General features: G+C 49.9%; 3 protein-coding genes and 1 non-coding gene across 5 annotated transcripts in view; 2 read left to right on the top strand and 2 right to left on the bottom strand.

Annotated features, from left to right (window-relative positions):
• Window positions 1-981: 981 nt before the first annotated feature.
• IDH3G (isocitrate dehydrogenase (NAD(+)) 3 non-catalytic subunit gamma) lies at window positions 982-94023 on the bottom strand. Of its 2 annotated transcripts, XM_078664583.1 has the most exons (14): window positions 93893-94015; window positions 61597-61638; window positions 60607-60618; window positions 56466-56563; window positions 55746-55861; window positions 55562-55622; window positions 54531-54663; window positions 24566-24699; window positions 21254-21356; window positions 20323-20469; window positions 17170-17264; window positions 6929-6989; window positions 6726-6832; window positions 986-2154 (listed from the first exon to the last, which is right to left on the bottom strand). In XM_078664583.1, the coding sequence occupies exons 1-13, from the start codon at window positions 94013-94015 to the stop codon at window positions 6731-6733; spliced, it is 1227 nt and encodes a 408-aa protein (XP_078520709.1). In that variant the 3' UTR covers window positions 986-2154; window positions 6726-6730. The 2 variants fall into 2 exon arrangements, with proteins under 2 accessions (XP_078520708.1, XP_078520709.1); XM_078664582.1 differs by lacking the exon at window positions 60607-60618 and having other exon boundaries at window positions 982-2154; window positions 61593-61638; window positions 93893-94023.
• An 11990-nt stretch (window positions 94024-106013) lies between these two features.
• Window positions 106014-113296, top strand: SSR4 (signal sequence receptor subunit 4). Its single transcript, XM_078664584.1, has 6 exons — window positions 106014-106142; window positions 107602-107720; window positions 109030-109104; window positions 110868-110957; window positions 111620-111685; window positions 113061-113296. Exons 1-6 carry the CDS (start codon window positions 106088-106090, stop codon window positions 113163-113165), a joined length of 510 nt encoding a protein of 169 aa, XP_078520710.1. The 5' UTR covers window positions 106014-106087; the 3' UTR covers window positions 113166-113296.
• Window positions 108790-108923, top strand: LOC144786355 (small nucleolar RNA SNORA42/SNORA80 family). The gene has a single exon (XR_013602157.1). It is a non-coding gene; the product is annotated as a small nucleolar RNA SNORA42/SNORA80 family (small nucleolar RNA).
• Window positions 113297-141308: 28012 nt separating the features above from the next.
• The window catches only part of PDZD4 (PDZ domain containing 4), a 425221-nt gene continuing 424245 nt past the window's right edge, over window positions 141309-142284 (bottom strand). The window contains exon 8 of the mRNA XM_078664117.1: window positions 141309-142284. This exon is cut by the window's right edge and continues 1896 nt beyond it. The gene's annotated coding sequence lies outside the window, so the exon portion shown is untranslated.

A 142284-nucleotide genomic window follows, 5' to 3' on the forward strand; every position in this document is an offset into this window, starting at 1 on the left:
TAACGTTAAACGTTGCCCACTACTAAGCATCGGAGGGTCAGAGAAAACCAAACCTCAAAACATCAGAAAGCTTGACCTGAAGAGGATCAACTTGACGGTCTCCACACCAAACCATGAACGCCCGTTGATTAGCATAAACACATTTGGTAGACAACCTTCTCGCCGCAAGGATACCATCTACTACTTTTACATTCCCTGTCTGCCTCTCAATCTCCACACATGGAGGTGAGGGTTGTGGAGACTAAGTGCAGGACCCTGTCCAGTCGCTGAGGCAGGAGGTGCTCCTGAAGAAAGGCAAATGCAGTTTAAAGTACAACACTTTCCCAGCTCTACCCCCAGGTCTATCATGATGATTTGACCCAGTCCTTCCTGGTCTTCAGAACTCGGAGCAGTCGTGTGGGTGTAAGGCCAGCGGAATGCATCTCCCAGGGGCCGCACAGTAACCACAAAACTGCACATTCTCTGCAGTGGCAAAAAGATCAAGCTAGGGCACGCTCCACCCGATGAAGATGCCATGATCCACCTTTGAATGGAGACGCCATTCATGGATTTGTGGTAACCAAGATGGCATCTGCGGATATCGCCTGCCCTGACATTCAGCGGGCCTGCCAAAGTCGCTGGGAGAGATCCCTTGGAGGTCGATCCCCCTCCTGAGCCTGGCAAAGGACCCACAACTTCAAGCGCTGGGATGCTCCCGGGTAGCCATGCGCTATATAAGAACAGCTTCCATTCCATTCCAACTCTATGTGGACACAATAAGAAAGTACATTGTCTTGTATGCAGGCAGTCCCCTCTAAGAAAGGGGCCTGCCCAGTTTCACTCTCCACTGAAATTGAAATCCCAAAAGATTTACCCACCTGCAATAACCCTTACCTCTACATAGGCTTAAGCGGCTTTGAGAGAGTCCTAAACCCCATCCTCCCACCCCCCCAGTTCACACTTGGACTGCAGTGAGAAAATAAGCGAAAGAACTGCAGTATCTCTGGATAGATCGCTTTTATTGTTTCTGCAGATTTCTGCCAAATGTTACCAAGTACATACATGGTTTGGAGAGTCCGCTTTCAACAAACAGATAATCAGGAAACTAACAAACAACCCATAAGAGCTTTTCAAGAACATTAAATAAAGGCCACAGATCAGCAGGCAGACACAAAGTTACCCAAGAAGAGGCCAGGGTCCCAGCTGGCCAGACACACTGCAGATTTAAGGGAATGGACAGCTTCTGCATTGTAGCAAACATTCAATACATTGCAAGAAGCAGCAACTAAACTAGAATAGGTGACTCCTACAGCAGGTGCAAAACGAAACCAGAGAATTCAGCTGCTTCCAGAAAAAAATACAAGTATGCTAAACCAAACGGATCCCATGAACCCTTTCCACCAAATACAGCGCATGGTCTGGGACCACCAAGTGTCTTTACTGGATATAACATTAGGTAAGAACAGGAATACATGCGTTCAGAGCAATCAGTGCAAATACACAATGGAGTGTGCAGTAAAGTCAACTGTCGCACAACCGGCCTGCCACAATAAAGGTGTGCAAACGCATTCACGGTGCCCACCATATGCCCAACATGAAAACTGCACCAAAACAAGATAAATAGTCTTTCTTATAAAAGTACAAAGAAATGTCATTATGCAACAAGGCCCAAAGCATTAGCACTGAGGCACACTCTTTTTAGTTGTGATTGTAAAAGATCTGAACCTCATAGCAATACTGAGCAGCCTGCCTACTAGTTATGCTTGCACCTTTTCACAAGAGGAAACTGTGCCCCCTATCAGCCTCAAGTCAACTCTCCTCATTATTTTGCAATAACAGAGCACTTTGTCAATTTATGAGCAGATTCATTGTGGTTGCAAGTACTGGATAACAAGAAGTATCCTTATCTAGGCGGAGAGTTAATACGACCGTAAACCCAAGGCTGTGTTAGAGTGACACCGAGGTACAGTCTCGGACAGCCATGAAAAGACTAAAAAGCATCTCCATATTTTGGCTTCAGTGGTTCATCTCCCCCTCTGGGACGTACATTTGTAAATAAAGAGAGAAGAAGCAGACAAGATGACTGGGCGACGAGAGCGGGCCTCTGCTGGCTGCGTTTCCATTCTTCAAGGCGACAACCATCAGTGGGCTGGAAGGATACTGGCATCCGGGATCCTGCAAGAGAAAAGGTTAAAGTTCATTACAGATCAAGGATCCTGCAATAGTAGAGGTCGGATTTGAATACAGATCAGAGATATTGCAATAGAAGTGGTCACCCTTCAATACTGATCAGAGATCCACATAGGGATTCTACCATGTATTATGTGAATATGTATGCACCCATGTGTGTGCTGCTATTTATATTTTTATATGAAGTGTCTAGCAATATGTTAAAAAATGGTTCAAAAGGGTCAGCGCTCCTTCTCTCAATTTGTGGGAAGGGCAACGTTTCAAAAAATTGTAAAATACCCCTCACACACTGAAACCTGATTCAGTGTCATGCTTCATCATTGGGGTCTTCAAGTTCAAGTTCGGGCATTTGTATAGCGCACTACTCACCCAGAGGGTCTCAAGGCGCTTGGGGAAGGGGTTCATTATTTGTCGAATAGCCAGGTTTTAAGTTCTTTTCTGAAGGAGCTGTGGTTTTGAGTAAGGCGGAGGTGAGTGGGGAGTGAGTTCCAGGTCTTGGCAGCAAGGAAGGAGAATGATCTGCCACACATGGTGGATTTGCGGATGCGCGGGACTGCGGCGAGGGCTTGATTGGACGATCTTAGTTGGCGGGTGGGTTTGTAGAAGGACAATCAGGTGTTGAGGCATTCGGGTCCTTGATTGTAGAGGGCTTTGTGTGCGTGGGTGAGAAGGCGGAAAGTAATTCTTTTGTTTACGGGAAGCCAGTAGAGGTCTTTTAAGTGTCCGGTGATGTGATCTTGGCGAGGGATGTCTAATATGAGTCTCGCTGATGCGTTTTGGATGCGTTAGAGTTTTTTCTGTAATTTTGTTGTGATTCCGGCATAGAGGGTGTTCCCATAATCCAGTCGACTTGTGACCAGTGCGTGGGTGACAGTCTTCCTTGTCTCGAGGGGGATCCAGCGGAAGATATTTTTGAGAATGCGAAGTGCGTTGAAGCAGGAGGATGAGACTGCGTTGACTTGTCTGGACATCGAGAGAGAGGAGTCTAGGATGAAGCCCAGGTTACGTGCATGGTCTGTGGGAGTGGGTGCTGTGCCCAAAGCGGAGGGCCACCAAGAGTCGTCCCAGGCAGAGGGGGAAGATCCTAGGATGAGCACCTCGGTTTTGTCTGAGTTGAGTTTTAGGCGGCTATGTTTCATCCATTCGGCTACTTCTTTCATGCCTTCGTGAAGATTGGTTTTGGCGGTGTTGGGGTCTTTGGTGAGGGAAAGTATTAACTGGGTGTCGTCGGCATAAGAGATGATGTTGAGGTTGTGTTGACGTGCGATGGAGGCAAGAGGACTCATGTAAACGTTGAAGAGGGTGGGACTGAGTGAAGATCCTTGTGGTACGCCACAGATGACTTCTGTGTCCTCTGAGTTGAATGGGGGAAGTCGAACTCTTTGAGTTCTCCCAGCGAGGAATGAGATGATCCAGTCCAAGGCTTTTCCTTGTATGCCGATGTTGCTGAGGCGTTGTTTGAGGGTGCTGTGGCAGACTGTGTCGAAAGCGGCGGAGAGGTCGAGTAGAATGAGGGCCACAGTTTCTCCGTTGTCTAGTAGTGTTCGGATGTCGTCGGTCGCTGCGATGAGGGCGGTTTCAGTGCTGTGTTTGGCTCGAAATCCGGATTGAGATGGATCGAGGGAGTTGTTGGATTCAAGGAAGGCGGCGAGTTGGCTATTGACGGCTTTCTCAATGACTTTGGCCGGGAATGGGAGGAGGGATATGGGTCGGTAGTTTTTAAGTTCCGAGGGGTCTGCTGTGGGTTTCTTCAGAAGGGCGCTGAGTTCGGCGTGTTTCCAGCTATCTGGAAAGGTGGCAGAGTTGAACGAGCGGTTGATGACGTCACGGAGATGGGGTGCGATGATGGAGTCAGCTTTGTTGAAGATGTAGTGGGGGCAGGGGTCGGTTGGCGAGCCAGAGTGGATTGAGTTCATTAGGCGGGTGGTGTCTTCAGTGGTGATTGGGTTCCAGTTGCTAAGGTTGTTAGTTGGCGAAGTAGGATCAGAGGGGGGGGGGGCTGATCGCTGGGGGTATTCTCAAAGCTGTTGTGGATGTCGGCAATTTTGTTGTAGAAGAAGGAGGATAGCGCATCGCAGAGGTCTTGGGAGGGGGTGATGTCGTTAGATGCAGCGGTGGGGTTGGTGAATTCTTTGACGATGTTGAAGAGTTCCTTGCTGTTGTGAGAGTTGTTGTCGAGGCGATTCTTGAATGCTGATTTCTTGGCGGATCGAATCAGTTGGTGGTGTTTGCATGTGGCTGCCTTGAGGGTGGCCATGTTCTCGGTGGTTGGGTTTTTTCTCCAACTTTTCTCCAGGGTGCGGCGTAGTTTCTTGGATTTTTTAAGGTCATCGTTGAACCAGGGAGCCTTTTTGCTGGCTGATTTGATCTGGTGCTTTTTCAGGGGTGCTAATTCGTCAGCACTGTGGGTGATCCATTGCTTGAGATTGGTGGCCGCTTGGTTTGGGTCCAGTGAGAGGGAGGGAGGGTTTTGGTTTAGTGATGTGAGGAGTTGGTCGGAGGTGATTTTGTTCCAGTTTCTCCGAGGAATAGGTTGTGGGCGGTTGTGGTTCAGGGTGGTTTTGTAGCTGAAGTGAACACAGCTGTGGTCCGTCCAATGGAGAGCTGTGGTGCGATCGAAGGAGATATGCTTGCTGGAAGTGAAGATAGGGTCGAGTGTGTGTCCGGCTGCATGGGTGGGGGTGTCAACAAGTTGTTTAAGTCCGAGGTTGGCCAGGTTGTCCAGAAGGGTGGTGGTGTTGTGTTTGTTTTCAAGGTGGTAGTTAAGGTCTCCCAGTAGAATTTAGTTCTCGGAGGCGAGGGCATGTGGGCTGACGAAGTCCGTGATGTCATCGCTGAATTGAGTGCGGGTACCTGGAGGCCTGTAGATGAGGGTGCCTCTGAGTGTGGTCCTGGGGTCGGTGTGGATCTGGAAGTGGAGATGTTCGGCGGTTGCAAGATTATCGTCGGAGCTGGTCGTGATCTTGATGGTGTTCCTGTGGATGATGGCGATGCCTCCTCCTGTTTGATAGATGCGGTTTTTTTCGGATAATCTTGTAGGCGTCCGGTATGGCTATGGCGATGTCGGGTGCTGATGATGTGTTCATCCATGTTTCTGTGAGGAAGGCGATGTCCGGTGACGCAGTGTCGAGTAGGTCCCAGAGTTCAGTTGCGTGTCTGTGGACCGAGCGGGTGTTCAGCAGGATGCACTTCAGGTGGTTAGAGTCGGAGCTGTGTGTGGAGGAAGTGGGTTTGGTGAGGGTCCTGAAGCAGTTGAACTTGCAGGAGAGGCAGGCGAATGGGCCGTGGGTACGTCCTGGGGTGGCTTCACAGCATTGTGGTGTGCGTCCGGGGTTGAGGGCGAGGAGAGTTGCGGCATCATATGTGATTCTAGAGGGTAGGGTACTGCGGGGAACAGGGGGTCTGGCACTGGGCGCGGTTCAGGCACGGACGGGCGTAGACGGGCTTACCTTTGGCGCACCTTCGGCGCGCATGGGGCGCGACCGCTGCGCGTGAACGCTGCGCGGAAAGACATCAGTCATATAGGATAGTGGAGGGGGGAGGGGCGGGGTCGAGGGCCGGCCTGAAAGGCACAACAAACTAACAATCAACAAGATGGCTGCAAGCCACGCTAGGGAACAGGACGAGATTGGGCACGATGTAGGAGGCAATCTACTGGGCAGCGCAATCAGGCAAACAAATCACAACGCGAGTGACACAGCAATATCAAAAGGCACAGACTAAAATTAAAAGACGGTCTGTTCAGCAAGCGCTGCGGCGATTTAGTGCGCTCAGTTCTGGCTAATTGCAAAGCGCTTGTCACAGCAATAGTACAGGTACAATAAGCAGTAAATACACTGCGCTCAGTTCTCAAAATGCTCTTAGCTATGGCAATGCTGTGTAGGCGCTACGATACCACGTGTGGTGAAGAGCAGGGAGCTGCGAGGGAGCGACCGCTTCAGAGAGCCTCCGGGTGGCCCCACCCCTCTACAGGACGGGGCGTGCTACGACTTACGTAGACGCAGGATCACTTTATTCAGTGATTGGTGAGTATGTGTAGTGTGCTGGATCGTGAAAAGAAAATGTGAGATGGTTAAAAATTCTCTGGCTAGTGGATCGGAAATACTTTATTGTCATCCCTGGCTGAGAATAGTAAAAGTGGGGAGGTGTAGGTGGTGTACTATAATGAGTCACCTCATACAAGGTCGGCATGTTTCTGAAGCCATCCCCTTGGCTTTCTTCCTCAGGACCAAAAAACCAATCCCTGTTACACCTCAATGGGTGATAGAATAAATGTACATATGCCTGATAGTCACAAACACTGTCCTTTGTTCCCTGTTATGGGAGTAGAAAAAATGTACATATGCCTGATAGTCACAAACACTGTCCTTTGTTCCCTGTTATAGGAGTAGAAAAATATACCACTTGTATATCTTTAGAATGTAATCGTTATCGCTCCATGAGCTCACACAAGCGGTGTTGGACGTCTTCAAAGAGACAATGCTGGAAGGAGCGCGATCACCAAAAGGAAGTACCTTCTCGTGGCTCGTCGGAACCCTTCTTATATAGCCACTCACCTGTCCTATGCAGGCACCACTCTCCCGTCCCGCACCACGATCTGGCGGCAGATGGCCTGCACTACTTCCGTTGTGGTGCCCTGACCCCCGATGTCAGGGGTGTGCATCTGTGAATGGGAAGACAGGTAGGTTAGAGAGTAGAAGACCAGTTCCTGGAGCTCCTGTACTAGTTTGTGTTCTCTGCAGCAAGTTATTGTACTCACGCTCTGCTCGTCCATGACCCCCATGATAGCCTTGCGTATTGATGTGGCGTAGTTATGGAGCCTGCCAAAAACAAAGAGGGAGAGAGAGTCAGTGCATCCAACTCTGGGGAACAGGTTGAAAGTGTGCGATCCTCACTGTGGTGCATATGTGTGTGGTGTGCACAAGTGTGTGGTGTGCACATGTTTGTGGTGTGGGTCACCTTCCCATGTGGTTACACAAGTGTCAGTGCAGGAGCACCAGAGTTTGAGTGCACAGGACACTGGAGCTTGTACTGCAGATGACAGGTGGGAGTGGTGGTGGTGTACAAAGGAGGTGAAGGATGTAAACAATGTTTGTACCTTCATGGAGAGGGCGGAGGAGAAGTGCGAGGCCTGCAGTCATGGGAATGGTGAAGCTCATTTGTAGTGACACTGACCTGCAGGGAGGTGTGTGTGCTAGGGAATGAACTGTAAATACGGGCATACTAGGGAGAGAATGCTGAAATGGACGGATAGCAGATGCAAATCATCCAAGGCACATATCTGAGGGTTGTAGAACTGTTCTGGTGTGTGTCCTAGATGTTAAACATATTTATTAATTTAAGGGTTTCATATAGCGCTAGCAAGACCCGATGGTCTCAGAGGGCTTTACAGTTCACACACTCAGTTTACACAAAATAAACAGGACAGCTGATTTGAGTCCAATTGAGTCATTGGTTGACGACAGCGGGAGAGAAGAAGCTCGAGCGAGATAGAGCCAGAGCATGGGTTGCAGAGCCTCTCCACGTTGGGCGATTGAACACCCTCTAATTGAGGTGTCTGTTGAGGAGGAGATCCTGTAGCTGTTTCTTAAAGCTCAAGGAGGGGTTTGTCCTGATGTGTGTTGGTATGGAGTTCCAGATTTTAGGTGCATTGCTCGAGAAAGAGCGTGCCAGAATTGTTTGCTTATGACCTTAGGAGGAATGAGGAGGAGGGTGTTTGAGCTTCTTAGGTTTCTTGTCTGACCTGCTTTTTTTAGTTTTTTGAGGCAAGGTAGGCAGGTTTCCCGGTCTGGAGGGATTTGTAAGTGAGCCAAGCAGTTCTGACGCTGCATCAGGCTTAAAATAGGAGCCATTTCAGTTCTTTCAGGGTGGGGGAGATTTGGTCATATTTTTATCCTGTGACCATTCTGGCAGCTGCACTGAAAGTGGTTTTGGGGGAGCAATGTGGGAATCAGCAGCTTCTGAGAGGGTGGCGTTCCCGTAGTCTAATCGAGGCAACACTAGAGTTTGCGTGGCGAACTTGAGAACATTGGGCGGTAGGTAGGGTTTCATTTTGTTTAGCAGTTTCAGGTTGTAAGAGGTACTCTTCGCATTGTTCTTTATGTGGTTTTTCATGGACAGTTTGGGGTCCAGTGCGATCCCTAGAGATTTGAAGGACCTAGCTAGGGTAAGATTGCAGTTAAGAACTTCTATGGCGTTTATCCAATCTTGCGTCTGGGGTGACACTTCCGATTTTGATATGAGGAGAATTTCGGTCTTGTCTTAGTTTTAGGTGGTTACGAGATAGCCAGTGTTGGACTTCTTTGAGGGTAGAGTTTAGCCGATGTATGTTTTCTAGTGAGGAGATTTCCATGTATAGCTGGGTGTCATATGCGTATAGATGGAAGGAGAGGTTTGCGTCGTTGAGGATGACGGTGAGGGGTTCCATGTACATGTTAAACAGAGTGGGTGAGAGGACGGAGCCTTGCGAAACACCCAAGGTAATTGCCGCCGTATCAGAGGTCTGGTTGTTTATTTTTCTTATTTGAGAGCAGTTTTGTAGGAAGGATGTGAACCAAAGTAGCACCACCCGCTCCTCACCGATCCTTTTTTGGAGTGAGTTTAGGAGGGGTTTGTGATCGACCCTGTCGAAGGCCGCTTATAACTCAAGGAGTATGATCAGGGAAAAACGTTCTGTATCCAGGAGTTTGTGATGGTCATCTACTATCACCAAAATAGCTGTTTCCATGCTGCATCCTTTTCTGAACCCAGATTGGCAAGTGTTCAGGAGATTGTTGCTTTCGATGTGTTCACCGAGTTGAGAGAGAACACATCTCTCTAGAGTTTTGGCTAGGATAGGGACATTGGAATCAGGACGGAGGTTATTTAGGTCATTTGGGTCTGCTTCCAGTTTTTTCAGTAGAGGTGTGACTTGCCAGAGTAGACAGCCCGGCAACCCTCCAGTCGTTAGCGAGCAGTTTATAATTTAGTCCAAGTCAGGGTTATTGTGTGGTTGAGTTTTTTCGCCACGGAGGCTGGTAGGGGGCCTGCTAGGTGGGAGGAGGGTGTGGATGTAGCCAGCAAAGCTGATATGTCGGCCTCCGAAACCGGGTAGAATACCTTCCAGTTCCCAGGAGCTGGGTAGGGCCTTTGGGGTCTGCTGCATCTGTTGTTGCCTTGAGGTATAGTGGATGAAAGTGTGGACAAGGGGTGTAGGTTGTTAGCTTCCTTCCGTTGAGGGGAGGGGGAGGGGGGGGTCTCTTTAGAGGACTGGCTGTGATCATCAAAGGAGAGCTCAATTTTTGTGGTTTTATCGATGAAGAACTTGACAAATTTGTCATACCTTTCTTTGGCTATGTGAGGGTTTTTTGGAGCTGGTTTGGCGGTTTGCTGTTTGATGATGTTGAAGAGTTCTCTGGGGTGGTTTTTGCTTCGTCCAGGGCGTTGCGGAAGAAGGACGATGTTTCATTTGGGATTGTTTTTTTACATTTCCTGCATTCTCTCCTGAACTGGTCAAGGCGGTTTGTGGAGGAATACTTTCACCAGAGTCTTTCTGCTGTTCTGAGCTGTCTTCTTTCCATGTTGAGGTCTTCGTTAAACAAGGATCTCAATGGTGGGTTTCTCGTAGTTTTTGAGGGGCAACTTGGTCTAGGATGGAGGACATTGTTGAGTTATGGCGATTAGTGAGTTTGGTTGTAGAGAGGTTCTTTGGATGGAGAGGTAGTTGAGCCAGAATTCTTTCTTCAAGAACCACTAATGAAACTTCCCTTATGTTTCTTGCCAATTGGAAGTTTTTTTTGTGTGCAGGTTGGGTAAAATGATGTGGTGGTCCGACCATTCGACGGGAAAGATGTTGTCAATGGCTAGTGTTTTTTTGTGCGCTATGATTGCATCTAAGGTTGAGCCTTTGTTGTGGGTTTCACCTTTGCAGTGCTGGGAGAGGTTTTTACTGAGTAAGAGGTCATTCAAGGATTGTATTAGGGTATTGCTTTTTCATTTCAGTGAAGGTTGAAATCACCTAGCAAGATGTTGTTGGCATGTAAAAGTGAGCCGTGTGTAATTAGATCAGCTAGGTGTTTACGTTTCCTGGTGGGTGTTAGAGAAGGTGAAAGTTCATTGTGGTGTTATTTTCCATCCTCATGGTGGTACTGATGTATTAAACGTGTTGTAAGTGAGGGTCTTGGCGTCCCTCACAGTAATGTTGTTCTTTTGGATAATGGTGATGCCACCACCGCAGCTGCCCTTCCTGTCTTTCTTGAAGATTGAAAATACTGGTTGGACTAGCATGTCTAAGATTGGGTATGAGAATTATTTTAGCCATGTGTCCGTGATGAATGTGATATCAATGTTGTAGTTCAGGATTGCTTCTGCTAGTTCGGTTGCATGCTTGGTTGCAGATTTGCAGTTTGTGAGCATGCATTTGATCTCTCTGCAGTCATTGGTATCTTGTGGGGAAGAAGTCAGGGGTATATTGACAAGGTACGTTGATGTTGAGGGAGGGTCTGAGCGTTGGCCGTACACCTACAAGTAGTCGACTGACTCAATGCAGCGACTGTAACGAACTCTACAGGGGGTATATCGGTTTCTTCTACGGGGGTGCTGGTATGCCAATGAATGGCAACTACCCGGTACAATAAACGGAGAAACGAGGTGCAGTGACGACGCTGACCATAACCCTGATGAAATTGCCACCGAACTGTTTAAGGCAATGAAACATGTTGGTTTTAATTGAGCAGGCCCACAGCAAGGAATAAAACAGAATAGCCAGTGTTGCCGAGCTCGTTTTTAAACTAGGACACACCAAATTTCTAAGTTAGATTTCAGTATCCCTATAGGGTCACTTATAGAATATACATCACACTTTTTGGTTTTTCTTATTCTGCACCATCCACTCTTCATTTCTGACAGTTGGCAGATGCTAATGATGAGAACCTTATCATCAAGACGAGAACCAGCTTGTAAACCTCCCTTGGTGTTACTCCTGTGAGGCTCTGCCAACTTTCCTCACCTTTTTCTCCTTTCTTTTCCTCCTTTTTGATGTCCTTTTGTGCATTGATGGGAGGGTGGACCAGCAGTCACACACTTTTTTTAATTCAAGCAGTTATCCAGGACACCTTGAGGCAGTTGCGATAATCAGATCCACTGTGGTGACACTCTTAAGTAGGGTGTCTCTTTCGAGAGATATATGGTGGTTCAGTGTCCATACATATAGAAAGAGCAGGTCTTTTGTTGAGTTGTAAGGTATGTTGATGACCTGGTCGGGTTTATTGGTTTGGGATCCCTCCCTAATCCCGTGATAACCTGGATCTTGGAAGGGGGATTGTTTCTAATAGCTGATAGGTTGTAATGTTTAGCTAGTTACTCTGCCTTGCTCAGAGACAGCGTGGCGTTTGTTCTTTTGGGCCTTTCGGCTGTGCTGTTGAGGTGCATAGTGGATCAGCTGGGTGGTTGTGTCTTCTCAAGCCATGGGGATTGCTGGTTTCTGCATTTAGTGGAGTGGCGGTGGTGATGGGCAGAGGATTCAGGATATGAGTTTAGTTTCATTGAGATACTGGTGAGAACCTGCAGTATTTTTTCTAGTTGGTTTTCCATGTGTGTTAGTCGCTCAATAAGCCATGACATGGGCATTTGATTTCGTGGGATGGGGGCGTGGGAGTTGCGTTTCCTTTTATGTAGAGTAGGGGTGTCCATAGTCCTAGACTGAGTGTCGGTGGGAGGTGGATTCGCAATGATGAGGGGGTGCAATGTGGAAGGATTCTAGGTCCTTGTTGTTGATGCGGGGGCTGTTGTCCTCCGCATCTTGGGGCTCGCAGTAGGTGGGTGGTGGGAGTCAATGACCTACACACTTGGGTCGCCACCCAAGATTTCCGGGAGGCCTGGGGGAGGGTGGGAGGGACTGAGCGATGAGTAGTGGTGTGAATCAATGGGCTACCGGGAGACCCGAGTTCAGTGTTGGTTGTGGTGGAAGAAAGGTGGGTTGTGAGGGAGGGGTTAGAGGTAGGGGTGTAGATCTTGAGTGCTTCCTTGAAAGCATGATGAGTATCGAGGGAGGAGATGGAGTTATTGGAGCGATTCATGAATGTTTGATTTTGTGTAGAGGCGTGAGAGAGCTATGGCATTTTTTAGTGACAGACAAATCGATTAAAATGTGCGTAGGTAGGCATCATTGGCTTGTATCATGATGGTGCAATTTCTGAAGATGGTAGCAGGGGCATTACCTTTGAAAGCAGGTGAGTCTGTAATTGATAGTTTACTGCCGTATGAAATGTTAGTAGTTTTGGTAATGGGCAGGTGTTTAGTTAGGATTGTGCTCCATATTGAGGGATGGGAGGTACAGAAGATGAGATCTGTCCTCTTCGGTCCTTTTAAGGCGTTGTGGTTGATGTCTGCAATGAGCATTTCGGGATGACTTTTTGTCAGTTTACGTTTGAGTTTTTAGCTGCCTCGGAGAACAGGTTGAGGGGGTGATGGAAAAGGAGTTTGGTCTGTGAGGTTTCAGGAGAGACGATAGAGCAGGGTAGGAGGGTGCTGTGGAGCCTTCATCCCGGATGCTCAGTGCAGCTTGTAGGGAGTCCTTAGCATCAATGAGTTATTTTTGATTGGGGGTTTAACTGGATGCTTGCTGTCCGATAGGGTGAGTTTGTCCCTTTTCCTAAGTATGTCTAGGCAGCATCACCTTAGAGAGTAAACTTTGTGCCCATTAGCAGGTATGATTGTCCCCATCTTAATGAATTTAGTCTTGATTCTGGTCCTAGTTCTGTTGTTCTCTATTCTCTGTCTTAAAGTGCATTTAATCATTTTACTTTGTTTCTGACCAAGAGTTCTGTGTTCTAAGAGGGTGCTTCTGTCCTTTTTCTTAGTGAGTCCCTTGCCAAGATCAGGCAACATGAAGAAAAGGCTGTTTGCCCTTAATAAATATGGCCGCCACCATTATGGGGATTGTAGTCCACTTTTAGTGTCATGCTCCATTCAGTCGGCGACTCCGTTAGACAGTGTATCGGCTGCAGCTCCCTCCCTGGCGAGGAGACATTGAGGATGAGAGGTGGAGGGCACAGGGGCTGCACTGGGACAAGAGTGTGCAGCTCCCAGCCCCTCGGTGAACAGGTGAGAGACTCCAGTCACTGGTCCCTTACACAACAGTACTGGTCAGTGCGGCGAGTGTCCTTGAGCCCCCATTCCGTCCCGAGCTGCAGTACCCAACTCTCTGTGAGTGCCTAGGCGGGTTGTCTGCAGTTATCAAGGGCGCGGGCCCCCTGTGAAAGAGGAGAGAGGGTATGCTGCCGCTCTAGCCTAGGAGTCGGCAGTATCCCTGATTAGTGCAATGTCGGTAGCGGATGCCATCAGACGCTCCCCGGGGCTACAACCGCCATCTCGCACATCGTGCACCCGAAGGGACCAGAGTCCGATAGTGGTCAGAGGTGTGGGTGAGGCATGCACTCAAGGATAGCGAGGGGGGCAAACAGGCTCACCAAGTAGAAGCCTGGCAGTGGCCCCTCAGGCTCCTGACTCCAGGCAACGTTGCGTTGCCCTGGTCGTCTCTGTGGTCCACCCGCGGTCCAATCCATGCATTCACCAACCTGTGCTCAGATGTTGGGAGCCTGACAGGAAGAGTTTGCCAGGGATTTACGCAGTTTGCGATCCTCTGTACTGGGAGCATATGAAAGCCGCTCCTGCTTCATCAGCCATTTTCATCCCTAAGTGCCTGTACAGGGCCTGCGCCTGACTGTGTTAAAGGGTACATCTGGAATGTAGCATGGGGAAACGGTGAGAGTTAGGACATGCCGCCACACTCGGAAATGCTCCTGCTCCTGCAAAGGTACTACTACCCTACCCGTGTGCTCCAGTCACTCAGCACATGGTGTGTGGTGCTTATGAGGAGGAGCTGTTCTGACACGGACTACAATGTACTTTCTGTCGCTGGGCTTTCTCTACAGCAGAACGTGGAGGTCAGGATCATGCAGAGCAGACTATCCCGGGGGAACAGGAAAAATCCAAGGCAAGTCATCTCCTTTCACAGTAAAGTAAAGTCCACATTTGTAAAGCGCACAATCACCCGTAAGGGTCTCTAGGCGCTGTCGGGAAGATTAAGCGAGCTATTGCCCAGAGTCACATGGTGCTGGGCTGACCTGCCGCCGGAGCCGGGGATCGAACCGTGGTCCCCAGATTCCAGCGTCAGTCGCCCTGGCCGCGGCGCCACACCTCTTCCACTACCTCTTTCACAGTAAGAAAGGCGGACCGGGGTTTCAGCACTGGATCTCTGGGTTCCCCACATATGGGCTGGTGAGTCGGGCACAGACCCTCTCCCTGCACAGTCAGAAGGAACATGGGTTTGGCACTGCAGCTCTGGGGGCACCCCACACATGAGCGGGTAAGGGTGTAAGTCAGGTACAGGCCCTATACAAGCACAGTAAGGAGGACTGTGGGTGCAGCACCGGAGCTCTGGCCCCCTGCTCATGGGCCGATGAATCACGTGCAGGTCCTATACATGCACAGTAAGGACCATGGGTTCAGTGCCGGAGCTCTAGGTTCCTGGCACCTGAGCTGGTGGGTCAGGTGCAGGCCCTATACATGCACAGTAAGAAGGACTGTGTGTTCAGCACCAAAGCATTAGGACCCCGGTACATGGGCGGGTGAGTGAGGCTCAGGCCCTCTCCCTGCACAGTAAGAAGGACTGTGTGTTCAGCACCAGAACACTGGGGCCCGGCACATAAGCGGGTGAGTCAGGCTCAGGCCCTATACATGCACAGTGAGAAAGACCGTGGGTTCAGCACTGGAACTCCCAGTTCCACGCACATGGGTGGGTGAGTCAGGCGCTAGTCTTTCACATGCACAGTAAGATAGACCGAGGGCTCAGCACCAGCGCTCCGGGTTTCACGCACATGGGCCGGGGAGTCTGGTGAAGGTCTTATACATGCACAGTAGGAAGAACATGGGTTATTATTATTTTGAATTTATAAAGCGCGACTATCACCCAACGGGCATCTTGGCACTGGTAAATCATTGAAGGGAAATGGCGCTTTTTTGGGAGCGGGCTATCTTTCCATGCATTTATCCATTTCCAGGGGTAGAGCCAAGTTTTTAGATCCTTCCGGAAGCTCAACGGGTTCATGTTGGTTCTAAGGGGAAGCAAAGTTTGTAACAGAGATTTGCGCATTGTACCTGGAAAATTCTGCCACCTACTCTAGTTTTCCTAAAGGGGGGGTGGATAAGAGGGCAGCGTGGGAGTTCTAGAGGACTTGTATAGTTTAGTCATATGCTGAGGGGCCTCGTCCGGGAAAGACCTGTATGTACTCGTGGACGCATCTTATCAAGGATATTGGATAGTAAACCTTTTACCCTTATTGTGGGGTGTCTTTCTTAAGGACGTTACAAGCAGACTAGATACCTTTTTCGTGACTTACATTTCAGGAATTTGGACGAATTTTTACTTAGTCCTATTGAGAGACTTTTTTGATTTTTGTGTGCGGACATATTATTCCTCTAAAATTACAATTTGAGCCCTGATGAAGTTCCCTCAGTGGAACGAAACGCGTTGGCCAATGTCCATTTGTTACTATCGACTACAATAAAGACACATTTTGGATATATTTGGAGAAACCTTCCTTTTCCTACAAAGATTTATATCTGGCTGACAGTGGTGGTTAACGGCGGCCCGTTCTGGAAGTGATTGCACAGGACTCTGAATGCTCACAAAAATTGGGGTTGATGTGCTGAACCTTGGGTCAGCCGCTGATGGGAGTGATTTTTTTGCATCAAAGGTCTTAGGTATATGTTAAACAGTATAGGACCCAAGGCAGAGCCTTGGGGGATTCCACGTTTAATATTTTTATATGTTGGCGTAAAGGGTGGGAGGGTTACTGCTTGTGATCTGCCAGAAAGGTAGGACTCAACCCAGTTGAGCAATACATCTCTCACCCCTATTTACTTCAGGCGTGCAAGCCTTATTTGATGGCTGACCCTATCAAATGCAGCAGGATCAGGACTACGGTTTTACCACGGTCAACATGTTTTCCTATTTCGTTGGTGGCTAGAATTAGTGCCGACGCTGGTTCTTGTGCAGGTCTAAAGCCCATCTGTTCTGGTTCTAGAAGATTATTCTGTTCGAGGTAGTCCGCTAATATTTTGCTAAGAAATTTTTCTAGTATTTTAACTGGAAAAGGAAGCTTTGAAATTGGACGATAGTTGCTTGGTTCCTGTATGTCGGCCAAGGGTTTTTTCAGGATCGAGGTCACCAAGGAGTTATTCCAGGCTGTTGGGACTTTTCATGTGGAGAGAGATTGATTACAGATTTGGCATAAAGTGGGGATGCAACGTTATAAAGTAACACAGTGGCCATCAGAAAAGTGTTAGAAATGCGGTTTACATCATTTCTATGCTCCAAATATGTCTGCCACGTTGCATCATGCGACATCATAACAAGGGTCATCACACTGCATCACCCAATGTAGCACAATGATGAGAAAATAAGGCTCGAGAGTGCCAACTGCAGGCCAAGCTGGATTAGTGCAGTGGCTCGGTTGAGAAAGGCGCGTTGGGAACGTGGACTTGCGGAGAATCAGCGTTTCTAGATTGCAAAACTGCAAAAAAAAAAAAAAGACATTTCTTGACTGTGGCAAGAAGGATTTCTAAACCCTGAAGCTCCTGTGGAGATATTGGAACAGAATTCTAGACAGATGAGTGTCTGTTTTAATTGTGACTGCAGAAAGGTGTATTAATGGGGCCGAGAAGGATCAGGGGGTGTGTTCTGTAATGTGTAGAATCAAAGATGGCGTTCCTGACTGACCCGCAGCAGAAGCAAGATGTTCTTTGATGATAAAGCTCCAGAAGAGAACATTTATGGACCATGAAACTGCAAAGAGGGGGTTCTGAAATCAAACATCCCAGAGGGGAGTATGAAGAATGTGAAATGAGAGGGTGTTTCTGGGCTGGAGCTGTCCATAAAAAGACATTTCAAGATTCTGCAATCGCCATCAAGCATGTGCCTGGTGGAGCGTGTCTCGACAGTGAGCGGGATGTACGTACTTGAGGTGGTCCAGCATCATACAGCTGGCCAGCAGGGTGGCTGTGGGGTTTGCAATGTTCTTGCCCGCAATGCTCTTCCCGGTGTTTCTGGTGGCCTGAAAGAAACCAAAGATGTGAAGCCAAGACACCACATCCATCTCACACATTCTTCCACACCCGATCCTCTCCAACTCGCCTTCCTTCTACCTTTCCCTCTGAAAGCTCCTTCTTCCCATCCATACCCCTGCACTCTCTTTCCTTTCACCCATCCCGATTATGTCTCCTTCCTCTCGCTCATCCTTCTCCGGTCGCCTTTGGAGGGAAACTGTGCTTTTGTTGCAGTTGTTCTCAATTTTTTTTACCCCCTTTTATCTACTAGATGCTGACGTGCGACAGGAGGCCTGCTGACCAGACCCCAGTGCCAGTGCTCTGGCCCCAAAACAAGGTGAAGTCTAATTGTTCTACAATTGGCTAAAGATGTTAGCACCCCTGTAAGTCCCTAGTAAACGGTCCTGCAGGTACCTAGGTCATGGGTACTAAAGGGGGTCCCGAAGAGCTGCAGCATATCTTATGCCACCCTAAGGGATCTGTATATAAATTCCGCACATACTGCCACTGCAGGCTATGTGAAGCGAAAACACAACAGGACACGCTCCTGTGTGCCATGGCAAAGTAACTGCATCTAATATATGCAAGTCACCCCTACAGGGGCATTATATTTTATGTGAGAACAGATCTGTATGAGCAGATGTGCCCCTGTGATGTCCAGTTCTATAGATAGATATTGCAAGGGAGCAGAGAAGCCATCTTAAGATATGTACTGGGCACTTCTCAAAACGAGTTCCCAAGCTACATAATGGCTTTACTGGAACCTATGGTGTTTGGTATCAAACACCTCATATTAATAAACCCACTCTGATTTCAGTGATGGATTTGTTAATACATTCACCCAGAGGCTTAGTGGTACCCCCTGACCCCTCCTAGCCCTCTAGTGTGCTGGCTGACTGGTCCAGTCCAGCCTGCCATCACAGACGAGTTTCTGACCCCCTAGGAGGTGAGAGCCCTGCTCTCAGACCTCAGAAACAAGGCCTGCTCTGGAAAGAGGTGTTTACACCTCTTCCTCCAGAGAGGCTTGTAAATCAACATCTCAAGGCAGGAGGCGTCAAAGGTCTCTGCCGCCTTTGACATCCAATCCAAGGCTTCCCCTGACAGGGGAGATGCTACCCCCTGCCCTGGATTCATCTGGCACCAGGGCAGCCAGGAAAATTAGCTATGCAGGAGGCGTGTTTCACTGCCAGTCTGGACCAACCTCTAGGATGAACAGCCTGAAGTGAACACAATGTTCGAACTTCCACCATCTTGTGTGCAGTGAAATTAGGACTTCTGGGACAGGGACATGCCCACTCCCCAAAGGAAGTGGTCATCTAGGGGGTGTAGTTACCACCGGGGTAAATAGCCCATTGGCTACTACTCCTCACTCCCCTGAAAACCCCTAAATTGAGTATTTAAGGGACACCCCAATACCGGGACTTCAGATTTTGATTGACAAAGAGAAGGAGTGGACAAAGAAGAGTGCGCACACAAGGATAGAGGACCAAAGACTAACTTGGCGCCAACCCTGCCAGCGGCCTGCTGCCCTCCACAATCATAGAAGAAACAGTCTTGCCCTGCTGCTGTGCAGACTCAGGAAACCCAGAGGGCTGCCAGTGCTTCACCAATTGCCAGAGTAACTCCCTTGGAGTAGAGGAGCTACTCCCCTGCAGCCGCAGGCACCGAAGAAGCAAGGTCTGGTTCACCGTCCTGCCGCTATTCAGGACTACCGATGCTGCAGCTGCCCAGGAAGAGGTCACCATGCTCCTAAAGGTCAGATCCGTTCTTACTCCAAGTGTGGGGACGCCAGAGCTGCACAGCACAAATTCCCTAGGGGCCAGACCCCTTGCAGCAACCAAGGCTTGATGTGTTCAGTCAGGGCCCCAATGCTGAGGATGACTGACCTGCATGTCGAGGGACTTCAAGGACAGTGAGACAGGTCAAGTGACCCAGCTGTCCTGTTTGTCCCTTTCCTACAAACCCAATCCAGAGAAGTGACACCTCAAAGCACCTCAGCGCCCATGCCCCGAGTGAGGGAGGTGACGGTGCCAACAAGGTCCTGAGACCCATAAGAGGCAAGACCACCCTTGGGCTTGGCCAGACTGTACCTCTAGTCGCCACCTGCAACCTCTCTCTGCAGGCCCCCTCCAACAGGGAGTGCCTTCAGCAACGCGACCCGGCAGCAAAAGACACCACTGCACCTGAGCCCCACAGCCCGAGGAGAAGTGGACTGACGGTGCCCCTACATCTCAGTGACCCGAACCCCCCTGTGGGTTCACCCAGACTGGCCCCCTATCTGTTTTAGTGAATGGGGCACCCTATGCTGAAAAGCCCCTCTGCATCCGGCCGCCCCAGTGCCGCCCAAAGTGCACAGTTGGTGCTGCTTTGGAGCTTGCTCAAGATGCACCTTCAGCCCAGTAAAACAGTCCCATCATTTGCTAACAAGTGGCTGAATTCAGTATATGTTTTTTCCCTATAGAATAACATTATCACTCTAGAAATACCACGAAGTGACAACTTTTGAAACCAGTGAAAATTCATAACTTGAAAAGTACTTAACTGTTTCCAATGCTTTTGGTATCTAAATTCATGTAAAAATAAGTGTTATTTTTATAAATTGGTGTTGGATTTCTTTATTGGGTGTGTGTCTGACTTACTGTGTTTGTGTGTGCAATGACTGCTTAGCACTACCCTCTGAAATGTCTATCTGTTTGCCCACACTACCACAAAATAGAGCATTTGGGGTATTATTTGTGCCTCTGTAAACCAACTGCGGTGTGCCTGCGCCCTCTACACAGTCTACCTCTTTTTGATCTACTATATGAAGATCCAGCTTCCTACACCCTTCCTCTCACCTGCCTTTATACAATCCCTTCCTTCCAGAGGTCTCTTTTCTTCCACCAAACCCTCGCTATTCGCCTCCGTCCCTCTCCTTCCTCCCACCAATACCTCTGTCCTCTCCCCACCAATAACACCCCAGAATCCTGCTGACACTATCCCCACACTAAGTGCAGTATCGTGTGTGCCTCAGAACCGAATCTTGCATCAGGAATTCCAAAAGCTATCTTGGTAGCTGGCTCTCACCGTTTCGAAGACGGAATAAACCTTGCCATAATTGGCTCCAGGCACCAGCCCCGGGCCACCGACCAATCCGGCGCAGACGTTGTTCACAATATTCCCATAGAGGTTCGGCATCACCATGACATCAAACTGCTGTGGACGGGACACCAGCTGTGGGAAGGAGAAACAGAGAGGATTGGAGAACCAGTTTGGAGAGCCATGGAAGGAGAGAAGCAAAAAACAAATAAAGCAGTGGGGTAAAGAGAAAGCAAATGGACAGAACATATTGAAGAGCTGTAGGCTGGTGGAAGATCTTCAACTGGGCGATCTTATTCACACTTATGGTGAACAAAGTTAATTTCGTCCCAGAGTCGAGTACACCAGGATACGGTTCTGTGCTGCGACCAGTAGAATATCAGTTACTTTTGGGTTTCCTATGCCCACTCCTGGCTTTAGATCCTTAGAGGACTGTACCTGTTCACTCGCTCCATGCATAATGTCTTAGAGACATAGGGAACTTAGAAGGAACCAGCACAGAGTTTACAATGAACTGATCACAGCACAGGCTGCACTGGACTAAGACTGCAGCCTAACATACAAGGGCCTGATCTAACTGCAAAGATCACAAAGGATAACACAAGCGAGTTCATGGTGACCCGCCACAATAGGATGGATGTTATTGGTGAAGGTTCAGCTCTGCTGCAACCACCTGGTTCCAACCCCAGGCCCTCTCAAGGTGGCTTGAGGGCCAATGTCTCGGTCAGATTTGTTTAAAAAAAATAGAAAGGTGGAGGATACAAACCTTTTACACAGGGACAGAGTTCCTTTTACACAGGGACAGAGTTCCTTTTGCACAGGGACACAGTCAGTGTTGGAAGGATTGATGCAGAAAGGAAAGGTGCAGATGATATTCAGAAGACTGTGGGAATAGCCAGTACCGCAGAGGAACCTTTACCTGCATGGTGGTGTTGTCCACGATCATGCTCTCGAAGTTGATGTCCGGATACGCCGCTGCTACCTCCTTGCAGCACTGTAGAAACAGCCCGTCCCCGAGCTTCCTGTGGGCGAACAAGATGCAATCACTCACTTCTTTCTGGATGAGCCAAATCTGACACAGTGCATTTCACTGCTGAGCAACCCACTCCGGTCACCACAAACTACCACCAAGTGTCTCCTCATGCAGGACAAGAGCAACAGAGCAGGTCTCAGACTGGATCACATCTACCATAGTCTCTCTCTGTGCTATGTAGCCTGCCACAGACGAGACTCAAAGGGTCTCCTCTGGTCCCTCTTGTGAAGAGACAGACTGCTGGCATATGACAAAACAGTCACAGCTTTCCATTACTAATGCAGCTCGCAACCCAGGCCCCCTACAGCATGCCTCGAAGCGCCCACCTCTTCCGATAAGAAACCCAAGATCTTTAACAAACACATAAATAGGCCTCACTGGAATTTTAATTACGCAGGAGTTGTCACAGTACTTTCAGTAATTTCATGTTCCTCTTAGATGCGGAATCTCCGATACCAATGCAAATTGGACCACTCTCATAATTATGAGTAATTTGGTGGAAAAAGTATAAGCGTCTGCTCATGCTGCTGTTTGTGTTCTCTTGCATCAAGTGCTATTTTCTTGTGCAAAATGCAGCCTTGCATCTATTATGCACGTGAGGCTAAATGTTTGCACTAAGAAACTAGTGCTAAATGCTGTGAGTAATTTGGTGGAAAATCCTACCCCAAGAGCACGTTTAGTGAGAGAGAGCGGCTGCTCACGCTCGCTATTGATGTTCTGTTGCATTTAGCGCTATTTCTTCAGACACAATGCATTCTAGTGTCCATTTTGGACATGCGGGGGCATTTTTGCACTAAGAAGATTAAGCTAAATTCATAATTACTCTTTTTGCATAACTGTGCATTATCTCCCAGAGTTCTGGATGATTCCGTACGATTAAGTTACACTGAATTATGCGAGTTACACCCACCCCCAAACACAAACACAATCCTTCAAATAATCCCAAAATGTTCAAACCCCTTACAGCCGCATAAACCTTTCCTTGAATCCGACGACCTTTGAGTTCCAGTACATCCTCGATGAACCCTTCCAGGTCAATTTTCCTACCCTCATAAGACCCCGGTGCTCTGTCTGCAGAAAGAGTTCCTTGCTATCCCACGTCTTGCGAAACAACTCAGACGTAATCATTGAAATGCGAGCGCCAGAATCGAGCAAAAGATTGCGACACATGCCACCGACCACCATTTCAACATACGGATCCATGCAGTTGTTCGGATCATCAGACACAATATCTTCATCAGACACCACAAGAATCATATACTGAAATTCTTTGACCAGCTCTTGATGATTCATGGACTCTTCATTCAAACAACAATTGACCTTGGGGGACCTGTTGACTTGACTGGCACACCTTTTACGATGTGCCCAATCTTACCACACTTTCGACAACTCACACTCCTGGCAGGAGACAATCTATTTTCCTTACTGTGGGGAGTATTTCCACACTTGAAACAAATGTTTGTATATTTGAAGCAATTCTTGTCCAGCACCTTGCTATCCCTACGTGGTGCTGAATTGGCTGCAATAGCATTGACATTTTCCTTTACCATAGGCGATACACGGAGTTCCTTCATGGATACCTCTGCAAGCTCTACACTTTTAGTTACCTTAATTACATCCTCTAACATAGGATTCCCCATAGTCAGCAGCTTTTGTTGTATGTTTGTCCGTACAATGAGCAATCAACTGATCGCTTACCAGTTGATCATGAAACTCTCCGAATTGACACTGTGCGCAAAGTTTACATAATGCACTGATGATGTAAGCATCCTGATTTTCATTTTGTAACTGTGTATCCATGCCCTTTTTCTACTCCCAGGTCTGCCCTGCCTGTGCTTCCTAGGGTTGTGGGGGGTCCTACAAGGGTCGTTCTCCCTTTGTCCCCTCATCCTTCCAGCTCTGAATTCCATTAGACTACTTGGCAAAAATGTTCAGACTTCTACAACTACATGCACGATCCACCGACCGTCCTCAAAATAAAGAAACCACAGACAGGCCACACTTTAATACTGGGTATGTGTCTCACGAAGGTCGGCCTCTGCTGAAAACCTGGCTTTCCCCATGATATCCGCTCTGAAGTTCAGCCAAGGATCCTAATTAATAGATAGCAACTCATGGATCAGGAGGCACATGAGTATCAGCCGTTCCTGGCCTGCCCTACAGCCACACATTCAGCCCTAGGTCTGTTCACAGACAAAATAAAAAACACAAGCACCTGCCAATACACAACAGTGCTCAAAGGACACATGCTGCTCTTCACAAGCAAAACATATCATATGGTAGGTATGTAGAGGGACGTTCACATTGGGTCTCTCGTCAGCTTTCCACCTCTCCCTGTCCAATATCTGCTTTATAACCCCATCCTCTTCTGTGGATCTCTTCCCATATAAATAGCATGTGTAGGTAAAGCATATTTCATATTTCCACTCTGATTACCAAACACATGCAGGTGTCTTTTTCTCTTCCACAGATGTAAATGGTGGACATTAGTAGAAGAAGTCATGGAAACTTCCCTCAGTGCAGAAACAGGAGCTTTTTAGTACAAGCTGTCTACATCTATTCCAAAGGCTTCTGCCCCTTGCAAGGCCTGCACAAGTGTTAACTCACCCTCCTCAGCAACAACGGTCTAGTCGATGTGTGCAAAGAGAGGATAACCTAGCGTGGAACCTCCTATAGCGGCATTATTTCCTTCTTTCCACAGCAATCACAGGTCGCTGAGGTAGAACCCAGGGCCGCCATCAGTACTCTGGCCCAGCACTAGGAGGCGCCACTGCTTCTCTGGTATCACAAGTCAGGGCCATATTTTGAATGTCCGCAAGATTTGGTGCTGCGCCATTGATCTGTACCCCAACAGCCATCACATGCTGATGATATAAAAGAACTAACCAAAGGACTTCACTACTGCACCAGCTTCTCTTTAGCTGCTTTCAAAACCACAACTAAGGTAATGCTCAGACTCACCACTGGGTGTCACTGCTGCCCCTGTATCTGCTCCCTTCAGAGATCAAAATGAGGCATACTGAGGCTAGCCACTAGGTGTCACTGCTAAACTTGTGTCTGTCTACTCTTTAGAGCAACACGTTCTGCATGCTCTGAAAGCAAGCATCCTAATGCAATCAGCTACAGCTCACAGGAATAGTAAACCTCTGATCACATGCATGGGAGTTCCAGAAAAGAAATGATGGGACCCTCACTTACATGATGTTTGCCTTGTGAACAGCCGTGATCTTCTTACGATTATTCTCCCGAGCCAGTTTAAAGGCGTACTCTGCGATGCGAAGGGAGTTCACTCTTGTGATGATCTTAAGGCTCTCCACAACTCCAGGGGCGCTCTGCAGAGCAAGGGGGAAAAGGTTAGGATGTGAACAGGGATGGTGAGCCCGCCCCATCAGAGACCCCCCGGAGGTAGGACATGCACGGTTAGGATGTGAACAATGTCAATGTCAGCTATTCTTATAAAGCGCACAACTCACCGGGAGGTCTCAAGGCGCTAGCAGCAAAATGACAGTGAAACAGACAGTAACCTGATACCTAAAGCAAACTTATTGGGAAAAGAGCCAAGCGTTCAGCTTTCTACGAAAGCATTTATGATCAGCTATGGAAGAAAGGTCTGATGGGAATTTGTTCCAGAGCATGGGGGCAAGGTACGAAAATGAACGGCCACCATTACGGGAGGTTCGAACGCGAGGCTGAACAAGGTATGATTTGGTACCAGACAATATACGACATTCGAAAAGGGGTCCTAGGGCTAGATTAACGACCCAAACAGACACATGCCCTGGTAACACTATAAAGGCGAAAAGGGTGTCTTTACCCCCAGACACCCTTTTCGTCTTTATAATGATTTGGTAGAAGATCTTCCAGGTACACACCATTGAAGTTTTTTTGCTAGGTAGCTTGGGCCAGTATCATACATTGTTTTGTGTGTAAGACTTAAGATTTTAAAATGGCCTCTTTCTCGCACCAGGAGCCAGTGAGGGGTTTTAAGAATCGGGGCGGAAGGAGATCTGGGGAGGAACATTAAGAATAAGTCTGGCTGCAGTGTTTGGAAGAATCTGGAGCTTGGAAAGCAGGTCCTCATTGAGTGCCGTAAACAAAGCGTTGCCATAACCAAGACCGCTAATAACAAGACCCGGCACCAAAGGATTCCTCGCTTCGATGGGTAGCCACTTCAAGATTTTACGGAGATTACGCATAATCCCATAGCAGATGCCTAAAACCTGGTTAACGTGGGTTTTCATGGACAGAGAACTGTCGATGGTAATGCCTTGGTTACGTACTGCTAACTTGGAAGGAGGACATGTAACTAACTCCGGGGACCACCAATCTTGCGCCCAATCTTGAACAGGGATGGTAGGCCGCACCATAAGAGACCCCCTGGGGGTAATGGATGCACGGTTAGGCTGTGAACAGGGATAGTAAGCCGCTGCATCAGAGATCCTCTGGAGGTAGTGGACACGAGGTGAGGACACAAAAAGAGGGTGAGTGTCACAATATTGGGGAAGCTACGGTGACAGATGATAGGCAAGACATAAATATGGAGGGTTGCCAGATGAGATGCTCCTAGGAAGCAGACACATGGTTATGATGCAAGTAAGTAAGGGAGTGATATAACGAGGAAGCCTCTGCAGTGGTAGAGGTGAGCATTGAGAGAGAGCACAACTAGGTGGCACTGTACCACAACCAGGGGCGGCTGGGGACCTTTAAAATTGGTGGGATGTAAACTTTGGCTTGAATTCCAGTAAGGGAACATGACTCAATCATTTAGACTCACTCATTCTCAGTCAGTCCAACTCAGTCACACTCATTCTTTCTCACCCTCACTCAACCAATCTCACTCTGCCTCGCTGTCACTCACTTTCACTCTAGACTCCCCAAGTCTCACTTGTTTCCACTGAGTCCCACTCATTCTGACTCTCTTTCTCAACCTCACTCAGACTGTGACTCACTCGGTTTCACTCATTCCCAGTCAGTCTCACTTGGTCCCACTCATTTTCAGCCAATCAATATTTCTCAGATTCATTCAATCTCACAAACTTGCCTAGATTCAATCATTCACACTAATTCATCATTTGTCCCACTCAGTCAGACTCACTCTGACAAAATCAGTCTCACTGATTCTCACTCTGTCTCAGTCATTCTGAAATACTAAAACTGACTCATTAAGTCTTACACACAGTAACGCTCACGGTCATTCTCCCTCACAGGTACGCTCACAGTCATTCTTATTCAGTTACACTCACTGACATTCTCCCTCACAGTTACACTGATTGTCATTCTCCCTCACAGAAACACTCACTGTTATTCTTCCTCACAGTTCCACTCACTGTCCTTCTCCCTCATTATCAATTATTCACACTCACTCTTCCTATCACTCACAAACTCCCTCCACTGAATCTCTCACTTTCACTTACACACACTCCACATGCTGTCTCTCACAGACACACTCCTACCCACAAACACACATACTTAAGCATATACACAGCACACAACATTTAAAAGCTTTAAAGTGTGTACTTACCTAGCTGCAGATACCGTTTGGAAGATTGCGCCTTTCAGCTTCCAGGGCTGGGTCATGAAACTAAAACCTCCAATCTGCGCAGTCAGAGATTTGAGGGTGTAGTCTCTGCTCTGTCACTCCACCCTTTCCCTACTCTGTGGCAAGCAGAGAAAGGGTGGGGTATCAGGCTGTTTGGTGTAGCCATGGGCACTGCAGGGCTTAAACTTGCAGCACCCGTGTCTACCTTTGGCTGTGATGCCTAGCACGTCACACACGGGTTAGGCACAGGGGTGGGCCAGGGCCCTATGGCCAGGGATGGGATTTCTCCAGCCCTGGTGGTCCCTCTCAGAAGACTGATGAAGGCCCCTTCATGTGCCTACAGACAGAGACTGCTGCCAGACCGCAGAATGAGGCATTTTTACTATAACTATTATTTACTCTAGTATAGAAAAAACATGGGGGCCAGAAGACATGGGGGGGTCCTCAGCCCATGAAGAGGAGCCGCCACTGAGCACAACACCAGATTCTCTGTAGGAAGTGGACAGAAGATTACAACAATAAAGACGGGCTGTGGCAGAATGGAATGATAGACTATTGGGGTCGGTGTAGATTCCGGATAGGGCAGAAGATGAAAGGGGGTGTGTCAAGATGACAACAATGCTGTACAATGAAGGGGAGATGCGCTATAATACTAGAGACACACTATCGGCGACAAAGGTAGGATGTAAACGGAGCGGGGGAAGTATTTCAACACAAGTGACACTACATTGTGGGCAGAGGAGCACGTTAAAAATGGAAGAAATAGCAATATATGAAACACAATCAAGTCACTTTTGTTACAGCATGTGTGATCGTCGGTATACACTGGGCGCGCTGTGAGCTTGACCACCTGTGGACGACTCTTCTGATGTTACTCTGGAGCTGCATCATTTGGTCTGCCTTGGTCAGCCCAGCTTTGTGTGGTAGCTGGCTGCTGCTCTGGATTGTGGATTCTGTGCCCCTCTTTCATTCTCTGTACCCCCTGGTGTCTACTCTGGGCTGTGGATTCTGTGCCCCTCTCTCATCCTTTGTACCCCCTGGTGTCTACTCTGGGCTGTGGATTCTGTGCCCCTCTTTCATTCTCTCAAACCCCTGGTGTCTATTCTGGGCTGTGGATTCTGTGCCCCTCTTTCATCCTCTGTACCCCCTGGTGTCTACTCTGGGCTGTGGATTCTGTGCCCCTCTTTCATTCTCTGTACCCCCTGGCGTCTACTCTGGGCTGTGGATTCTGTGCCCCTCTTTCATCCTCTGTACCCCCTGGTGTCTACTCTGTGCTATGGATTCTGTGACCCTCTTTCATCCTCTGTACCCCCTGGCGTCTACTCTGTGCTGTGGATTCTGTGCCCCTCTCTCATCCTTTGTACCGCATGGTGTCTTCTCTGGGCTGTGGATTCTGTGCCCTCTTTCATTCTCTGTACCCCCTGGTGTCTACTCTGTGCTGTGGATTCTGTGACCCTCTTTCATCCTCTGTACCCCCTGGTGTCTTCTCTGGGCTGTGGATTCTGTGCCCCTCTCTCATCCTCTGTACCCCCTGGCGTCTACTCTGGGCTGTGGATTCTGTGCCCCTCTTTCATTCTCTGTACCCCCTGGTGTCTACTCTGGGCTGTGGATTCTGTGCCCCTCTTTCATCCTCTGTACCGCCTGGTGTCTACTCTGGGCTGTGGATTCTGTGCCCCTCTTTCATTCTCTGTACCCACTGGTGTCTACTCTGTGCTGTGGATTCTGTGACCCTCTTTCATCCTCTGTACCCCCTGGTGTCTTCTCTGGGCTGTGGATTCTGTGCCCCTCTTTCAACCTCTGTAGCCCCTGGTGTCTACTCTGGGCTGTGGATTCTGTGCCCCTCTTTCATCCACTGTACCCCCTGGTGTCTACTCTGGGCTGTGGATTCTGTGCCCCTCTTTCATCCTCTGTACCCCCTGGTGTCTACTCTGTGCTGTGAATTCTGTGCCCCTCTTTCATCCTCTGTACCCCCTGGTGTCTACTCTGGGCTGTGGATTCTGTGCCCCTGTCTCATTCTCTGTACCCCCTGGTGTCTACTCTGGGCTGTGGATTCTGTGCCCCTCTTTCAACCTCTGTACCCCCTGGTGTCTACTCTGGGCTGTGGATTCTGTGCCCCTCTTTCATCCTCTGTACCCCCTGGTGTCTACTCTGGGCTGTGGATTCTGTGCCCCTCTTTCATCCTCTCAAACCCCTGGTGTCTTCTCTGGGCTGTGGATTCTGTGCCCCTCTTTCAACCTCTGTACCCCCTGGTGTCTTCTCTGGGCTGTGGATTCTGTGCCCCTCTTTCAACCTCTGTACCCCCTGGTGTCTACTCTGGGCTGTGGATTCTGTGCCCCTCTTTCATCCTCTGTACCCCCCGGTGTCTACTCTGGGCTGTGGATTCTGTGCCCCTCTCTCATTCTCTGTACCCCCTGGTGTCTTCTCTGTGCTGTGGATTCTGTGCCCCTCTTTCATCCACTGTACCCCCTGGTGTCTACTCTGTGCTGTGGATTCTGTGACCCTCTTTCATCCTCTGTACCCCCTGGTGTCTTCTCTGGGCTGTGGATTCTGTGCCCCTCTCTCATTCTCTGTACCCCCTGGTGTCTACTCTGTGCTGTGGATTCTGTGCCCCTCTCTCATTCTCTGTACCCCCTGGTGTCTACTCTGTGCTGTGGATTCTGTGCCCCTCTCTCATTCTCTGTACCCCCTGGTGTCTTCTCTGGGCTGTGGATTCTGTGCCCCTCTCTCATTCTCTGTACCCCCTGGTGTCTACTCTGGGCTGTGGATTCTGTGCCCCTCTCTCATCCTCTGTACCCCCTGGTGTCTTCTCTGGGCTGTGGATTCTGTGCCTCTCTTTCATTCTCTGTACCCCCTGGTGTCTTCTCTGGGCTGTGGATTCTGTGCCCCTCTTTCATCCACTGTACCCCCTGGTGTCTACTCTGGGCTGTGGATTCTGTGCCTCTCTCTCATTCTCTGTACCCCCTGGTGTCTACTCTGGGCTGTGGATTCTGTGCCCCTCTTTCATCCTCTGTACCGCCTGGTGTCTACTCTGGGCTGTGGATTCTGTGCCCCTCTTTCATTCTCTGTACCCCCTGGTGTCTTCTCTGGGCTGTGGATTCTGTGCCCCTCTTTCATCCTCTGTACCCCCTGGTGTCTTCTCTGTGCTGTGGATTCTGTGCCCCTCTTTCATTCTCTGTACCCCCTGGTGTCTACTCTGGGCTGTGGATTCTGTGCCCTTCTCTCATTCTCTGTACCCCCTGGTGTCTTCTCTGGGCTGTGGATTCTGTGCCCCTCTTTCATTCTCTGTACCCCTAGTGTCTACTCTGTGCTGCGCATTATGTGCCCCTCTTTCATTCTCTGTACCCCCTGGTGTCTACTCTGTGCTGTGGATTCTGTGCCCCTCTTTCATCCACTGTACCCCCTGGTGTCTACTCTGGGCTGTGGATTCTGTGCCCCTCTTTCATCCTCTGTACCCCCTGGCGTCTACTCTGGGCTGTTGATTCTGTGCCCCTCTCTCATCCTTTTTACCGCCTGGTGTCTTCTCCTGGCTGTGGATTCTGTGCCCCTCTTTCATCCTCTGTACCCCCTGGTGTCTACTCTGGGCTGTGGATTCTGTGCCCCTCTTTCATTCTCTGTACCCCCTGGCGTCTGCTCTGGGCTGTAGATTCTGTGCCTCTCTCTCATTCTCTGTACCCCCTGGTGTCTTCTCTGGGCTGTGGATTCTCTGCCCCTCTTTCATCCTCTGTACCCCTTGGTGTCTACTCTGGGCTGTGGATTCTGTGCCCCTCTCTCATCCTCTGTACCCCTTGGTGTCTTCTCTGGGCTGTGGATTCTGTGCCCCTCTTTCATTCTCTGTACCCCCTGGTGTGTACTCTGTGCTGTGGATTCTGTGCCCCTCTCTCATCCTTTGTACCGCATGGTGTCTTCTCTGGGCTGTGGATTCTGTGCCCCTCTTTCATCCTCTGTACCCCTTGGTGTCTACTCTGGGCTGTGGATTCTGTGCCCCTCTTTCATTCTCTGTACCCCCTGGTGTCTACTCTGGGCTGTGGATTCTGTGTCCCTCTTTCATCCTCTGTACCCCCCCGGTGTCTTCTCTATGCTGTGGATTCTGTGCCCCTCTTTCATTCTCTGTACCTCCCGGTGTCTACTCTGGGCTGTGGATTCTGTGCCCCTTTCATTCTCTGTACCCCCTGGTGTCCACTCTGGACTGTGGATTCTGTGCCTCTCTCTCATTCTCTGTACCCTCCGGTGTCTACTCTGTGCTGTGGATTCTGTGCCCCTCTTTCATTCTCTGTACCCCCTGGTGTCTTCTCTGGGCTGTGGATTCTGTGCCCCTCTCTCATTCTCTGTACCCCTGGTGTCTACTCTGTGCTGTGGATTCTGTGCCCCTCTTTCATCCTTTGTACCCCTGGTGTCTACTCTGGGCTGTGGATTCTGTGCCTCTCTTTCATTCTCTGTACCCCCTGGTGTCTACTCTGGGCTGTGGATTCTGTGCCCCTCTTTCATCCTCTGTACCCCCTGGCGTCTACTCTGGGCTGTGGATTCTGTGCCCCTCTTTCATCCTTTGTACCCCCTGGTGTCTACTCTGTGCTGTGGATTCTGTGCCCCTCTTTCATCCTCTGTACCCCCTGGTGTCTACTCTGTGCTGTGGATTCTGTGCCCCTCTCTCATCCTCTGTACCCCTTGGTGTCTACTCTGGGCTGTGGATTCTGTGCCCCTCTTTCATCCTCTGTACCCCCTGGTGTCTACTCTGGGCTGTGGATTCTGTGCCCCTCTTTCATCCTCTGTACCCCCTGGTGTCTACTCTGTGCTGTGGATTCTGTGCCCCTCTCTCATCCTCTGTACCCCTTGGTGTCTTCTCTGGGCTGTGGATTCTGTGCCCCTCTTTCATCCTCTGTACCCCTTGGTGTCTACTCTGGGCTGTGGATTCTGTGCCCCTCTTTCATCCTCTGTACCCCCTGGTGTCTACTCTGTGCTGTGGATTCTGTGCCCCTCTCTCATCCTTTGTACCGCATGGTGTCTTCTCTGGGCTATGGATTCTGTGCCCCTCTTTCATCCTCTGTACCCCTTGGTGTCTACTCTGGTCTGTGGATTCTGTGCCCCTCTTTCATTCTCTGTACCCCCTGGTGTCTACTCTGGGCTGTGGATTCTGTGCCCCTCTCTCATTCTCTGTACCCCTTGGTGTCTACTCTGGGCTGTGGATTCTGTGCCCCTCTTTCATCCTCTGTACCCCCTGGTGTCTACTCTGGGCTGTGGATTCTGTGCCCCTCTTTCATCCTCTGTACCCCCTGGTGTCTACTCTGGGCTGTGGATTCTGTGCCCCTCTTTCATCCTCTGTACCCCCTGGTGTCTACTCTGGGCTGTGGATTCTGTGCCCCTCTTTCATCCTCTGTACCCCCTGGTGTCTACTCTGGGCTGTGGATTCTGTGCACCTCTTTCATCCTCTGTACCCCCTGGTGTCTACTCTGGGCTGTGGATTCTGTGCCCCTCTTTCATCCTCTGTACCCCCTGGTGTCTTCTCTGGGCTGTGGATTCTGTGCCCCTCTTTCATTCTCTGTACCCCCTGGTGTCTGCTCTGTGGATTCTGTGCCCCTCTTTCATCCTCTGTACCCCCTGGTGTCTACTCTGGGCTGTGGATTCTGTGCCCCTCTTTCATCCTCTGTACCCCCTGGCGTCTACTCTGGGCTGTGGATTCTGTGCCCCTCTTTCATCCCCTGTACCCCCTGGTGTCTACTCTGGGCAGTGGATTCTGTGCCCCTCTTTCATCCTCTGTACCCCCTGGTGTCTTCTCTGGGCTGTGGATTCTGTGCCCCTCTCTCATTCTCTGTACCCCCTGGTGTCTACTCTGTGCTGTGGATTCTGGGCCCCTCTCTCATTCTCTGTACCCCCTGGCGTCTGCTCTGGGCTGTGGATTCTGTGCCCCTCTTCCATCCTCTGTACCCCCTGGCGTCTACTCTGCGCTGTGGATTCTGTGCCCCTCTTTCATCCTCTGTACCCCCTGGTGTCTACTCTGGGCTGTGGATTCTGTGCCCCTCTTTCATCCTCTGTACCCCCTGGTGTCTACTCTGGGCTGTGGATTCTGTGCCCCTCTTTCATCCTCTGTACTCCCTGGTGTCTTCTCTGGGCTGTGGATTCTGTGCCCCTCTCTCATTCTCTGTACCCCCTGGTGTCTACTCTGTGCTGTGGATTCTGGGCCCCTCTCTCATTCTCTGTACCCCCTGGCGTCTGCTCTGGGCTGTAGATTCTGTGCCCCTCTTTCATCCTCTGTACCCCCTGGTGTCTACTCTGTGCTGTGGATTCTGGGCCCCTCTCTCATCCTCTGTACCCCCTGGTGTCTTCTCTAGGCTGTGGATTGTGTGCCCCTCTTTCATCCTTTGTACCGCCTGGTGTCTACTCTGGGATGTGGATTCTGTGCCCCTCTCTCATTCTCTGTACCCCCTGGCGTCTACTCTGGGCTGTGGATTCTGTGCCCCTCTTTCATCCTCTGTACCCCCTGGCATCTACTCTAGTCTGTGGATTCTGTTCCCCTCTCTCATTCTCTGTACCCCCTGGCGTCTACTCTGGGCTGTGGATTCTGTGCCCCTCTTTCATCCTCTGTACCCCCTGGCATCTACTCTGGGCTGTGGATTCTGTGCCCCTCTCTCATCCTTTGTACCGCCTGGTGTCTTCTCTGCGCTGTGGATTCTGTGCCCCTCTTTCATTCTCTGTACCCCCTGGTGTCTAGTCTGTGCTGTGGATTCTGTGCCCCTCTTTCATCCTCTGTACCTCCTGGTGTCTACTCTGTGCTGTGGATTCTGTGCCTCTCTCTCATTCTCTGTACCCCCTGGTGTCTACTCTGTGCTGTGGATTCTGTGCCCCTCTTTCATCCTTTGTACCCCCTGGTGTCTACTCTGGGCTGTGGATTCTGTGCCCCTCTTTCATTCTCTGTACCCCCTGGTGTCTTCTCTGGGCTGTGGATTCTGTGCCCCTCTTTCATCCTCTGTACCCCCTGGTGTCTTCTCTGGGCTGTGGATTATGTGCCCCTTTCTCATTCTCTGTACCCCCTGGCGTCTCCTCTGGGCTGTGGATTCTGTGCCCCTCTTTCATCCTCTGTACCCCCTGGTGTCTGCTCTGTGCTGTGGATTCTGTGCCCCTCTTTCATCCTCTGTACCCCCTGGTGTCTACTCTGGGCTGTGGATTCGGTGCCCCTCTTTCATCCTCTGTACCCCCTGGTGTCTTCTCTGGGCTGTGGATTCTGTGCCCCTCTCTCATTCTCTGTACCCCCTGGTGTCTTCTCTGTGCTGTGGATTCTGTGCCCCTCTTTCATCCACTGTACCCCCTGGTGTCTACTCTGGGCTGTGGATTCTGTGCCCCTCTTTCATTCTCTGTACCCCCTGGTGTCTACTCTGGGCTGTGGATTCTGTGCCCCTCTTTCATCCTCTGTACCCCCTGGTGTCTTCTCTGGGCTGTGGATTCTGTGCCCCTCTCTCATCCTCTGTACCCCCTGGTGTCTTCTCTGGGCTGTGGATTCTGTGCCCCTCTCTCATCCTCTGTACCCCCTGGCGTCTACTCTGGGCTGTGGATTCTGTGCCCCTCTTTCATCCTCTATACCCCCTGGTGTCTTCTCTGGGCTGTGGATTCTGTGCCCCTCTTTCATCCTCTGTACCCCCCGGTGTCTACTCTGTGCTGTGGATTCTGTGCCCCTCTTTCATTCTCTGTACCCCCTGGCGTCTACTCTGTGCTGTGGATTCTGTGCCCCTCTTTCATCCACTGTACCCCCTGGTGTCTACTCTGGGCTGTGGATTCTGTGCCCCTCTTTCATTCTCTGTACCCCCTGGTGTCTACTCTGGGCTGTGGGTTCTGTGCCCCTCTTTCATCCTCTGTACCCCCTGGTGTCTACTCTGGGCTGTGGATTCTGTGCCCCTCTTTCATCCTCTGTACCCCCTGGTGTCTCCTCTGGGCTGTGGATTCTGTGCCCCTCTTTAATCCTCTGTACCCCCTGGTGTCTTCTCTGGGCTGTGGATTCTGTGCCCCTCTTTCATCCTCTGTACCCCCTGGTGTCTACTCTGGGCTGTGGATTATGTGCCCCTCTTTCATCCTCTGTACCCCCTGGTGTCTACTCTGGGCTGTGGATTCTGTGCCCCTCTTTCATCCTCTGTACCCCCTGGTGTCTTCTCTGGGCTGTGGATTGTGTGACCCTCTCTCATCCTCTGTACCCCCTGGTGTCTTCTCTGGGCTGTGGATTCTGTGCCCCTCTTTCATCCACTGTACCCCCTGGTGTCTACTCTGGGCTGTGGATTCTGTGCCCCTCTTAAATCCTCTGTACCCCCTGGCGTCTACTCTGGGCTGTGGATTCTGTGCCCCTCTTTCATCATCTGTACCCCCTGGTGTCTACTCTGGGCTGTGGATTCTGTGCCCCTCTTTCATCCTCTGTACCCCCTGGCGTCTACTCTGGGCTGTGGATTCTGTGCCCCTCTTTCATCCTCTGTACCCCCTGGTGTCTTCTCTGGGCTGTGGATTCTGTGCCCCTCTTTCATCCTTTGTACCGCCTGGTGTCTACTCTGGGATGTGGATTCTGTGCCCCTCTTTCATCCTCTGTACCCCTGGTGTCTACTCTGTGCTGTGGATTCTGTGCCCCTCTTTCATCCTCTGTACCCCCTGGTGTCTACTCTGGGCTGTGGATTCTGTGCCTCTCTTTCATCCTCTGTACCCCCTGGTGTCTTCTCTGGGCTGTGGATTCTGTGCCCCTCTCTCATTCTCTGTACCCCCTGGTGTCTACTCTGTGCTGTGGATTCTGTGCCTCTCTTTCATTCTCTGTACCCCCTGGTGTCTACTCTGGGCTGTGGATTCTGTGCCCCTCTCTCATTCTCTGTACCCCCTGGTGTCTTCTCTGTGCTGTGGATTCTGTGCCCCTCTTTCATCCACTGTACCCCCTGGTGTCTACTCTGGGCTGTGGATTATGTGCCCCTCTTTCATTCTCTGTACCCCCTGGTGTCTACTCTGGGCTGTGGATTCTGTGCCCCTCTTTCATCCTCTGTACCCCCTGGTGTCTTCTCTGGGCTGTGGATTCTGTGCCCCTCTCTCATCCTCTGTACCCCCTGGTGTCTTCTCTGGGCTGTGGATTCTGTGCCCCTCTCTCATCCTCTGTACCCCCTGGCGTCTACTCTGGGCTGTGGATTCTGTGCCCCTCTTTCATCCTCTGTACCCCCTGGTGTCTTCTCTGGGCTGTGGATTCTGTGCCCCTCTTTCATCCTCTGTACCCCCCGGTGTCTACTCTGTGCTGTGGATTCTGTGCCCCTCTTTCATTCTCTGTACCCCCTGGCGTCTACTCTGTGCTGTGGATTCTGTGCCCCTCTTTCATCCACTGTACCCCCTGGTGTCTACTCTGGGCTGTGGATTCTGTGCCCCTCTTTCATTCTCTGTACCCCCTGGTGTCTACTCTGGGCTGTGGGTTCTGTGCCCCTCTTTCATCCTCTGTACCCCCTGGTGTCTACTCTGGGCTGTGGATTCTGTGCCCCTCTTTCATCCTCTGTACCCCCTGGTGTCTCCTCTGGGCTGTGGATTCTGTGCCCCTCTTTAATCCTCTGTACCCCCTGGTGTCTTCTCTGGGCTGTGGATTCTGTGCCCCTCTTTCATCCTCTGTACCCCCTGGTGTCTACTCTGGGCTGTGGATTATGTGCCCCTCTTTCATCCTCTGTACCCCCTGGTGTCTACTCTGGGCTGTGGATTCTGTGCCCCTCTTTCATCCTCTGTACCCCCTGGTGTCTTCTCTGGGCTGTGGATTGTGTGCCCCTCTTTCATCCTTTGTACCGCCTGGTGTCTTCTCTGGGCTGTGGATTGTGTGACCCTCTCTCATCCTCTGTACCCCCTGGTGTCTTCTATGGGCTGTGGATTCTGTGCCCCTCTTTCATTCTCTGTACCCCCTGGTGTCTACTCTGTGCTGTGGATTCTGTGCCTCTCTCTCATTCTCTGTACCCCCTGGCGTCTACTCTGGGCTGTGGATTCTGTGCCCCTCTTTCATCCACTGTACCCCCTGGTGTCTACTCTGGGCTGTGGATTCTGTGCCCCTCTTAAATCCTCTGTACCCCCTGGCGTCTACTCTGGGCTGTGGATTCTGTGCCCCTCTTTCATCATCTGTACCCCCTGGTGTCTACTCTGGGCTGTGGATTCTGTGCCCCTCTTTCATCCTCTGTACCCCCTGGCGTCTACTCTGGGCTGTGGATTCTGTGCCCCTCTTTCATCCTCTGTACCCCCTGGTGTCTTCTCTGGGCTGTGGATTCTGTGCCCCTCTTTCATCCTTTGTACCGCCTGGTGTCTACTCTGGGATGTGGATTCTGTGCCCCTCTTTCATCCTCTGTACCCCTGGTGTCTACTCTGTGCTGTGGATTCTGTGCCCCTATTTCATCCTCTGTACCCCCTGGTGTCTACTCTGGGCTGTGGATTCTGTGCCTCTCTTTCATCCTCTGTACCCCCTGGTGTCTTCTCTGGGCTGTGGATTCTGTGCCCCTCTCTCATTCTCTGTACCCCCTGGTGTCTACTCTGTGCTGTGGATTCTGTGCCTCTCTTTCATTCTCTGTACCCCCTGGTGTCTACTCTGGGCTGTGGATTCTGTGCCCCTCTCTCATTCTCTGTACCCCCTGGTGTCTTCTCTGTGCTGTGGATTCTGTGCCCCTCTTTCATCCACTGTACCCCCTGGTGTCTACTCTGGGCTGTGGATTCTGTGCCCCTCTTTCATTCTCTGTACCCCCTGGTGTCTACTCTGGGCTGTGGATTCTGTGCCCCTCTTTCATCCTCTGTACCCCCTGGTGTCTTCTCTGGGCTGTGGATTCTGTGCCCCTCTCTCATCCTCTGTACCCCCTGGTGTCTTCTCTGGGCTGTGGATTCTGTGCCCCTCTCTCATCCTCTGTACCCCCTGGCGTCTACTCTGGGCTGTGGATTCTGTGCCCCTCTTTCATCCTCTGTACCCCCTGGTGTCTTCTCTGGGCTGTGGATTCTGTGCCCCTCTTTCATCCTCTGTACCCCCCGGTGTCTACTCTGTGCTGTGGATTCTGTGCCCCTCTTTCATTCTCTGTACCCCCTGGCGTCTACTCTGTGCTGTGGATTCTGTGCCCCTCTTTCATCCACTGTACCCCCTGGTGTCTACTCTGGGCTGTGGATTCTGTGCCCCTCTTTCATTCTCTGTACCCCCTGGTGTCTACTCTGGGCTGTGGATTCTGTGCCCCTCTTTCATCCTCTGTACCCCCTGGTGTCTACTCTGGGCTGTGGATTCTGTGCCCCTCTTTCATCCTTTGTACCGCCTGGTGTCTACTCTGGGATGTGGATTCTGTGCCCCTCTTTCATTCTCTGTACCCCCTGGTGTCTACTCTGGGCTGTGGATTATGTGCCCCTCTTTCATCCTTTGTACCGCCTGGTGTCTACTCTGGGATGTGGATTCTGTGACCCTCTTTCATCCTCTGTACCCCCTGGTGTCTTCTCTGGGCTGTGGATTGTGTTCCCCTCTTTCATCCTTTGTACCCCCTGGTGTCTACTCTGGACTGTGGATTCTGTGCCCCTCTTTCATCCTCTGTACCCCCTGGTGTCTTCTCTGGGCTGTGGATTCTGTGCCCCTCTTTCATCCTCTGTACCCCCTGGTGTCTTCTCTGGGCTGTGGATTCTGTGCCCCTCTTTCATCCTCTGTACCCCCTGGTGTCTACTCTGGGCTGTGGATTCTGTGCCTCTCTCTCATTCTCTGTACCCCCTGGCGTCTCCTCTGGGCTGTGGATTCTGTGCCCCGCTTTCATCCTTTGTACCCCCTGGTGTCTACTCTGGGCTGTGGATTCTGGGCCCCTCTCTCATTCTCTGTACCCCCTGGCGTCTACTCTGGGCTGTGGATTCTGTGCCCCTCTTTCATCCTTTGTACCGCCTGGTGTCTACTCTGGGCTGTGGATTCTGTGCCCCTCTCTCATTCTCTGTACCCCCTGGCGTCTACTCTGGGCTGTGGATTCTGTGCCCCTCTTTCATCCTCTGTACCCCCTGGCATCTACTCTGGGCTGTGGATTCTGTGCCCCTCTTTCATCCTCTGTACCCCCTGGTGTCTTCTCTGGGCTGTGGATTCTGTGCCCTCTTTCATTCTCTGTACCCCCTGGTGTCTACTCTGGGCTGTGGATTCTGTGCCCCTCTCTCATTCTCTGTACCCCCTGGCGTCTACTCTGGGCTGTGGATTCTGTGCGCCTCTTTCATCCACTGTACCCCCTGGTGTCTACTCTGGGCTGTGGATTCTGTGCCCCTCTTTCATCCTCTGTACCCCCTGGCGTCTACTCTGGGCTGTGGATTCTGTGCCCCTCTTTCATCCTCTGTACCCCCTGGTGTCTACTCTGGGCTGTGGATTCTGTGCCCCTCTTTCATCCTCTGTACCCCCTGGCGTCTACTCTGGGCTGTGGATTCTGTGCCCCTCTTTCATCCTCTGTACCCCCTGGTGTCTTCTCTGGGCTGTGGATTCTGTGCCCCTCTTTCATCCTTTGTACCCCCTGGTGTCTACTCTGGGCTGTGGATTCTGTGCCCCTCTCTCATTCTCTGTACCCCCTGGTGTCTACTCTGTGCTGTGGATTCTGTGCCCCTCTTTCATCCTCTGTACCCCCTGGTGTCTTCTCTGGGCTGTGGATTCTGTGCCTCTCTTTCATCCTTTGTACCGCCTGGTGTCTTCTCTGTGCTGTGGATTCTGTGCCCCTCTTTCATCCTCTGTACCCCCCGGTGTCTACTCTGGGCTGTGGATTCTGTGCCCCTCTCTCATTCTCTGTACCCCCTGGTGTCTTCTCTGTGCTGTGGATTCTGTGCCCCTCTTTCATCCACTGTACCCCCTGGTGTCTACTCTGTGCTGTGGATTCTGTGCCCCTCTTTCATCCTCTGTACCCCCTGGTGTCTACTCTGGGCTGTGGATTCTGTGCCCCTCTTTCATTCTCTGTACCCCCTGGTGTCTTCTCTGGGCTGTGGATTCTGTGCCCCTCTTTCATCCTCTGTACCCCCTGGTGTCTTCTCTGTGCTGTGGATTCTGTGCCCCTCTTTCATTCTCTGTACCCCCTGGTGTCTACTCTGGGCTGTGGATTCCGTGCCCTTCTCTCATTCTCTGTACCCCCTGGTGTCTTCTCTGGGCTGTGGATTCTGTGCCCCTCTTTCATTCTCTGTACCCCTAGTGTCTACTCTGTGCTGCGCATTATGTGCCCCTCTTTCATTCTCTGTACCCCCTGGTGTCTACTCTGTGCTGTGGATTTTGTGCCCCTCTTTCATCCTCTGTACCCCCTGGCGTCTACTCTGGGCTGTTGATTCTGTGCCCCTCTCTCATCCTTTTTACCGCCTGGTGTCTTCTCCTGGCTGTGGATTCTGTGCCCCTCTTTCATCCTCTGTACCCCCTGGTGTCTACTCTGGGCTGTGGATTCTGTGCCCCTCTTTCATTCTCTGTACCCCCTGGCGTCTGCTCTGGGCTGTAGATTCTGTGCCTCTCTCTCATTCTCTGTACCCCCTGGTGTCTTCTCTGGGCTGTGGATTCTCTGCCCCTCTTTCATCCTCTGTACCCCCTGGTGTCTTCTCTGGGCTGTGGATTCTGTGCCCCTCTTTCATTCTCTGTACCCCCTGGTGTGTACTCTGTGCTGTGGATTCTGTGCCCCTCTCTCATCCTTTGTACCGCATGGTGTCTACTCTGGGCTGTGGATTCTGTGCCCCTCTTTCATTCTCTGTACCCCCTGGTGTCTACTCTGGGCTGTGGATTCTGTGTCCCTCTTTCATCCTCTGTACCCCACCGGTGTCTTCTCTATGCTGTGGATTCTGTGCCCCTCTTTCATTCTCTGTACCTCCCGGTGTCTACTCTGGGCTGTGGATTCTGTGCCCCTCTTTCATTCTCTGTACCCCCTGGTGTCCACTCTGGACTGTGGATTCTGTGCCTCTCTCTCATTCTCTGTACCCTCCGGTGTCTACTCTGTGCTGTGGATTCTGTGCCCCTCTTTCATTCTCTGTACCCCCTGGTGTCTTCTCTGGGCTGTGGATTCTGTGCCCCTCTCTCATTCTCTGTACCCCTGGTGTCTACTCTGTGCTGTGGATTCTGTGCCCCTCTTTCATCCTTTGTACCCCTGGTGTCTACTCTGGGCTGTGTATTCTGTGCCTCTCTTTCATTCTCTGTACCCCCTGGTGTCTACTCTGGGCTGTGGATTCTGTGCCCCTCTTTCATTCTCTGTACCCCCTGGTGTCTACTCTGTGCTGTGGATTCTGTGCCCCTCTTTCATCCTCTGTACCCCCTGGTGTCTACTCTGTGCTGTGGATTCTGTGCCCCTCTCTCATCCTTTGTACCGCATGGTGTCTTCTCTGGGCTGTGGATTCTGTGCCCCTCTTTCATCCTCTGTACCCCTTGGTGTCTACTCTGGGCTGTGGATTCTGTGCCCCTCTTTCATCCTCTGTACCCCCTGGTGTCTACTCTGTGCTGTGGATTCTGTGCCCCTCTCTCATCCTTTGTACCGCATGGTGTCTTCTCTGGGCTGTGGATTCTGTGCCCCTCTTTCATCCTCTGTACCCCTTGGTGTCTACTCTGGGCTGTGGATTCTGTGCCCCTCTTTCATTCTCTGTACCCCCTGGTGTCTACTCTGGGCTGTGGATTCTGTGCCCCTCTCTCATTCTCTGTACCCCTTGGTGTCTACTCTGGGCTGTGGATTCTGTGCCCCTCTTTCATCCTCTGTACCCCCTGGTGTCTACTCTGGGCTGTGGATTCTGTGCCCCTCTTTCATCCTCTGTACCCCCTGGTGTCTACTCTGGGCTGTGGATTCTGTGCCCCTCTTTCATCCTCTGTACCCCCTGGTGTCTACTCTGGGCTGTGGATTCTGTGCACCTCTTTCATCCTCTGTACCCCCTGGTGTCTACTCTGGGCTGTGGATTCTGTGCCCCTCTTTCATCCTCTGTACCCCCTGGTGTCTTCTCTGGGCTGTGGATTCTGTGCCCCTCTTTCATTCTCTGTACCCCCTGGTGTCTGCTCTGTGGATTCTGTGCCCCTCTTTCATCCTCTGTACCCCCTGGTGTCTACTCTGGGCTGTGGATTCTGTGCCCCTCTTTCATCCTCTGTACCCCCTGGCGTCTACTCTGGGCTGTGGATTCTGTGCCCCTCTTTCATTCTCTGTACCCCCTGGCGTCTACTCTGTGCTGTGGATTCTGTGCCCCTCTTTCATCCACTGTACCCCCTGGTGTCTACTCTGGGCTGTGGATTCTGTGCCCCTCTTTCATTCTCTGTACCCCCTGGTGTCTACTCTGGGCTGTGGATTCTGTGCCCCTCTTTCATCCTCTGTACCCCCTGGTGTCTACTCTGGGCTGTGGATTCTGTGCCCCTCTTTCATCCTTTGTACCGCCTGGTGTCTACTCTGGGATGTGGATTCTGTGCCCCTCTTTCATTCTCTGTACCCCCTGGTGTCTACTCTGGGCTGTGGATTATGTGCCCCTCTTTCATCCTTTGTACCGCCTGGTGTCTACTCTGGGATGTGGATTCTGTGACCCTCTTTCATCCTCTGTACCCCCTGGTGTCTTCTCTGGGCTGTGGATTGTGTTCCCCTCTTTCATCCTTTGTACCCCCTGGTGTCTACTCTGGACTGTGGATTCTGTGCCCCTCTTTCATCCTCTGTACCCCCTGGTGTCTTCTCTGGGCTGTGGATTCTGTGCCCCTCTTTCATCCTCTGTACCCCCTGGTGTCTTCTCTGGGCTGTGGATTCTGTGCCCCTCTTTCATCCTCTGTACCCCCTGGTGTCTACTCTGGGCTGTGGATTCTGTGCCTCTCTCTCATTCTCTGTACCCCCTGGCGTCTCCTCTGGGCTGTGGATTCTGTGCCCCGCTTTCATCCTTTGTACCCCCTGGTGTCTACTCTGGGCTGTGGATTCTGGGCCCCTCTCTCATTCTCTGTACCCCCTGGCGTCTACTCTGGGCTGTGGATTCTGTGCCCCTCTTTCATCCTTTGTACCGCCTGGTGTCTACTCTGGGCTGTGGATTCTGTGCCCCTCTCTCATTCTCTGTACCCCCTGGCGTCTACTCTGGGCTGTGGATTCTGTGCCCCTCTTTCATCCTCTGTACCCCCTGGCATCTACTCTGGGCTGTGGATTCTGTGCCCCTCTTTCATCCTCTGTACCCCCTGGTGTCTTCTCTGGGCTGTGGATTCTGTGCCCTCTTTCATTCTCTGTACCCCCTGGTGTCTACTCTGGGCTGTGGATTCTGTGCCCCTCTCTCATTCTCTGTACCCCCTGGCGTCTACTCTGGGCTGTGGATTCTGTGCCCCTCTTTCATCCACTGTACCCCCTGGTGTCTACTCTGGGCTGTGGATTCTGTGCCCCTCTTTCATCCTCTGTACCCCCTGGCGTCTACTCTGGGCTGTGGATTCTGTGCCCCTCTTTCATCCTCTGTACCCCCTGGTGTCTACTCTGGGCTGTGGATTCTGTGCCCCTCTTTCATCCTATGTACCCCCTGGCGTCTACTCTGGGCTGTGGATTCTGTGCCCCTCTTTCATCCTCTGTACCCCCTGGTGTCTTCTCTGGGCTGTGGATTCTGTGCCCCTCTTTCATCCTTTGTACCCCCTGGTGTCTTCTCTGGGCTGTGGATTCTGTGTCCCTCTTTCATCCTCTGTACCCCCTGGTGTCTTCTCTGGGCTGTGGATTCTGTGCCCCTCTCTCATTCTCTGTACCCCCTGGTGTCTTCTCTGGGCTGTGGATTCTGTGCCCCTCTCTCATTCTCTGTACCCCCTGGTGTCTACTCTGGGCTGTGGATTCTGTGCGCCTCTCTCATCCTCTGTACCCCCTGGTGTCTTCTCTGGGCTGTGGATTCTGTGCCTCTCTTTCATTCTCTGTACCCCCTGGTGTCTTCTCTGGGCTGTGGATTCTGTGCCCCTCTTTCATCCACTGTACCCCCTGGTGTCTACTCTGGGCTGTGGATTCTGTGCCTCTCTCTCATTCTCTGTACCCCCTGGTGTCTACTCTGGGCTGTGGATTCTGTGCCCCTCTTTCATCCTCTGTACCGCCTGGTGTCTACTCTGGGCTGTGGATTCTGTGCCCCTCTTTCATTCTCTGTACCCCCTGGTGTCTACTCTGGGCTGTGGATTCTGTGCCCCTCTCTCATCCTCTGTACCCCCTGGTGTCTTCTCTGGGCTGTGGATTCTGTGCCTCTCTTTCATTCTCTGTACCCCCTGGTGTCTTCTCTGGGCTGTGGATTCTGTGCCCCTCTTTCATCCACTGTACCCCCTGGTGTCTACTCTGGGCTGTGGATTCTGTGCCTCTCACTCATTCTCTGTACCCCCTGGTGTCTACTCTGGGCTGTGGATTCTGTGCCCCTCTTTCATCCTCTGTACCGCCTGGTGTCTACTCTGGGCTGTGGATTCTGTGCCCCTCTTTTATTCTCTGTACCCCCTGGTGTCTTCTCTGGGCTGTGGATTCTGTGCCCCTCTTTCATCCTCTGTACCCCCTGGTGTCTTCTCTGTGCTGTGGATTCTGTGCCCCTCTTTCATTCTCTGTACCCCCTGGTGTCTACTCTGGGCTGTGGATTCTGTGCCCTTCTCTCATTCTCTGTACCCCCTGGTGTCTTCTCTGGGCTGTGGATTCTGTGCCCCTCTTTCATTCTCTGTACCCCTAGTGTCTACTCTGTGCTGCGCATTATGTGCCCCTCTTTCATTCTCTGTACCCCCTGGTGTCTACTCTGTGCTGTGGATTTTGTGCCCCTCTTTCATCCTCTGTACCCCCTGGCGTCTACTCTGGGCTGTTGATTCTGTGCCCCTCTCTCATCCTTTTTACCGCCTGGTGTCTTCTCCTGGCTGTGGATTCTGTGCCCCTCTTTCATCCTCTGTACCCCCTGGTGTCTACTCTGGGCTGTGGATTCTGTGCCCCTCTTTCATTCTCTGTACCCCCTGGCGTCTGCTCTGGGCTGTAGATTCTGTGCCTCTCTCTCATTCTCTGTACCCCCTGGTGTCTTCTCTGGGCTGTGGATTCTCTGCCCCTCTTTCATCCTCTGTACCCCCTGGTGTCTTCTCTGGGCTGTGGATTCTGTGCCCCTCTTTCATTCTCTGTACCCCCTGGTGTGTACTCTGTGCTGTGGATTCTGTGCCCCTCTCTCATCCTTTGTACCGCATGGTGTCTTCTCTGGGCTGTGGATTCTGTGCCCCTCTTTCATCCTCTGTACCCCTTGGTGTCTACTCTGGGCTGTGGATTCTGTGCCCCTCTTTCATTCTCTGTACCCCCTGGTGTCTACTCTGGGCTGTGGATTCTGTGTCCCTCTTTCATCCTCTGTACCCCACCGGTGTCTTCTCTATGCTGTGGATTCTGTGCCCCTCTTTCATTCTCTGTACCTCCCGGTGTCTACTCTGGGCTGTGGATTCTGTGCCCCTCTTTCATTCTCTGTACCCCCTGGTGTCCACTCTGGACTGTGGATTCTGTGCCTCTCTCTCATTCTCTGTACCCTCCGGTGTCTACTCTGTGCTGTGGATTCTGTGCCCCTCTTTCATTCTCTGTACCCCCTGGTGTCTTCTCTGGGCTGTGGATTCTGTGCCCCTCTCTCATTCTCTGTACCCCTGGTGTCTACTCTGTGCTGTGGATTCTGTGCCCCTCTTTCATCCTTTGTACCCCTGGTGTCTACTCTGGGCTGTGTATTCTGTGCCTCTCTTTCATTCTCTGTACCCCCTGGTGTCTACTCTGGGCTGTGGATTCTGTGCCCCTCTTTCATTCTCTGTACCCCCTGGTGTCTACTCTGTGCTGTGGATTCTGTGCCCCTCTTTCATCCTCTGTACCCCCTGGTGTCTACTCTGTGCTGTGGATTCTGTGCCCCTCTCTCATCCTTTGTACCGCATGGTGTCTTCTCTGGGCTGTGGATTCTGTGCCCCTCTTTCATCCTCTGTACCCCTTGGTGTCTACTCTGGGCTGTGGATTCTGTGCCCCTCTTTCATCCTCTGTACCCCCTGGTGTCTACTCTGTGCTGTGGATTCTGTGCCCCTCTCTCATCCTTTGTACCGCATGGTGTCTTCTCTGGGCTGTGGATTCTGTGCCCCTCTTTCATCCTCTGTACCCCTTGGTGTCTACTCTGGGCTGTGGATTCTGTGCCCCTCTTTCATTCTCTGTACCCCCTGGTGTCTACTCTGGGCTGTGGATTCTGTGCCCCTCTCTCATTCTCTGTACCCCTTGGTGTCTACTCTGGGCTGTGGATTCTGTGCCCCTCTTTCATCCTCTGTACCCCCTGGTGTCTACTCTGGGCTGTGGATTCTGTGCCCCTCTTTCATCCTCTGTACCCCCTGGTGTCTACTCTGGGCTGTGGATTCTGTGCCCCTCTTTCATCCTCTGTACCCCCTGGTGTCTACTCTGGGCTGTGGATTCTGTGCACCTCTTTCATCCTCTGTACCCCCTGGTGTCTACTCTGGGCTGTGGATTCTGTGCCCCTCTTTCATCCTCTGTACCCCCTGGTGTCTTCTCTGGGCTGTGGATTCTGTGCCCCTCTTTCATTCTCTGTACCCCCTGGTGTCTGCTCTGTGGATTCTGTGCCCCTCTTTCATCCTCTGTACCCCCTGGTGTCTACTCTGGGCTGTGGATTCTGTGCCCCTCTTTCATCCTCTGTACCCCCTGGCGTCTACTCTGGGCTGTGGATTCTGTGCCCCTCTTTCATCCCCTGTACCCCCTGGTGTCTACTCTGGGCAGTGGATTCTGTGCCCCTCTTTCATCCTCTGTACCCCCTGGTGTCTTCTCTGGGCTGTGGATTCTGTGCCCCTCTCTCATTCTCTGTACCCCCTGGTGTCTACTCTGTGCTGTGGATTCTGGGCCCCTCTCTCATTCTCTGTACCCCCTGGCGTCTGCTCTGGGCTGTGGATTCTGTGCCCCTCTTCCATCCTCTGTACCCCCTGGCGTCTACTCTGCGCTGTGGATTCTGTGCCCCTCTTTCATCCTCCGTACCCCCTGGTGTCTACTCTGGGCTGTGGATTCTGTGCCCCTCTTTCATCCTCTGTACCCCCTGGTGTCTACTCTGGGCTGTGGATTCTGTGCCCCTCTTTCATCCTCTGTACTCCCTGGTGTCTTCTCTGGGCTGTGGATTCTGTGCCCCTCTCTCATTCTCTGTACCCCCTGGTGTCTACTCTGTGCTGTGGATTCTGGGCCCCTCTCTCATTCTCTGTACCCCCTGGCGTCTGCTCTGGGCTGTAGATTCTGTGCCCCTCTTTCATCCTCTGTACCCCCTGGTGTCTACTCTGTGCTGTGGATTCTGGGCCCCTCTCTCATCCTCTGTACCCCCTGGTGTCTTCTCTGGGCTGTGGATTGTGTGCCCCTCTTTCATCCTTTGTACCGCCTGGTGTCTACTCTGGGATGTGGATTCTGTGCCCCTCTCTCATTCTCTGTACCCCCTGGCGTCTACTCTGGGCTGTGGATTCTGTGCCCCTCTTTCATCCTCTGTACCCCCTGGCATCTACTCTGGGCTGTGGATTCTGTTCCCCTCTCTCATTCTCTGTGCCCCCTGGCGTCTACTCTGGGCTGTGGATTCTGTGCCCCTCTTTCATCCTCTGTACCCCCTGGCATCTACTCTGGGCTGTGGATTCTGTGCCCCTCTCTCATCCTTTGTACCGCCTGGTGTCTTCTCTGCGCTGTGGATTCTGTGCCCCTCTTTCATTCTCTGTACCCCCTGGTGTCTAGTCTGTGCTGTGGATTCTGTGCCCCTCTTTCATCCTCTGTACCTCCTGGTGTCTACTCTGTGCTGTGGATTCTGTGCCCCTCTTTCATCCTCTGTACCTCCTGGTGTCTACTCTGTGCTGTGGATTCTGTGCCTCTCTCTCATTCTCTGTACCCCCTGGTGTCTACTCTGTGCTGTGGATTCTGTGCCCCTCTTTCATCCTTTGTACCCCCTGGTGTCTACTCTGGGCTGTGGATTCTGTGCCCCTCTTTCATTCTCTGTACCCCCTGGTGTCTTCTCTGGGCTGTGGATTCTGTGCCCCTCTTTCATCCTCTGTACCCCCTGGTGTCTTCTCTGGGCTGTGGATTATGTGCCCCTTTCTCATTCTCTGTACCCCCTGGCGTCTCCTCTGGGCTGTGGATTCTGTGCCCCTCTTTCATCCTCTGTACCCCCTGGTGTCTGCTCTGTGCTGTGGATTCTGTGCCCCTCTTTCATCCTCTGTACCCCCTGGTGTCTACTCTGGGCTGTGGATTCGGTGCCCCTCTTTCATCCTCTGTACCCCCTGGTGTCTTCTCTGGGCTGTGGATTCTGTGCCCCTCTCTCATTCTCTGTACCCCCTGGTGTCTTCTCTGTGCTGTGGATTCTGTGCCCCTCTTTCATCCACTGTACCCCCTGGTGTCTACTCTGGGCTGTGGATTCTGTGCCCCTCTTTCATTCTCTGTACCCCCTGGTGTCTACTCTGGGATGTGGATTCTGTGCCCCTCTTTCATCCTCTGTACCCCCTGGTGTCTACTCTGGGCTGTGGATTCTGTGCCCCTCTTTCATTCTCTGTACCCCCTGGTGTCTTCTCTGGGCTGTGGATTCTGTGCCCCTCTTTAATCCTCTGTACCCCCTGGTGTCTTCTCTGGGCTGTGGATTCTGTGCCCCTCTTTCATCCTCTGTACCCCCTGGTGTCTACTCTGGGCTGTGGATTATGTGCCCCTCTTTCATCCTCTGTACCCCCTGGTGTCTACTCTGGGCTGTGGATTCTGTGCCCCTCTTTCATCCTCTGTACCCCCTGGTGTCTTCTCTGGGCTGTGGATTGTGTGCCCCTCTTTCATCCTTTGTACCGCCTGGTGTCTTCTCTGGGCTGTGGATTCTGTGCCCCTCTTTCATTCTCTGTACCCCCTGGTGTCTACTCTGTGCTGTGGATTCTGTGCCTCTCTCTCATTCTCTGTACCCCCTGGCGTCTACTCTGGGCTGTGGATTCTGTGCCCCTCTTTCATCCACTGTACCCCCTGGTGTCTACTCTGGGCTGTGGATTCTGTGCCCCTCTTAAATCCTCTGTACCCCCTGGCGTCTACTCTGGGCTGTGGATTCTGTGCCCCTCTTTCATCATCTGTACCCCCTGGTGTCTACTCTGGGCTGTGGATTCTGTGCCCCTCTTTCATCCTCTGTACCCCCTGGCGTCTACTCTGGGCTGTGGATTCTGTGCCCCTCTTTCATCCTCTGTACCCCCTGGTGTCTTCTCTGGGCTGTGGATTCTGTGCCCCTCTTTCATCCTTTGTACCGCCTGGTGTCTACTCTGGGATGTGGATTCTGTGCCCCTCTTTCATCCTCTGTACCCCTGGTGTCTACTCTGTGCTGTGGATTCTGTGCCCCTCTTTCATCCTCTGTACCCCCTGGTGTCTACTCTGGGCTGTGGATTCTGTGCCTCTCTTTCATCCTCTGTACCCCCTGGTGTCTTCTCTGGGCTGTGGATTCTGTGCCCCTCTCTCATTCTCTGTACCCCCTGGTGTCTACTCTGTGCTGTGGATTCTGTGCCTCTCTTTTATTCTCTGTACCCCCTGGTGTCTACTCTGGGCTGTGGATTCTGTGCCCCTCTCTCATTCTCTGTACCCCCTGGTGTCTTCTCTGTGCTGTGGATTCTGTGCCCCTCTTTCATCCACTGTACCCCCTGGTGTCTACTCTGGGCTGTGGATTCTGTGCCCCTCTTTCATTCTCTGTACCCCCTGGTGTCTACTCTGGGCTGTGGATTCTGTGCCCCTCTTTCATCCTCTGTACCCCCTGGTGTCTTCTCTGGGCTGTGGATTCTGTGCCCCTCTCTCATCCTCTGTACCCCCTGGTGTCTTCTCTGGGCTGTGGATTCTGTGCCCCTCTCTCATCCTCTGTACCCCCTGGCGTCTACTCTGGGCTGTGGATTCTGTGCCCCTCTTTCATCCTCTGTACCCCCTGGTGTCTTCTCTGGGCTGTGGATTCTGTGCCCCTCTTTCATCCTCTGTACCCCCCGGTGTCTACTCTGTGCTGTGGATTCTGTGCCCCTCTTTCATTCTCTGTACCCCCTGGCGTCTACTCTGTGCTGTGGATTCTGTGCCCCTCTTTCATCCACTGTACCCCCTGGTGTCTACTCTGGGCTGTGGATTCTGTGCCCCTCTTTCATTCTCTGTACCCCCTGGTGTCTACTCTGGGCTGTGGATTCTGTGCCCCTCTTTCATCCTCTGTACCCCCTGGTGTCTACTCTGGGCTTTGGATTCTGTGCCCCTCTTTCATCCTTTGTACCGCCTGGTGTCTACTCTGGGATGTGGATTCTGTGACCCTCTTTCATCCTCTGTACCCCCTGGTGTCTTCTCTGGGCTGTGGATTGTGTGCCCCTCTTTCATCCTTTGTACCCCCTGGTGTCTACTCTGGACTGTGGATTCTGTGCCCCTCTTTCATCCTCTGTACCCCCTGGTGTCTTCTCTGGGCTGTGGATTCTGTGCCCCTCTTTCATCCTCTGTACCCCCTGGTGTCTTCTCTGGGCTGTGGATTCTGTGCCCCTCTTTCATCCTCTGTACCCCCTGGTGTCTTCTCTGGGCTGTGGATTCTGTGCCCCTCTTTCATCCTCTGTACCCCCTGGTGTCTACTCTGGGCTGTGGATTCTGTGCCCCTCTTTCATCCTCTGTACCCCCTGGCGTCTACTCTGGGCTGTGGATTCTGTGCCCCGCTTTCATCCTTTGTACCCCCTGGTGTCTACTCTGGGCTGTGGATTCTGGGCCCCTCTCTCATTCTCTGTACCCCCTGGCGTCTACTCTGGGCTGTGGATTCTGTGCCCCTCTTTCATCCTCTGTACCCCCTGGCATCTACTCTGGGCTGTGGATTCTGTGCCCCTCTTTCATCCTCTGTACCCCCTGGTGTCTTCTCTGGGCTGTGGATTCTGTGCCCTCTTTCATTCTCTGTACCCCCTGGTGTCTACTCTGGGCTGTGGATTCTGTGCCCCTCTCTCATTCTCTGTACCCCCTGGCGTCTACTCTGGGCTGTGGATTCTGTGCCCCTCTTTCATCCACTGTACCCCCTGGTGTCTACTCTGGGCTGTGGATTCTGTGCCCCTCTTTCATCCTCTGTACCCCCTGGCGTCTACTCTGGGCTGTGGATTCTGTGCCCCTCTTTCATCCTCTGTACCCCCTGGCGTCTACTCTGGGCTGTGGATTCTGTGCCCCTCTTTCATCCTCTGTACCCCCTGGTGTCTTCTCTGGGCTGTGGATTCTGTGCCCCTCTTTCATCCTTTGTACCCCCTGGTGTCTTCTCTGGGCTGTGGATTCTGTGTCCCTCTTTCATCCTCTGTACCCCCTGGTGTCTTCTCTGGGCTGTGGATTCTGTGCCCCTCTTTCATCCTTTGTACCCCCTGGTGTCTTCTCTGTGCTGTGGATTCTGTGCCCCTCTCTCATTCTCTGTACCCCTGGTGTCTTCTCTGGGCTGTGGATTCTGGGCCCCTCTCTCATTCTCTGTACCCCCTGGCGTCTGCTCTGGGCTGTAGATTCTGTGCCTCTCTCTCATTCTCTGTACCCCCTGGTGTCTTCTCTGGGCTGTGGATTCTCTGCCCCTCTTTCATCCTTTGTACCGCCTGGTGTCTACTCTGGGATGTGGATTCTGTGCCCCTCTTTCATCCTCTGTACCCCTGGTGTCTACTCTGTGCTGTGGATTCTGTGCCCCTCTTTCATCCTCTGTACCCCCTGGTGTCTACTCTGGGCTGTGGATTCTGTGCCTCTCTTTCATCCTCTGTACCCCCTGGTGTCTTCTCTGGGCTGTGGATTCTGTGCCCCTCTCTCATTCTCTGTACCCCCTGGTGTCTACTCTGTGCTGTGGATTCTGTGCCTCTCTTTCATTCTCTGTACCCCCTGGTGTCTACTCTGGGCTGTGGATTCTGTGCCCCTCTCTCATTCTCTGTACCCCCTGGTGTCTTCTCTGTGCTGTGGATTCTGTGCCCCTCTTTCATCCACTGTACCCCCTGGTGTCTACTCTGGGCTGTGGATTCTGTGCCCCTCTTTCATTCTCTGTACCCCCTGGTGTCTACTCTGGGCTGTGGATTCTGTGCCCCTCTTTCATCCTCTGTACCCCCTGGTGTCTTCTCTGGGCTGTGGATTCTGTGCCCCTCTCTCATCCTCTGTACCCCCTGGTGTCTTCTCTGGGCTGTGGATTCTGTGCCCCTCTCTCATCCTCTGTACCCCCTGGCGTCTACTCTGGGCTGTGGATTCTGTGCCCCTCTTTCATCCTCTGTACCCCCTGGTGTCTTCTCTGGGCTGTGGATTCTGTGCCCCTCTTTCATCCTCTGTACCCCCCGGTGTCTACTCTGTGCTGTGGATTCTGTGCCCCTCTTTCATTCTCTGTACCCCCTGGCGTCTACTCTGTGCTGTGGATTCTGTGCCCCTCTTTCATCCACTGTACCCCCTGGTGTCTACTCTGGGCTGTGGATTCTGTGCCCCTCTTTCATTCTCTGTACCCCCTGGTGTCTACTCTGGGCTGTGGATTCTGTGCCCCTCTTTCATCCTCTGTACCCCCTGGTGTCTACTCTGGGCTTTGGATTCTGTGCCCCTCTTTCATCCTTTGTACCGCCTGGTGTCTACTCTGGGATGTGGATTCTGTGACCCTCTTTCATCCTCTGTACCCCCTGGTGTCTTCTCTGGGCTGTGGATTGTGTGCCCCTCTTTCATCCTTTGTACCCCCTGGTGTCTACTCTGGACTGTGGATTCTGTGCCCCTCTTTCATCCTCTGTACCCCCTGGTGTCTTCTCTGGGCTGTGGATTCTGTGCCCCTCTTTCATCCTCTGTACCCCCTGGTGTCTTCTCTGGGCTGTGGATTCTGTGCCCCTCTTTCATCCTCTGTACCCCCTGGTGTCTACTCTGGGCTGTGGATTCTGTGCCCCTCTTTCATCCTCTGTACCCCCTGGCGTCTACTCTGGGCTGTGGATTCTGTGCCCCGCTTTCATCCTTTGTACCCCCTGGTGTCTACTCTGGGCTGTGGATTCTGGGCCCCTCTCTCATTCTCTGTACCCCCTGGCGTCTACTCTGGGCTGTGGATTCTGTGCCCCTCTTTCATCCTCTGTACCCCCTGGCATCTACTCTGGGCTGTGGATTCTGTGCCCCTCTTTCATCCTCTGTACCCCCTGGTGTCTTCTCTGGGCTGTGGATTCTGTGCCCTCTTTCATCCTCTGTACCCCCTGGTGTCTTCTCTGGGCTGTGGATTCTGTGCCCTCTTTCATTCTCTGTACCCCCTGGTGTCTACTCTGGGCTGTGGATTCTGTGCCCCTCTCTCATTCTCTGTACCCCCTGGCGTCTACTCTGGGCTGTGGATTCTGTGCCCCTCTTTCATCCACTGTACCCCCTGGTGTCTACTCTGGGCTGTGGATTCTGTGCCCCTCTTTCATCCTCTGTACCCCCTGGCGTCTACTCTGGGCTGTGGATTCTGTGCCCCTCTTTCATCCTCTGTACCCCCTGGCGTCTACTCTGGGCTGTGGATTCTGTGCCCCTCTTTCATCCTCTGTACCCCCTGGTGTCTTCTCTGGGCTGTGGATTCTGTGCCCCTCTTTCATCCTTTGTACCCCCTGGTGTCTTCTCTGGGCTGTGGATTCTGTGTCCCTCTTTCATCCTCTGTACCCCCTGGTGTCTTCTCTGGGCTGTGGATTCTGTGCCCCTCTTTCATCCTTTGTACCCCCTGGTGTCTTCTCTGTGCTGTGGATTCTGTGCCCCTCTCTCATTCTCTGTACCCCTGGTGTCTTCTCTGGGCTGTGGATTCTGGGCCCCTCTCTCATTCTCTGTACCCCCTGGCGTCTGCTCTGGGCTGTAGATTCTGTGCCTCTCTCTCATTCTCTGTACCCCCTGGTGTCTTCTCTGGGCTGTGGATTCTCTGCCCCTCTTTCATCCTCTGTACCCCCTGGTGTCTTCTCTGGGCTGTGGATTCTGTGCCCCTCTTTCATCCTCTGTACCCCCTGATGTCTTCTCTGGGCTGTGGATTCTGTGCCCCTCTCTCATTCTCTGTACCCCTGGTGTCTACTCTGTGCTGCGGATTATGTGCCCCTCTTTCATTCTCTGTACCCCCTGGTGTCTACTCTGTGCTGTGGATTCTGTGCCCCTCTTTCATCCACTGTACCCCCTGGTGTCTACTCTGGGCTGTGGATTCTGTGCCCCTCTTTCATCCTCTGTACCCACTGGCGTCTACTCTGGGCTGTGGATGCTGTGCCCCTTTTTCATCCTCTGTACCCCCTGGTGTCTACTCTGGGCTGTGGATTCTGTGCCCCTCTTTCATCCTCTGTACCCCCTGGCGTCTACTCTGGGCTGTGGATTCTGTGCCCCTCTTTCATCCTCTGTACCCCCTGGTGTCTACTCTGGGCTGTGGATTCTGTGCCCCTCTTTCATCCTCTGTACCCCCTGGCGTCTACTCTGTGCTGTGGATTCTGTGCCCCTCTTTCATCCTTTGTACCGCCTGGTGTCTTCTCTGGGCTGTGGATTCTGGGCCCCTCTCTCATTCTCTGTACCCCCTGGCGTCTGCTCTGGGCTGTGGATTCTGTGCCCCTCTCTCATCCTCTGTACCCCCTGGTGTCTACTCTGGGCCTCTGTGTTCAGGTCCCTGTGACGCTCACTCTGAATTGTGATCCCTGAAAGCTCCACTGTGCTCTGACCCATGTGCTTCCTGCTCACCACAGTGACCCCATATGTGGTACCCTCTGGCCCGCGCCCTTAGCCGCAGACTCTTACCCCTGTGCCCTCCACTATAGAGCCCCCCCTTGTAATTGGCTTGTAATTGGAGTGCCTTTACCTCGTGCTCCAGGCTGCTGTACTCTCCCTCTGTATTCTCTCGCACGATCAGAATGTCGATGTTCTTGTGCCGGGTCTGCACCCCAGGCAGACTCTGGCAGTGAATTACGTTGGCATACAGGTCCAGGCTGGTCCTGGTGGCAAAAAAAAAAACCATGGTGAAGAAGCATGGAAAACATGAATACCTACATCTTGTTTTGTGGACGATAGTGCTTCGGGGCAGCAGTGACTGCATAGGAAGGCAGCAGAGAACACAACAACCCTTCTATGGGGGGAGGATGGGATTGTGACTGAACACAGGTCAGCGCTCCTTCAGGAGTGGGTAGAGAGGACATAGCAGCGATGAACCCTCGTTCAGGAGAGGGCAGAAGAACAGCTAACACCACAGACGAGCACCATTGGGAGAACTACAGCAGGACAGGCCTTCTGTTCAGGAACCAGTCAACATGGCACAGGCAGACCCTCAAGGTGATGTGACAAGGTGCCCCATAGCGAAGGGCAAGAATGGAACCAACCTCAATCTCCTCCTCTAACTGAAATGCTTTATCCCATGCTAATTTTTATTCACTTTGTAACGATGTTCTATTTTATTCTTGATGCTTATTTGTTCTTTTGTCTATTATTTGTTCTAGATATGTACTTTTATTATCTGTCTGTAAAGCGCTCGGATACTCCTGGGTCCAGTAGCGCTATATAAAACCTTTTAAATAAAAAATAAACTAAGGAGGGGGCATTTCCTAATATTTTACAGACAGTTCCTCCTCCGTAGAGGATTGCTAGAGATAAGGCCTCCTCCAGGTCTCGCACTAGAACGTACTGGAGGTTAGACTGAGGTCTGGGGGATTTTTATGCCAAAAGGTACCCTCTCCCCATTCACTCCAGGTGAGAAGGCAAGGTCACCCACCCTTCCCTCATCACTGAAGAAAGTCAAGGCGAAAGAAACCCTGACCCCAGGCAAGGCGTCTGCACCAGAATCCTAGAGCCCTAGACACCCACCAATACAACACACACAGAAGCCGAGCTACCACTCACCGGAGAAGGTTGTTCCGGGATCTGTGATTTGGAGGCATATTGTGGTTGGTTTCAATATTTCCTGCAAATTAAAACAGAATGTAGGTTAGTTGCACAGACACACCCAGGGTCGGTACATGAAGGGTGCCAGGTAAGTGGCATACCAGCCAGAAAGAGGAAAGGTTTTTGTAACGCACCAGCTTACCTTTCAAAGCCACTCTGTTCCTTCGAATCGCCATGATGGCAGTCTGGATATCGTCCTCGTTAGTGGCTGTGGAGTTCACATTCACTACCTCGAAATCCACAGGGACGCAGCAATGCCTGAGGATGAAGATTTGGACAATGAAGAGAGATGCACAGACTCAAGCAGCTACACACTCTAAATCCCTCCCCACAGCACTCCACGTCCATTCCGACTCTTTGGGATCCAATGAAGTCCTAAAATCCAGCCCTCTGTGCCATAGATGTCACTGACCTGGTCTAACAATAGGCTTTTGTTTCTTCTCTACAGAGCTATAAACCCGTGATGGCTCTGGGCTGAAGAAATGGATTTTAAAACAACTTATTTGCATCCCCACATGAGCTATTTATACATTTACATACTCAACACAAGCCATTAATCTCTGACCCCACTTCAGTGGCATTGCCCAGACAGATTGTAGACAATTCACAGAGATCTTCCTCGCACTTCCTAGATACGAGACTCCTTCTTCAACCTGAGATCCTACAGACTTTTGCAGGACACAAAAAGCTCACAATGGCGACTTCTGCTAACCGCTCCTTTCTACGATGTCCCTTCAAATGTCAAATTACAGATGATTGGGTGGCTAGAGGTTAGCATCCACGATTCTCGGGGAGCCGCTTCCTTCACTGCAGCTGGCTCCACCGCTGCAGACTGAGAGCACTTCACACTTCAAGCAGGTACCTGAAAACCTCGATGACGTGCCGCATCAGCTCCGGCCCGATGCCATCTCCAGGGATCATGGTCACGGTGTGTCGGCCGCCATACTTCGCCGGAGGAGGCTGAGGAGGAAGAACAATACAGCTATATATATTTGTTTTATGTTTCCTTTTCTCTGGTAGGCTGTGGCGGCAGAATGTGGTTTTCTCCCTCAAAACCATGATAGTATCACTTAATCAGACTCCAAGAGGTGCTAGCCGTGCACTTTGTTCATCACATCCATCATGGGCGGAGGAACCAATATTAAATAAGACGGAATCAGTAACAACGACAATAAGGCAAAATAATACTCCAATATATGAGACCCGCTGACAACCAAAATTACATGAGCAGAACTCCCACGTACTTTGCCTCTCAATTTTCAGCTGCACACAGAAGGTCACATCATCACCTTTCTGACCCCTTTGCTTGACGCCTGAAGTGAACCAACCCCTCCCCCATTATACTCGTGAAAACCTATCGACACCCGTGAGAAACAGACCGGAGTCAATCAAAGCTAAGTGGCAGCTACCTCCAACATTCTTAATGTACAGACATGTCCTTAATTCCACCTCACATGCAGCCATAGTAGCACTGTGTACAGCTGTGGAGGGGAGGTGCTGGGGCCTGAAGAATGTGCTAGACACACATATGCCCTCATTGCATGTTGGTCAGAGAGGAATCATTGTGAGATTGCCACTCTAGCCACTTTGGAATGGCAAAAGTGGTCTGAGCATCCCGCACCCACGATTACCCGCCACAAAAACAATGGACCTGGTTCTAGTGGGTGCGGAAGCACACCCAGTAAATGCACAGAAGTTTCCACTGACAGTTTCCATTTGCTCCAAGCAGGCAAAAAATATCAGTGTAAAGGCTGCCGAGGGAAAAAAGCGGCTTCTGACTCGATAATTCAGTGAGTCACTGGTATTCCCCCATTCTGTGGCCTGCAACTCACAATGGTAAGAAGGTAATGCTGCGATACCGCCTGGAACCGTTAATTCCAGCCCCAGTGTTTCCCCACAAAACTCATTTTTGTCAATCTAGTAATGAGAGCATTAACTGTTTACTTCAGCATAATTAGAAGTATTCATAAAACGCAAATGACCAGATGTTTCCATTAGTGTCTCCCGAGGTCCTCCCCATTCCCTGAGCCATAACTGCAAGTTTTATGGTGATCATGGGCGGCTTTGTCCTCTGTTTTGCGAAGAAGCTGCTCTTCTTCGTTAGCCCACACGTTGGGACCCTTCTACTTTGTGTGGATAGGGGCATCACCCTCTTTCTGTGGGTGTGTGCATGGACTGGACGGGGGCAGAGAGAGACAGGAAAAAGGAGAGGCGGCAGCCGGCCGTTTCCAGTATGAAAAATTCTACATGATCAAAAACACAAGAGAGACCAAGGGAGTTTTGAAATGGAATATAGATAGAATTGCCCTGATGAAGTCCCTGTAAGGGATGAAACGCGTTGGCTGGGTCTCTCAGTGCTATTCAAAATTGAATGTCTAATAAATAGAACCTTTTGTGAAAAAGACACCAACGTTTGGCGGTTAATTAAAAGGAAATAAAAGACGTGGTATGAAAAAATAGAAGTAATTGAGAAAATGATGATAGCTACAAGGGGGTGTTATTTGGAATGTTCAATGCGAGCATGGATAAACTGTTGCCCTCCTACAAATGAGAGACCCATTTATAGTAAAGATTATGATTTTTTTCAGCCATTTGGCTTAATGTCAATCTCTTGCATTTCACAGACTCCACACTGCTGGTTCCTGCCTCTGCTTTTCTGAAGTAATGAGTAAAGTCCAATAAAAGTGTTGAAGTCAGAGCACTACTACTACTACTGGAACGCCCTTCCCCCGCTTCTCAGAGCACTGGCCAAGGAATCAGAATTCCGTAAACAACTAAAAACCTGGATTTACAACCTCCCAGACATAGCTGCCAGAGCACTAGTGTGAGTCCGGCCCGATCAATTCAAGCAGTAATGGCAACTTTAACATCAGGTTGACCTCTTATTGGCGCCGAGATGCTCCCTGGAGCGATTGTTGCGCGGTATAAATGGGCTATCATATCATATCACTAGGTCAGGTGCCTGCTGAGGCGGCGTGGCTACGGTCTGAGCCGGGGGCTCACCAGAGGCAGAGGAGATTCATCTGTTTATGCTCCACTAGGGGTTCATGTACTTTTTAAAAGATTGGAAATGTCAGCTTGACGATGCACTTTACATAATGCTCAAAGACTCTGCCAGGCAGAGGTCTGACCGTGGATTTCATGAAGCATCGGTTGTTGCTCGTTTCTCTGAAGTGCTGCTGGAGGGCATTCTTTTTACTGACTCTGCACCACGAAGGTGTTCGAGTTACTTCTAATTGGCACTTGTTTTGAGATCATCGAGTAGAGGCAAGCCAGGGATTTATTGTGGGTCACCCCAAGAACCACTGATCTTGCACTGTGAGACAGGGTGATGGGCCACCTTTAAGGGGCTCACAGTGTCACTCCTTTGAGGAGGGAGAGGGACTGGGTGAGGGACCATCCAACTTCAACCGCTGTCCTTCAGCCAGAATAAGATGGATCCAGGAGTCCCTGTTGGTGCTGATGAGAGAAATGAGCTGCAAAGTGAGATTGGTAGCCTTCCAGGTTGCTTCTGCCGACATAATACAAGAGCAGAACGCAAGTTAAAATAAGACAAGGACAATTATTTCCAGCAAGAACCCCAAAAAAACTGCCTCTCCATGAAACCCCAGACATGTGAAGAAAATTTCAAAGCTGGCAGCAAGTGGTCAGCTGATTGAGTTTCTGGTAGTACCCAGGGGAGATTAGAGTTAGAAACAATGGTGTAATGTTGACTTCATGTACTTCCTAAGGGGTGAAAGAGGAGTTTTGAATTCAGAGGCAATAGTTGTCACCTCCCTTTGTGTCAATCACATGTTTGGTGATTGCCCCCCCACTACGTCCCTTCATGTCTGCCGCCAAGGCTAGATGGACCAGGGAACCCAGGATTATGAAGCAGACCGTGCACACGGAGTGTGAAAGAGGGACATGCACAAAAACACACAACTGCTTGACTTTTGTATGATGCTTGACGTTCTTGTTTTACATGTGTAATGGGCTGCTACTCAAGGAACAGAAAATTAGGGATGAGTAAAAACCTGCGGCCTCAATTTTAAAAAGTGGAATATAGGAGCTGGTGGGCTGCAGCACAATGTTTATTACAATTATAAAAATCAATGCTTCCTCTGACAAGATCTAGTCAGAGATGTTTTACACAGATACTGAAGCATCTGTAAAGGTTTGTGAACAATAATCATAAAAGAAAGTGGTATCACTAAGCGAGTTGATCCACAGACATGATACGGACACAGCAACTCACTGCTGTGGTTTACACATCACACTAACCAGACCAACAGCAACGTCATTCATTAACAAAGCTGCACTACAGACACATTAGCACAGTTATCCTGGTGCCATGGGATTGCTGAGGTCTTAAGCAAGAATAGTAACTCATTGAGGAATGGGGTGTGGTAGACAGACCATAAAGAACTGCCTGCATCGGTGAAAACATCACATATCGCCTGACGAATTGCTCAAGAGAAGTATATTGATTAATTACAACAGGTTTGGTTGTTTATGTCTGTCCTTGCTATTGTTCTGTCTGTCACCTTTGCATGATGGCATGGGGAATACGTGACAAGGATGGGTTCTGTCCCATTCTTTTAACCAACTGCTTGTGACTCAAAACAGCTAGTCAACCTACTTACTACTGAGTTAAGCCAATGTGAATGTTGCATGTATCTGGCAAGAATTTGACATTTTAGTCATATATAGAATACTGACTTTTCAGTCAAATCTGGGAGTTTTGTTTGCAAACTGACATGAAAACATTGTTGCCAGTATGTGAAGTCTAAGAAGACCTGAAATATGTTTTAGCACAGCACCTGGGATTCTGGCTTGGTGCATAATTTTAGTACCTTACGTTTAGTGGTATGCGAAGACACGCCCCTGGAATTGACATTTCCACTGTAAGAGCAAATCCACGCTTGTACACGCACTGTGGTTTACACCCCCTCTACCCTTTCTTGACTGTCTCATATAAGGTCCTCCCCCACCCCCAAAAAAAGAAACAAAATGGTACTTACAATGACTTGTTGCTGATTTTCACAGGTACAAAAAGAAAGAAACAAGAAGACAATACGTTAGAAGAGTCTGACCGCCAACTTGTGCACAATCCATTTTTATTTCAAAAAGTATAGAATTTATCTCGCAAAAAACCTGTGCACAGCTAACTCCAGATGTTTTCCCTGTACAAATGTACATCCATGGGCACTTTGAGGATTGTTTTGCTGTGCTCATCATGTTCAACATGACACCTATAACTTTTACTCTGATTTGGGAGGAGTCACAAACTTCTGACACATGTCTTTGTTTTGGTATCTTGCCTAGATTCAGGCAGGTATCTTGCAGCATGGGTACACAGTACATAGTACATGGGTACAATTGTTAACAGCTATGGGGATGCACCACCTTTGGATGGCTGGGGCTGCAGCTCTGAGGAGAAGGAACTGTAGGTTGATAGATTCACATTTGTTTTACAAAAGTAATAACTATAAAACAAATTGATTATGTTCAAACCAGCTCATCCATCTGTGCATTGAGAAAGTTAATTTACCTTCACTTTATGCTATACATCAAGTATGAACGTAAATGATATAATTGGATGCCGTTTTAATGTTTACTTGCACCATGCTCACAGATGTGACACAAAGTAGATGATGTGTTTCAACCAAGTCGTTGGCGGTGAAGCCAGACTGCACCAGGCTCATGGAAGACCTTGTTTTCCGAATTGTCAAAGAGTGAAGTTTACAAACTAAAATCACATGAAATCAAGCCAAACCCAAACAATGCAATGGGAAGCTTTCTTCAGACACAAACACACCACAGACCCCAATAGCAGAAGTACTGAACTCAATTAAAGGGCAAAGATGAAGCTAGTAATTTCTAAGTATGCTTCGCAGTCACGATAGCCATTACTCAGTGCCCAGAGATGTGCATATGTGCAGCACGCTCTACTAGTTTTCTCCCTTTCTCCCACTCTCTTAAGCTGTAAGGAGGATCACAGTTGCACTCACCGACATGTAGGTCCGCTGGTTGATGGAGCTGGCCCCCAGTCCCTGAAAAGAAAGGCCACAGCTGAGTCAGAGAGAGACAGACACAGTCATATGGTTCATAAATAAACCCATCCCAAGCACCTGTGTCCAATGGAGGCCACTCCATACTGTCATTGTGAGAGTTATTAAATGAGTCTATGCCAAAAGGTCACCTTGTTTGCACTGCTGAACTTCCAAACCAATTTAAGTAACACAGCAAAAACAATGACTTGTAAAAGGAAGTCGCAGTAGTACAACTGTTGCGTCTCAGTGGAATGGAGGCATCTGGTTGCCACACAGATTCGCTACTCAGGACACTAAATTACTTATTTTCGGAACACATCAACTGTAGATTATAAGATGGTCATTCAAAAGCATCTACTTTAGAGTGCTCCTGGATAGGGTCATATTCTGATGGTCAGCGTTGGCCGGCCACTGGTGCCCAACCTAGGGCCATGATTTTTTTCCATATATAAGCAAAACATTTTTTTTTCTCTTGGTGTTTTATATGTTACCTTCTTCACCCCTCACTTTTCCTAAATTTAAACACTACCAAACCTCAAACACTAACCTTTTGTTTGCACACGTATGTGCAATATGTATGTGCAACAGGCTGGCAAAGGGGACATTTTTATGTGAATTTGATATTCTCCAGCACAATAAGCATCTGCATAAACATATCAACCTTTTCATGTAAAACAGGCAAGACCTGAATAAAGTGTGCACGGCAACGAGCAAAAAGTAACTATGTTTTCTCTCACAAAAGGTGTGGGTACAATAAGGGGGAGAGATGCACTTCTTCTAAAAGGCGGCTTAATGTAGGTATGAGGCAATGTGTATTTTCAAAAGGGAGTGCGGCACTAGAATGAGGTGTATATTCCATGAATAAGAGGGTGAGTGTTTAAAAACACACACGCTTAATCATAAATTGGCATTACCTGGGAGTAAGGGCTACCCTTTGGTTTAATCAAAACCTCCTCAAAGATTTAACATAGTTGCCAAGTCTCCTCATGTCATGTATGGCCACTTCGAACATTCCTGGCCTTCTAACCAATAGAACGTTGCATTGTGGGAACTGTGGTATGTGTTTGCCATTGTTATAGTTCTACTGAATTCAGCTCAAACTTGGAGAGATATTTGACATGTTACACCTGTACCAGAGCTCTCATGAGTCCTATTTTCATGCATGAGTGGACCTTCCTGTCCAGGATTTTCATTTACATTATGGTGCATGTCCTATTTATCCTACTATAAATGTGGAAAACATGTAATGGATAATAAAGAAATACATGGACTGGACAACAACTAAAATTCTTACTCTTCAAAACAAGAACCATGAACAAAACAATTAATTTAACAAGTTTGACCTGCATTCAGAAACTACACCAGAGCTCCCCTTTACAGAACTTGGCTCAGTGAAGACTTTGCACCCACATGCCACAAAGCCAGCCCACCAGAATTGTGCAACATTAGCAAGAACCATATTAGAGGAGGCCTAGCCATCATCCCCCAAAACACCTGTAAAAATAACACACATTGAAAACGTCACCATGGACGGCTGTGAATCCATGATGATGTCAGCCCCCCAACTATCAATTACTCCTTCCTCTTAATATATAGACCACCACAGAGCAATGTAAAAGTTAAAGATATTTTACTAGATACAGTGACCAAGACCCATCACATCCACTGCCCCTTATAGGAGACCTTAACATATGGTTTGACAAGAAAAATCCAAATACAATCAAAGCGATCACAACCAACCTTGAGAACTTCAACTTCCAACAAATTGTTTCTGGCCCAATTCACTCTGATGGAAACACTCTGCATATCAAATGTATTCCCCTGGAGAGTCTCATTGATAGACAACTCCCCAGTAAGCTGGAGCAACCACAACATCATTACCTCCAGGTTCAACAACAACACTTCAAAGACACAAACAAGCACTAACAGCAAATGCTAATAAAGACAATGAAATAAATAAGACCTTCAAAAAAACTCCTGTCAGACAATAATGCCAATAAACATGCGACTACAAGTGATACATACCTTCTACAACTGGATCACATCTGTATTGGACAAACAGATGTCAATAAAGACCATATCCAGGGTTAACCACGAAAAGGACGCCACATGGATTAGTAAGATTGATCAGAACAAAGTGGCCGCCCTATTGCTTCTAGATTTATCAGCTGCATTTGACACTGCCCACCATCACACATTACTCCAAAAATGTAATTACCTTGATATACATTAAAAAGCTCTAAACTGGGTTGCTTCTTACCTCAAAGACAAGGTGTAGTTTACCTACCACCTTACAGATAAGCTATATGCACCCAACACTGTGGCACCCTCTTTTACTCATCATCCTCACCAGTTACAACTATCCACACGACATGCAAATCATCTAACAAGCATTTGCAATGCAATAGGTCTCGCAGCATTCAAGTTTGAGTTATTGGCATTGTATATGACAATGTGTTGCATGAATTCTTTTCCAAACTCTGTATTGGCTGGTGGTGTTTGTGCCCGGTGAAAGCGTGCACTGACGGATGGTGGTGTTTGTGCCCGGTGAAAGCGTGCACGAACAACTTATGGCGTCTGTGCCTGGTGAAAGTGTGCACTGACGGCTGGTGGTGTTTGTGCCCGGTGAAAGCGTGCACTGACGGCTGTTGGTGTTTGTGCCTGGTGAAAGGGTGCACTGGCGGCTGTTGGTGTTTGTGCCCGGTGAAAGCGTGCACTGACGGCTGGTGGTGTTTGTGCCTGGTGAAAGCGTGCACTGATGACTTATGGTGTCTGTGCCTGTTGAAAGTGTGTACTGACGGCCGGTGGTGGGTATGCCTGATGAAACCATGTACTGATGGCTAGTGGTGTGTGTGTGCCTGTTGAAAGTGTGCACTGATGGCTGATGGTGTGTGTGCATGGTGGAAAAGCGTGCACTGACATGTTTAGAAGTAAAGTGCGCCATACTGCGATTGCTACAATAGTTAATTGTGGATGTGCTAACCATTGATGCGTGCACTGATGGCTGGTGGTGTGTGTGTGCTTGTAGAAAATGTGCACTGATGGCTAATGGTGTGTGTGCCTGGTGGAAGTGTGCACTGCCAGCTAGTGGCGTGTGTGCCCGGTGAAAGCGTGCATTGACGGCTGATGGGGTGTGCCTGGTGAAAGTGTGCACTGACGGTTGGTGGTGTGTGTGTGCGCCTGGTGAAAGCGTGCACCGACGTCTGGTTCTGTGTGCGTGTGGTGGAAGCGTGCATTGATCGCTGGTGTTGTTTAAATAGCAACATACTTGGGTCCAGCATAAAGAGCACTCTTTTTAAACAGGCATTAAGAGTGAGACAGCACACAATGATCCAATGGTAATTACTAGTTGAAGGCAAATCGCATATAGAACATTAGGAACACTGCAATTCTTTACATTGATTCAGACGGTCCTTGCTGCATTCAGGACATTATCAAAAATCAGTGTGTTTCGTGAGAAGTAATACCTTACATCCTAAACAGCTGTTTTAACAGAATGTTCCCGACTTTAAAAAGAGAGATGACTAAAACATTGGCAGGGAGGCAGCATCCTGAATTTAGGTTGTATGAATGTTACTTTATTGTTTGACTGAAAGAAAAAAGCTCAACTATAATAAACTCCTAGCCAACGCTGCAACACCATTCTGCCAGCTAAGCAAGCCGAGTAAGAAGGGATGTGCGGACTTCACCCGAAGGTGTCAGAGCGAATTCACAATAGAAACAGAACTGATACATGAGAACATTACTAGTGAACAAAATACAAAGGCAAACGTTACATTACATGAGGCAAAAGTGACAATGATAACAAACCGTGCCTTACACAGTGTGTAAGGCACTTTTTGTTATCTTAGTCTAAGCCCGCCTGATTCTATGAAATGGCGGCGGGACGCGGGACAGGCCTTTATCCTTTTCTTTCACTTTCCGTTCCGCACTTCCGCCGCCGCGTATGCGCGTGCCGCGTGCGTGGGGGGCGTGGGCAGCAGGGCTGGCTGCTGCTGAGTGGTGGTGAGCAATGCCAGGCAGCCCCAGGGCACGCACAACATCATGCGGGCCAATAAGCAGTAAGCCCCTGTGCGTGGCATATGGGGCGCGGCAGGCGGCGCGCATAGCCAAAGAAGAAGACAAGAGAAGAACAACGAAAACTACGAACTTAACTGCCTTCCAAGTCCAAGACAAAGCAGCCAGGCGGCCAGGCCCGCCCACGCTGAGCTGCCCTGTCCGATTTCCGAATCCGAGTCCGAAGACCAAAGTAAGTCACTCAGAGTCTGTCACTCCGTCTCCGTCACCGACCGGCGGGGCAGGGCTGCTGCTGGCTGCCTGCCTCCAGGCCTGCTGCGTGCACTAATTAGTTGCTTTCCTGTCGCGCATTTGCCTGCTTCTTATTTATGTCCCAACTTGTCACTCGTGTTTGTCCCTCCTATAGAACATGCTTTCTCGCTTCTGTACTTCTTTGCTCCCGGGGCCGCACTCAGTGTTGCTCTCTGTTCTTGCCTGTGTGCCGCTTCCCTCCATATTGGGTTCGCCCTTGCACTCAACCAGCCCCCCAACCCCTGTTGCTTCCTCGCCTGCTCCATTTGCCCTCGGCTGCTGCTGAAGCAAGCAAGCAGGCAAGCCTATATTATAATAGTTACAGTGCGCAACGCACGCCAGGGACGGATGGTAACGGGCCCCGGCCTATAAACATTAATTATGGTGCCGTGGTGCGCACGCCCTACCGGCCTGGCCTGAGCCTTTTTAAAATTAATTAAATAGTTGGTAGTGGTACGCACTGGAGCCGGGCCGGGTCTTCATAATTAAAATGGTGCACGGGAGTGGCGGCGCGCAGAGTAGTGCTATTTTTATTTTGTATAGTGGTCATTTTCCTGCAGTTTTGCTCTTTTAGACTACTGTAAATAAAATGCGCTTTTATCAGCCAACGTAACGGTGTTCAATGCATTGGTCTTGTTAAGATGAATAGCTAAAATACTAGATTGTTATTCCATCATGTTTTTAAATGTTCAGCATCACATGCTTACTTTCGTGAGCTTTCTATGTACTTATGACATATGCATCATCGTTATAGTTGCTTCAGTCAAGGAAAAAATGCGTGTCTCTGCATCAGATGTTTGGTGATTAGCAGCTGTCCTAAGCAGGTGTTACAAAAGGAACCTTACATTATTAATCTAGTATGTTTGCACTCCGGAATTTTTCAAGCTAGCTCAGTTGGTTGATGCACCTGTTACAATGATGCAACTGCAACCTAATGGCCACTAGTTTGGAATCAAAGCAAGTTCGGCTCAGCATTTCATCCTTCTCATGCTGAGAAGATGAGCACCATGCCTCGAAATTGTTTGAACACCTTCTGGGGCCTAATCCATTTTTAAAATAAAACGTGTTCTAGCATCACTTCGTAATGGACATACACAGGTGATATTCACGTGGCTCCTTGCTCGTAGTGGGGAGTAGAATCAGGCCAAGCCCCTCTCCTGTGATAACAAAAACAACACTCGCAGGCAACAAAATACACATAAATGAGAGAGCTGGACCAAAAGCAGCAGAGTGCGGATCATCCTTCTCTTGCTCTGTCAGGGTAAGCTGCTGTCTGCTGAGCTACAAATGGGATCACATCTGAAAAGAACCCACCCGAGAGAGGAAGTGTAAACAAACACAGCGCGGTGTAATTTAGATTGATTATTGCAGTGGATTCTCGTGGATCGAAGCGCTCTCTTGTAGTGGGCTCAGGTGCACCAATTATCCCTAGACACCTGCGACTGACCTCTGTCTTTTGGGGTCATGAGACGATGAGAGAGAGGCAATGTGACCTGTCATCACTCAAAGATCTCTAAGCAGTTGCAAGACCTGGCATCCTTGACGTGTTTTCCTCTGTCTTTTTGCTCTACCACCTGTATTTTTGATGTTATGCTGGACTTCTTTTTTGCTGTTTTATGTACTCCGTACACTTTACCACTGCTAATCAGTGCTCAAGTGCAAATGCTACCTCTGTCATTTTTAATTCTGCTGGGTTCTCCATAATTTGCATATTTGATTTACTGGTAAGTCCCTAGTAAAGTGCACTGTGTGTGCCCAAGGCCTGTAAATCAAATGCATCTAGTGCGCCTGCAGCAGTGATTGTGCCAACCATATAAGCACCCCTGTAAACGTGTCTCCAGCCTACCATTGCAGTGCCTTTGAGTACAGTTTTAAACTGCCAAGTCGACCTGGCAAGTGCAGTCTCTTGCCAGGCCCTAAGCCTCCCTTTTACTACATGTTGGACACCCCTAAGGTAGGCCCAAGACACTCCCAGGGGCAGGGTGCAGTGTATGTTAAAGGTGGGACATGTGTAGGTATGTATTACATGTCATGATAGTGAAATACTGCTAATTTCGTTCTTCACTATTGTCAGGACTAGCTCGCCAATAGGATATTATTGGAGCTGCCTTGTATGTTTGCTGACTGGGAACACATTTTAAACCTAGATTGAGGACAGATTCCTCATCCCTTGTCAATACTTTCGTGGATAAATTGACTACTGTCGATGGTGGGATTTCTATTATTTGTAAAAGTTTCTGCGCGCGGGGCGCTGTAGAGTGCGGGGCGCTGTAGAGTGCGGGGCGCTGCGTTGCACTGTAGAGTGCGGGACGCTGCGGTGCGCTGTAGAGTGCGGGGCGCTGTAGAGTGCGGGGCACTGCGGGGCGCTGTAGAGTGCGGGGCGCTGTAGAGTGCAGGGCGCTGTAGAGTGCGCTGTAGAGTGCGGGGCGCTGTAGAGTGCGGGGCGCTGTAGAGTGCGGGGCGCTGTAGAGTGCGGGGCGCTGCGGGGCGCTGTAGAGCGCGGGGCGCTGTAGAGTGCATGGCGCTGCGGGGCGCTGAGAGCGTGGTGCGCTGTAGAGTGTGTGCGCTGTAGAGCGCAGGGCGCTGTAGAGTGCGGGGCGCTGTAGAGTATGGGGCGCTGCGGTGCGCTGTAGAGTGCGGTGAGCTGCGGGGCGCTGTAGAGTGCGGGGCGCTGTAGAGTGCGGGGCGCTGTAGAGTGCGGGGCGCTGTAGAGTGCGGGGCGCTGTAGAGTGCAGGGCGCTGCGGGGCGCTGTAGAGTGCAGGGCGCTGCGGGGCGCTGTAGAGTGCAGGGCGCTGCGTGGCGCTGTGGAGTGCGTGGCGCTGTAGAATGCGGGGCGCTGTAGAGTGCGGGCGCTGTAGAGTGCGGGGCGCTGTAGAGTGCGGGGCGCAGTGCGTGGCGCTGTGGAGTGCGTGGCGCTGTAGAGTGCGGGGCGCTGTAGAGTGCGGGGCGCTGTAGAGTGCGGGGCGCTGTAGAGTGCGGGGCGCTGTAGAGTGCGGGCGCTGTAGAGTGCGGGGCGCTGTAGAGTGCGGGGCGCTGTAGAGTGCGGGGCGCTGTAGAGTGCGGGGCGCTGTAGAGTGCGGGGCGCTGTAGAGTGCGGGGCGCTGTAGAGTGCGGGGCGCTGTAGAGTGCGGGGCGCTGTAGAGTGCGCTGTAGAGTGCGGTGCGCTGTAGAGTGCGCTGTAGAGTGCGGTGCGCTGTAGAGTGCGGTGCGCTGTAGAGTGCGGGGCGCTGTAGAGTGCGGGCGCTGTGGGGCGCTGTAGAGTGCAGGGCGCTGCAGAGCGTGGGGCGCTGTAGAGTGCGGGGCGCTGTAGAGTGCTGTAGAGTGCATTGCGCTGTAGAGCGCGTTGCGCTGTAGAGCGCGTTGCGCTGTAGAGTGCGGGGCGCTGTAGAGTATGGGGCGCTGCGGTGCGCTGTAGAGTGCGCTGCGGTGCGCTGCGGGCGCTGTAGAGTGCAGTGCGCTGTAGAGCACGGTGTAGAGTGCGGAGCGCTGTAGAGTGTGGAGCGCTGTAGAGTGCGGGGTGCTGTAGAGTGCGGGGTGCTGTAGAGTGCGGGGCGCTGTAGAGTGCGGGGCGCTGTAGAGCGCTGTCGAGTGCGGGGCGCTGTAGAATGCGGGGCGCTGTCGAGTGCGAGGCGCTGTAGAGTGCGGGGCGCTGTAGAGTGCGGGGCGCTGTAGAGTGCGGGGCGCTGTAGAGTGCGGGGCGCTGTAGAGTGCGGGGCGCTGTAGAGTGCGGGCGCTGCGGGGCGCTGCGGGGCGCTGTAGAGTGCGGGGCGCTGTCGAGCCCGGGGCGCTGTAGAGTGCAGGGCGCTGCGGGGCGCTGTAGAGTGCGGGGCGCTGTAGAGTGCGGGGCGCTGTAGAGTGCGGTGCGCTGTAGAGTGCGGGGCGCTGTAGAGTGCGGGGCGCTGTAGAGTGCGGGGCGCTGTAGAATGCGGGGCGCTGCGGGGCGCTGTAGAGTGCAGGGCGATGTAGAGTGCGGGGCGCTGTAGAGTGCTGTAGAGTGCGTTGCGCTGTAGAGTGTGTTGCGCTGTAGAGCGCGTTGCCCTGTAGAGTGCGGGGCGCTGTAGAGTATGGGGCGCTGTGGTGCGCTGTAGGCTGCGGTGCGGGCGCTGTAGAGTGCAGTGCGCTGTAGAGCGCGGTGTAGAGTGCGGAGCGCTGTAGAGTGCGGGGCGCTGTAGAGTGCGGGGCGCTGTAGAGTGCGGGGCGCTGTAGAGCGCTGTCGAGTGCGGGGCGCTGTAGAATGCGGGGCGCTGTAGAATGCGGGGCGCTGTAGAGTGCGGGGCGCTGTAGAGTGCGGGGCGCTGTAGAGTGCGGGGCGCTGTAGAGCACGGGGCGTTGTAGAGCGCGGGGCGCTGTCGAGCCCGGGGCGCTGTAGAGTGCAGGGCGCTGCGGGGCGCTGTAGTGCGTGGGGCGCTGTAGAGCGCGGGGCGCTGTAGAGTGCGGGGTGCTGTAGAGTGCTCCACTCTGCACTCTGAAGCTCCACTCTGAAGCTCAGCTCCACTCCGAAGCTCCACTCCGAATCTGCACTCTGAATCTGCACTCTGAATCTGCACTCTGAATCTCCACTCTGAAGCTCCACTCTGAAGCTCCACTCTGAAGCTCCACTCTGAAGCTCCACTCTGAAGCTCCACTCTAAAGCTCCACTCTGAAGCTCCACTCTCCACTCTGAATCTCCACTCTGAATCTCCACTCTCCACTCTGAAGCTCCACTCTGAAGCTCCACTCTGAAGCTCCACTCCACTCTGAAGCTCCACTCTGAAGCTCCACTCTGAAGCTCCACTCTAAAGCTCCACTCTGAAGCTCCACTCTCCACTCTGAATCTCCACTCTGAATCTCCACTCTCCACTCTGAAGCTCCACTCTGAAGCTCCACTCTGAAGCTCCACTCCACTCTGAAGCTCCACTCCGAATCTGCACTCTGCACTCCGAAGCTCCACTCCGAAGCTCCACTCTGAAGCTCCACTCTGAAGCTCCACTCTGAAGCTCCACTCTGAAGCTCCACTCTGAAGCTCCACTCTGCACTCCGAAGCTCCACTCTGAAGCTCCACTCTGAAGCTCCACTCTGAAGCTCCACTCTGAAGCTCCACTCTGCACTCTGAAGCTCCACTCTGAAGCTCCACTCTGCACTCTGAAGCTCCACTCTGAAGCTCCACTCTGCACTCTGAAGCTCCACTCTGAAGCTCCACTCTGCACTCTGAAGCTCCACTCTGAAGCTCCACTCTGAAGCTCCACTCTGAAGCTCCACTCTGAAGCTCCACTCTGAAGCTCCACTCTGAAGCTCCACTCTGCACTCTGAAGCTCCACTCTGAAGCTCCACTCTGAAGCTCCACTCTGAAGCTCCACTCTGCACTCTGAAGCTCCACTCTGAAGCTCCACTCTGCACTCTGAAGCTCCACTCTGAAGCTCCACTCTGCACTCTGAAGCTCCACTCTGAAGCTCCACTCCACTCTGAAGCTCCACTCCGAAGCTCCACTCCGAAGCTCCACTCTGAAGCTCCACTCTGAAGCTCCACTCTGAAGCTCCACTCTGAAGCTCCACTCTGAAGCTCCACTCTGAAGCTCCACTCTGAAGCTCCACTCTGAAGCTCCACTCTGAAGCTCCACTCTGAAGCTCCACTCTGAAGCTCCACTCTGCACTCTGAAGCTCCGCTCTGAAGCTCCACTCTGAAGCTCCACTCTGAAGCTCCACTCTGAAGCTCCACTCTGAAGCTCCACTCTGAAGCTCCACTCTGAAGCTCCACTCTGAAGCTCCACTCTGAAGCTCCACTCTGCACTCTGAAGCTCCACTCTGAAGCTCCACTCTGCACTCTGAAGCTCCACTCTGAAGCTCCACTCTGAAGCTCCACTCTGCAGCTCCACTCTGAAGCTCCACTCTGAAGCTCCACTCTGAATCTGCACTCTGAATCTGCACTCTGAATCTGCACTCTGAATCTCCACTCTGAAGCTCCACTCTGAAGCTCCACTCTGAAGCTCCACTCCGAAGCTCCACTCCGAAGCTCCACTCTGAAGCTCCACTCTGAAGCTCCACTCTGAAGCTCCACTCTGAAGCTCCACTCTGAAGCTCCACTCTGAAGCTCCACTCTGAAGCTCCACTCTGAAGCTCCACTCTGAAGCTCCACTCTGAAGCTCCACTCTGCACTCTGAAGCTCCACTCTGAAGCTCCACTCTGCACTCTGAAGCTCCACTCTGAAGCTCCACTCTGCACTCTGAAGCTCCACTCTGAAGCTCCACTCTGCACTCTGAAGCTCCACTCTGAAGCTCAGCTCCACTCCGAAGCTCCACTCCGAAGCTCCACTCTGAAGCTCCACTCTGAAGCTCCACTCTGAAGCTCCACTCTGAAGCTCCACTCTGAAGCTCCACTCTGCACTCTGAAGCTCCGCTCTGAAGCTCCACTCTGAAGCTCCACTCTGAAGCTCCACTCTGAAGCTCCACTCTGAAGCTCCACTCTGAAGCTCCACTCTGAAGCTCCACTCTGAAGCTCCACTCTGCACTCTGAAGCTCCACTCTGAAGCTCCACTCTGCACTCTGAAGCTCCACTCTGAAGCTCCACTCTGCACTCTGAAGCTCCACTCTGAAGCTCCACTCTGCACTCTGAAGCTCCACTCTGAAGCTCAGCTCCACTCCGAAGCTCCACTCCGAATCTGCACTCTGAATCTGCACTCTGAATCTGCACTCTGAATCTGCACTCTGAATCTGCACTCTGAATCTCCACTCTGAATCTGCACTCTGAATCTCCACTCTGAAGCTCCACTCTGAAGCTCCACTCTGAAGCTCCACTCTGAAGCTCCACTCTGAAGCTCCACTCTGAAGCTCCACTCTGAAGCTCCACTCTGAAGCTCCACTCTGAAGCTCCACTCTGAAGCTCCACTCTGAAGCTCCACTCTGAAGCTCCACTCTGAAGCTCCACTCTCCACTCTGAATCTCCACTCTGAATCTCCACTCTCCACTCTGAAGCTCCACTCTGAAGCTCCACTCCACTCTGAAGCTCCACTCCGAATCTGCACTCTGCACTCCGAAGCTCCACTCTGAAGCTCCACTCTGAAGCTCCACTCTGAAGCTCCACTCTGAAGCTCCACTCTGAAGCTCCACTCTGAAGCTCCACTCTGCACTCCGAAGCTCCACTCTGAAGCTCCACTCTGAAGCTCCACTCTGAAGCTCCACTCTGAAGCTCCACTCTGAAGCTCCACTCTGCACTCTGAAGCTCCACTCTGAAGCTCCACTCTGCACTCTGAAGCTCCACTCTGAAGCTCCACTCTGCACTCTGAAGCTCCACTCTGAAGCTCCACTCTGCACTCTGAAGCTCCACTCTGAAGCTCCACTCTGAAGCTCCACTCTGAAGCTCCACTCTGAAGCTCCACTCTGAAGCTCCACTCTGAAGCTCCACTCTGAAGCTCCACTCTGAAGCTCCACTCTGAAGCTCCACTCTGAAGCTCCACTCTGAAGCTCCACTCTGCACTCTGAAGCTCCACTCTGCACTCTGAAGCTCCACTCTGCACTCTGAAGCTCCACTCTGAAGCTCCACTCTGAAGCTCCACTCTGAAGCTCCACTCTGAAGCTCCACTCTGAAGCTCCACTCTGAAGCTCCACTCTGAAGCTCCACTCTGCACTCTGAAGCTCCACTCTGCACTCTGAAGCTCCACTCTGAAGCTCCACTCTGAAGCTCCACTCTGAAGCTCCACTCTGAAGCTCCACTCTGCACTCTGAAGCTCCACTCTGCACTCTGAAGCTCCACTCTGAAGCTCCACTCTGAAGCTCCACTCTGAAGCTCCACTCTGAAGCTCCACTCTGAAGCTCCACTCTGAAGCTCCACTCTGAAGCTCCACTCTGAAGCTCCACTCTGAAGCTCCACTCTGAAGCTCCACTCTGAAGCTCCACTCTGAAGCTCCACTCTGCACTCTGAAGCTCCACTCTGAAGCTCCACTCTGCACTCTGAAGCTCCACTCTGAAGCTCCACTCTGCACTCTGAAGCTCCACTCTGAAGCTCCACTCGGAAGCTCCACTCGGAAGCTCCACTCGGAAGCTCCACTCGGAAGCTCCACTCGGAAGGGGCAAAGATCGGAGCATCACGGAACTAAAACAAATATAAACAAGCATTTGCAATGCAATAGGTCTCGCAGCATTCAAGTTTGAGTTATTGGCATTGTATATGACAATGTGTTGCATGAATTCTTTTCCAAACTCTGTATTGGCTGGTGGTGTTTGTGCCCGGTGAAAGCGTGCACTGACGGATGGTGGTGTTTGTGCCCGGTGAAAGCGTGCACGAACAACTTATGGCGTCTGTGCCTGGTGAAAGTGTGCACTGACGGCTGGTGGTGTTTGTGCCTGGTGAAAGGGTGCACTGGTGGCTGGTGGTGTTTGTGCCCGGTGAAAGCGTGCACTGACGGCTGTTGGTGTTTGTGCCTGGTGAAAGGGTGCACTGGCGGCTGTTGGTGTTTGTGCCCGGTAAAAGCGTGCACTGACGGCTGGTGGTGTTTGTGCCTGGTGAAAGCGTGCACTGATGACTTATGGTGTCTGTGCCTGTTGAAAGTGTGTACTGACGGCCGGTGGTGGGTATGCCTGATGAAACCATGTACTGATGGCTAGTGGTGTGTGTGTGCCTGTTGAAAGTGTGCACTGATGGCTGATGGTGTGTGTGCATGGTGTAAAAGCGTGCACTGACATGTTTAGAAGTAAAGTGCGCCATACTGCGATTGCTACAATAGTTAATTGTGGATGTGCTAACCATTGATGCGTGCACTGATGGCTGGTGGTGTGTGTGTGCTTGTAGAAAATGTGCACTGATGGCTAATGGTGTGTGTGCCTGGTGGAAGTGTGCACTGCCAGCTAGTGGCGTGTGTGCCCGGTGAAAGCGTGCATTGACGGCTGATGGGGTGTGCCTGGTGAAAGTGTGCACTGACGGTTGGTGGTGTGTGTGTGCGCCTGGTGAAAGCGTGCACCGACGTCTGGTTCTGTGTGCGTGTGGTGGAAGCGTGCATTGATCGCTGGTGTTGTTTAAATAGCAACATACTTGGGTCCAGCATATAGAGCACTCTTTTTAAACAGGCATTAAGAGTGAGACAGCACACATTGATCCAATGGTAATTACTAGTTGAAGGCAAATCGCATATAGAACATTAGGAACACTGCAATTCTTTACATTGATTCAGACGGTCCTTGCTGCATTCAGGACATTATCAAAAATCAGTCTGTTTCGTGAGAAGTAATACCTTACATCCTAAACAGCTGTTTTAACAGAATGTTCCCGACTTTAAAAAGAGAGATGACTAAAACATTGGCAGGGAGGCAGCATCCTGAATTTAGGTTGTATGAATGTTACTTTATTGTTTGACTGAAAGAAAAAAGCTCAACTATAATAAACTCCTAGCCAACGCTGCAACACCATTCTGCCAGCTAAGCAAGCCGAGTAAGAAGGGATGTGCGGACTTCACCCGAAGGTGTCAGAGCGAATTCACAATAGAAACAGAACTGATACATGAGAACATTACTAGTGAACAAAATACAAAGGCAAACGTTACATTACATGAGGCAAAAGTGACAATGATAACAAACCGTGCCTTACACAGTGTGTAAGGCACTTTTTGTTATCTTAGTCTAAGCCCGCCTGATTCTATGAAATGGCGGCGGGACGCGGGACAGGCCTTTATCCTTTTCTTTCACTTTCCGTTCCGCACTTCCGCCGCCGCGTATGCGCGTGCCGCGTGCGTGGGGGGCGTGGGCAGCAGGGCTGGCTGCTGCTGAGTGGTGGTGAGCAATGCCAGGCAGCCCCAGGGCACGCACAACATTATGCGGGCCAATAAGCAGTAAGCCCCTGTGCGTGGCATATGGGGCGCGGCAGGCGGCGCGCATAGCCAAAGAAGAAGACAAGAGAAGAACAACGAAAACTACGAACTTAACTGCCTTCCAAGTCCAAGACAAAGCAGCCAGGCGGCCAGGCCCGCCCACGCTGAGCTGCCCTGTCCGATTTCCGAATCCGAGTCCGAAGACCAAAGTAAGTCACTCAGAGTCTGTCACTCCGTCTCCGTCACCGACCGGCGGGGCAGGGCTGCTGCTGGCTGCCTGCCTCCAGGCCTGCTGCGTGCACTAATTAGTTGCTTTCCTGTCGCGCATTTGCCTGCTTCTTATTTATGTCCCAACTTGTCACTCGTGTTTGTCCCTCCTATAGAACATGCTTTCTCGCTTCTGTACTTCTTTGCTCCCGGGGCCGCACTCAGTGTTGCTCTCTGTTCTTGCCTGTGTGCCGCTTCCCTCCATATTGGGTTCGCCCTTGCACTCAACCAGCCCCCCAACCCCTGTTGCTTCCTCGCCTGCTCCATTTGCCCTCGGCTGCTGCTGAAGCAAGCAAGCAGGCAAGCCTATATTATAATAGTTACAGTGCGCAACGCACGCCAGGGACGGATGGTAACGGGCCCCGGCCTATAAACATTAATTATGGTGCCGTGGTGCGCACGCCCTACCGGCCTGGCCTGAGCCTTTTTAAAATTAATTAAATAGTTGGTAGTGGTACGCACTGGAGCCGGGCCGGGTCTTCATAATTAAAATGGTGCACGGGAGTGGCGGCGCGCAGAGTAGTGCTATTTTTATTTTGTATAGTGGTCATTTTCCTGCAGTTTTGCTCTTTTAGACTACTGTAAATAAAATGCGCTTTTATCAGCCAACGTAACGGTGTTCAATGCATTGGTCTTGTTAAGATGAATAGCTAAAATACTAGATTGTTATTCCATCATGTTTTTAAATGTTCAGCATCACATGCTTACTTTCGTGAGCTTTCTATGTACTTATGACATATGCATCATCGTTATAGTTGCTTCAGTCAAGGAAAAAATGCGTGTCTCTGCATCAGATGTTTGGTGATTAGCAGCTGTCCTAAGCAGGTGTTACAAAAGGAACCTTACATTATTAATCTAGTATGTTTGCACTCCGGAATTTTTCAAGCTAGCTCAGTTGGTTGATGCACCTGTTACAATGATGCAACTCTGAATCTGCACTCTGAATCTGCACTCTGAAGCTCCACTCTGAAGCTCCACTCTGAAGCTCCACTCTGAAGCTCCACTCTGAAGCTCCACTCTGAAGCTCCACTCTGAATCTCCACTCTGAAGCTCCACTCTGAATCTCCACTCTGAATCTCCACTCTGAAGCTCCACTCTGAAGCTCCACTCTGAAGCTCCACTCTGAAGCTCCACTCTCCACTCTGAATCTCCACTCTCCACTCTGAAGCTCCACTCTGAAGCTCCACTCCACTCTGAAGCTCCACTCTGAAGCTCCACTCTGAAGCTCCACTCTGAAGCTCCACTCTGAAGCTCCACTCTGAAGCTCCACTCTGAAGCTCCACTCTGAAGCTCCACTCTGAAGCTCCACTCTGAAGCTCCACTCTGAAGCTCCACTCTGAAGCTCCACTCTGAAGCTCCACTCTGCACTCTGAAGCTCCACTCTGAAGCTCCACTCTGAAGCTCCACTCTGAAGCTCCACTCTGAAGCTCCACTCTGAAGCTCCACTCTGAAGCTCCACTCTGAAGCTCCACTCTGAAGCTCCACTCTGAAGCTCCACTCTGAAGCTCCACTCTGAAGCTCCACTCTGAAGCTCCACTCTGAAGCTCCACTCTGCACTCTGAAGCTCCACTCTGAAGCTCCACTCTGCACTCTGAAGCTCCACTCTGAAGCTCCACTCTGAAGCTCCACTCTGCACTCTGAAGCTCCACTCTGAAGCTGAACTCTGAAGCTCCACTCTGAAGCTCCACTCTGAAGCTCCACTCTGAAGCTCCACTCTGAAGCTCCACTCTGAACTCTGAAGCTCCACTCTGAAGCTCCACTCTGCACTCTGAAGCTCCACTCTGCACTCTGAAGCTCCACTCTGCACTCTGAAGCTCCACTCTGCACTCTGAAGCTCCACTCTGCACTCTGAAGCTCCACTCTGCACTCTGAAGCTCCACTCTGCACTCTGAAGCTCCACTCTGCACTCTGAAGCTCCACTCTGCACTCTGAAGCTCCACTCTGAAGCTCCACTCTGAAGCTCCACTCTGAAGCTCCACTCTGAAGCTCCACTCTGAAGCTCCACTCTGAAGCTCCACTCTGAAGCTCCACTCTGCACTCTGAAGCTCCACTCTGAATCTGAACTCTGAAGCTCCACTCTGAAGCTCCACTCTGAAGCTCCACTCTGAAGCTCCGCTCTGAAGCTCCACTCTGCACTCTGAAGCTCCGCTCTGAAGCTCCACTCTGAAGCTCCACTCTGAAGCTCCACTCTGAAGCTCCACTCTGAAGCTCCACTCTGAAGCTCCACTCTGAAGCTCCACTCTGAAGCTCCACTCTGCACTCTGAAGCTCCACTCTGAAGCTCCACTCTGAAGCTCCACTCTGCACTCTGAAGCTCCACTCTGAAGCTGAACTCTGAAGCTCCACTCTGAAGCTCCACTCTGAAGCTCCACTCTGAAGCTCCACTCTGAAGCTCCACTCTGAAGCTCCACTCTGAAGCTCCACTCTGAACTCTGAAGCTCCACTCTGAAGCTCCACTCTGCACTCTGAAGCTCCACTCTGCACTCTGAAGCTCCACTCTGCACTCTGAAGCTCCACTCTGCACTCTGAAGCTCCACTCTGCACTCTGAAGCTCCACTCTGCACTCTGAAGCTCCACTCTGAAGCTCCACTCTGAAGCTCCACTCTGAAGCTCCACTCTGAAGCTCCACTCTGCACTCTGAAGCTCCACTCTGAATCTGAACTCTGAAGCTCCACTCTGAAGCTCCACTCTGAAGCTCCACTCTGAAGCTCCGCTCTGAAGCTCCACTCTGCACTCTGAAGCTCCGCTCTGAAGCTCCACTCTGAAGCTCCACTCTGAAGCTCCACTCTGAAGCTCCACTCTGAAGCTCCACTCTGAAGCTCCACTCTGAAGCTCCACTCTGAAGCTCCACTCTGAAGCTCCACTCTGAAGCTCCACTCTGCACTCTGAAGCTCCACTCTGAAGCTCCACTCTGCACTCTGAAGCTCCACTCTGAAGCTCCACTCTGCACTCTGAAGCTCCACTCTGAAGCTCCACTCTGCACTCTGAAGCTCCACTCTGCACTCTGAAGCTCCACTCTGCACTCTGAAGCTCCACTCTGAAGCTCAGCTCCACTCCGAAGCTCCACTCCGAATCTGCACTCTGAATCTGCACTCTGAATCTGCACTCTGAATCTCCACTCTGAAGCTCCACTCTGAAGCTCCACTCTGAAGCTCCACTCTGAAGCTCCACTCTGAAGCTCCACTCTGAAGCTCCACTCTGAAGCTCCACTCTGAAGCTCCACTCTCCACTCTGAATCTCCACTCTGAATCTCCACTCTCCACTCTGAAGCTCCACTCCACTCTGAAGCTCCACTCCGAATCTGCACTCTGCACTCCGAAGCTCCACTCCGAAGCTCCACTCCGAAGCTCCACTCCGAAGCTCCACTCCGAAGCTCCACTCTGAAGCTCCACTCTGCACTCTGAAGCTCCACTCTGCACTCTGAAGCTCCACTCTGAAGCTCCACTCTGCACTCTGAAGCTCCACTCTGAAGCTCCACTCTGCACTCTGAAGCTCCACTCTGAAGCTCCACTCTGAAGCTCCACTCTGAAGCTCCACTCTGAAGCTCCACTCTGAAGCTCCACTCTGAAGCTCCACTCTGCACTCTGAAGCTCCACTCTGAAGCTCCACTCTGAAGCTCCACTCTGAAGCTCCACTCTGAAGCTCCACTCTGAAGCTCCACTCTGCACTCTGAAGCTCCACTCTGCACTCTGAAGCTCCACTCTGCACTCTGAAGCTCCACTCTGAAGCTCCACTCTGAAGCTCCACTCTGAAGCTCCACTCTGAAGCTCCACTCTGAAGCTCCACTCTGAAGCTCCACTCTGAAGCTCCACTCTGCACTCTGAAGCTCCACTCTGCACTCTGAAGCTCCACTCTGAAGCTCCACTCTGCACTATGAAGCTCCACTCTGCACTCTGAAGCTCCACTCTGAAGCTCCACTCTGCACTCTGAAGCTCCACTCTGAAGCTCCACTCTGCACTCTGAAGCTCCACTCTGAAGCTCCACTCTGCACTCTGAAGCTCCACTCTGAAGCTCCACTCTGCACTCTGAAGCTCCACTCTGCACTCTGAAGCTCCACTCTGCACTCTGAAGCTCCACTCTGCACTCTGAAGCTCCACTCTGAAGCTCCACTCTGCACTCTGAAGCTCCACTCTGAAGCTCCACTCTGAAGCTCCACTCTGCACTCTGAAGCTCCACTCTGCACTCTGAAGCTCCACTCTGCACTCTGAAGCTCCACTCTGAAGCTCCACTCTGCACTCTGAAGCTCCACTCTGAAGCTCCACTCTGCACTCTGAAGCTCCACTCTGAAGCTCCACTCTGAAGCTCCACTCTGAAGCTCCACTCTGAAGCTCCACTCTGAAGCTCCACTCTGAAGCTCCACTCTGAAGCTCCACTCTGAAGCTCCACTCTGAAGCTCCACTCTGCACTCTGAAGCTCCACTCTGAAGCTCCACTCTGAAGCTCCACTCTGAAGCTCCACTCTGAAGCTCCACTCTGAAGCTCCACTCTGAAGCTCCACTCTGAAGCTCCACTCTGAAGCTCCACTCTGAAGCTCCACTCTGAAGCTCCACTCTGAAGCTCCACTCTGAAGCTCCACTCTGAAGCTCCACTCTGAAGCTCCACTCTGAAGCTCCACTCTGCACTCTGAAGCTCCACTCTGAAGCTCCACTCTGAAGCTCCACTCTGCACTCTGAAGCTCCACTCTGCACTCTGAAGCTCCACTCTGAAGCTCCACTCTGAAGCTCCACTCTGCACTCTGAAGCTCCACTCTGAAGCTCCACTCTGCACTCTGAAGCTCCACTCTGAAGCTCCACTCTGAAGCTCCACTCTGCAGCTCCACTCTGAAGCTCCACTCTGAAGCTCCACTCTGAAGCTCCACTCTGAAGCTCCACTCTGAAGCTCCACTCTGAAGCTCCACTCTGAAGCTCCACTCTGAAGCTCCACTCTGAAGCTCCACTCTGAAGCTCCACTCTGAAGCTCCACTCTGAAGCTCCACTCTGCACTCTGAAGCTCCACTCTGCACTCTGAAGCTCCACTCTGCACTCTGAAGCTCCACTCTGAAGCTCCACTCTGCACTCTGAAGCTCCACTCTGCACTCTGAAGCTCCACTCTGAAGCTCCACTCTGCACTATGAAGCTCCACTCTGCACTCTGAAGCTCCACTCTGAAGCTCCACTCTGCACTCTGAAGCTCCACTCTGAAGCTCCACTCTGCACTCTGAAGCTCCACTCTGAAGCTCCACTCTGCACTCTGAAGCTCCACTCTGCACTCTGAAGCTCCACTCTGAAGCTCCACTCTGCACTCTGAAGCTCCACTCTGAAGCTCCACTCTGCACTCTGAAGCTCCACTCTGAAGCTCCACTCTGAAGCTCCACTCTGAAGCTCCACTCTGAAGCTCCACTCTGAAGCTCCACTCTGAAGCTCCACTCTGCACTCTGAAGCTCCACTCTGAAGCTCCACTCTGCACTCTGAAGCTCCACTCTGAAGCTCCACTCTGCACTCTGAAGCTCCACTCTGAAGCTCCACTCTGCAGCTCCACTCTGCACTCTGAAGCTCCACTCTGAAGCTCCACTCTGCACTCTGAAGCTCCACTCTGAAGCTCCACTCTGCACTCTGAAGCTCCACTCTGCACTCTGAAGCTCCACTCTGAAGCTCCACTCTGCACTCTGAAGCTCCACTCTGAAGCTCCACTCTGCACTCTGAAGCTCCACTCTGAAGCTCCACTCTGCACTCTGAAGCTCCACTCTGAAGCTCCACTCTGAAGCTCCACTCTGCACTCTGAAGCTCCACTCTGAAGCTCCACTCTGCACTCTGAAGCTCCACTCTGAAGCTCCACTCTGAAGCTCCACTCTGAAGCTCCACTCTGCACTCTGAAGCTCCACTCTGCACTCTGAAGCTCCACTCTGCACTCTGAAGCTCCACTCTGAAGCTCCACTCTGCACTCTGAAGCTCCACTCTGAAGCTCCACTCTGCACTCTGAAGCTCCACTCTGAAGCTCCACTCTGCACTCTGAAGCTCCACTCTGAAGCTCCACTCTGAAGCTCCACTCTGAAGCTCCACTCTGCACTCTGAAGCTCCACTCTGCACTCTGAAGCTCCACTCTGCACTCTGAAGCTCCACTCTGAAGCTCCACTCTGAAGCTCCACTCTGAAGCTCCACTCTGAAGCTCCACTCTGCACTCTGAAGCTCCACTCTGCACTCTGAAGCTCCACTCTGCACTCTGAAGCTCCACTCTGCACTCTGAAGCTCCACTCTGAAGCTCCACTCTGCACTCTGAAGCTCCACTCTGAAGCTCCACTCTGCACTCTGAAGCTCCACTCTGAAGCTCCACTCTGCACTCTGAAGCTCCACTCTGAAGCTCCACTCTGAAGCTCCACTCTGAAGCTCCACTCTGCACTCTGAAGCTCCACTCTGAAGCTCCACTCTGCACTCTGAAGCTCCACTCTGAAGCTCCACTCTGAAGCTCCACTCTGAAGCTCCACTCTGAAGCTCCACTCTGAAGCTCCACTCTGCACTCTGAAGCTCCACTCTGAAGCTCCACTCTGAAGCTCCACTCTGCACTCTGAAGCTCCACTCTGAAGCTCCACTCTGAAGCTCCACTCTGAAGCTCCACTCTGAAGCTCCACTCTGCACTCTGAAGCTCCACTCTGAAGCTCCACTCTGAAGCTCCACTCTGCACTCTGAAGCTCCACTCTGAAGCTCCACTCTGAAGCTCCACTCTGAAGCTCCACTCTGAAGCTCCACTCCACTCTGAAGCTCCACTCTGAAGCTCCACTCTGAAGCTCCACTCTGAAGCTCCACTCTGAAGCTCCACTCCACTCTGAAGCTCCACTCTGAAGCTCCACTCTGAAGCTCCACTCTGAAGCTCCACTCTGAAGCTCCACTCCACTCTGAAGCTCCACTCTGAAGCTCCACTCTGAAGCTCCACTCCACTCTGAAGCTCCACTCTGAAGCTCCACTCTGAAGCTCCACTCTGAAGCTCCACTCTGAAGCTCCACTCTGAAGCTCCACTCTGAAGCTCCACTCTGAAGCTCCACTCTGCACTCTGAAGCTCCACTCTGAAGCTCCACTCTGAAGCTCCACTCTGAAGCTCCACTCTGAAGCTCCACTCTGAAGCTCCACTCTGAAGCTCCACTCTGAAGCTCCACTCTGAAGCTCCACTCTGAAGCTCCACTCTGAAGCTCCACTCTGAAGCTCCACTCTGAAGCTCCACTCTGAAGCTCCACTCTGAAGCTCCACTCTGAAGCTCCACTCTGAAGCTCCACTCTGAAGCTCCACTCTGAAGCTCCACTCTGAAGCTCCACTCTGAAGCTCCACTCTGAAGCTCCACTCTGAAGCTCCACTCTGAAGCTCCACTCTGAAGCTCCACTCTGAAGCTCCACTCTGCACTCTGAAGCTCCACTCTGCACTCTGAAGCTCCACTCTGCACTCTGAAGCTCCACTCTGCACTCTGAAGCTCCACTCTGAAGCTCCACTCTGCACTCTGAAGCTCCACTCTGAAGCTCCACTCTGCACTCTGAAGCTCCCCTCTGAAGCTCCACTCTGCACTCTGAAGCTCCACTCTGAAGCTCCACTCTGAAGCTCCACTCTGAAGCTCCACTCTGAAGCTCCACTCTGAAGCTCCACTCTGAAGCTCCACTCTGCACTCTGAAGCTCCACTCTGAAGCTCCACTCGGAAGCTCCACTCGGAAGCTCCACTCGGAAGCTCCACTCGGAAGCTCCACTCGGAAGGGGCAAAGATCGGAGCATCACGGAACTAAAACAAATATAAACAAGGGCTGTGAGTTACTCTGCGCATGCGCGGGGGCAAGCCTGTTCATTCCAAGCCAGCCTCAGCCAGCCTCGGGAAAAACGAAAGTAATAAAAAAGCGAAACTGACACTGCCACTGCAGACAATGCTGCGCGCTCCCGAGGTGAAATCCGGCACTGAAAACGCTCGTAACACTTTGGTGTCCACTCTCCTAAAAACGGATCACATTAGTTGTCGAGCTGACAGCATTCATGCTTCGCATGAATGCTAACGTCAGCTCGACCTAAAAAATGGATGTCCAGGAAGACCGCTGCAATCAAAACTGGACTGCCTCTGTGCAAAAAACATATGGATGATGGATAACCACCTAAAGTTCTAAACCACCCCCACCCAAAAAAACTCTTGACCTGCGGACAAAGGCAAAAACACCAACCTGCTGCAGTATGGCCCAAAGAACCAGGGGGCAGAGATGTACATTGAACTGTCGCAAATTGTGAATAGTATTTTTGCAACCAGTGTTTTATTTGCGAACTGACCTAAAGATTATTAGGTCGGTTCGCAAAAAAAAAAAAGCATATGATACATATTGGGTTGCAATTTAACCTACCGCATGAATATTAATGAGGTAGGTCGCAATTTGCAACCCACTAGGAATCGCCACCATCGCAGGGATGGTGGCCTGCGGAGGTCGGCAGACCACCATGTCTGTGATTCCTTTTAAATAAAGCAACTTTTTTTAAATAGTAAAATCCATTTTCTTATAGGAACAAGCATTTGCAATGCAATAGGTCTCGCATTAGGAAAGTTTGAGCTATTGGTCTTTTAAATGACAACATTTTTATTAATGTGTTGGTTTTGAAAATAGCGAAATTAATAGCTTTACCATTTACAATGCCAATACTTTTATCTTTTGCAAATGTGACACCTATAGCATTTGTAATGCAACATGTTTTGTATTTACGTGACTTAGATGTATTGATATTACAAATAACAAAGGCTTTTAATTTTTTTAAATAATTAATACTTAAATAAAAGTTATTGTAATTTATAATGGCAATAGCTTAAACTTTTGTAAATAACTTTTGTGAAGATTATGTTCAGTGTATTTTATTGTGATGAAAATCCAAGAACAGAAGTTAAATATTAACATCTTTTTATGACATTTGTAATAAAGCTTGAAACATTGAGAGAAAATATTTGAATCAGTTATTGTTGAATGGTTGCACAGATTGATACTGTGGTGGCACTGAGTGATGTTGTGGTGGCGACGAGTGATGCTGTGGCGTTCAGTGATGCTGTGGCGTTCAGTGATGCTGGGGTAGCGCATAGTGATGTTGTGGTGCCCCTGAGTGATGCTGTGGTACTCCTGAGTGATGCTGTGGTGGTGCGATAGATAGAGTGAGGGCGATAGATAGCTAGATGGAGGGCGAAAGATAGCTAGAGGGAGGGCGATAGATGTAATGTAATGTAAAAATCACTTATATAGCGCAAAAACTGTCATCCTACGGGTATCCTGGCGCTTTTAGAAATGGTGATGGTCCGCACATTACCAGCCCGTAATAGGCAGTGAAAGAACTAGTTTTCCATCTTAGGAAACAACCAGGTTTTCAGATTCTTTCTGAAACAGGTCCATGAACTGGCCTGTCTGATGGTCTGGGGCAGCTAGAGGGAGGGCGAAAGATAGATAGATAGATAGAGTGAGGGCGAAAGATAGATAGATAGAGTGAGGGCGAAAGTTAGATAGATAGAGTAAGGCCGATAGATAGATAGCGTGAGGGCGATAGATAGATAGCGTGAGGGCGATAGATAGATAGCGTGAGGGCGATAGATAGATAGCGTGAGGGCGATAGATAGATAGCGTGAGGGCGATAGATAGATAGCGTGAGGGCGATAGATAGATAGTGTGAGGGCGATAGATAGAAAGACGTGAGGGCGATCGATAGATAGCGTGAGGGCGATCGATAGATAGCGTGAGGGCGATAGATAGATGTGTGTGGTTGTGTGTGTGTGGTTGTGTGTGTGTGTGTGTGGTTGTGTTTGTGTGTGGTGTGTGGCTGAGCGTGTGGCTGAGCGTGTGGCTGAGCGTGTGGCTGAGCGTGTGTGGGGTGATGTTTGTGTGTGGGGTGATGTTTGTGTGTGTGTGGAAGAGAGCTGCAGATCAGCACAGCAGAAGAGAACAGGGAGTTAAAGGAGGAGGCGGGTGGTAGAGAACAGCAGATCAGTACAGGAGAAGAGAACAGGGAGTTAAAGAAGGAGGTTGGGTGGAAGAGAGCAGCAGATCAGCACAGGAGAAGAGAACAGGGAGTTAAAGAAGGAGGCGGGTGGAAGAGAGCAGCAGATCAGCACAGGAGAAAAGAACAGAGTTAAAGAAGGAGGAGGGGTGGAAGAGAGCAGCAGATCAGCACAGGTGAAGAGAACATGGATATAAAGAAGGACGTGGGGCGATAGAGTGAGGGCGATAGAGTGAAGGCGATAGATAAGATAGAGGTAGGGCGGTAGAGTGGGTGAGGGCGGTAGAGTGAGTGAGGGCGGTAGAGTGAAGGCGATAGATAAGATAGAGGTAGGGCGGTAGAGTGGGTGAGGGCGGTAGAGTGAGTGAGGGCGGTAGAGTGGTGATGGTGTGTGAGAGGGTGTGTGGGGGTGGGTGAGGGTGTGAGTGAGGGTGAGTGAGGGGTGTGTGCGGGTGTGTGGGTGAGGGCATGTAAGGGTGAGGGGGTGTGAGGGAGAGGGAGGATGAGGGCGAAGGTGTGTGCGGGAGAGGGAGGGTGGGTGTGTGAGAGGGTGTGTGAGGGGGTGTGAGGGTCAGGGGGGGTCAGGGGTGGTGAGAGGGTGGGTGAGAGGATGAGGGGTGTGTGAGGATGAGGGGGTTGTGAGGGTGAGGAGGTGGGGGTGAGGGAGGGTGAGGGGGTGTGTGAGGGTGAAGGGGTGGGTGAGAAGGTGTGTGAGGGAGGGTGGGTGAGCGCGGGTGAGAGGGTGAGTGAGGGTGAGGGTGTGCGTGAGGGTGAGGAGGTGTGAGGGGGTGTGAGAGTGAGGGGGGGTGAGGGGGTGTAGGGTGTGAGGGTGAGTGAGGGTTGTGAGCGTGAGGGGGTGAGTGAGGGTGAGGGAGGTGAGGGAGTGTCAGGGGTGTGTGAGGGTGAGGGGTGTGAGAGTGAGGGGGTGTGAGGGAGGGTGAGGGGGTGTGAGGGTGAGGGGGTATGAGGGTGAGGGGGTATGAGGGTGAGGATGAGGGGGTGCGGGGGTGAGAGGGGGTGAGAGGGGGTGAGAGGGTGTGAGAGGGGGTGAGAGGGTGTGAGAGGGGGTGAGAGGGGGTGAGAGGGGGTGAGGGGGTGTAGGGTGTGAGGGTGAGTGAGGGTTGTGAGCGTGAGGGGGTGAGTGAGGGTGAGGGAGGTGAGGGTGTGTGAGGGAGTGTCAGGGGTGGGTGAGGGGTGTGAGGGAGGGTGAGGGGGTGTGAGGGGGTATGAGGGTGAGGGGGTATGAGGGTGAGGATGAGGGGGTGTGAGGGTGAGGGGGTGAGAGGGGGTGAGAGGGTGTGTGAGGGTGAGAGGGTGATGGTGTGTGAGGGTGAGAGGGTAAGTGAGGGTGTGTGTGAGGGTGAGAGGGGGTGTGAGGGTGAGAGGGGGTGTGAGGGTGAGAGGGGGTGAGGGTGGGGTTGTGTGTGAGGGTGAGAGTGTGAGTGAGGGTGAGTGAGGGGGGTGAGGGTGAGGGTGTGTGGGGGTGAGGGGGTGTGAGGGTGAGGGTGAGGGAGGGTGAGGGAGGGTGAGGGGGTGGGAGGGTGAGGGGGTGTGTGAGGGTGAGAGATGTGTGAGGGTGTGTGAGGGTGAGAGGGTGTGTGAGGGTGGGTGAGAGGGTGGGTGAGAGGGTGGGTGAGAGGGTGGGTGAGAGGGTGGGTGAGGGTGTGTGTGAGGGTGAGGGGCTGTGAGGGTGAGAGGGGGTAAACCGAATGAAAGAGGAACACAAATAAAAGGAAACGCTTTAAGCCAGAAGGCAATGGAAGATCAAAGAGAGAAAACAGGCACATACGGAACCGAACGGGAATACAAAGAAAATGAAACACCTGAAGCAGGTGGGCCACGAAATATCAAAAAGAGAGATCAGGCACATATAAAATGAAACAGGAATACAAATAAAAGTAAACACCTGAAGCACGTGGCCATGAAAGATCAAAGAGAGCGAGCATGCACATACCGAATAAATCAGGAATACAAATAAAAGGAAACACTTGAAGCCAGGAGGCCATAGAAGAACAAAGAGAGAAAACAGGCACATAGGGAATGAAACAGGAATACAAATAAAAGGAAACAGCTGAACCAGGTGGGCCACGGAAGATGAAAGAGAAGGAGCAGGCACATATAAAAAGAAACACGAATACAAATAAAAGGAAACACCTGAAGCAGTGAGTCACGGACAATCAAAGAGAAAACAGGCACATATCGAATAAAACAGGAATACAGATAAAAAGAAACACCTTATGCAGATGGCCCATGGAAAATGAGAGAGAGAGAGAGAGCAGGCCCATACTGAATGAAATGGGAATACAAATAAAAGGAAACACCTGAAGCAGGTGGGTCACGGAAGAACAAAGACAGAGCAGGCACATAGTAATGAAACGGGATTGCAAAAAAATCCTTTTACCAGTAACCCTTGCAGGCAAATATATGGTGAACTGCATGTGCTGAAAGATAAGACACGTTTTGGCGAACTCAGTCGCCTTGCTCACTCAACGTCAGTGCTTTGGAACCCAACCATATTTTAAAACATCACTAAACCAGTCATGTGCTAAGGTGTCACCTGACAGGTAGAGAACATGGTGAAAAGACTTTCTAAATACCAAAATCATTCTACCTTAGGCACTGGCGTCTTGCAGATTATATCACAGTAAATCATATTATGATTTTTTTTTTATATATATATATATATATATATATATATATATATATATATATATATGCACATTTATACAATTTACACTTGCTTAGCGCATAATATACCTTTGGTATGGCATCGCAACATCTTTTGCTCGTGATGTGTGTGGGGATCAGAGAATACTGGGGGGCTATGGGGATTAAACTCCTGGTAGTGCTGATGGTATGTGGTAGGACCATAGAGGTCTGGCAGCAGGCGGAGGCTCTGAGGACAAGGAATAGCTGATAGAAAGGCTGCAAGACTTCACGGATTCACTTTTTAGCTTGTCATCATGGCATGTCTATTCTAATTACTGGGGGCATTGATGGAGAATGGAGGGCCTTATAGTAGATAAGCTACCGGAGTAATAGCAGGAAAAGGAGTCCAGTTGTGTGAAGTGCTCATTAGCAATCGGCTGGAATTATCTCCATAACAATGTTTGCTTTGACTGCAAGACTTCCAATTAATTGGCTATGAAGGGAAGACAGCATGTGCTCGGTTTCTCTGGTCATGTGATGGCTTCTTTGCAGAAGTACTTCAGGCATGATTACTTGCGTGTGTGCGTGCACGTGTGCTAATGGAGACCCCCCCCCCCCATATACTCTCTCCGCTGGGCCTCCCGTCTCCGCATGAGACACTATGCACCGTCTTCTTCTTTGTGAATCTCCAGCTCCATTACTCTGTGTTTCTGCAACGTCACAAGGCCGGGCTACTATCCAGATACTTAGGTTCGCGCGCTGTTTCGCAGCTACCTATATCATGACGTGACAGGTTTATGATCTCATAATAAAACACACTCACGTTTGCAAATATGTTTAAAAGGAAATAAATCACGTCTAAGCTCTGTAGACTAATATATCCACTGTAGGGAATATGTGTTTGACCCAGGGGTTCGATTCCAGCCAATACCATTCAGCCTTTCATACTTCTGAGGTCGATAAAATGACTACCATTATGCGGGGGGTACATTTAGGAAGTGATATTCCATCCCAAGATGTAATTCGGAGTGAATGTGGGCTTTATTTTACACACACACACACACACACACACACACACACACGTCACTCACTGTACGTTAAGGTTTCGAAATCGGGTTTACCTATCTGTTTCTGATGTCTGCATTTGTTGAATGGATTTTTGTTGGATGGTGTATATCTTTTTTTAGCGATCCGTAACGGTGTGATTAACAGATACAAATTGCTCTACAGTAGGACCCTGCAAGCAAGTGTAATAAAGAGTGCAAAGGGCGAAGTGCACGAGCCATATTCATAAGGGTCAGAGTGTCGTGCCTCGGTGACTGGACCGCTGGGCGAGGTGGATTGAGCGTGTAATTGTCACTGTGAGAGGAGCGATGACGTTGATGGTGGTGGGAGGGCCGGAGTTAGACTGTCTGTGAGTGGGGCATCAGGGATGGTCAGTACTGTCAGTAGCAGCGGCTACTTTGCTGGCTGAGGGGGCTGCGGGTACACAGAAATATCACGATGTTTCCCAGGTCCACGAGTGATTTGCTAATCCAGTACACGTGTTTGATTTGCGCTCTGCTATTTATCCGGTTTACCTCATAAAAACGGGAATTCAAGTTCTAAATTGTACATTAAAAACATTGGCCTAGAGAATACACGTGTATGCAGACTCAAGAGCCTGAACGGACATGCCCGGGGCTCACAGTCACACACACACTAATGGATGTGTAAATCTATTTACATATATAAGTGGGTGAACATGAATTAGACGGGAACAGGCAAAGAAAGGTCCAGGCAGACACGGAAGTGCATGGAGTGCAAACAAAAATCTCTCAATTTTCTCACATTAGATCTACGTCACTGTTGCCCGCAGGGTGCCGCAGACAAATTAAAAACACAACCGGAAAACTAATCTGTTGCTTTTGTGTGTAATGATCAGCTGTGTAATTGAACTCTTCTCATAATTCGGCGAGACAGCCTCTGTGCCCCTTGGCGCACGCTGCAGTGCGCACCGCGCGCTACAAACCATTAAACTGGTGCAGTGGGAGGCGGTGGCAGACGGGGACAAAGCCTCGGAGGGAACCCTGTCGGAGCTGCACTGGAACGTGCCGACCTTAAGTAAAAGCAGCATTTGCCTCGGTTCTTCAGAGGTTTCACTTGAGCATTAAATACCCAAATAAGAAACCAGATCTTGAGCGCGAACCCCGATCCAAGGCAGGAGGTCGGAGAAGAGGCTCCCCGCCTCTCAAGGCCCCCTTCTGCAAACAACCCCCTTATATCAGGAAAAATCTCTTTACCGTAAATGGCTTTTTCCCCTGGATGACGACAACGGTAATAAGCAGTGACGAGCAAGGCCGTACATTAGAACAAGCATCGCGGCACCTGTGCTCCACATCCGGTCCGGGGAGGAAACAGGGGGGGATAGGAGCGCGAGGGCTGCTTGCGCGTGCGCTGTTGCTGGATCTGCAGCTCGTGCACAGTGGCGGCGATGCAAACTTGAGGGGGCTCCTGTGATCCAGACGGAGTATGCCGATGAAGACAAGAGACCAGCGCAAAGTCACCACAATTGCTGGTAAGTGGGATATATCTACATTTAAAATATTTAAAGACTTGCATGTTGAATGCTGTGTTGTTTACGTGTACGCGAAAGTGAAACTGCATGCTTTTGCCTCGGGACAGGAGATGTGCACGTTGCTGGACGTGCGCGTTCACAAGCCACAATCTGCTCGTGGCCCGGTCTGTGGTCGCTTGGCAGCCATCACGATGACAATAGTTCTCGCTTGCGAGACCTAAAAATGGGTTGCACAAAAAAAAACTGCTTACGTTAATAAAAATAGAATAATGAGTAGACCTAACGTTTTTTTTAAAGTAGGCTGTGGTCCATATTTTTTTCAACATTCTCAAAGAGAAAGGGGTCCCCTTGTGAACCCTTTCCCGTTTACTTAAAAGGTAGTGGCAAGGCATTTGCAGTCAGTCAAAATGTTGTGTTTTGCAAACAAAATTTGGCCGCAAAACATTAACTCATACTACTGCAAATCACTATTTGGAAGGGACGCCCTAAACATGCCCGTTTCAAAAACTGATTTGGTATGTAGTCGCAAACCCAAACATGTTAAGTGAATCACAATCTGGGTTTCATACATAACAAAAGGTCTTTATGCAGTCACAAACAGCTTGAGTCTGGGATCCGGGACATTTGAGACCTAAAAACTTGCTTCTTACATCTGGCCCCAGATACCCCTTCAACGTCATCAGCAAAAGTCAGAAACCTAGAGGTAACCATGGAGTCAGACCTTTCCTTGATAGGACATGTCCAGCAAGGTCACAAAGAGTGCCATGTAGACAAAGAAAACACAGTGTTGCATCGTTCCATACCTCAGACACCAATAAAAACTGCAGAAGCTACAAGTTTGACTATACCAGCAGCCTAAACCTCGGCGTGCCAAGATTCATCACATGCAAAATACAACAAATCCAAAATGCTGCTACAACACTCCTTCCCCGCCTTCACTAGCAGCCAAGGTTCGAAGCATCCAGGAACATATATACACCTCAGATGACAGCTCAAAAAATAGTTATTTCCAAGAAAACTACATTAAACAACAACCTTGGGATTAAATCCAAAAAGATAATTGCACCTTCAAGTTCTATCTACAGTGCACAGATATGCAACAACCTAACACAACTTTACACAACAAGGTAAGCTAAGAAAGGCTGACCTATGTGTATTCTGTGTATTATATAGTAATGTCAATTCATATATTATCCTTCTGGCCCATACTAATGCCTTAACACTCAGCAGCCAACTATAACTTTATCTTACACTTACATAAAACATACATGCTAAATGGGTGGTCTATCACTCAGTACTGTACCTGGTAACAAACCAGCCATCACCTACTTAACATGCATGAAATAATTGAAGAGGTTGGTCACATACAGCTGGCCAACCAAAGGACTAATCTGGTCCACCACTGCAAGTCCCAACTAGCTACACTCCATGACCGCTCCATTACATCTCACAATGACATTCAGATATGGGATTGATAGTAACAAACTCCGCCCCAGCAGCTCTCCCTCACAATTTTCCTCTCCAACCGGTCTGCTCAGGACCCAAAACGTTAACAAAATATCAGGTTGGTCATCACAGTATAATAACCAGCTAAGTAGGTTAAGACCATAAGAAATGCCATATAAGGGGACCTGCAGAGCTTCTCAAAAGGTGTGAGCCTACTAAAAACCATAAACTACATACCTATCGCTCACACATCTTCATACACCACACTGCTAAGCACTGCACACCTTAACATGAAAATCGTACCTCTGTGATCATCACACATGACCTGGAAATAGAGTCAAAAAACAAAGGCAACGCCCTTCCAACCACACACCCTAGCTTGCTGCCTATGTAAATAAACGCTTCAGTGCCCCAGAAAGAAGTGGTAGGCGCTATATAAATGCTGCAATGCAATACATCATGCATGAAATGTTGAAGCTTGAAACGTTTGCTGTACCTAATCGAACTTGTAACGTCCACACACCACATCAGTGACAGAGAGACACCACTACAACCTACAGTATTGCAAATTATTCAAATGTGGATGCAAAGTTAAGGTTACCAGGTGATGTCATGCCATCAGGGACATTAGGTTATGGTCCTAGGTGTTAATTTCAGATGTTTTGGGTATTTGGTTTATTTGAAAAAAACGTAAAAGTACAATGCCCAGAAAGCACTAAGTTGTTAAATAAAAGGCTAAAAGTGGAAAACATTGACCATCATGACATGCAGTCACCTGATAACGTGATACGGTGCTTCATAAAAATAAAATATTGATAAAAAAAGGCTTAAAATACCATCCTTCACACTGCTGTTTCCTACAGAAACAGCCGAGAGTTTACACATAACATGGGATCTCACATGACAACATTACACAGCCCTGACAAGTTTCCCCAAATCCAAGCGAGATGGGCTGTTCCAGTCCAGGTTTTTTGGTTGAATTCTTGTGACGTGCAGTCTTGTTTTTTTTCATAATAAAACAGTCCCAAAATTCAAAAGCAAAAAAAAAAAACTAGAAGCACCTTAAAATACCACCCTTAATCCAACATAACCCCCTCCCCCCATCTGCATCAGCTACATTTTCTATAGTGAAGGAGCAGTACTATAAGAGACATGGGCCCAGGTTCGAAGGGCCTTCTGGGAGTTGTAGTCCCTGGTAGTTCCCTGGCCCTGCCCGCGTTCAACGGCCGCCCTGTCCTTCGCAGGCCCCTGGGGGGGGGGGGTCCAGGGGGGTCCCCGGACGCTGGCGCTGCACGGTACCTGCAAGGGCTGTCCGAGGCCGCGCTGCAGGAGCCGAGCCGCGGTGAGGGAGCAGCGAGCAGCCATGGTGGGTCCCTGCAGAGCCAGAGCCGTGTACAAGGGCAGGCAGGTGGCTCTGCGCATGCGCACACGGTGAGGCTTCGGCTGCCGCCATTTTCAATTGGGATGGCCCCGTTCTTCCGGTACCGTAATGAGAGTAAAACGTCCATCTTGGATTTGGATATTCTACACCGGTGTCCGACCTTAAGGCGAGATGGGCGCCATCTTAGATTGGGCTTGTAAGGAAGGCCACACTGTAAAATATTCTTTAAATTAGAGGTCAATGTAATAACACAATGCGCTTCATTGAGATCACCTTGAAGCATTCATGTCAACATTTCAGAACAAAAAGTGGGAGATGTTTTTGAAATAATTGGGAGGCTGCATTTTCCCCATTGACTTCTAATGTAGTATATTGGCAATTTCAGGTGGAAGACAGCTAGAATAAAGCTATTGTTGGCTTCCAAAATCGGAAGTCTCCCACCTGAATGGGGTCTGTCGGTCGATATGTGGAAGCAGGCTGCTTTGTGCTTTTAGTTCTACTGTAGAAACTTTATTTGGGTTTATACAAGATCCTCACAATGAGTACTCAGGTGAAACGGGTTCAGCTAGGCGCAGATCACCAACCCTCAGAGTGCAGAATGAGGACAGGGACATAGCGCCTCGAGAGGTGGCCGCACTCCCCTCGCCTTGAAGCGAGACCGGGGACTCTGAGATGTCCCCAAGCGCTGCCGAGAAAGGATCAGAAAAGGTGTAAACGCAATGCAGCGCCTGGAAGCGAGACTTGAGGCTCGGAGCTCCCGCCACACACCCTCTGCAAAGCCATTTTAGCACAGGACGCAGACTATGAATCGACCGGTGCAAGAGGTCTCTGTTGTGGCCCCTCCTGCTGCTGCCTCGGCTGCCGTCCGGGTCCCAGCGGTGTGAGTCGGGCTGCGGGGCTGGCGGCAGGATGCATAGGAGCAGCGTGGACCCATCTCCGGCACTGCCGACTACCTGAACTGCCCCCGCCGCGGGCACTGCTGCCAATCTTGCCCCCGCTGCAAGCGTGTCTCTGCCGTGGCCCCGCGGGCACTGCTGCCAATCTAATCCCGGCTTCTCCACTTCACCAAATTGTTTTATCCTGTGCGAATAGCACATCCTGTGCCACAAATCCCATCTCAGCCAAATTCAGGGTGTGCAAAAAGACCAACTGCAGCCACATTCGAATGAAAGCAACTACACCACGGACTCTCCTGGACTTCTTAACTTTTTCTTTTGTCCTGGCCGCCATTTTGCTGCTGATCTCGGCCGCTTTTCTCTGGACTCTGACCCGCCATCTAGTCCATTCCCTCGTCCTTCAACCCTTTTTCCCTCGATGATCCTCAAATGTTTCTTCCCTTTTCTGATTTGCCTTCTCTCCATACCCTTGTATCTCTCCCACCCTCCCTTGGTGCTGTGACTGCATCCCCCCTCCGACCCCACTTAATGGAACTCTGCTTTTCTGTATATAGAGATAACTCTAATCACTAGTATATGCAGTAGACCTTTGTACTCTCTACCATTCCTATGTGACTCTTAGAGTATATCCATTCGTATCCCTTCCCTATGTATATAGAGATAACTCTAATCACTAGTATATGCAGTAGACCTTTGTACTCTCTACCATTCCTATGTGACTCTTAGAGTATATCCATTCGTATCCCCTCCCTATGTATATAGAGATAACTCTAATCACTAGTATATGCAGTAGACCTTTGTAGTCTCTACCATTCCTATGTGACTCTTAGAGTATATCCATTCGTATCCCTTCCCTATGTATATAGAGATAACTCTAATCACTAGTATATGAAGTAGACCTTTGTACTCTCTACCATTCCTATGTGACTCTTAGAGTATATCCACTCATATCCCATCCCTATGTATATAGAGATAACTCTAATCACTAGTATATGCTGTAGACCATTGCACTCTCTACCATTCCTATGTGACTCTTAGAGTATATCCACTCGTATCCCTTCCCTATGTATATAGAGATAACTCTAATCACTGGTATATGCAGAAAAACTTTTTTACTCTCTACCATTCCTATGTGACTCTTAGAGTATATCCATTCGTATCCCCTCCCTATGTATATAGAGATAACTCTAATCACTAGTATATGCAGTAGACCTTTGTACTCTCTACCATTCCTATGTGACTCTTAGAGTATATCCATTCGTATCCCTTCCCTATGTATATAGAGATAACTCTAATCACTAGTATATGCAGTAGACCTTTGTACTCTACCATTCCTATGTGACTCTTAGAGTATTTCCATTCATATCTCTTCTTTCTGTTTGTATCTCTTCCTTGTGTGACTCTACATCTTGTACATTTGCAATTTTTTTGGTTTGTATCTTTTATGTAACACATGTAATCCTTAGTCCTTATGTTTTGCAACTGGTTCTTATGTAAAGCGCTCTGACACCTTCGGGTAAAGTTTGCGCTATATAAAATCACATTAAATAAATAAATAAATAAAATACAGGGCACACATGCCAACATTAGCAAAGTGGGAGATTTGGAAAAATAAAGCTTTGAATTGAATATTGTCTCACACAAACATGCCCAGGGTGGGTACATTATGTTGGTGTTACTCATCAACCATAATTTCTGTAATGCAAAAATGTGATTAGTAATACCTTGTTGATTTGATGCTCAAACCCCTTAGATTTATGTTTACAGCGGGGGTCACTTCTATCACTTCAGTTTAATTTTTAAAACTGAAATAATACAAGCGACTCTAGTTTCTTCAACGAAAACATGTCCAGTACTTTGACTTGCATTTCTTTTTGGCATCTCTGGTGAACATCCACTAGAATGGAGCATTGGGTATGGCATGGTCCTAGCTTATGTATTTCTAATTATATTTATATAGCGCTTACTACCCCTTATGTTGCATTGAAGCACTTTTCGGTGAGTAGCTCACTACTCTGTAAGCCAAATTTGGATTAGTGGTGGATTAGCAGAGGGAAATATGAATAGTTATTTGGAGTGGTAGACATGTGAGCCTGTTTGTTGGATGAATAGTATAACGGCTAGATAGAGGTGGTAAGTTTGGAAAGAGTTATTTGGGAGTTAATAGTTTTGAAAGAGGTTTGGGATAAGTCAGAGTGGAGGTAGGGGATATTTTGGAAGCGGAATAGGATGAGCCATAGAGTGGGTGTTTGATGAGGTTTAAGATGAGTTAATTTTTTTTTCTCTGCAGTAGGAGGAAAATAAATAAATATGTAGATACATAATAACACATAAGAAGTATACATACATAGAGATTTTAACATGATAAGCATATGGAAAATAATCGGGAGATATAAATTGCACTAGATAAAGTCCTATATGTACATGTATGATAAACTCCGTTTTTTATGTTTTTGATGTAAATTAAGGTCATTTTATTTTATTTGTTATTATGTTTTTTATTTGTAGACGCACTTGAGAATAAAAACTGTACGGCCCAAAGCAGATTGGGTCTTTTCAGGAATTATTTATTCAGCAAAGGCCAAAATGAGTTCCAACTGTTACCAGCTTTGAAAACTGCCACAAATCTAAAAACATTTGAGGGAGCAGTGAAACCAAAATCAGCTAGATATTATTGAAATAATGCAAACTTAATAATGGAATGCTTCACTTCAAATTATGTTTGAGGTTTAAAGACTTAGGAGAATCCATTGAAGACTACATTGCTCCACTAAGACTATTGGTGGCAAACTGTGATTTTGAAAATATGAGCATTATAATACAAATATGTTATCATACCACTGCATTTAGGGAAATCTCAACCTATTTTTAAAATCCCATGCTGCCTATCTGCTCAGCTGTTGTCCTAGAAATCACGAAAAACACCATGGAGATTCACCCACAAGAAGCATACTTTTCTGCATTTTTCCGCTTTTAAAAATAAATACAGACAGGAAACACTTTGTTTTCTGTCTGTAATTATCTGTAAAAATCCATAAAAACAGAAAACCGGAAGCCTTAACTAAAAAGTACAGGACAAATGTGATAGGAATAGTGATGAAAGGAATGTCGTAAAGTGTTACAAGTGTGGGGACAATAATGACTTCGGCAATTCTATAAATTGTCCAGTTCTTGACAGGTATCGCAAGAAGTATAAGATTAAAACGCCACTTTAACAGAGTATGTAAAGTGGGGAAGGTTAACAAGAATGCAGAAGAAATGGAAGAAAATGCTTTGTAGTTGAATCTCAATGTAGAATTGAGCGTTGGAGGGGAAAAGACATGGAAGGTTTTTTTTCTTCCAGAAGCCCCATTTTTGTTGATGGCACAGAGGTCCGGCTAATAGTGGACACATGCACGTTGTTTTCTGTTTTAAGTACAGCAATTCTCATGAAGCTAGTTGGAGAAAAAGCATCATTTCCCACTGATAATTGACACAAAGATTATACTGGTCACAACATTAATACTTTTGGGCTGATATGGGATTCAGAGGTTACAGAACCCACAAGAAAGACTCTTTATTAGGTTGGCTGACTCAACAGTAAATTGAGACGCAAACACTCCTTAAATATGATACATTACATTAGTATAGTGTTAGGTGAAGAGACATTTAATTTTCCTTGCCTGTATTGAAAACAAGAGGCAACATTTCTTACAAGAAGCAGTTGCTCCCGCCTTTCCTTGTCCTTCCAGTATCAGCATGTGTTGTCTTTATAAATCGTTTGTGTCATTCTTTAGAGTTAGTAAATGGTTTATCTGTTTGCTAACTTGTGTCCAGAGTATAACTTTGTTTTTTGTGACACCTGCTAAACCTCGACGCAATGTGAGATGGCCCTTTCCTATTACTCGCTGACTTTAAGCATAGCTTTGACCATATACAGCTCTCAGATGCCTTTTGGCCAGGTTTGCGCTATAGAAATAATATATAAATACATACATGGTATACAGCAGTGCAGACATTTGACACTTAGTTCAGAACAGAACTCTTAAAAAACACATTACTGACACCATCCCAAGCACTATGTGTTTTGTCCGTGAAAAGATCAGGGTGGGTTGATCTCTGGGTTTCTCCCTGGGACAACAGAGCACCCAAAAGACTCTTTCTCTGAAGCATACTTATTGTAACTCATGTGGTACTGGACAAGTTGAAGATTCTTTGGTGAAACTGGGACGTGAGGGACAGAGCCAACTTATAATCACTGCAAGCTGGTATCTGATAAAAGAACTATCCAGCAGAAGATGAGAAAGCTGTTGTGTGCACCAAAGACTGAACTGGCAGCGAGGAAGTAGGGCGTAGCGTCTACTGGCCTATGCAGACTTTGAAGGACCAGAAGATATTCCGTCTGCCAATGAGAGACAAGCGTCGCACCCCCACCTCCAAGAAACTCGGTGAAGTTTGGTCGCTGTGAACGATGCCTGCCTTCATAAGGCGAATGAATCTTACTCAGACCTTCTGCCCTAAAATAAGGCAAGAAACAGCCTGGAGCTGGGAGTCATGCTGTGCTACTGGAGAGGGAAGAGGCTTCCAGTGGTCACTTTTCAATACTACGCAGGAACTTTGATTGGCTGTCCATGCAGAGTGAAGAAGCCGTAAGGAATACATCTATTCATCTAAAACTGTATATGTTTGCAGTTGTGATCCAATTGTTGTTGTTTTTGCCTTATTTTAATCATAAAGTACGTTTTGAGATTACAAAATTGATCTGGGAGCATTACTGAGTGGTTCCTGATTCAAGTGTTGTGCTGGTACTATTAACCCTTGACACACATTCTATGAAGTAACTTTCCGTCTTGGTTCTGTGCTCCTGGGCTGTCTTAGAGAAATAGGGCAGGCCTGACTTAGAGCAATTTTTTCACATTGGTGGGAGAATTTGCCACCAGGCAATCTTGCTTCCTATGAACTTTAGTATTCATTAAGTGCAACCCTGCTTCCTATAAACTTGTGTAGTCATTATTCTTCCTTCTTCACTGACATGCATATTAACAAGGATATATTGTAGGCTAATTTAGCAAGCCTTACCATCATGGCCCCACTCACCTGTGGCCACTGTAAGACTGATAATTTAATTGAATTTTATTTGTACTTGTAGGAGCCTGGCTTAGTATATGGTGCACACTTATTTAAGTGATGCAACTTACACAAATCCAGGCAACCCTTATGGTGATTATAGTGGTCTTTGATAACGATAGAAAGCTTTCTAAGTGGCAGCTGTAGAGAGCAGCCTTCAGGCTTATCTTGAAGGAGTGTAAAGCAGCTTGTTTTACCAACTTTAATCAATAGTGTAAGTTCAATGAAAAAGAACCACACAATGTTTATATAAAAATAAGTCTATTTATTACACAACACAATCACTAACACATTGAAATATCTCCTACCTGGAGATATCAACATAATACACAAGAGCACTTTGAAATAATCAGGCAAGTAGCACAAATATAAACTGGTCTCCAGGGGGAGACTAAAACATATATTAGGAAAGTGGAATGTGAACTGCAAAGGAGAACGGGACTTGGACCAGTAGACTCAGAGGAGCTGCAGAAACAAGGAACCACCCAAGGTATATACCCAGGAACCCCACTGAGGCTGTGTGCAGAGTGAAAACACAGCTGAGCGCCCAATGGAAGTCATCGGAGAAGGCGCTGCTGCAGTTTTAACAAAGAAGGACTCTTCCCGGAGGACCCCGAAGAAACCCTTTGGAAGACAGAAGGTTGGAGAGCCGCCCCACCCGTGGACCCATGGACGAGGGAAGCCGGGTGCATAGGGCTGAAGTGACGTCAGAACCTGCCATAGACGACAATTGAAGACTTTGAAGGAAATGCCTCTGGAGAAGACTGTGAAGGAGTCCGGTGGATTCTTGAAGTGAAGAACCCTACAATCAGAGGGGACAGAGTCTATGCCACTTGGGGGTGACCAGGAGGCACAGAAGCACTATTCCCACCGATGTTGAGAAGTTCAGAAGAGACGACAGTGACCTTGTTGCTGCAGCTGTGAGGACAAGGCGATGCTGAGGAAGACCAGGAGCCATGTACGAATTGTCTCATGATGGATGTCGGTGTCTAGGGGGTCGGTGTCTGGCCGGAGCACCAATAAGCCTTGGTAGCTACAACTGGCTTGGGGAACAAAAAGGACCAAACATTGTGACCAGTACGGTCCATGGGACTCACCAAAGGCAGGAGAGTCAGAGCAGGCCCTGTGCAAGCAGGGGAGCCCACTGAAGCAAGAGAAGACCCTTCGAGAGAACCCACAGGCCAGAGGCACAGGAGTTGCAAGAGGGCCTCAGGCAGCTCACCAAAATTAGAGGCCCACGATGCAGGAGATGCAGGGAGGACTCTGTTGTTCAGAAAGTGAGGTGCTGGAGGCTGGAGCTTCTTGTAGCCCAAAGATCTCTGGAGTGGAGAGGCAACAAGCCTTGGCAATGGCAAGTCAACGTGGTGCACAGACGTTTGGTCCCAGCAGCCCCCGACAAGGGATACTGTCCTCCAAATTGCAGGGAGGACAAGTCAGGCCTCCAGGGAGCCACAGAACCACCACCGGTGTTGCTGAGACTCAGGATTTACATGGGACGTCAGGAGCAGCTGACCGGTTAGCTTCGCTTTGGTGCCTGCAAATGCAGGGGACAGACTCCTTCACTCCATGGGAGATTTCTTTGAGTGTCCTTGATGCCGACAGGTCTTTTCAAGATCCGGGATAAAGCACAGACACAGACAACGCAGAAGACTTGAAAAACAGTGAGACCAGGAGCAGTGGGAGGCTTCCTTGATACAGTCTCGGTCCCAGTCGAAGTCCAACCAAGTCGAAGTGTCCAGACGATTGAAGAGTGGCGTAGTTTCAGAGGTGAGACTTGTTCTACAATTAATCTAAGGACCCACCCACAGGGGAGCCCTTAAGTACTCTAGGGAAGGGGTTGGACAGGACGGAGGATACTCCCGTGTACTTTGTCCAGTTTAGCGCCAGAGCGGGAAACAAGGATTCCTGAACTGGATTGAGCCGGAGTATGCAAGGAGGGCACCAAATGTGCCCTTCAATGCAGACTGGTGGTGCTGGCCCCAGCCCAATACACTAAGTCCTGTCCGGGAGGTGATCACACCTCCCTGTGACAGGAAACCTATTGTTCTAGCTCAGCAGCAGGAGGGTAGAATCATGTCTGTGGTTGGCAGAAACACTAGCTTCCTGGTAGACCTTGAAAGGCTGATACTGGGAATATAGGGGGGTCCCCTAAGGGCCCCCAGTACATGGGATCATACTTCCAACACTTGAATCGATGTTGGGGTATGATTCCAACATGCTTGATACCAAACAGGACTGTGTTCGATGCAACCATTATGAAGTTAGACATCTTGTAATGACTGATATCCACTATATGTCTTAATATGGCTGTCTGTGCTTACAAAGCCTAGAAAGTCGACTCTGGGGTTTGTAGGGGTGTCCTGCTCATGCAGGGGCACCCGCACACTTGTAACAAAGCACCCTGCCATCAGGACTGAAGAGCCAGCCATAGGGGCGACTTATAGTTTTTAAGTGCAGTGACCTCGGAAATCAGGAAACATATATCTGTCATGAGAGGTGCAAGCACCAACTCACACAGGCTGCAATGGCAGGCCTGTAGTCGCAGTTTAAGTGAACTTCTATGGGTGGCACAATGCATTCTTCAGCCCATGGGAGACCCCTGGTGTACCTATGCCCTGAGTACCTTAGTAAAATATACTAGAGACTTAGAAGGGAACACCTGTAGTCAATTGTGGAGGTACCTAAGTACTTAGCAGAACCAATTTAGGGGAGAAAGCACAGCTGCTGTGGTCCTGGTTATCAGGAACCCAGCAGACTAAGTCAAAAACACACTGACACCAGGCAAAAAGTGGGGTTGTCCGTGAAAGCAGATTCTACTTTTCTACAGTACTAATGAATTTAATTTCAGGAAGTGTAATGAACAAAAAGATGCTGATGACCAAGAAACTGACGAGTCTTAGATGCTGATGGGCACAAGATATAGGCAATATTGAGGAGAGTTTGTGGTACGAGCCTCATGAGGTACCTTTGGAACGCTACACCCCAGAACTGGGATTTATGCCAGTCTTTATTCTAATGGGAATGCAGTGCATGGCCATTATGTTTTCAGGTTTAGGAGCTATGTTGTCTAATGATTTGGAGATTACACCTTCCAAGACCAGGTTTTGGTGCTTTAGTGAACCATGACTTGGGGCCATCAAGGGTAGTGCAGAGGTCCCTGCTGAGCTTGGGCCAGAGCTCAAGGGCACTCTTCTTCCCTGACTTGTGTTCCACATGCTTGGACACCTGGCAAAGGGTCCATTGATTGATTAGGCCCTCCTCATGCACCGAGCCCTGGAAACTAGCCCTTATCCGGATGTATGTCGTTATAAAGCATTCTATTACAAAGCATGCCATTACAACGAATTTTCTAAAAACTACCATTACAACGCATTCCATTACAACGCATACTACCTTTACAACGCATACCATTAAAACGCATACCATTACATTGCATGTATGGTAAGTATTGGATAGTATAGGGGTAAAAATTACTATTCTAACTCCAGGGGGTGCAACAGTAGGGTAAGTGTTGGATAGTGTAGGGGTAACAATTACTATTCTAACTCCAGGGGGTGCAACAGTATGGTAAGTTTTGAATAGTGTAAGGGTACTATGTGTTGTGATGGTATGCGTTGTAATGACTTTGTTGTAATGACATGCGTTGTGATGGTATGCGTTGTAATGGTATGCGTTGTAATGACTGCATTGTAATGGCATGCGATGTAATGGATCTTGCGTTGTAAAAGTTTCATTGTAATGGTAGTGCGTTGTAAAAGTTGCATTGTAAAGGTTGTTTCCCCCTTATCCATAGGCAGCTTAGACTAGAGAATGGGTGCTGCTACTTATGCAGGAGACTTATTTCCCAGGAAAGCCCATTCAGAGCAAAATGTTTTAGGCATCATGCTTCAGCTGTCTGGCAGCTGGTGAAAGTGCCAATTGCTCATTAAGTCATGTAAAGTTTAGTTGCATCTGTTCGACACCAAACTGTGCAGTATTTTTTAAAGTTATGGCTAGGGAAAGCATTACTGTGACCATGTATAAATAAATGTAGGTCACACATTAGCTCACTTGTGGGCTTGTTTTCTTTCTTAGAGATTGTTGTCCCTGGTGTTTGCTGAGGGACCTGTGTCTAAGAAGGCAACTATGTGCCATATACTGTTTTTTTCCTGCTTAGTCTGGGGCTACTTTTCATGATCACAATGGGCAATGGTACAAATGTGCTGTTCTCCCTTTCAACCTATTGTCCACGCCTTGGTGTTTCACCAAGATGGTGAAGCCCATAGTAGGGAACCTTTGAGTTAGAGGAGTGAGTTTGATTGTGCACCTAGACGACATCCTCTTCATGTCTCAGGACTAGGTACAGGTAACCTGAACATTCCAGCTCCTTCAGGAGTTGGGCATCTTGGTGAACAAGAAGTTAATTTTGACGCCATCACAAAGCATAGAGTTTCTAGGGCTCCAGATAAACTCAATGACCCTTAAGTATTGTTGCGGGCTCTCAAGGTAAAAACAGCAAAGAACTTAGAAAAGCTCTGAGCAAAGAATTGGTTTTGGTGCAATTGTTGGCCAGGGTTGTGGGATTGCTAGCATCTTCCATCCAGACAATGTTCCCGGTTCTTCTTCATTATAGAACTCCCCAGAGACTCAAAATTCAGCAACCGTGCAATTAATTTTCGTGCCGAACAGGTGTAGTTGTCCTTGGAGGCCAGAGCAGAACTGTCCTGTTGGTTGGAGCACATGACAGCATGGAACAGCAGGGTAATATTTGTCTCTCACTCGGAACCTGACATAGAATCAGAGGCCAGCCGAGAGGGCTGGAGAGCCTGGCGCAGTGCCATGTCTATTGGAGGATGATGGTCGGAGACAAGTTGGGTCTAAACATAAACTGCCTTGAAGTATTAGCGGCTGTTTTACAATAAAGACTTTATCCCACCGGAGAAAAAAATTTGTATTCAGTTGCTGTATTTAGTTCCATCTAGACTATGTTTTGGGGGTCTAGTACATAAACAAACTGGGAGAGAATGAAATCCACGGTGTTAGTGGAAATTCAGAAAGATTTGTTTTTTTTTGCCTACAGCACAGGATTTCGGTAATGGCAAAGTACCTTTGGAACAAGGTGATAGACTGGAATTCCAGGTATTTCTGAGGTACCTGTGATTAGAAGCTGGATCCACAGATCTGGAAGAGTCTTCAGGACAAGTGGGGTCTTTGCGACACTGACCTTACCGCCTCTTGCTTGAACAAACAAGTGTATACATTCTTCCGCTTGAGCCCGGATCCATTGGCATTTGCCATAGAGCCCTTTCTTTAGGACTGGTATTGCCCTCTAGAGTATGCATTTTCCCTGTTTGGGATGATTCCTCGGGTGGCGGCTTAAGTGAGAAATCAATGGGTGGAAGTAATTTTGGTGATTTTCTAAGCCAAAAATGGCTTTATTTTGGCTGGCTCCTGCCTGAAATTGCCTTTGCTTCATTAGAAGTCAATGAGGGAAATACATTCTCTCGATTATTTTTTTTTTTAATCTCCAACTTTCCTCTTCTAAAATGTATATATTGTAAAACATGTTTTGGATGTTATGTGTATTGACGTATTATAAAGTTATTTCCAAACTTGTTAAAGAAGAAATAGTATTTATGGGCCGTTTGTTATTATTTACATCTGTCGAGACATGTTTCTTTCAGCAGACAGGAGGTGCAGTGATTGACAGCCTCGTACTCCTTCTGTCCACGTAGCCTACGTAGGAGCACGCGACCAGAAATGGCTTGATTGGCGGGTCTCTCGGGGATCCTCGTCCAGTACGAGACGGCCCCGGTAGGGTTGTTAGTTCATCTCTCCACCAATAAAAAGCGAGTCCTGGTGTATCCCGACGCGTCCTCTTCCGGCACCCTCGTCCAATACAAGCAAGATCTGTCTGTGTGTCACGCCCCCCTCTTGGGAGGCCTGTCCAATGGATGCCGGCCCCGGTGGTGTTTTGTTCGTGGGCCCGCCTTCGGACACTTCGATCCAATTAGAGCGTGGTGTAGGATGATCGACGGCGTTGGCTGCCCAATCCGAGCGCGCTCCCGGCATGCCAGGCGCGCGGCCGGCTGAGCTGGCTCTCTCGAGCTCAGACTCTGCTGCTGGTCGGACATGGCGGGCGCGGTGCGGCTCCTGGGGGCGGTGCTGCTGCTGACCGGCTGCACGGGTGGGTATGTGAGGGGCGCGGGGAGTCTGTCTACCGCAGCCTTTGTTGTGGCACCTTCCTCGTGGCGTTATAGGGGTCCAGGGGCCCCCATAGGGCCCCAGTGATGCTATATGGGTCTAGAGGTCTCTATGGGGCCACAGTAATGCTATAAGGGTCCAAGGGCGCCTCTATGGGGCCACAGTGGTGCTATAAGGGTCCAGGGGCACAGTGATGCTATCAGGGTACAGGGGCCTCTCTATAGGGCCACAGTGATGCTATATGGTTCTAGGGGCCCCATAGGGATACTATATGGGTCATGGGGCCTCTCTAGGGCCACAGTGATGCTATATGGGTCCAGGGGCCCCATAGGGATACTATATGGGTCATGGGGCCTCTCTAGGGCCACAGTGATGCTATATGGTTCTAGGGGCCCCATAGGGATACTATATGGGTCATGGGGCCTCTCTAGGGCCACAGTGATGCTATATGGGTCCAGGGGCCCCATAGGGATACTATATGGGCCCAGGGGCTTCTATGGGGCCACAGTGATGCTATAAGGGTCCAGGGGCCTCTATAGGGCCACAGTGATCATTTATGGGTCATGGGGCCTCTCCATAGTGCCACGGTGATCCTATATGGATCCAGGGGCCTTTATAGGGCCACAGTGATCCTTTATGGGTCATGGGGCCTCTCCATAGTGCCACGGTGATGCTATATGGGCCCAGGGGCCTCCGTAGGGCCACAGCCTCCTGCAGGGAGGCCCAGGGCGTTAAACCCTCCCCGCTCACATCTGCTGTGATCCAAAGTCTCAAACCCTAAAACTTGGCGATCCCAGCAGATTGAGTGCAATTGTCTCCAATATTAGGAGCAGACGTCCAGCGCCTAGTGAGGCAGCGGGGGTATTTGTAGGGGTGCATTATCTTGGGGGGAAATCTGAACTGGAGCAGCCGGTCAGGCATAGACCTGGACTCTTGGCAGGGGTATTTGTGTTTTTTGTGTGCATTCCAGGGGTGCATTATCTTAGGGGAAACTTGAACTGGAGCAGCGGGGCAGGCATGGACCTGGTCTGCTGGCAGGGTATTTGTGGGGTCATTCTGCATTCCAGGGGTGCTTTCTTAGGGAAGACCTGAACTGGAGTAGCCGGTCAGTCGTGGACCTGGGACTCAGCAAGGCTTTTCTTGGGTCAAATAGTCCCTGGGGTTAATTATTCTTGAGGCATTGCAGCCTAGGTCTGTGCCACAGAGGCAAACACGAGTCCTTTTCAACTTGCACCCGCTCTTATATAGTAGTTTTAGCTCAGTAACTACCTCCCACCCAAAGCACAGGCTTCATGTTTTTTTACCGCGTGTTCATTCTTTAATGCTTCATTGTAGTGATGGGCAGCAGATGTTGGGGTGGGCGAGGAGAAGGGCTCTTGTGGATGCAGGCCTCAGACACTTGTTAGACTCCCAAGTAATCGCTTCCTCCTTTGCTGTTGTAGCTGAGACCTGCACAGAGCCGGTGATCGTCCCCTCGTACTACACCACGAATGATGCCGTCATCTCCTCGGAAACGGTGTTTATTGTGGAGATCTCGCTGACCTGCACCAACGGGGCACAGGTATGAGTGCAGGACTTAATGCTGACGTCACCTTGATCAGCACGACGGGTGAGAGGGCTGGTTGGTGGGTGAACTCTGTTCACGTATAGTTAGTTGCATTTAAAAGAATGTCACCCAGGGCATCCTGTCAGTGCACTGACCCGAAGCAGCTCAATGCACGTTATCGCAGCGTGTCAGGGTCATACCAGTGGTTACTGTACACTCTCCAGCTGTTATAATTCCTCCGGAGTCTGTCCTGTTCCGAAGTACGGATCAGTGCATGCTTGCCAGCCCCACATATAACGGGGACTGAGTAACACTTGAATGGCCATGAATCCCACTGTCTCGCGCTCAGTTCCATTGAGAGTTGCTAAGTGGTTAACAGTTGAAGTACTTAGCTAAAGGTCACTTTTTGAAAGACCTTATGGATTTAGATCTTTATTTTTTTCTGAGTCCCTTGAATGATTTCCTGTCCCTTTTACCCAGTTGAGTACAGGGATAATGGCTTGTTGGAAGCAGTCTGAACTACGTAAACCTGGGCATATTTGAGAATTCTTTCCCAGTCTTGAAGATTGAGTAGTAGATCCTTTGTATTAGAGGACTTACACGATACACTAGGTGTGTGTGATATATATGTATGTGTGTATATGTACCAGTTTATTGGGGTTTGAGGGGAGGGCTACGTTTGTTTTAAAAGCAAAATGAAAGCAAATGCCTCTGATAATGGTTAAATACAACCTTTGTGGACAAAGAAACATTTACGGTCTCAGTAGTATTCATACAGACTTCCCCCAATCGCATACACACCACTCTTAACAGCTCCTTCATGCAGCCCCAGGCAGGAGCTTTCTCCAGCTGCTACTAAATAGGCATTTGACAGGAAACCTAACTGAACAAGGGAAGTCCCAAACTGAGTGTAGTAGTACCACAAAGCAGCCGTGTAGGAGTACATGTGCACCCACAGTAGCGCAAGCGAACCATATTGTCTGTCTTCAAACTTCTCGGGTGGAGAGATGAATAGTTGGGTTTTGTTGAGTCACGTCTGTACTGCAAGCATTGCTGCTGTCTCCAGTCCAGAGTGGTGTGCAAAGCATGGTAGATTTATGGCTGGTTCCGCCCTGTGAGCCTGCACATAGTGTACCCCATGCTAGAGTGATGACTGCCCCCAACCATTGCCGCGCCTCCTCTTCCATCGGGCCTGGCACTGAGGCGGGCAGCACACTGCTCCCTTGGCACGGTAGCAGCCACTTTGCATGAACTTTTCAGAGTGACTTATTGTCGGATTTATCTATGAACGACTGTTGTCTAATGAGCAACATTTTCTTTCCAGAATGTTGCTCTCTACGCTGATGTCGGTGGCAAGCAGTTTCCAGTCACGCGGGGGCAGGATGTGGGGCGCTACCAGGTAGGACAAGGGTACACCATGCTATTCCTTGTGGTCAGTGCCCCTGGCTCAAGGGTTTAACCCAAGCTCATTCGTCAAATGTATGCTTCTGGGAGGGAGTTGGTAGTCGTACGCCGATCGGAAGGTTTCAACTTCTCCTTTTCTTTCTCTTTCCTTTCTTATTCACACTTTAAGTTTCTTTTCCTTTTATTTTTTTCTGTGTTCTTCCCTACAGAGAATGAATTTGCAAATAATCACTACAGCGTTTTATTTCAATATTTCTACCTACTAAGTATCTTGTACTCTCCCAAATTGATTTTGTGTGGTATTTACTAATGCATTATATTGTAGTGCTACGAACTTCTTTTCCTACATATGTATAATATAACAATTATTTGAAATAAATAAGGTGCCAACCTAATGTGTGGTGAATTTGGTTTGGCTGTTGTAATGAATTCTGCTGTTTGCTTACTTCCTGGTGCTGATTAACACCGAAATCAGCTCTTGCGTCACATGCTGCATGCTTGTCAGGGCAGTTAGTGTGGGATGCCGATATATAAACTGAGAAAATGGGAGCTCCGAAACACTTGCATGGAGACCTGAAACTACCGTCGATGGTGTGGTCGGTTGGGAGCTTCGATGCTGGGGCATCCAGGGGGAGACAGGGTGCAGAATATGGGGACCGAAAAGAAACTCCCTTTCAAAATATTGCTCAAATATTTTCTTGCATATCTTTTTGCACACTTTGGAGCACCCTATTTCGTAAGTGTGTATGTAGCCTGTACATCTTTTTTTTTTTTATTTTTATTACAATTTTGCATCTTGTGTCCAATACATTTTTAAACACATTATTTGTGTATTCGGTGTTTACTGTCACAAAATGAGAACTAATAACACTAAATACACACACCCTGCTTTTCCCCAGTACACCGACCAGGATTCGTCAGTGGGCCCTTCCGTTTACACACAGACCTCTGTAGTGATCGGACTCGGTTTTCCTACCAGAACAGTGCGTTTTCATGTATTACTCTAACATGCGTTTGCTTCATCTAAGATGTGGTGCAATACGTTTTATACCGTTACTGTATATTAAAGATCAGGAAAATACCTAAAGATTCTGTAATTCTCTATTCACCACCTCCCCACACTCGCTACGTAGCCTCTTTATCCCTTCTGTTCAGTTCCCGTTTTTCAATTCACTTCAGTCTACTCTGCTCTTACTGATGAGCAGAGCTGTTGAAGAGTGCAGGCAAATCTACCCTTGCAGCATCATTTTCTTTTCTGGGCTTGCCCTCGTTTGCCTGGGCGCGTGGCGTGATGCAGCGTTGGTGCCTGGAATCCCTGGATGTGGCTGTCTTCCTTGTGCAGGATCCTTGTGTAGCGTGGACCTTTGTCTGGGTGCATGGCATAATGGTGTTCTTTGTCTGGGTGCATGGTGTAATGCAGTGTTCACGTCCGTCTGGGATCTCTATGGTATGATCTTCTGCAGATTGTCATTCAGTAGTGGTGTGCCTTGTAGGGGTGCATGGTAGACGTATGATGAGCGCTTCCAGTTAGCCTCATCATGCGTGTACCCCATGCTACAGTAAATCGCTGCTCCAGCCATTGTCACGCCTGCTCTCCTCAAGGCACGTCACTGTGGTGGCCAGCACACTGCATAATGCCTGCGGACACAGGGCATTGCACTTTAGTTGGGTGGTTGGTTGCAGAGAGCACTGGCACTCATTTAGCCCATCTAACGGTCTGAGTGGATTGAATAGACTGGTTTCTTTTGGTCTTTCCAGGTCTCCTGGAGCATGGAGCACAAGGTTGCCCGGTCTGGTACCTATCCAGTTAAATTCTTTGACGAGGAGTCCTACAGCCTCCTGAGAAAGGTGAGTGTGAAGCGGGCATCTCTTGAGGGTCTTCTGCGCTTGTATGTGATGCAAGACTGGGGGTGCTCTGATAGGATTGCTAATAAAGGCATGGCAGATTTATGGTGGGCTCCTCCATGGGCCTCCCTTAGTGTACCCCATGCTAGAGTAACTCTGTCCCAAACCATTGTCAGGCCTGCGCTCCACAAGCCTGTCACTGATGAGGGCAGCACAGATCCAAGCATTGTGTTGAAGTTGGAGGGAAAGTGAAGCTTAGAATTTTAAGTCTACCTAGGGGGGAGTTATTGGGGGTGGGTGTTTTTATTTGCCGTCTGTTCAAGTGCGATTGTTCCCTGTAGGTGCCCACCTATGCACTTTGACCGTATTTTGTCTGTCATTAGAGTGGTGCAGCTCATGCGCCTTTGTAATCCCATCATCTTGGGTGTGGACCCCTTTTGGGAGTGTAACCATTTGGTCCTCTGACAGATGGGTGGTAAAGCTGCATACTTTGTAGGTCAAAGATGAATCTAGCAGAGGCGGTGCCACTGCCAGCTCACTTTGCCTGCTCCTCAGCACCGGCGTGTGGCAGAGCTGGGCACAGCGAGCTGCAGCTGTCCGGTGAATTGTTGCAGGTTGAGAAGAAACACCATGCCTGTGAACTAACCATCACTTCTGACTTCTAGGCCCAGAGGAACAACGAGGACTTAACTTCCATCAAGCCGCTCTTCACAGTTAATGTGGACCACAGGGTAAGAAGCTAATGATTCTGTGCTTGAGGATATTTTACAGTTGTAACGCTTTACCTCTTGGTTGTATGCATGGGTAGGACTTGAACGAGAAGCAGAAACTGCAGCTGCTTTGTAGATGGGGGCGTTAACTTCTGCAGCAGTCTCTGATCTTGCTTTGGATTTCATGGTTTACCTGAGACTGGCCTAAAATCTGAGGGTTGGGCATCCCGAAGGCATGTTAGACTTATGGTGGCCCTCTTCAGTGAGCCATCCATGATATATACATCATGCCAGAATAATTAACTTCCCCAACCATTGTCTGGCCTGCCCTCCACAGGCCTGCCACTGATGTGGGCAGTACAGCCCTTCACGAGGAGATCACTTCTAATAGAAATATCTATTGTTGTCTGTCTGAGGGGCAGGCTTGTGTGAAGCTACATGTCTGCTCCAGCATTAGGGACTGGGATCAGAACTGGACCTTTTCATAGTATTCTTGAGCCTTTCCTGTGGGCAATGTGTAAAGAGAACCTTGATGGTGCAAGGAAGCCTTTAATCCCTGAAACAAGTAAACATTTGAGTGTGCAAAACCTTTGGTTGTGTGTACTGTCGGTTGCCAAGTTCAGTAGATTGCACAGTTCGTATGTGTGGGGAAGGGGAGAGAGTCTTCACACCAGCCTGGAGCCACTCGGGTAGGAGGACATAATAATTTCATATTGGGTCCCTGGTTTACATCAACGGGGCTTGGTTTTGTTGGGCCTGTCCTGCCAGCGGCACATCCTTCAAACTTCGCCCATCTCTTCGCCCATCTCTTAGCTTCCACTGCAGACCACACAACCTTCTATTATATCGCCGCAGCCCAGACACCAGCTTGGGCATATAGGGAACGGAGAAAAGAATATTGCAGAAGAAACCTAGCCAGGTGCTCATGATTACAGGTGCATGTTTCGTGTAGTTAAAGCCATACAAACAAACGTTCTATTTGGAACTTACTGCACACAGTTAATTTTTTTTGCTCTGTCCTAAAAGTTAGTTCCACATTCCAGCATCAGTAATTGTCAGGAAACCTTCATCGGAGCAAGCTGTGGATTTAGTTTCACTTGTAAGATGCTGACAGTACTCTAAGCTCCTCCCATTCTTAGCATTATACCCTCATGAATACGTTGTATCCCGGGTTAAGCCGTGTATCCTCCTGCCCGAGACCTCAGTGGAAAAGATCATGGTATTTCTGTGTTTAAGGAAATTGGAGTCTGCAGTAGGCAGCCCATCTAAGTCCTTGTGAACTTAGTATTTTGAACGATAGAGTAAGTCAAGTGTTTTTTTTTTTTTTTGTTTCCCCATAAAAATCAAACTGGAGAGGCTGATTGGAGCCTGTTCTAAACTATTTTTTCTCTTCTAGGGAGCATGGAACGGGCCTTGGGTGGCCACTGAGGTCTTGGCTGCAGTCATCGGGCTTCTCGTCTACTACACGGCCTTCTGCGCCAAAAGCAATATTCAAGCCTAGAGTGGAGCTGAGCACTGCTTTGGGCTTTTCTGTCCACTGGTTACCGAGTCTGTCAAATTAAATTCCAAACCGATGTAAAATATGCCTTATTTTATTGAAATAAAATTTTGTACATAATTTGTCTCCTAAAATGGATCCAGTGTTTGTATTTTTTTGCAAGTCCAATGTGTCAAAACTCTTATTCATTTCTCCTTGGTTAAAGCAACCATGAACTGACTAAGCGCAGGCTGGTTTGTTATAGTGCAACAAACCTTTTAATCCTCCTTGTCTTAGTTTCACTGTATGTTCCTGTGCCTTGTTTTACAGTAGGACTGGCTTGAAGTAGGTTGAACAGCAACAAATTGGACAAGGAAGTGATAAATGTGCCAATGAAGGTAGTGCATATTATCAAAAGTTGATTTGAGACTGACACAATACTGAGTAGGGTGGATCAGGATCTGGTTTGAGGCTGCATATATGGGAGTAGGGTGGATCAGGATCTGATGGTTTGAGGCCCCATATAATATGGGAGTAGGGTGGATCAGGATCTGATGGTGGTTTGAGGCTGCATATAATAGAGTAGGGTGGATCAGGATCTGATGGTGGTTTGAGGCTGCCGGTCCGACTCGGCAACCAGTGCCGTTGAGCGGAGGGCGGGACAGGAAGAGCCAGTCACCCCACCCCAGCCTCACGCGCGGTTAGCGCTCTAGTTGTGCAGCAGGCAGGGCTATTAAGGCGGCGAGGAGCTGCGGGCAAATCGCGGTAGGGAGGACGGTGGCAGAGACCCGCTTGTACATCATTTGCTGACCATGAGTGCGCACTGCTCCTAAAAACTGCCTGACTTTTACTTTTAGCGCGCTGCACCTCAGCGCTGTATTTTAACTTTTGCTCGCATTTGCAAGCGGGTAATTTTTCCCTTGGTCTGCTGCTTTGCCTGGGGAAGGGGCTCCCATCTACCTCTTACCTGCTTTTAAAAGTATATCGCACCGCCGCTTTGGCGGGTCCGGGTCCCGAGGGTGGCATATCCTTTCAGCTTTGGGCGCCATTTTGGATTGGGTCATCGGCGCTTTTGGCGGGCGCCATCTTTGAGCGTACTGACGCTCGCTCCGGTCCAGGGGACGCCTATTTAAGGCGGACTCATTGTCTCTGACGGCGGTCAGGTTCTGCTGTGACTTTTACTTTTAGCGCGCTGCACCTCAGCGCTGTATTTTAACTTTTGCTCGCATTTGCAAGCGGGTAATTTTTCCTTTGGTCTGCTGCTTTGCCTGGGGAAGGGGCTCCCATCTACCTCTTACCTACTTTTAAAAGTATATCGCACCGCCGCTTTGGCGGGTCCGGGTCCCGAGGGTGGCATATCCTTTCAGCTTTGGGCGCCATTTTGGATTGGGTCATCGGCGCTTTTGGCGGGCGCCATCTTTGAGCGTACTGACGCTCGCTCCGGTCCAGGGGACGCCTATTTAAGGCGGACTCATTGTCTCTGACGGCGGTCAGGTTCTGCTGTGACTTTTACTTTTAGCGCGCTGCACCTCAGCGCTGTATTTCAACTTTTGCTCGCATTTGCAAGCGGGTAATTTTTCCTTTGGTCTGCTGCTTTGCCTGGGGAAGGGGCTCCCATCTACCTCTTACCTGCTTTTAAAAGTATATCGCACCGCCGCTTTGGCGGGTCCGGGTCTTGAGGGTGGCATATCCTTTCAGCTTTGGGCGCCATTTTGGATTGGGTCATCGGCGCTTTTGGCGGGCGCCATCTTTGAGCGTACTGACGCTCGCTTCGGTCCAGGGGACGCCTATTTAAAGTCGTCCTCTCCGCGCAGTGGGACGCCGTCGCTTAGCGCGGAGTCGTGCCTGAGTCCTGCCCGTCTGCGCCCGTCCGCGCTAAGGACGCGTAAGACGCGGGCCAGGCCCTGCTCGTGCGGTTTGTGAGCGGCCTTTTCCAGCCATGCTGGTGTATTCCAGTGACACTCTGCGAGACTTGGGACGAGGGACTGCTAGCTGCAGTACGCCCCCTTTACATCCCTTAGTCGGCCCCTACCATTGTGCCGGCTGCCAGTGGTCGCTGGAGCGACCTACCTCCATTGCATCTACGCATTCGGTGGCGGCCGTCTGCAGCAACCAATCTGAGTATGCCCTGCGCATCTTCAGTCTCAATGCCAGATCTCTGGTGTCGCATTATCAGGCCGTTTTTCACCTGTTACAGGATGAAGGCCCGGACATCGTGGCCATCACTGAGACATGGCTGAAAGACGACGATGCGGCCATTATCAATCTGGCATTCCCCTCGGACTATACAGTCTTCACCCTTAACCGGTCCACCAGGGGAGGGGGAATCGCCCTGGCTACTCGATCTGGTTTTACCTGCAGTTGGTCAGCACTCACTATTGAGGGATGTGAAAGTGCGGTGTTTAAGATTCTTGTTACCCCACATTTCTCTTTTTCAGGGATGGTGGTCTATCGCCCCCCAGGGAGCGAGGTGGCGTTTCGTGCCGCCTTCCCTGATATGGTCAGCTCCTTGGCGGTTGGTTGTCCCAATTTCTCTATCTTGGGGGACCTCAACCTCCATTTCGATAGACCTAGTATACCCGCGGTCAGTGGCATTCTAGCGGATCTGGAGGCCCTCCAGTTGACGCAACTCGTTCAACAGTCCACTCACACCGGTGGTCATACGCTAGACCCCTTCTTCACCAACTTGACAGAGGCTTCGGTCACTGCCGTCTCACCCCTTGGCTGGACCGACCATTCTTTGGTTGCCATCAGTACCCCCTTACCAGGAAGGAGTATTATTCCTCCTGCAAAACTGGTTGTAAGGCGGCATTGGAGTAAATTACGGTTGGAAGACCTGCACCGTGTCCTCACTGCAGAGCCATTAGATCCGTTCGTAACTGTTGATTCAGGTTACGATGGGTTCTGCGCCTGGATCTCTAAGGCGCTAGATGCGCTTATTCCTCTTACCGCCTGTAAGACCAGTTCTAGAGACTCCAGCCCGTGGTACGACGGCGCCTTACGTGCACTCAAGGGTAACTGTAGGCGTGCAGAGAGGGCTTGGCGGAAGGCGTACGATATGGGGAAAAAAGCTATTTATCTCGCCTCCGTCAAATCTTACCATCGGGCTGTGTGCCGGGCACGGGCTACTTACTACACTGCCGAAGTTGGCAACAGCCCTAATCCCTCAAACTATTTTTAAACTGATGAAGGATCTTCTAGCTAAACGCCCCGGTGCTCCGACGATTGGCTCTACCGCGCACTGTGAGGCCCTTGCGGTGTTCTTTCAGGATAAGGTCCAAAACATCTACAAGACCTTTCCATCTACAGGGCCCCCAGTGGAGTCTCCGACTATCATCTTTGGAGACACTCCTTTGCACGCGCTGCCCCTGTTGACATCTGAAGGGTTTGACATCTTGGCAAAGCAGGTGAAATCTGGGTCCCCCGCTGACCCCCTTAGTTCGGCTGTTTTCAGAGACCAGTCGTTCGTGGGTCGGACCGTGGTACACTCCCTGATCAACATCTCCGAGTCTGGCACGGTTCCCCTTAGTTGGAAGCGGGCGGTGGTTTCCCCCATTTTAAAGAAACCCTCTCTTGACCCAGATAAGCCCGAAAATTTTTGGCCTATCTCTTTGCTCCCCTGGCCTACCAAAGTAATGGAGGCCCACGTCAACAAAGTTCTTTCGGCCCACCTCACCCAGGTCAATATCTTGGACCCCACCCAGAACGGCTTCCGTGCTGGTCACAGCACGGAGACCGCCCTTCTCTCCATGGCTGAACACCTTCGCACAGTGATGGATGCGGGTCAGACAGCGGCGCTCGTTTTATTAGACCTGAGCGCCGCATTCGATACTGTATCCCATCCCATCCTGTTGCATCGCCTGGAGGAGATCGGGCTGGGTGGTTCTGCCCTCCAGTGGTTTCGCTCCTTCCTGAACGATCGTTTCTTCAGCGTTGCCCTGCCACCGTTCCAGTGCCAATTCCATCCTCTGAGACAGGGGGTCCCGCAAGGCTCCTCGCTGAGTCCCACGTTGTTCAATCTTTACGTGAGACCGCTGGCTGAGATCGTCAAGCAATGGGACATGACCATGGTCTCGTATGCTGACGACACTCAGCTAGCGGTTACGATCAGCGGGGATGCGGACCGGGACGCCCCCAGGTTTCAGAGTGGTCTCAGGGCGGTGGCAAGCTGGATGAAGAACTACTGTCTCCAGCTCAACGCTAAGAAAACCGAGATCATGATCGTCGGTAGGAGGGTGGAACTGTGGGGGGACAAGTGGTGGCCCATTGAACTGGGGCCGGTCCCTCGCCCGGTCACTGAACTAAAGAACCTGGGAGTTTGGATGGACCCTGCTCTTAGTTTTGTGGTCCATTCGAAGAAAATCGCGGCATGCTGTTTTGGTATGTTGCGGTCGCTGCGTCCCATCTTGAAGTTCTTTGACCGTGGCACCAGGCAGCTGATAGTCCAGGCTACTGTGTTATCTCGCCTGGACTATGCAAGCTCTCTCCTGGTAGGGACCAATGTGGCTGAGACCATCCGCCTCCAACGCGTGCAGAACGCTGCGGCGAGAGCCATTGTTGGTCTACCCCGAACGAGCTCTGTCCCTGGTGTCCTGAGATCACTGCATTGGCTCCCCATCAAATCACGCATCCAGTTTAAGGTGTTGTGTTTGGCGTTTAAGATCTTGAGGGGAGTAGGCCCACCAATTCTTGCAGATCTTCTGTCGTGGTATGTTCCTTCCCGCTCTCTGAGATCCGGAGGTCAAGCCCTCGCTGTGATCCCTCGATACAGGCTGTGTTGGGTTGGTGGCCGTTCCTTCCGGGTCAGGGCGGCTGAGCTTTGGAACTCCCTCCCAGCGGACCTGCGGCTTTTAGATCTTCTGGCTTTCCGCAAAGCTTTGAAAACTTTCCTTTTTTTAATTCTCTGTTTCTTTGTTGTTTCCGGTAACTGTTGCACATTCCCTGCCATGCGCCAGGACGCCCATTAGCTGGGGCAGCTGTGCGCAATACAAATGTGCATAACATAACATACCTCTGAGCTGTATTTTTAAAAAAATTCGCTCTTTGTAATTTTATCGTTTTATTTTCATTCACCTCTGTTGCTGATACTAATTCAGGGGGCACTAGGGGTCCATTGGAGCTTTTCCAGTAGTGAGAGGGGCTGTGCTCTACCTTCCACCTGCCCGCCCCGGTCCGACTCGGCAACCAGTGCCGTTGAGCGGAGGGCGGGACAGGAAGAGCCAGTCACCCCACCCCAGTCTCACGCGCGGTTAGCGCTCTAGTTGTGCAGCAGGCAGGGCTATTCGGCCCTCTCGTCGCCCCGAGCGCGAAGCGGAGCGCCTTAGGACGCGCCTGAGACGAGCCAGAGAGGAGCCAGACCGGGGCCAGGGGCCATGATCCCTACATCTCCTGCGCAATGCCCGAGCTCTCTTAGGAGGATAAGCTATTCAGCCCAAGAACTACGCAATTTACAATTTATCTCCTCGAGTTGTGTGGAGGACCCAGGGCCTCTTCCGGATGGCCCGTTCTCATGCAAGATTTGTAAATATCAGTCCATCCCCAGTAAAGAGCGCTTGGATAAGAGACTGCCGGAGAACCTTAAGATTTCTTCTCCCATAGGCAACAGCATTCTTTGTAATGTTAGGTCATTATCCAAGCCCTACTCTGAGGTTTGGGACCTGATTCATTCTGCTCTTCCAGATTTTTGTTTCTATACGGAGACATGGTTAAAACCCCATTTGGTCCCAGCTATTACGCTTGGGATTCCATTGGGATATAAAATAATTAGGCTAGATCGCCCCGTGAAAACTGGTGGGGGGTCGTGGCCATTGTCTATAAGGACATTTTCACGATTGCCATCTTGGACCAAAGCTGTACCAGCGACATTGAAATTTTGTTTTTTAAAATAAGCAACCACATGGGGACCAGCTGGAAGGGGGCATTGGTGTATCATCCCCCTGGTCCCTGTATGGCTGCCTCTACGATTTTAATGGAGACTTTGGCACCCCACATCTGTATGGGGACCAACTTCTTACTCCTCGGAGATTTTAACATGCATAGCGAACTCTTGGACAATGTAGAAGCTCAAACTATGTTAACAGATTTAGCCACTTTGGGCCTGAAACAGTGTAATAATGGCCCCACCCATCAGGCCGGACACACCCATGACTTAATTCTGTCGAACTCCCACATGCTGACCTGTTTTCCTCCCAAACAGGTAGAATGGACGGATCACTCTGTGATGGAATTCATTTTACCCACCCTGATACAGGAACGCCCTCAACCTTCCCTTCTACCACTCTGGCGCAGACAGTGGTACGAAGTGTCTTCAGAGGTTTTTAAAGACACTTGAATCCCCAGGCATTCTTACCTCTGACATTGCTCTCTCCAAATTCAACATAGTTCTAGACACTGCAGTGAATTCTATTGCTCCTTTAAGAGCGTGTAATCAGCGGTCTAATCACCGCCAGGAATTGTGGTACTCGGACCTGCTGCGATCTGAAAAAGTATGTAGGAAGTTGGAGAAGACCTGGAGAAACTCCCATACTATAGTAGATAAAACCTATTATCACACTGCCTTGAGAATCTATCATAAAAATATTAGAGCAGCACAGAAGAATCACATTATCTCTCAATTGGCTGAGGCAGGTAGGGACCCGAAAGTATTATATCAGGTTCCTCAAACGTTTACCAAACCCATAGCTTGTGAAAGTCCTGAGACTGTGTCTCAACAACTCTGTGATGATACTGCCAGATACTTCCTGAATACTTCCTGAATAAACACCAGTGATCCTCCCCAGGGCTCATTACAGGGGACTGTAGACATTAGTTCCATAAAAATGTCCTTTATACCTGAGATCACATTGGATAATGTCAATCTGATTGGCACAGTTAAATCAGGATGTCCGGCGGACCTTGTCCCTGCCCGAGTGATGCATCTAATAGGAGACACACTCAGCCCGACTATTCAGACACTGATCAATCTTTCTCTATCTGAAGGTTCAGTTCTATCGGAGTGGAAGTACGCCCTAGTAAAACCCATTAGGAAAAACACATCAGTCCTTTGGTCTGACATGTCTAATCTGAGGCCTATCTCTCTCCTGCCTTATCTTAGTAAATTAATGGAGAAACATGTCAATTACCATCTCTCGAGTTTCATTGAGCGGGTCGGGTGCCTGGACCACTCCCAATCTGGGTTCAGGCCGAAATATAGTACCGAAACTGCCCTGTTATGTCACGGATAACATACGTATGTCCTTAGACAGAGGTCTGTCTGTGGTGTTGGTGCTGCTGGATTTGTCAGCAGCATTCGACACCATATCCCATCCTTTTAAAAAGGCTGGAGGAGATTGGACTAGAAAAATCTGCTCTGGCGTGGTTTGCTAGCTTCCTAACAGATCGTACCCAGCGGGTGAACATGGGGCATTTAGTTCCGCCTCATCCAAAATCACTAAAGGAGTTCCGCAGGGCTCCTGTCTCAGCCCTACGCTGTTTAATGTTTTCCCTTTGGCTGGAATCATGAGATCCTTTGGGTTTGTACCAATATCTTACGCTGATGATACCCAGCTGTTGTTCACCTTTAAAACCTTTACTCCTGCGGTAAGGCAAGCTTTCTCGAACGGCATGACGGCGGTCTCCAGCTGGATGGCCAATAACTTTCTCCAATGCAATGTGGGAAAGTCCGAAGTCATGCTGTTCGGGGAAGCTAAAATTCTGTTGACTCCAGACTGGTGGCCTGCTAGCCTAGGAGCGGCCCCCTCTCCTAAACAGGTGGTAAAAAATCTGGGGGTCCGTCTCGACCAGGACCTCACACTTCAATATCATACCAACATCATTGTGGGGTCCTGTTTTCACGTCATCAGTCTTCTTAGGAAGGTATTCCCCCTCCTACCTGATAGCTCTAGGAAGACTTTGGTTAAGGCTCTCGTGGTGAGTCGCCTGGACTATTGTAATGGTCTTTTATTGGCGGCTAATGAGTGCATTTTGAACAAACTTCAGGTAGTGCAGAACACTGCCGCACGATTGGTGGTAAACGCCCCTCCCAGGACTCCGTCCCGGCCCCTTATTGACCAGCTACACTGGTTACCAATTCGAAAACGTATCTAACTTAAGACCTGCTGTGTGGTGCATAAAAGCTTGCATAATCTGGGACCGCTCTATCTGGCCGATAGATTTGTCCCTCATCGCCCCACACGCAACCTCCGCTCTAGTAACCAGTTGTTACTACAGGTTCCCCGAGTCAGAAAGGCCAGACAAGGACGACGCGCCCTCTGTTATGGGCCCTCTGCTGTGGAACAGCCTCCCTTTCTCCCTTAGGCAATGCACCAGCCACTTAATTTCAGGAAAAGTTTAAAAACAGTGCTGTTTCAATACTAATGCCTCATTTCATCGCACTCTCCTCTTACAGCACTGCGCGGAGATACACCTCCGGGTGTGATTCCGGCGCATTACAAACAAATAAATATGGGAGTAGGGTGGATCAGGATCTGATGGTTTGAGTGCATATAATGGAGTAGGGTGGATCAGGATCGGATGGTTTGAGTGCTTATAATATGGAGATGGGTGGATCAGGATCTGATGGTGGTTTGAGGCCCCATATAATATGGGAGTAGGGTCGATCAGGATCTGATGGTTTGAGTGCATATAATATGGGAGTAGGGTCGATCAGGATCTGATGGTTTGAGTGCATATAATACGGAGTAGGGTGGATCAGGATCTGATGGTTTGAGTGAATATAATACGGAGTAGGGTGGATCAGGATCTTAGTTTGAGTGCATATAATTCAGAAATGGGTGGATCAGGATCTGATGGTGGTTTGAGGCCCCCATATAATATGGGAGTAGGGTGGATCAGGATCTGATTGTTTGAGTGCATATAATACGGAGATGGGTGGATCAGGATCTGATGGTGGTTTGAGGCCCCATATAATATGGAAGTAGGGTGTATCAGGATCTGATGGTGGTTTGAGGCCCCCTATAATATGGGAGTAGGGTGGATCAGGATCTGATGGTGGTTTGAGGCCCCATATAATATGGGAGTAGGGTGGATAAGGATCTGATGGTGGGTTGAGGCTGCATATAATATGAGAGTAGGGTGGATCAGGATCTGATGGTGGTTTGAGGCTGCATATAATAGAGTAGGGTGGATCAGGATCTGATGGTTTGAGTGCATATAATACGGAGTAGGGTGGATCAGGATCTTAGTTTGAGTGCATATAATACGGAGATGGGTGGATCAGGATCTGATGGTGGTTTGAGGCCCCATATAATATGGAAGTAGGGTGGATCAGGATCTGATGGTGGCTTGAGGCTGCATATAATATGGGAGTAGGGTGGATCAGGATCTGATGGTTGTTTGAGGCCCCATATAATATGGGAGTAGGGTGGGTCAGGATCTGATTGTTTGAGTGCATATAATACGGAGATGGGTGGATCAGGATCTGATGGTGGTTTGAGCCCCCATATAATATGGGAGTAGGGTCGATCAGGATCTGATGGTTTGAGTGCATATAATATGGGAGTAGGGTGGATCAGGATCTGATGGTTTGAGTGCATATAATATGGGAGTAGGGTGGATCAGGATCTGATGGTTTGAGTGCATATAATACGGAGTAGGGTGGATCAGGATCTTAGTTTGAGTGCATATAATTCAGAAATGGGTGGATCAGGAGCTGATGGTGGTTTGAGGCCCCATATAATATGGGAGTAGGGTGGATCAGGATCTGATTGTTTGAGTGCATATAATACGGAGATGGGTGGATCAGAATCGGATGGTGGTTTGAGGCCCCATATAATATGGAAGTAGGGTGGATCAGGATCTGATGGTGGTTTGAGGCCCCATATAATATTGGAGTAGGGTGGATCAGGATCTGATGGTGGTTTGAGGCTGCATATAATATGGGAGTAGGGTGGATTATGATCTGGTTTGAGGCTGCATATAATACGGGAGTAGGGTGGATCAGGATCTGGTTTGAGGCTGCATATATGGGAGTAGGGTGTATCAGGATCTCATGGTGGGTTGAGGCTGGCTTATATACGGACTAGGGTGGTGGGTATAGACCACTGAGCAAAAGATCCACCAGGAATAGAACTGCAGGCTTGAAGCTGGAACTGGGGCCAAGGTCCATGGATGTACTGTGGTACTGAAAATTCTGGACTCGTGTAATAAGCTTTGTCGTTGCATGACGATTTTTATATCAAAAGACCGAGAATGGCTAGTACAATATGTACAAGCATTTTAATCATATTCGAGTGACGATTTCACCTCGAAATCGTCATTATCGTTCTGAACCCTCGGCTTCCATTTTATGTACGGCAGCCATTTTATGAGTTGCCCTTTACATAGGCTTATAATCCAGCCAAATTCGATTCCAAAAGGACACGTACACCTTAATTGACTTTTCTCTGACCTGTGCAAGTTGGAACCATTGCCCCAGGCGGAACCTGTTTGGTCAGTTCCTCTCCCAGTGGCCGAATGAGATAGCATCAAGGCTCAACAGGCCATAAACCTTTTCATCGCACACACGCCCTGCCTATCTTACTTCCATCTGTTTCTGTTCCTTCTTTATGGTCTATTTATGATGTGGGCTGCGGGCCTTTTCATTATGGGTCTTGTCCAGCTTGTCTAAAGAAGAATGTTTATTATGGGTTTGTTTGATGATTAATTGTGTGCACGTCCTGGGAGTGACCAACAAAAATGTACTCCAAAGAGAAAATGTATGCCTAGGGCATAATAACTGGTATAAAAGGTCTGTGCTGAGACCATTCAGGAGGCTGCCTCATTCAGTTGCTTTAGGTGTGACTGGGCGACGTAGCCTTACAATTAATTGTAATAAAGATGTCTTTTCACATTTCAGATTCTCTGTTGATTTCTTTGCTGCTTTTGAATGGACTACTTATTGGTAAGACCCCTGAGAAGGAGTTGGAGGATTTCTAGTACCTCAGTACCTTCATCGAGGGGGTCGCCTGTTTTTAAGTGCTCTCTTTATGCACTCGCCAACTGGATCCTTGTTCGGCCAACAGCCGTGTTCCAATTGTTACTATGCATTACTTGTCATCAACTATGAAGCCAGGTGTGAAACGCCACCTAATGAGATTGTTTTGGCCTAATTCTGCTGATGGCGTACAAGTATGGCCGGAGGTACAAGGCAGCTGTGTCCTCACAGTGCTGTTTTTGTAACAATGGGGAAGAAAATTGAATCCATGTCTTGTACAATCTTACTCTCTTTGCGAACTTTTTGGCTGCGCCCAATTTGGCAGATCCTGAACGTCCGGACATGTCAAGAAGCTCTAGAGGAGTGTATGAAGGGCGACTCTGCTCAGATGACCGCCCGTTTTGTAAAATACATGTATCCATTCCGTGTTACCAGTAGACTACCACCATGAATCTTTACCTTTCCAGCTATGAACCCCTTTGTTACCATGAATTCCTCTTTTTTAATAGAATGTGGAAAGTGCTTTTAACGTTTTTGTATGAATTGCATTGATTTTAATGGTGCAAATAAACATTATATTCTTTGGATCATGCCCCATGCAGTTGGTTGTACAACCCAAATATGTAGTAGTTTGGCTCTAGGGTTTTCATTGGATTAATGCTGTTGCAGTGTCGATATTTGGTGACCTGACCTGGTCAGAGCCGGTCGCTCCTCCCGCCACGTGGCCCACCCCGAGTGTGCCCGGTATCTGCCGCCGCTGCCAGTTAGTATCTGCCCCCTCATCTGTTTTGTGCCTGTAATTGTATCTGCCCCCTCATCTCTGTATTTTGCCTGTGCCTGTAATTGTTTTTTCTTCCATCTGCACCGTCAACTGTAGTACCCCTGTGCCCCTGCTCTCGCTCCCAGTGTTGCGTCAGTTCTGTTTCTGCCCCCTGCCCCCGACCTCTGTGTTGTGCCTGTATTTGTTTAACTCTCGTTCGTATCGTCCACTGTTGTGCCCCTGTTCGTTTCTGTGCCTCCACTGCCGTTTTCTGCCGCCGATCCACCCCGCTCCGTGCCGTTGCTCCCCCGCGGCCCCACCCCCGCTCCCTCCAGCATCACCGCTCCCCTCCCCACTCGCCACCCCGCTCCCGCCTCCCAGCTGCTCCTCGCTCGCTCCGCCCCCCCCACTACGCCACTTATGGCGGAGTCCGCATGCATGCGCAGCGGGCGCGCCCTTTGCGCGCCGAAGGCAAGCCTGTGTGCGCCCGTCCGCTCCTGGACCGCGCCAGAACCCCTGGCCCCAGCAGATGCCATCCCACTGGCCGGACTTACGACGCCGCCTCTCTCATCACACTCACCACCGGCCGGATCCCCGGCTGCCACCAAGCCTCCCCAGGACGCACCCACGGACCCTTCACCTGCCAATCCTGCAAGTTCTCCTGCATCCGGACCTGTACCGCACCCGCCAAGCCGAGCACCAGCAGCAACCACCTGAAGTGCATCCTGCTCAACACCCGCTCCGTTCACAGACACGCCGTGGAACTATGGAACCTGCTCGACACCACTTCTCCGGACGTCGCCTTCCTCACGGAAACCTGGATGAACGCCTCCTCAGCGCCCGACATCGCCATAGCCATCCCGGACGGATACAAGATCACCCGAAGGGACCGCGTCAACCAGACAGGAGGAGGCATCGCCATCGTCCACAAGAACACCATCCGCATCACGACCAACTCCGACGACACCCTCACAACCGCCGAACATCTTCACTTCCAGATACACACCGACCCCAGGACCACACTCAGAGGCACCCTCATCTACAGACCCCCAGGACCCCGCACACCATTCAGCAAAGACCTCGCAGACTTCATCAGCCCACACGCCCTCCCCTCCGCTGACTACATTCTCCTAGGGGACCTCAACTTCCACCTGGGGAACAACGACAACAACACCACCACCCTGCTGGACAACCTCGCCAACCTCGGACTCAAGCAACTGGTAAACACCCCCACCCACTACGCCGGACACACGCTCGACCCAATCTTCTCCTCCAGCAAGTACATCTCCTTCAGCCACTCCACCGAACTCCACTGGACGGACCACAGCTGCGTCTACTTCAGCTTCAGAAAGACCACGACTCTCCACCTCCCGCAACAGGTTCCCCACAGGAGCTGGAACAAGATCACCACTGACCAGCTCACCACATCACTGAACCAGAACCCTCCCACCGGATCAACGGACCCCAACCAAGCAGCCAACAACCTCACAAAGTGGATTACCAACTGCGCTGACGACCTCGCACCCCTGAAAAACCATCCCAGCAGGCCCAGAAAAAGAAAGCCTCCTGGTTCAACGACGACCTCAAGAACTCCAAGAAGAACTGTCGTACCCTCGAGAAAGCCTGGCGAAAAAACCCGACCGCAGACAACATGACCGCCCTCAAGAACGCCACCAGCAAACACCACCAGCTGATCCACACCACCAAGAAGTCAGTATTCAAGGACCGACTAGACAACAACGCACACAACAGCAAGGAACTCTTCAACATTGTCAAAGAGCTCTCCAACCCCAGCGCCGGAAACAACGACAGCACTCCCTCACAAGACCTCTGCGACTCTCTCACCTCGTTCTTCCACAGCAAGATCGCAGACATCCACAACAGCTTCGGCGAACAGTCCACGCACCCAACCACAGAACCAATGCCCCCTACCACCACCCTCCGCGCCTGGACCACGGTCAGCACCGAAGACACCATCCGCACGATGAACACCATCCACTCCGGATCACCAACCGACCCATGCCCCCATCACATCTTCAACAAGGCCGACTCCGTCATCGCACCCCAACTCCGGGACATCATCAACTGCTCCTTCAGCACCGCCACCTTCCCGGAGAGCTGGAAGCATGCCGAACTCAGCGCCCTCCTGAAGAAACCATCAGCAGACCCCACTGTCCTCAAGAACTACCGCCCCATCTCGCTCCTCCCGTTCCCTGCCAAAGTCATCGAGAAGACCGTCAACAGACAGCTTGCCGCCTTCCTCGAGACGAAAGGATCCCTCGAACACTCAGTCCGGCTTCCGAGCCAACCACAGCACCGAGACCGCCCTCATCGCTGCCACTGATGACATCCAAACCCTGCTCGACAACGGGGAAACAGCGGCCCTCATCCTCCTGGACCTCTCCGCAGCGTTCGATACTGTCTGCCACCGCACCCTAATACAACGCCTCAGCAACGTCGGTATCCAAGAGAAGGCACTGGAGTGGATCATCTCGTTCCTCGCCGGAAGAACCCAGAGAGTCTGCCTCCCCCCGTTCAGATCCGAGGCCACCAAAGTCCTCTGCGGCGTACCACAAGGATCATCACTCAGCCCCACCCTCTTCAACGTCTACATGAGCCCCCTCGCAGCCATCGCACGCCAACACAACCTCAACATCATCTCCTACGCCGACGACACCCAGCTGATCCTCTCCCTCACCAACGACCCTGCCACCGCCAGAACCAACCTTCACGAAGGGATGAAAGAAGTAGCCGAGTGGATGAAGGACAGCCGCCTGAAACTGAACTCAGACAAGACTGAAGTCCTCATCCTTGGATCATCACCCTCTGCCTGGGACGACTCCTGGTGGCCCCCGGCCCTAGGCAGCGCACCCAAACCAACGGACCATGCACGTAACCTGGGCTTCATCCTGGACTCCTCCCTCTCGATGACCAGACAAGTCAACACCATCTCATCATCGTGTTTCAACATCCTATGCATGCTCCGAAAGATCTTCCGCTGGATCCCCACCGAAACCAGGAAGACTGTCACCCAAGCACTCGTCACTAGCCGTCTGGACTACGGAAACACCCTCTACACCGGAACCACAGCCAAACTGCAGAAAAGACTCCAACTTATCCAGAACGCCTCCGCATGACTCATCCTGGACATCCCCCGACACAGCCACATCTCCGGACACCTGAGAGACCTACACTGGCTCCCCGTCCGCAAGAGAATCACGTTCCGTCTCCTCACCCATGCACACAAAGCCCTCCACGACCTGGGCCCCAGGTACCTCAACAACCGCCTGACCTTCTACACTCCCACCCGCCAACTACGATCGACCAGCCACGCCCTCGCCGCGGTTCCACGCATTCGAAGAGCCACCATGGGAGGAAGATCCTTCTCCTACCTGGCAGCCAAGACTTGGAACTCCCTCCCCATCCACCTCTGTTGTACCCAAAACCACCTCTCCTTCAGGAAGCAACTCAAGACCTGGCTGTTCGTGCAGTAGCGGAACCCCCTCCCCCAAGCGCCTTGAGACCCCCCGGGTGAGTAGCGCGCTACACAAATTTCTTGATTGATTGATATTTATGTTCAGATATCAACTGAAACTTGGGGCAAAACGGTGAAGCCCTGGTGCTTCCACCCCTGCGCACAGTCCAATGCAAATCCTTGGTGATTCCCCAGTCTCCGCCCCTCACCTGACCTGCTGCAGTCCTGCAAGTATCTGAGGACACTCATGAGTCATGACTCCAACACACTCTGGGTTCTTTGAGGTCTTCCTCTTTTGTTTCTAAATTTCCTAATATCGAGTTTTTCTCAATAAGAAAACACCAAAGACTCAAGTTCTTGACCTCAGCACAAATCTTTTATTTCCGGTTACCTCCTTGAAAGAAAATGGCTGCTGCTCCATGGTGTGCTCACTAAGGCCACTTTTGGTTTTTCGTCATACATAACCGGTTTTAATAATAGTACTCTACTAAAGCGAAGCTGCTACCTAAGGATACTCTGATGATCACAAGCCTAAAGAGAAGCAGCAACCCAATGATCGTCAGATCATCCCGGGCCTAAACAGAAGCTGCGATCCAAGGGTCCCAAGCCTAAAGAGAAGCAGCGACCCAAGGATCTTCAGATGATCCCAAGCCTAAATAGAAGCCACGACCCAAGGATCCTCAGATGATCCCAAGCCTAAATAGAAGCCTCAGCCCAAGGTTTCTCAGATGATCCCAAGCCTAAATAGAAGCCGCAACCTAAGGATCCTCAAATGATCCCAAGCCTACAGAGAAGCCGCGCCCCAAGGATCTCAGATGATCCCAAGCCTAAATAGAAGCTGCGACCTAAGGATCCTCAGATGATCCCAAGCCTAGAGAAGCTGTGACCCAAGGATCCTCAGATGATCCCAAGCCTAAAGAGAAGCCGCAACCCAAGGATCCAAAGCCTAGTGAGAAGCCGTGACCCAAGGATCCTCAGATGATCCCAAGCCTAGTGAGAAGCAGCGACCCAAGGATCCTCTCATGATCTCAAGCCTTAACAGAAGCTGCGACCCAAGGGTCCAAGCCTAAAGAGAAGCTGCGTCCCAAGGATCTTCAGATGATCCCAAGCCCAGAGAAGCCACCACCTATGCATCCTCTGATCCCGAGCCTAGAGAAGCCCCGACCCAAGGATCCTTGGATGATCCCAAGCCTAGAGAAGCAGCGATCCACGGATTCTCAGATGATCCCAAGCCTAGAGAAGCAGCGATCCAAGGATTCTCAGATGATCCCAAGCCTAGAGAAGCAGCGATCCAAGGATTCTCAGATGATCCCAAGCCTAGAGCAGCCGTGACCAAGGATCCTCCGATGATCCCAAGCCTAGAGAAGCCGTGACCAAGGATCCTCTGATCCCAAGCCTAGAGAAGCCGCAGCCCAAGGATCCTCTGCTTCTCTCTAGGCTTGGGATCATCTGAGGATCCTTGGTTTGCTGCTTCTCCCTAGGCTTGGGATCATCTGAGGATCCTTGGGTCATGGCTTCTCACTAGGCTTGGGATCTGAGGATCCTTGGGTCGCGGCTTCTCACTAGGCTTGGGATCCTTGGGTCGCAGCTTCTCTTTACGCTTGGGATCATCTGAGAATCCATGGGTCACTGCTTCTCTCTAGGCTTGGGATCATCTGTGACCCAAGGATTCTCAGATGATCCCAAGCGTAAAGAGAAGCTGCGACCGAAGGATCTCAAGCCTAGTGGGAAGCAGCGACCCAAGGATCCTCATGATCTCAAGCCTAAAGCGATGCTGCGACCCAAGGATCCTCAGATGATCCCGAGCCTAGAGAAGCCGCGACCCAAGGATCCTCAGATGATCCCAAGCCTAGTGAGAAGCCGCGACCCAAGGATCTTCAGATGATCCCAAGCCTAAAGAGAAGCTGCAACCCAAGGATCCTCAGATGATCCCAAGCCTAGAGAGGCCCCGACCCAAGGATCATCAGACGATCCCAAGCCTAGAGAAGCTGCAACCCAAGGATCCTCAGATGATCCCAAGCCTAGAGAAGCTGCAACCCAAGGATCCTCAGATGATCCCAAGCCTAGAGAAGCTGCAACCCAAGGATCCTCAGATGATCCCAAGCCTAAAGAGAAGCTGCAACGCAAGGATCCTCAGATGATCCCAAGCCTAAAGAGAAGCTGCAACCCAAGGATCCTCAGACGATCCCAAGCCTAGTGAGAAGCCGCGACCCAAGGATCATAAGACGATCCCATGCCTAAAGAGGAGCCGCGACCACCAGCCCTGATACATACTCCCAACTCCCTGGTGCTCGACTCCCACATCCACTGAGCACAAGTCTGATGTGGTCCTCCTTGTAACACTTGTCTTAGTTCAACTTTCTGAATTCTTGTGAAAAACTTGAGGTGCAGAATAAGAGGGTGGCTGATTTATCATTAAGTGCTACTACTTGTGAAATTGCAATCTAAATCTAGAAGTAATTTCTACACGAAGCACTGGTCTTCCTGAAATCATCTCCTATTTGACGATAAACCAGGTTACACGTGACTGTTCAGCCCTTTCTGTCCTTGGGGCTCCAAGGATGGGATTGTTTACCTGGTCTGTTTTACCGACTGAAAAGGTCTAGGACACTGCCCGCTCTAATCTCGAAAGAATTATGAGGTGACTTACTGCCTTTTTACGGTGTGCGGTTTATCATATCTAGCTATACGAGGTGGGTGTTGGTTGCTCTCTTCTCACTCTATCTCCGAAATGTAGGAAATCGGTCTAGCGCATGGTTTTCACGTGATGCCTTCAACCTTCCCTCTTCCCTATTTTTCACCTACTCAATCCATCTTTTCACTAATCAGGTTTTCACCAGTGAATTCTGTGGCTTGTGCGGGCTCTATTTTAGTGGTTTGTTAGGATTTCTTACACCACACGAAGAGACATTGTAACATATGGCTCATCAGTCTATAATGCCTTGCATTTTAATTGATTTTCTTGACAGCCTTGAAAAAGTCGTACTAACGACGAAACACGTGTCTCCTGTGCATATCGTCTTCTGACCTGCGTGTCAACAGATTGTGGCTCAATGATTTGAAATAATTGACTTTGGTTCAGTGACTCATGTAACAAGTACTAGGTACAAATGTCTGAAAAGGATTACAATTTGATCTGGCACACGGTCACATCATAAACACTAAACCTTTGTGGTGCTCTGGATTGCTTAATCATTTTTGTAAATGTGCAAGTTTTTGTATTCATATATTGTCTACACTATTTGGGTGGCATCTTGTGAATCCACGGTATCACACTGTACTTATTTATACAACCTAGCTTAACCCTGGACCTAACGGAGGTGCTGGCATTTCTGAGTTACCACTGCCATCAAAGCTGCGTCATTATTAAGGCTCCCTGTTTTCCGTTTTTACTGATTTTTACAGATAAATACAGACCGAAAACATTTATCTTTGTGTCTGTCTTTATTTTCAAATGTGGACAAAAACGGAAATTGGGTTGCTTTTTGAGTAATTCTAAATACTGACTGCCAGGCCAATAGCTGTGTGAATTGGTAGGTTAGGGGGCTAAAAAAAGAGAGGAATTTTAGTAAAGAGTCTTTAACAGCCATAGATCTGCACACGGTTGATCCTGAAATATGCAAATGTTTATATAGGTGCATTGACTTATCTTCTGTGGAGGTTTACAACCTTGAAACCTAGTAGGCATTCAAGTACGAGGGCATATTTACCCATTCAATAAATGTGAAAATCTACTAATTTCAGCTTAATTTTTCCACAGAACCTAAAATAAATATGGATAAATACAGATAAAATTAGCAAAAAATAAATATGGATAAATTCAGATGGAAATGTCAAAAAAATAAATGCCATAACACCGGGGGCACGCCTCATTCTGCATGTGTGATGATGCTGGGGCCATTGTAGCATCACGACGCATGTATGGGTGACCTGCATCATTGCACTTTTTGGATTATTTTTGCTGGTGCTGTTTAGCAAAAGCAATAGAGTATTAACCGTTTTTAGGTTGCGCCTTACAGACCGCAGCGCTGCTGGTTGCAAAAGACTTTTTGTGGGCTTACCAAGATCTGACCAGGCCCGATAGCCCATCTACTGCTTACCATCAGTTGGCTTTAATGTGTACTCATTTGCTAGCTTCTTATTTGCTTGAGTACTCCGTACCAGTGTATGTGTTTTCCAGCTGTCTCCTTTGTGTGCTCTCTCCTGAGCTCCGTATTCTATTTCGGGTGTGCGTCATCCCACCTTCCTCCCGCGCTTTGTGTTGTGCTGTCCTGTTTCTCCCTTTGCCCCCTATGTTATGTCCCTCATGTGCTTCAACCCCACACACACTTGCTCCCTTTCAATATTTTTTTCTTCACTTCCTTCCACATCTGGTTTTATTTAATTTCTGTCCACTTCCTGCTGCTTCGCCCACCTGCTACTCCATGGTGCCCTGGAACTTTTACCCCCCCCCCCCTATTTTTGGAGGATGCAGCAGCAACTATTAGCTGCTGGTGCACTTCTCAGTGCATTAACCCCTTCCCCGCTGGGGTAATTCCCCCGCTCTGCGGTGCTCGTGACGAGCTCAGCTTGTCACGCAGCACGGTGGCGCTGTCCATGCCCGTTTCTATAGAACGCTCAGCACAGCGGGGGAATTAGCAGCGCGTGTCATGACGAGCTCAGCGCGACCGTGCCTCATGACAAGCGTGAGCACAGAAGAGGTTAAGCACTTCCACACATAATATCATTCAATTATTTATCGATCCATGAGATGGCAGCCATCTTTGATTGTTAAATATTAAAATAAAAAAAGTCCTAGTGAGGCACTGACATTAAACAAACATTGCAGAACTATGGGATTCTGGTAGAAAAATATTGCTTGGCAAATGTGTAGCATTGGAGGAAAAAGTGTTTTTGCCAATGTTGTGCAGCATCATGGTAAACACATGAAGTTGAAATGACAGCCACGACATGATGCGGGCACATGCACGTGTGATAGTTTATAATGCTGGGGGCATGCATGCGTGATAACTGATGATGCTGGTGCATGCACGCGTGATAACTGATGATGCTGGGGCATGCGTGCGTGATAACTTGTGATGCTGGGGCATGCACGCGTGATAACTTGTGATGCTGGGGCATGCATGCGTGATAACTTATGTAGCTGGTGCATGCACGCGTGATAACTTATGTAGCTGGTGCCAAGGGATCCAGGCACTGTGAAAGGTACTGCTGGTTTTGCAGCTGCTGGCTGAAGAGCGCTAGGAGTGAACTCCAGTGAGAGGCTTCCAGGCGCTGCCCCCAGAGGTGAGGCAGCAAGTAAGTTCACTTCTGCAGAACCATTGATTCCTCCAGCCCTGATAGCATCACAAGCATTCACCTTCAGGAAGGACACGTTTGTTTATTGATCGGACTTCTCGGCAGGCCTGCGTTTACAAGAACAGAGCACTCTGCCAGGCAGGTGAGATGGACTGTGCTGTCACAAGATTAAAATGAGGGGGGCTAGGAATACCTGGAGTCAGGCTGCCTCTCTGGACATGCCTTGTTGTTTAATCTCACCACTCTTCTCAACTATGGACTTTAAAAATGTAACTGCAGATATGTGATCCGTTCCAATACATGCTGGAAAAGGAGAATATTGCTTTCTTTCTATACTTTATGTGAATATCAACGAAAAGGGGAAACTGCAGCTAATTGTTCACCTTTTGAGCTAGTGGCTTGTGTATCTTGTGTCTGTATACCGGCGTACAGCAACACAAACAGATGATGGGCGGAACGCTGAACATTGTAACACATTCACCCCAAGTCATAAGGGTCTGGGTTAAATCCGTAGTTTTTTTGCTCACTTCGCCACCCTAGTTTAGACCCAGCCATATGCAAATCAGTCTGACCCTGTGCCTCATGGGAACAGTCCAGTCCGAACTGCCAAGCCATGTCTTTCCCGGACCGGAATCAAGCATCCAAGGACCGGTTTCTGGCTATCAGCCGTCTTCAGCCAGGATAGCTTGACTCCAGTGGTGTGGAGAGCACGGGATTCACGCCTGGGCATACCTTTCCCACTCGGGGTGACAAATGCAAAGAAAACAGGTGATGGACAGAATGCAGAACAATGTCATACATTCACCCCAGTACAGAGATCTGGGCCTAAATCCATCGTATTTTTGCTCCCCATGCCATTCCAGTTTGAACCCAGCCATATGCAAATCAGCCTTGAACCTGTGCCCTATGGGAACAGTCCAGCCCGAACCGCCAAGCAGGTCTTCTGTGGACAGGAAACAAGCATCCTGGGACTAGTTTTGGGGTATCACCCCTTATCCAACAAGCTAGATTAAATAGAGGGGTGCAGCGAGCACGGGACCCGCCACCCTGGGCATTGGTATCTGTGCCAACTATTTACTGTGGTGCAAGTCTTCTGGACTGGCTTATTGTCAATGTCCTTTCTCTAGTCTGGGTTGGAGGAAAGTTATTCTCTGTAGTTTGATCCCACCTCTATCCCCTTCTGAGTCTCACCAGTGGGTTCTGAGACTCTGCTCGCACCCCTGTTCCCCATCCATTTGGAGCTTTGGCCCCTTTGGGCAAGTCTTTTCTGTCTTGGCACATGGCTGTGCATTATCTGAAAGTTACATTCCTAGGTTTCTTCGCTATCAACCAAGTATCTGACTACCTGAAGCTGTCAGTACCATCCAGGACTTATTTGGGAGTAGCATGCGCGGGTTAACGTAAACGTAGTCCTTGTACGCGGCTGCTCCCCTGTCAGAGTACCCCCCCTTTGTAAGTGCAGCTCTCCAAGCCTTAGCTATCCACCACACTGCTGTAGACCCCTTGTAGGCAGTTCTTTCTAGTTAAAGTTACTATTGGTGAGACGTGGGTTTTTATATCATCTGGACTCATGTCGTCGAGCCAGGTTTAGACGAGTTGTTACTTGTTCTTAGTGAATCGGAGACATTCTGTTTTGGTGAGGGGAAGCTTCAGATCTCGGACGCCCAGATCTGAATGAGGTGCAAGCAGTGTTTGAGGCTTTGGATGTCTGGAGCACAGGAAACCTCCAAATATAGTTGTGTGTCGTTGCCATGTTGATGAATTTCAATGATGTTATCTGTGAGTAGAGTCCCAAAGAGTTCCATGTAGTGGTTTAGGATTACCAGGAACTTAATGGAACCCCGGTGCAACGTCTCAGGTGATTGGGATTGTATGGGATAATCTGTGACCTATAGGTGCCCTTGTGAACAAACTGATGGAAGAGGCAGGAGGAAGACAAAGACCTCTCCAGTGAAAACCATTTAAGACTTCAGGGTGTGGATGAGTGTGGGATGCTCGACACTGTCGAAAGAAGCTGGGATATCCAGTAATATCAGGAAGCGTTCTTTCAAGTTGTCGAGGGTTTATGGTATCCGCCTACAGGATGGATGAGGCGGTGAGGAGGCTTGAGAATTCATCTATAAAGCTCCTGTTCTGTTCAGGAGGCCTGTAGGTTGTAATTGCATTTGTATAGCGCTTACTACCCCTGATGAGGCGCCAAAGCACTTTTTCGGCGAACTCTGGGACCCATAGAGGATTGATGTTGAACTAGTATAGTGAAACATGCAAGTACATTTTAAGTGGTGGAGAGGTTAGCCAGTTATTTGGATTTGGAATGATAGCAGAAGGATAGAGGAAGAAAAAAAGGTTTGCATTTATATAGCACTTGTTACCCCTGATGGGGTGTTGAAGCGCGCTACTCCGGAAACCCATACAGGATTACTGGTGAATTAGTAGATGAGGTGGCCGGTGGTGGGTTGTGTTGCAGGGTGGGAAGTGGCGGGCGAGGAGCACCATGGAGTTCAGTGCTGTTTACTTGCCTGTGGTGCAGGACTAAAAAGACTTATTAATGATGGTGAGGCCTCCTCCTCCTTATGAGCACAGTCTGCACAATGATGCTGGTGCCTGTGGGAAGGCCCATGTCTAGGATGAGAGATGGTTTAGTGTGAGACATGTTTCTGTGCTGAAAAGGGCTTCAAGGTTGTGATTAGTGTCTATCCTGAAATGTCCTCTGATTGGCAGAGATGTGATTCAACAATAGGACCTGGTATTGTGGGACAGTAGCTGCATCTTGGCAGGATGTGGTGAAAACACCACAGCATTTTACAGCCATCAACATACAGGTCTCAATTGAACACTGCTTGGCATGGTTCAAATGCAAAAAGAACAATTGATGGACAGAATGCAGAACAAGGTCATACATTCACCCCAGTACAGAGATCTGGGCTTAAATCCATCGTTTTTTGCTCACCATGCCATTCCAGGGATGGTTCAAAGGCCCAAGAAGGGCAAGAGCTGCCATAAATGTGCAATCCTGGGGCTGGCCCTAGCGAAGTGCAGATTAGCTGTATGCTGGCTCTACCCCTGGGGCCCATCTGTGATGTCATAGGAAAGAGATGGGAATGAATATACATTGGCAGAGGCATCAGATATGAGGGTGGTGAGAAGAAACGGCTTCGAGGACTTGGTAGGTTGGGTCGGTTCTTTGTAGTCGTTGCCACCCACTGGTGGTTCCTTACCCGTGGCCATCATGGGTGGGTTCTCCTGCTCCTTGAGAAGGGGGCATGGATGGTGGGTAGCTTCAACAACAGAAGCAGTTTGATACATTAGGGCATGGTGAGATGAATAGGGTGTGTGGACAGCATTTGCACTAATTCTGATCATGTGACACACAACTTGTAAACTGGAGCAAGACTGATATCCAAAAGATTATCTCTCCCAAAGATGTTTCCTTTGCTTTATAAAATATTAAATAAAGATGGTTAAAGGGTTGTGATAAGTGATGATGTATGTGATGTCCGTACATGCGGTATCGTACAGTGAGCTGGGATCAGCATATGAAACCTTTGTTTGGGAGTTGAGTGTGAGTGGTAGTGTGGTGTGTGTGAGCTGGGTCTGTGTTGTGAGGATGCTGTGTGCGTCTAAGGCTGGGTGTGAGTGTTGAAATGGGTAAGTAATGCCACTTCCTGTAAGGATGGATACTGAGAAATGCACTGAAGCCACTTCCAATAGAGATGCATGCTGGGAAATGCAGTGATGTCACTTTTTTGTGGAGATGGGTGTTGGGGAATGAAGTCTGCTAGTATGGCTTTTTTTTAGGGATGATTTTAGGATTTGGTACGAAACCAGTGATGTCACTTCCTGTATACATGGATGCTGGGGAATGAAGTCTGCTTGTCTGGCTTCACTTTTAAAGATGATTTTGGTGGGAAACTGGTGATGTCACTTCCTGTATACATGGATGTTGGGGAATGAAGTCTTCTTGTCTGGCTTCACTTTTAAAGATGATCTTGGTGGGAAACCGGTGATGTCACTTCCTGTATACATGGATGTTGGGGAATGAAGTCTGCTTGTCTGGCTTCACTTTTAAAGATGGTTTTGGTGGGAAACCGGTGATGTCACTTCCTGTAGACATGCATGCTGGGTAATGAAGGCTGCTGGTCTTGTTTCTTCTCTTAAAGATGGCTGTGGTCCAATCTGAAAATCTCTCACCTGATTCACATACATTTTTCAAGAATTATGTTAATAGCAGGAAACTAAAATGGCAAAAGTATAACATTGAACACTCAATCAAATATTTGACCTTATTTTTAGGAGGTGTTGGGTGGCAGAGATATTACAAATACTGCTGCCGTATTGTGGTAGGGGACGCAGAATTGAAAATATGCAAAAAGAGGATCATCTTGTGTGTGTGGGGGGGGTCCAACGAAAAGGATTTCACCCCCATCCCCTAAAACTTTCTGACCTTCAGTGATCCTCATATGGGTTTGCCAAGCTTCTCACTGAGATTTTTAATCTTGCAAAACAACACATTTCACAAGGGAACCTCCCCGCAGTGTTGAGTATGTCTTTTGAATGTCACGAGGGTGTAGAGTGTAAAACATTCTAACAGGGCGCCTCGCCATCAGACCTGTTTCTCCACCGTATTCTGAGCACAACGGAGAAGGAAAAGTAAGGCTGATAGACCAATGACATCAACTGAGCTTGAACTGTGGACTAAACGGCGGCCATATTCTTTCAGATTTCTTGGGACAGCTCCCGCTTTCTTAGACCGTCTTCGCCCCAGCCATACGCCAATCCTCGATCCACTACCCGGACGCCGCTTCATTTACAGACGCACGTATCGTGTGCGCTCCTCCCTTGATTCAGGCACCCTTCCGAAGCTCGGGACGCAACCCGCCCTGGCCCTCCTCGCCTGCTAGCCCAGCAGCCCACTGGCGTTTCTCGCCTTCAGTACACACGGACGTAGCCAGATGTCCACCGTTCCGTGCCCTACCGATCTCGTCACCACTGTAGCCCTGCAGCCCTGATGAGTTACGCCTCCTTCATGGTGTGACGAAACACGTGTCGGCTGGCTACTATTTTACTGTACTGACCACTACTTGACTTATATAAAAAACTTTATTCACATGAACTTTGATTTCCAAAGTTCTTTTGTACTTTGAAGCAACTATTTCTCTCAGTAGAAATTTTAGTCCTCACACCAGGACTACATACTACACTTGCGTGTGCACAGGATCCGTTCTCCATACTCCAATCCTTACCCACCAGACCCGCACTACTTGAGTTAATGGTGAAGGAAAAGAGAGGCTGATGGACCAATGACATCAACAGTTCTTGAACTGTGGATTAAATGGCCACCATATTTTCTCAGGTTACTTGGGACAGCTTCTGCTTTCTTACACCACCTTCTCCACCAATCTTTGTTTACACACCAGATCCGCACTACTGGAGTTATGTGATTCCCTCATGATTTTTGCTAAATCCTCAGAAGTTACCATCAGCCCCAGCGTGGACCCGAGACGTCATGCCCATAATGCCCCTTTGGAAGAAGTGTATGCTGAGCGTGAGTACGTTGAGTACCATCACCCACTTGGGTAGTCAGCAGAAGATTCCCGACAATGCCCCGTCGGTGTGTCTGAGATACTTCAGGGCTCCACCAGTCTGGGTCCTCCATATCTGCATGTTCCTTGTCCTCACTGACTCTAAGACACCAAGACAATTCAGCACTTCTTTTGTTAATGTCTTATACACTGTAGAAAAACCCTATTATTGTCACCCCGAAAGAACCCTTCTTTCCAGAGGCGAGTAATCTGGTAGTCCCACCCATACTTCGATATATTTTTGTAAAACATGTTGCAGTGGCAAGAATCGGAAATATTCAAGCTTATGGAGCTCATACACTGTGCATCGTACAACTTAGACAACTGTATAAGGTTCAACTTTTTGAATTGCTCCAACTCGCTTAAGTTTATCAACCTGCCCAGTACCCATAAGGAAGTATCGCTAGTCAGCTTCCTCTTTCCATAGGTCAAATATGCGGCTGCTTTCCATGTCCGTATGGCCACATCTGAGAGAAATAAACTTCCCTGTTATGTAGCAGATGCAAGTGGGTCTCGTCCCAGCCGCAGACCCTCCGGGCTTTCTTATGGCCGAAACATGTTGACTTAATTAGGGTACAGGAGTAACTCGCATTCCATGAGTATTCTTTGTTTTTAACTTTATCAGGGGTACTGGTCCAACAAAGATTCACATAGCATGTAACTCACTGAATAATTGTATCTTATACTCAGCCTGGGTTCCATAGTCCAAAAACTTCAATATCATGCGCTCCGACACTAGTGGTCGAGCCCATCGGATGACACAACGTTCACGGCTGTGCACAGGGCCAATGATGAAGCGCGCCACAGCATGTGGGTGTGAGCTCCTTCCAAAATTAATCGATCTGGGGATACTGAGCATTTTTCTGGTGGTCTTCCAACCTGTTTGGCTATAGGATTTGTATTACTCTTTGGAAACTGGCATGGTGGTTCGATAACATATCTCGTACTACCTTTGAATCTTCGAGGGTCTGAGTTCACAGGTACTACGAGGTTTGATTGGTTCATCTATTGCTTGCTCTGACCATATGGGCGTTTCACAAACATGACAATGCCAATGGCATTGCTGGCAGCACGAGTGAATCTCACTCTTATTGGGTCAGTCTGCTGTGTGTCTGTGTGGCATGTGGATTGTCTAAAGTGGGTCTATGCTCCCAGTTTTTTGTTTTAAACTTGACTCTGTGGGTGTTTCACGCGCTCTGGTGAACAGCAAGTCCCCATTTAATTGGTTATCTTGATCAGCCTTCGGTGTTACCAGAGGTTACGAATTAGTTGCAATGAGGCCCTTTGCCCTGGGCTTTGTTGGATGTGTTATAGCGTGTGTGCTTACATTGTGTGCTACTGCTGTGTATGGTGACACACACTGTGTGCAGTGGGTGAAAGCTGACAGCAAATGTCCTGTGCCTCGTGAACACTGTGTACGCAACACATACAGTTATACAAGTCGATAGGTTATAATGCACTTGTAATGTGGCGAGTGCGATGCCTGCCTTGTTTGTGATGAAGTATCCCATCCACCAAACTATTCCTCTGCTGTGCTGGGCCATAATGTTAATGGGTGTGGTCATGACGAGCTGAGCTCGTCATGAGCATCGAAGGGGTTATAGAGGGCCATAGGACACGCAACTTACCGGGCTCCTGACTGCTGAGGGAGGACTGTGGTGGGGAATATTGAAACCCCCAAAAATTGACAGATCCCAATATTGTGACCAGAATATCGAGGGACAAACATTTAAAGAGGTAACTGCACAGAAGGAAACATGAATTTACTCTTGTTAACTCCACATCTACATACCTTGAATGTGTATGTGGAGTTATATATGTAGAAAATCTATACAAAACTCCTATACAATCACACAAACATCTATGCAGCTCTTAGCAACAGTTCCCCCCTTTGCTTGTAAGGCCGCCATGTTTGTATCATGATAAACCGCTTGGCCCAGGGCTCTTCCAGAGCCTCCACATTATCGCCGTCGCCAGTTGGCCATCATCCCAACTTATTGACCACTCTTCTGATCTTTCTCTCTCGCTCTCTCTCTCGCTCTCTCTCTCGCTCTCTCTCGCTCTCTCCCCCCCCCTCTCTCTCTCTCTCCCCCAAGGACCTTCCATAATTCAGGCTCCTGAGCATTCTCCTCGAGGCAACATCTTTATTAAAATACAGGATTGCCAGGGAGGGCTTCCCTGCATCTCCGAGGGCAGCGATGAAGGGGTAAAGTAGAGGCGGGAAGGGTTTGATGAGTGACCTGGTGCACCATGTGTTCATACCCACCAGCCCCAGGTGGCATCTACTAGGCAGTCCAGCTTGATAGTACGACATAGGGTACAGGCGGCGCGGATGGAAGCAAACGTCTACTGATAGCCACAGAGCAGTGGGCACTACAGGGTCAGGGCAGGGAGAGCCGTTGACACTGGGGCTGGACACCACCGATGGGACAGACAAGACACAGCCTAGAAAGGGAGCCTTGGAGAACCAAAGCTGCAAGGAAGTTTGGCACTTTTTAAAAACACTCAGCCCTTCCTCTCGCCTTCTCTCTTGATCTCTTGCCACGCCCCCTTCCTGTCGCCCTCATGTCAATGTTATCTCCTCAAAAATGGACAAACATCGCAAGCACAAAAGGACAAAAAAAAGGGATAAGAAAGACGGCATGGTTCTTGATTGGCAGTGGGCATGGCTCCGATGCACCCCAGCCCTACTTGTAGCAACTGCCCCCCCCCTCGATGCAAAGCGCGGGACGTTCCATCCAGGGCTGCAGGGCAGTGTTGTGCTTTGGGCCAGGCGTAGACATTCAAGGGGTGTGCTTCTAGACGGCGGGCTCTGGAGGCGGAGCGAACCAACAGCGAGAACGCGAAGGCGCCTCCCTCGCTTCACCGTTGGGGTAGCACACCCCCTCCAGCAGGCCCGCCACAGACATTGTGCTCATGATATGCAACAGTGTTGCTTTTTAGCTTTGAATGTGGTGGGGGCGGTTGGACATTCCTCTTATCCGAGTCACCTGACCCCACCTGAAGCGGCTCCGGCGCTCCTCGCTCGCTCGAGGCACAGCTTCGGCCCCAACCATGCAAGAATGCGCTTGCTTCAGTAGCCGCCCTCTGTCACTCAAAGCAAGCGGTCCTGACGC

Source organism: Lissotriton helveticus, chromosome 10, assembly GCF_964261635.1.
Source record: "Lissotriton helveticus chromosome 10, aLisHel1.1, whole genome shotgun sequence".
NCBI lineage: Eukaryota > Metazoa > Chordata > Amphibia > Caudata > Salamandridae > Lissotriton > Lissotriton helveticus.

What these genes read in the sequence shown, in the direction of transcription:
- IDH3G (XM_078664583.1), bottom strand. Translation starts at nt 94,015, where the DNA reads ATGCGCAGAGCCACCTGCCTGCCCTTGTACACGGCTCTGGCTCTGCAG. An exon ending in GTTCACAAGGCAAACATCAT is followed by an intron (nt 21,357 to 24,565) that starts GTAAGTGAGGGT and finishes GTTCGCCCACAG; the next exon opens with GAAGCTCGGGGACGGGCTGT. An exon ending in ATGATGCTGGACCACCTCAA is followed by an intron (nt 6,990 to 17,169) that starts GTACGTACATCC and finishes TGTTTTTGGCAG; the next exon opens with GCTCCATAACTACGCCACAT.
- SSR4 (XM_078664584.1), top strand. Translation starts at nt 106,088, where the DNA reads ATGGCGGGCGCGGTGCGGCTCCTGGGGGCGGTGCTGCTGCTGACCGGC. An exon ending in GCTGCTGACCGGCTGCACGG is followed by an intron (nt 106,143 to 107,601) that starts GTGGGTATGTGA and finishes TTGCTGTTGTAG; the next exon opens with CTGAGACCTGCACAGAGCCG. An exon ending in CCTACAGCCTCCTGAGAAAG is followed by an intron (nt 110,958 to 111,619) that starts GTGAGTGTGAAG and finishes TCTGACTTCTAG; the next exon opens with GCCCAGAGGAACAACGAGGA.